At 42.7% G+C, this 144,179-nt stretch overlaps 2 protein-coding genes across 2 annotated transcripts; both read right to left on the bottom strand.

Moving 5' to 3' along the window:
* Positions 1–74,608: 74,608 nt before the first annotated feature.
* MAGEB17 (MAGE family member B17) lies at positions 74,609–75,769 on the bottom strand. The gene has a single exon (XM_075538288.1). The coding sequence runs from the start codon at positions 75,767–75,769 to the stop codon at positions 74,609–74,611; it is 1,161 nt and encodes a 386-aa protein (XP_075394403.1).
* A 20,571-nt stretch (positions 75,770–96,340) lies between these two features.
* On the bottom strand, positions 96,341–142,395 carry GRPR (gastrin releasing peptide receptor). Its single transcript, XM_075539201.1, has 3 exons — positions 141,622–142,395; positions 99,875–100,226; positions 96,341–98,084 (listed from the first exon to the last, which is right to left on the bottom strand). The coding sequence occupies exons 1-3, from the start codon at positions 142,041–142,043 to the stop codon at positions 97,695–97,697; spliced, it is 1,164 nt and encodes a 387-aa protein (XP_075395316.1). The 5' UTR covers positions 142,044–142,395; the 3' UTR covers positions 96,341–97,694.
* Positions 142,396–144,179: the final 1,784 nt, after the last annotated feature.

Raw genomic sequence — 144,179 nt, 5'->3', positions numbered from 1 at the left:
TTTGTTTTTCATGCCTCTGAATCAGCTTAATTCCTGATCACTTGTATGATTATTATTTTTTAATGGACCCACATCAGAACTTTTACAGGTGAAAAATTTCAGTAAAAGTTAATTTTCAGTTAAAGTGGCTCCCCAGGATTGATAGATTTTATTTTCCTTTTATTCTTGCCTGAAGGCTCTCCAGTAAGTTACAGATCTTGCCATGTCTATAACCCCCCACACAAAAGGACCATTTCAGATACTTGCCGAAAATAACTATAACCGGTCATTCAAATTATGGAGGTTTTTGGAAAAAGAATATTAGGTGCAGGCTTCTAATGGTATCACTTAGAGAACTTTGAGACTGCTCTGGTAGACTGCGAGGATTTACAGAACTCTCTTTAATCAAGTCCCTTACACTGCTGACCCAAGAGCCATCAGGACATGGACTAATTACTTATGATTGAAAGAGCTGATGGGGAAAATGGATTGTTATAAAGCTAACAATATTTTAATTTTTTTGTCTGGATTATATAAGAAAGACCTTATTCTTTCTACTAAAATCATCTGTAATCCATGTCTAATGAAACTGAGTAACAACAAAATTAAAATATTGCATGAGGTTTATTCAGACAAAATTTTCTTGAATTGGGCAGGGACAATCTGAAAGCGGAAATGTACATTGCTATATATCAGCAGTGACTGGCTTATTGACAAGATTCAGAAGTAAAAGAAGCTTATATCTGATTGGCTTATACAATTTACTATTGAAACACTGTGAGGTCACACAACTTTGTGAATGTACTTAATGCCACTGAACTGAACACTCGAAATGGTTGAAATAGTAGGTATTATGTTATATTTTTTGGCACACATGCATAAAATTAAATGGAAAAAATGCAATCTGAGTTTCCTTATGCAAAATTCAGCAAAATTAGATGAAAGATAATTTGAGAGACTATAAGAAAGTTTAAAACTTTGGAATGGGTGAGTTAGTTAGTTTATTGTGCCAACCTGGCTGATAAACACATGTGGGGTTAATTGAAGGGCGGAGGGATAAATGGCTTGGTGAGTCTCGCCTTTTGAGTTCTCAGGCCTCTTGCTTTCTGGTGGTCGGAGCAGGGTGCAGCTGCCTTAGCTAGTTCTCTGCCTTAACTGGCAAGGCTCATTTCCTGCAAGACATCCCCGAGGAGAAGCCACATGGCCCTACCCCGATTCAGCCCCGGGTGCCAGAGCAGCTGTGTGGAGACCTCTGCCAATGCTGAGACGTTTACACGTTCACTGACTCGGCTTTCCTCCTGCAGTCGGCATCATTGTGTCTGTTTTGTGAGATGGAGGAGGAGTTTGTGAATTGGTGTCAGACATATGGATTGGTTAATGTCGGACTTGTGGGCTTGAGCAGCACTGGGTTGGGATGTTTTCTTGCTGCGCACTGAACCTTTATATAAAACTCTCTCTTATACATGCGTTTCTGTGGATTTGTTTCTCTAAAGTACCCAGACTAACACAAAAGAATTTTCTGAGTATTTGTGAAACCTCAGGATGAATGCCTTTACCTGGGCAAGGCTTTACCTTGACAGCTCTAAGTGACAGAATTTAAGTGGTAGAAACCTGATAGCAGTGTAAATAATTCTTGGCAATAGAAATGCAAATTAGTTGTGTCCGGTGAATGAAACTCATTAGCTCAATTATTGCACATTCATTTGAATATTCCTTTACTGTTTACAAATTCATGGTTCTTTGTCTTCTCCTTTGAACCTGTTGTAATGAATTTTCCAGTTTCCCATTAATTAATGTGCTACAGAAAAAATTCGACAGATGAATTCACTTTTTATTTGTATGGGAGTCATGACTTTGCTGTTTTCAAAAATTAACCTTCTATTAGAGCTTAAATTATGAGTGCCACGTTTGCAGGAGGGCAAGGATGACAGTGAACTCCCCAAATCCATTGGCAGAGACCCCACTTGGAATCAGCTTCCAGGGATGTGAAGAGTCTTGACCTCAGACAGAGTCTACTGAAAAGTAGATTACCTTCCCCCGTCTCCAGCCATCCCAGGAAGGGACAGTCTCCCTTAGGGGTTTCCCTGGATGTATCCTTGATGGAGATTGCTATACTGGGGGTCCCACAGTCATGAGTGATTCCTTGACTGCCTTGGTCAGAGGGCCCTGGACAAACCTTGTAAGCTCTTCTGTCTACCACAATATACTTGTCCCAACCATGGGCCCATCCTCATTTTCTATAGTCCTGCCTGTAACTGTGATGCACTGATATACCACCAATCATGGCTACTTCTGTGACAATTTCCTCTGTACTCCTCGCATAACCTTTTATTTTAGTAACATGATCTAGTTTTATTTACACATAATCCACATCATACAACTCAGTCATTCATTCATGTCAAGAAGAGCTTTATAATCATTATTCCAGTGTTTCTTCAGCTTGCTGAAAATTTTCAATGGGTATTCAGTCAATTCCTGGAGCCATCATGATAGGAAACCAAGAGTAAGCAAGTGAGAGACACAGAGAGAGATGAAGGGGCAGAGGGAGAAAGATAGTGACAGAGATAGAGATAGAAATATTTTGGCATTAGTCTTAATGAAAATAGTTGTTGTTTTTCAATGTAAGAAAGGGAAGATATTTTACAAATTGCAGAAGTTGACGAAGCCACTGGGCGCACTAACTCAGAGAAAGTTGCTCGATTCTTGCCCAGCAGGAAAAAGGTGTACTATGACCGACCTATTAAGCCTCCAATTCTCTGTAAAGCCTTAAAAGCCATATGACCTTGTACTGATGGCCTCCCTCATTTGGATGATGTGTCTTTGTCTTGTCTTTTCCTGCTTAACACTTAATACATGTTCCCCATGAATGATATTAGAGATTTGGGATCTGTCTTGTGCTCTAAAATAATCTTTAATATCCCTTGAAAAAGAAAAATAGTTTTAATCCTTTTGTCTGTGGAAGCAGTCTGAACTATAGTGTGGGCCTCTCTGTGTGGTCTTTGGTAACCATTCTAACCTCCGCAATTCATACTACGAGGAGCCCTCGTGGCATAGTGAGTGGTGTTCTGTACTGCTTACTGAAAGGTCAGCAGTTCGAACCCACCAACCCTCCAGGGAAGATAGAAGATGAGACTCTCTGTTCCTGTAAAGAGTTACAGTCTTAGAAACCCACAAAGACAGTCCTACCCTGCTCTATAGGATTTCTCTGAGTCCACACCAACTTGATGGCAGTGAGACCAGGATCCTTGATGGCTCTTCTGGGTCAACATTGGGCTGTTAACCATAAGATGAGGTTGTCTGCTCCATAAAGATTTACAAAGCCTCAGAAACTAGGGTCACAATAAGCAGAAATCAAGAAATTGAACACTACACTACACTGGCAAATCTGGTGCACAAGACTTCTTTAAAGTATTGAACATCAAGAATGTCCCTTAGAGGACCAAAGAGCACCTGACTCAAGCCATGGTATTTTCAATCACCTCATATGCATATGAAAGTTGGGCAACGAATAAGGAAGACAGCAGAGAATTGATGCCTTTGAAGTGTGGTGCTGGTGAAGATTATTGAAAGTACCACTAGAAAAATAAGCAAACCTGTCTTGGAAGAAATGCAGCCAGAATGCTCCTTAGAGGCTTGGATGGTGAGACTTCATCTTATGTACTTCGAACATGCTATCCGGTCTCTGGAGAAGGACAGTGTGCCTGGTAAAATAGAGGGTCACTGAAAAAGAGGAATGCCCTCAATGAGATAGAAGATGGACTGACACCACGCCACAATAATGGACTCAAGCAACAATTGTGAGGCTAACACAGGACCCGGCAGTGTTCTCTTCTATAATCCATAGGTTCAGTATGCATTGGAACCGACTCATCACAACTGACAACAAGACGAATTAGAATCCACTCAATGGCAGTGGATCACCAGGGATGCTGGATTATTCAATAAGCAGGATAAGCAAGTTTGTGCTTACCTTGATTACTAGGTACCCTGTCCCTGCCAGGGACTGTACACTTGAAAAGAGGCTTTAATTCAGTTGGAAGGTACTTTGAGATTGGTTGAGAGACAGATGCCAGCCATATCAAGGAGCAGTAGCCTTGAGTGGTGAAATATGAGAAACTGGGCACTACTTCCCTGTGCTTATTTTGCTTGTTGAGTAATCCAATACTACTGGCTACCGCCTGGTAAAAATCAGAACTTGAACAGAAGGTTTATTCTTAGCCCTGGGCAACTTTGTCAATCCCACACTTTACCCAAGGAGCTTACTCATAGGATATGAGATGTCACAAGATGTTGGAATATATATATATATATATATATATATTTGCCAAATTAAGCTGTATTTCCCTTCCTGATAACATCTCTTTTGAGCCTTTTCCTCCAGGGACAGTGTCCTATTTCTGCAAGCGAGTATTGGCTATGTCCATACCTGGCCGATTAAATATGCACAGAAAGTACAGTCACACCTTCAGATCACCGTGGAACAAACAAGGACTTTGGTCAAAGGAGCAAAAGTCACCAGAAAGGTGTCACCAGACCAACGTGGAAGCCATTTGAAAATGAGGGGATCTGATAAACCAGATCCTATCAAAAATCATAACCCTGCCTCAGTGTATAATAATAGAAGTCTCTGTGCAATCTGCTGCATATTCATAATGCCCTCCATTTCCTTCCTGCCCGTGGTGACACTAGCCCCTGCTTGCTCTTTGTTTGATGGACCCAAATTCACTTTCATTCAGTTTGTTTGTATTTCTCAGCTCCACAGACTGAGACCTGGGTTGGCAATAGGACATGCCTGGTCAGGATCTTAGTGATTTGACAGATGCATGTAACCTAAAATCTGGGGTGCTGGTACACAGATCATAAATCATACCCGGACCACCAAGTGACCAGGTGGTTGAAGGACAATCTGCAATTGAGTCCCCATCTCAGTCCTGGCTCTTTCCCTTCTTCTGTACTCACAGTGATGAACTGATCGATGGTCAAATCATGATTTTATGATGGTTTTCATTGTTTTCTATTTTCTTTAATTAGCCACATGGTCATGAATCCTTTGGACAGAGTCATGGTCCTATGCTGATGGCTTTACATTAGAGTTTAAAATTTGAGCTGCGGTTACAATGAAAGCCCAAGCTCTATTTTGTGTCTCCACTTGATTAAACTGCCACTGAATTCTTTTTGACCGGTCATCAGTAACATGACTAGTCTTGCTCTCAGGAAGGGTGCATTAGAAAGTGGACAAGGTGGAGGCAGGGGATGAAGCATGTAGCCCTTACAGAATTGCCTGGAAGTGTCCTTGATGGATCCCATGATGATAGGGTCACAGAGTCTTCACTCATTCTAACTACCTTGGTCAGAGGATTCTGGACCAATCTTGTAAGCTCTCCTGTCTAATATAATGTAAAGATCTTAATCAGGGACCCATTCCCGATTCTGTATTCCCGCCTGCAGCTGTGATGTATTGATTGGTTGCCAATCATGTTTCTGTGACAATTTCCTTTGTCTTCCCACATCCTATGTAAGCCTCTGATCCTCTGTAAACCCTCAGAGGCTATTATGACTTCATGATGGATGATGAGTCTTTGTGCTTGTTCTCTTTAAGACTTAGTAAAACTCTCCAAAAATTATATTTGAGATTCAGGGTTTATTTGGTCCCCTATAAAAGTTTCTTGCAACTTGATGATGCATCTTTTTTTTGAACCTCTGGCATCAGCTCCGCACTTTCCCCACTCCCTTCCCGACGCACCCTCCTCCATGCCTCCTTGATAACCTATATATATTTTTCATGTCTTACATCGGCCACTAGCTCATTTCACCCACTTTTCTGCTGTCCGTCACCCTGGGATGGGGGCCATATGTTGATCATTGTGATCAGTTCCCCCTTACTCCCCACCCCCTTACCCTCCTAGTATTGCTGTTCCCTTATTGGTCCGGAGAGGTTTATCTGTTCTGGATTCCCTGTGTTTTCAGCTCTTATCTGTACCAGTATACATGTTCTTTTGTAGCCAGATTTCTAAGAGAGAATTGGGGTCATGGTAGTGGGGGGTGTGGTGGAGGAGGAAGCATTAAAGAACTAGAGGAAGGTCATGTGTTTTCATCGGTGCTACACTGCACACTGACTGGCTCCTGTCTTCCTTGTGGCCATTATGACAGGGGGTGTCCAATTAACTACTGATGGGCTTTGGGTCTCCACTCTGCCCTCCCCATCATTCCCATGGATAAGCTTTTTGTTTGTTTTGTTTTGGGGTCTTTGATGCCTGATACCTGGTGCCATCGACCCCTCTTGATCACACAGGCTGGTGTGCTTCTTCCAGGTGGGCTTTGTTGCTTCTTAGCTAGATTGCTGCTTGTTTATCTTCAAGCCTTTAAGACCCCAGCCACTATATCTTTTGATAGCCAGGCACTTTGATGACTCATCTTTGTCCTGTTTAACGTTTAATAAAGGACTGAATTAAAGTGTTTGAATTCAGGGTCTTTTCCTCTCAAAGAATGCTCTCTATATTCTTCTTCCACTTAGAATTCTTTGCACATGAACAATAGATTAAAATACCCAACTCCTTCCTAAGAGTATCTTCATTGTTGAGCTTCACTGAGTGTCCAAACAAGTACTTAAAAACAGATTCTATTCTGTGATGCTAACCTACCCAACAAGATCCCTGAAGACACAATGCGTGCATAAGTAAATGTGGTGAAAAAAGCTGATGGTGCCCGGCTATCGAAAGACATAGCATCTGGGGTCTTAAAGGCTTGAAGATAAACAAGCGGCCATCTAGCTCAGAAGCAACAAAGCCTACATGGAAGAAGTACACCCACCTGTGTGATCATGAGATGTCAATGGGATCAGGTGTCAGGCATCTAAGACCCAAAACAAAATCATAACCAATATGAACTGGGGGTGGAGGGAGACATGAATGGAGACCCAAAACCCATCTGCAGACAACTGGACATCCCTTCACAGGGGTCACAGAGAAGAGATAAGGCAGTCAGGGTGCTATAGCACCGAGGAAATACACAACTTTCTTCTAGTTCTTTGGTGCTTCCTTCCCCCCACTATCATGACCTCAATTCTACCTTACAATTTGGATTAGACTAGATCATGCACACTGCTACAGGCAAGAGCCCTCAACACAGGGAATCCAGAATAAATCAACCACCCAGGTCCAACAATAAGAGTAGAGATACCAGAAGGATTAGGGAGGATGGCAGGAGAAAGGGGAATTGATCACAAGGATCAATCTATAACCCACTCTCAGGAGGACAAACAATGGAAAAGTGGGTGAGGGGTGACGGAGGAAGGGGTAAGATATGAAAATAATAATCTATAACTTAGCAAGGGTTCAAGGAAGGGGGAAGAAATGGGGAGCTGACATCAGGGGCTCAAGTGGGAAGAGAGTGCTTTGAAAATGATGATGGTGGCATATGTGCAACTGTGCTTGACACACTGGATGAAGGTATGGATTGTGATAAGAAATGTAAGAGCCCTCAATAAAAGTATTTAATAAAAAACAAAACTAACAAAAAATACCAGATTCTACTCCCAACCCAGAAAAGCTTGCCACAAAAATCAAAGAGAAAGATAAGCTGTGTTTTTTAATAACCATGAAACCCGAAGGTGATGCAACACAGCTGAAGAGCCCTCAGATACAGAAGGGAATCTGCCCCAATCTACTGCATGCATGTTTTCAAGGTAAACTAGTTAATCTCCTAGTGTCTTTATGGCATATTATCAGACATTATGTTAATTTCTGTCCAGGAGACTAGGAGGTAGGTTTGTGGATCTTCCATGATGATTTGCTGTTGTTAGATGCCATCAAGTCAGGTCAGACTATCTGGTCCTGTGCCATCCTCAGAATTGTTCCTATTCCTGAGCCCATTGTTGAGGGCCTTCCTCTTTTTCACAGCCCCTCCACTTTACTGAGCATGATGCCCTGCTCCACAGACTAGTCTCTCTTGACAACACGTCCAAAACACATGAGAAAAAAATCTCTCTCCATCGGTGCCCCTAAGGCAGTGGTTCTCTACCTTCCTAATACTGCAACCCTTTAATACAGTTCCTCATGTTGTGGTGACACCCAACTATAAAATTATTTTATGTTACACTTATAAAATTGCTACTTCATAACTGTAATTTTGCTACTATTATGAGTCAGGAGACCCATGTCAAAGGGTCGTTTGACCCCCAAAGGGGTCGCGAACTACATTGTGAGAACGAGTGCTCTAAGGAGAATTCTGGCTATACTTCTTCCAAGACAGATGTTTGTTCTTTTGGCAGCCCTTGGTACTTTTTGAATATTTACATTTCAAAAAGATGGCTTCCATCATCTTGAGGAAACATCCTTTCTTTACATAAAGGCAGAAAATGTATTTCCAATTAAAAGTTATTTAAAGAGGGCAGCACAGAGGCACTGTTGTTGCATCGTGGCTGGTGCTGTCATGCCCACATTGTCCCTTAGCCTGGTGCCTCCCCAGCCTGGTGATTTCTCCACTTGGTGCTCTGTAGCCATAATTGTCATTTTCGATTTTGATGGTTGGGTTTATTGTGCCAACCATGTCAATAGGAACGTGTGGGCAGAGTTTGATCAGGTTGCAGCTTGATTGGATGGTGACTGAGATAAATGAATATGGCCAGCATCCCATATCTCTCTTGCTCCCTGGTGATTGGACCAGCAGTATACTGCTGCTTTAGCTAGTTTTCTGCTTCAACTGTATGCTACACTACCTGTGTGCCAAACCAACCTGTGATCTTCTCGCTTGAGCTTGAGGCTGGTGGATTCTGCTGCCTGCTGCCTGTAGGCAGACTCTGCCTGTCTTGCCTGAGGGAAGAGATGCTGTCTGCTTCCTTCACCTTGGACCCGGCAGCCCATGTGAGTTGAAGGACCTCCAGTCTATTAACGGTTCCACGAAAGTGAGTTGAACTGAGTCCTCTGTACTTCTGTCTGGACTAATTAGCTGTTATATTCCTTCTAGATGTATAAACCTATTTATATATATAAAATCATAATGCCCTGGTTTTGTTTTTTTAGAAACTCTGCCTAACACATTTATCAAAATACAAAATCATGGAGGTGAGGTTTAATGTACTTTCGCTGATGGACGCAAGATGGTGGGCAGTGCAGAACTAAAGGTCAGAAAATCAAGAGAATGTGGCTGCTAGCTGCAGATCCAGACCGGAGATCCGGAGCAGAGCTGTTGTCTTCCCTTGGCCGTGGATACTGAGCAAGGTCAGTTTCTGAGGACATCCTCAGGCGATGGCAGCGAGATGGTCAAACTGCTCACCCTTGTATCCTCTTCCAACTCCAAACATCAGAATTACAGCCCTGAGGGTACAGCAAGAGAGGGGGGTGGGTGCTAAGGGGGAGTTGATAGCATTGATGACTGTATAGCCCCACTGGAGGGGAGTGAATGGATATAGTGGATGGTGTAAAATACAGCAAAAACCAACACATCAATTAATGAATAAATAAAGGTTTCTGGGGGAGGGAGGGGATAAAGGGGAGCTGACATCAAGGGGTTCAAGAAGGAAGAAAGAAAGTGTTTTAAAACTGAGTGTGGGAGCAATTGTACAACACTGATTGATGTGATTGAACTATGGAATGTTATGATAGCTTTAAGCGCTCACAATAAACTTATTTTGAAATAAAGTTTTAAAGTGACTTCTCCTATTTGCCACAGGGAGAATTAGAACCTTTTATTTTCAATTTCTGTTGGATTTTACAAGAGAAAGAGCAGACCTCCACCCGTTAGAAAAAGATGAGTTTACCCTTGATGAAGTCATCTCAAAGGGAAGAATTGACATGACATTAGATAAAGCGGACATAATTTGAAACTATGGTGCTACCAACTCAGGTCTCCGTCAGCACAGCTGAGAAACAAAGGGACTGAGTGAAGCTAGAAAGAGAGCTTTGCTTTGGTTGATCGAGCAAGGAGCAGAGCCAGGCTTGAGTCCTCAGACCAAGCTCCTGAAAATAAGGGGCTTTGCAGGCGAGGGGATTAGGAATCTTTCAGAGCAATGGTGGTGAATATGCATGAGTTCCGGCTTGTGAATCTTAACGAGGAAATGACTTATCAGAATTTCACCCTTGCTTTCAAACGACTTCTAAGTTGGTCTGGTGATATCTTTCCGGCCACTTTTGTTCTTTGACCAAAATTCTTTCCTTCTGCAGTCACCTGTGAGGTGTGACTGTCCTTTCTGCATATGGTCGCCGGGCCAGCTCTGATTATAGCTGATACTCACTTACTGGGATGGAAGTCTTTCCCAGGACGAAAAGGGTCAAAAGGATAGGTTATCAGGAAAGAAATTACAGGTTAATTATGGGAAAAATACAAGGTACCATACCCTAGTGGAATAATGCTTACAAGTTTGGCTGCTAACCGAAAGGTGGGCAGTTTGAAACCACCAGACACTTTGATGAAGGAAGATGAGGCTTTCTATTCCTGTAAAGAGTTGAACTCTCAGACACCCACAGGGGCCATTCTACTCTGTCCTCTAGGGTCGCTCTGAGTGAGCGCTGACTCAATGGCAGTGAGTTTGATTTTTGTTATACACACTCCCTGGCATCTAGCGGATGGCAACTCATCAATGCTGACTCGAGTTCATGACTCTGAAGCGAGTCTCCTGGGTCATCAGGTTCAGGAGGCAATTGTGGGATATGAGAAGTGGGAGCTCTGAGGAGAAAGATGGCCTGGAAGCAGAGGAGTGGCCCTGGGACTTTGCAGAGCGTGGGGAGTGTGTGCTTATGCGTGCATGCGTGTGTCTGTGTAAAGAAGCCGGTAAGACCATGCTACTGTCAATGCATCTGTGAACTGCCTCAGGTTTGGGATGAACCTGGAAGACATTATGCTGAATGAAATCAGTCAATCACAAAAGGACAACTCTTATAAGATAATACTTATTTAATAAATCAAGGAAAGGTCTTCAGACTAAAAGAAACAGACTTTTATGGTTACCAAGGGGGGGAGGGGGAGGGGGGGAAACACATAGGCCAGAAGGTAGTCAACTGTTAACTTGAGTAAGAGGAAGAAAATATCCAACAAGAGGGAAATGAGAAAAAAAAAGAAGATGTAAACAGGGCAAGGCATTGAGAGGCTCTATGGGTTGTTGAATGTAAAACTCATGATCTTTTCAGTAAACCATCCCCTAATCCACAATAACAATCTGTAGCCAGTTGGGCATGCCCTCACAAATGGGTCACCAGGAAGGAATGAGCCAGCCAGGGTGCACCATAGCACCGACAGAACGCACAGCCTTCCTCTAGTTCTGTAATGCTCCCTCCCCCACTCTCACGATGCAATCGCTGTGTACCATGGTGCCAATGCCACAAAAATAAAAGCCCACCTGGCCACACTGCTTTTCTTCATGTTATGACGTTGCCCCTTTCAGACAGTTAGTTCTTTGCAATGTCCAGAATGTGTATCTGTTCTTTCAGGGGAGTTTTTTTCTGTTAGCAGTTTACTTCCATATGTGCGAAACGGAAATCCAACACTAGCTATTCAACTATGAATAAGAAACCATCATTTACCTCGAATATCTCAAAGTCTAATAGAAAAAGCCTTCATAGAAACAAATAGCTTACAGCACAAGGATATGAAGGGGAACTTGGGACATACCCCAAACAAAACAAAATTCCTGTTTCTGTTGAGCCAATCCTGACTCAAGAGGACCCATGTGCTTCAGAGTAGAACTTCACACTTGATTTTCAATGGCTGTAACCTTACAGAGTAGTTTACCAGGCCTTTCTTCTGAGGCACCGCTAGGTGGATTGGAGTCCCCAACATTTTGGTTGCTTCTCATTGTCCTTGAGTCGGTTACTATTATCGTTAGGTGGCATTGAGTTGATTGCAGCCCCCTTCCCATAGCGCAGAACTGCCCCCCGAGTGTTTCCTAGGCTGTGTTCTCTGTAGAAGCCGGTTATCAGGCCTTTGTCCTGCAGGGGCTTTTCTTAAGTGGGTTCAGAGAGGCAATCGTGTAGTTAGTAGGTGTGTGCTTATCCACTGCACCACCAAGGCTACAAGGGCATTGCACCACCCAAGCAAGGTCCTTTAGAGTGCACCCCAAAAAGGCATTCAAAAAGCTTTCTGAAGAGAGAATATTTAAAAGGGGTGATGAGTGAAGTTGTATGCAGAATTAAAGGAGGGAGGGATGGGAAAGGCAGAAGAGCTACAAACCATGAAGGGGCAGAAAGGAGGCACACCATGACATGTATAGCATTTTACACATTTCAAATCATGATCGTGTGCATTATTCCATTTGATTTGTAATGCAACCAATGAAGCAGAGATCTTTTCCCATTTCCGTGAAATGAATTCAAGCTTGCATTATGTCTGCTCATTGTAGAACAAGAATTTTAAATCATCTTTATTTGTGTAAGAAAAGGAAGGTGTATGTTAGCTATAAGTGGGAATTGAGAGAATAAATGATCTCTCCATTGAAATTGTTTCAAAACATAAATCAAATGTGACGTTGGACTCCAAGATGTCATGAGCTGTATCATAGCAGCCTGGTTTCTAACATAGCCTGGTTTCTAACATAGAAGTATTATTACTTCAAATCCCTGTTGGCTTCTGGCATGGGGAATCATAGGACAGAATTTAAGTTGGCCACAGCTGCTAAAAAGTACACAGGGGTGTAGAAATAATCAAACCAAAGCATTTAAGTCCAAGGTTTTACAGGTAAGCCCTACCCATGTCGCTGGCTGATTGCAGGACATCATATACATGGTGAAGATTCACAGCAGTGTAAAGGTAAGGCTAAGGCATCAGAACCGAGATTGAAATGTTACCTAACAGAGGTAATACAGAATTTGTAGTTCACTGCTTACAGAATGAAAGGAAAGAGGGAGAGAGGGAAAGGGAGAGAGTGAGAAGAAAAGGGAGAGAGAGAGAGAGAGAGAGAGAGAGAGAGAGAGAGAGAGAGAGAGAGAGAGAGAGAGAGAGAACACATTCATACTACTTGGAGGAATATAGAATCCACAGTCTTTACAGCATAACTTTCAAAAGGTCTGGGAGACAATCCAAAATCATTCAACATAGAAAATACTGGCGAAAAATATGACTTGCTCTCGTTAAAAGGCACAGAGGAAGTCAGGATATCTAGAGTCAACTCCTTGGCCAGGTAGTGTGTAGTCTGTGATACATTTGGTGTCTGTTGGGAGGGCTGTAGGGATCGATTTCGAAAACCAGGCTCCGGGCTAGATGTACAGAGAGACTCTGTTGAGGCACTGTTGCTAATGTGAGGCCTAGATGCACCATTGCCACATCAGGATGACCATATCACGGTGGTCATCAGACCCAGGCACAGGCCAGACTGCAAACTTGCTGAGCCATGGTGCACTCACTGCACATAGCTGACATAGAACATCCTGAGATGTCCTTACATGCATGTACTATGCAGCAGGAGCATGGAAAACAAACCTCAGCACACTGGAATCAGGAAAATGAAAACCCTTTCCTTTCACCATATCCCTTCAGTACCTTCTACTAACAAAGCTTACTGTAAATGACATGGTCGCTGGGTAGGACCAATGATAGACAAGATCACTCTATTGCTGCAAAGCAGGTATTGAAGGGTGAATTTGGAGCTGAGGGGCAACAAATTGATAACTACTACACATTGTAAGCTTCCACCAGCTCTTTGGAGTTGCTACCCTCCATGAAGAAAGTATATCTCAGAAAGCCATTGCTTCTGGAACATGGAATAAACGTGAACTCTATGCAGAGTTCTGCCTAGCACTGACGAGTTAATGAAACTGTTAACCAATTTATAAACCCACGAGCATGAAATCAATCACTTTTGTTGTTTGGAACCTGCTGTAGTGACCTAAAATTGCTTAATGTGGCTCTTCTATCCTTCGTATGTATAACACTTACCCAGGGAAAGGTGAGCGCCGATGAATAAGCTGTAGAAGACTAACTCGGGGATTGCTCAGTTTGGCCATTTCCCTGGGCATATTAGGGAGTCATCTCAGAAGCAGAATGAAAAAAAATCCTGTGACCATCAGAAAGAAGAATAACCAGTGGAGCGAGCACGGAGAAACAGGAGAGGCCTCCGTCATCACTGACATCCGGAGACAGAGCACAGGAGCTATATGGGGACCCTGAGGCAGCACGGGGAGGAGCAGCACAAAGACCACAAGGCAGAACAGATGAGCGTCTCGGCCCATGGAAACAGAGGCCAATGGATTATGTGGCTTCAAGGCCGAGGACCAGAGACACATACCTGCCAGTCTGGCCGAGAAGAGGAACTGCAGCAAAAGGAACTCTATTCGTTAAGTTTAACTTACCTATTTTTTTAAAGCATTCTTAACGTGTTAGATTCCCTAAGAAACCCCCATCATCATTGAGCATTGTCTGTGCGTCCGGTGTGGCCATTGCCATGAGTGATCACACCCAACAGAGAGATGGAGTGCTCTTGGAGGATGGTTGGTGTTAGAATCAAAGGTGGAGGTTAGATGGCATGTGTGACCTCTGTTTTATGGCAATCTGCCTGGGGCTGCTGTGGAGCTGGATTCTCCTTTCCCCTATTGAAGCTGAAGAAGGTTAGACATGGCTCCCAAAGCCATGCCCTCGCCTATTGAGGTTTCTGAAATGGGTTGCTGTACAGATAAAAACCAAAAACCCCAAATGAACTCCGACATCCTGTTTTCTTCTGTATCCTTTGTGCTGGTGTCTAGATGAGATGAGTTCAGCATGTCTTTCTCATTTGAAATTGCTTTCCAAACTTTGGAGGCATTTTCTGATTTCTCTGAGGGTCTCAATCACGTGTTGTCTAATGGACTAGGGACTAAGTTATCGTTTAGGGTCCACAGCACAGTTGGGAGAACATCCCGAAGAACCTCAGGATCTCAACTCTGGTGTCCTAAAAGGGTGGATGGGCAAGAAGAGGGGGGAAGGAATGGGGCCCAAAACAACTCTTTTCAAAGGAAACCCACACCTAGCCACAGTTTTTTTTAGCATTTGAATGCATGTGACTCCTTCCAGTAGAAGCCTTTATACGATGCTGCTAGACTATTAGGTCCAGCTGCATCATCCAAATTGGTACCTCTTTGATGTGGCTTCAGGGGAACCAGGTGAAAACTAATCAGGAGAAGATTGCCTGGTATGTGAGCCAGCTATGTCTCCAAGGGTGGATTTATGGGTGAAGAGAGAAAATAGATCATCAAAACATGGCCTCTACTTGTAGCGCTGCAAGTATCATAAGTTAATTTTATTCTACATTCTTTTTCTTCTGTTTGGGGTCACAGCACAACATCACACCTTCATATATCACTGACAAACAGAGCAGAACTTTGTCCTTTCCTGGATTCACTATTGCATTGTGATCTTGGCTTCATTATCCCGCCAAGGGCCATCAGCAGGTGTTACCACATTCTTCAGCCAAATGAAATTATTTAATAAGATATTAACTCCTTTCTGGGCTCGGTAGTAGGCATTTTTAAATGGTGAGTCAAACATGATTGAGGGCTTGGCCACAACAACTGCTGGCCGTATCCGTCTCCATATTCAAGAACTTGGCATTCCTACAGCGATTGTTAGCCTGATTAGTGGTTGCCTTGTTCTCACCTATATGCCTTTCCTGAATGTCCATGTTCAAAACAAGTCACTATATCTGATGGCACCCTGCACTTGACTGCCCCCACCACTGCTACAGCTATTGCTCTCTTTCCAAGTCACTCACAACTCTGCCACATAGTTTTTCATAGTGAGAAAGATGAGGCTTTCTACTCCTGGAAAGAGTTGCAGCCTCAGAAACCCACAGGGAAGTCCTACTCCCTAGCTTGCTATGAATCAAGATTAACTCGATAGCAGTGAGAGAGAGTGTGTGTGCCTTCAGATTAAGCAAACGGTAAGCTCCACCTCTGCTGGTGGTAGAGTCATTGATTTCACTTCTGAGGACATTCATTTCAATGCTTTCAGAATAGCACCAGATATTATGTAGGTATCATTTTAGGTCTAAGGTCCAAATAACCACACCAGTTGTCATATAGTTGATTCTGACTTATGGGAGACCCAAATATGTCAGTGTAGAACTAGACTTCATGGGATTTTAAAAATCACTGACCTTTCAGAAGTAGCTCACCAGGGCTTTCTTTGGAGGCACCTCTTTTTGTTGGTGTGCCATTGAGTCAGTTCCCACTCAGAGCAACCCTGTGAATAGCAGAATAGACTACTACTGCCCAGTCCTGTGCCATCCTTACGATTGTTCTTATGTTTGAGCTAGTCAATGCAGTCGCTGTGTCAATCTAGCTGGTGTTAGGGACCTCTGAGTCGGTTCAAACCAGAGTTTCAAAGGAATTCAACTCTGTTCAAATCACGGTCAACAAAGTGGATGAGCCAGAATGTTAAATGGAATAGGAAAAAAATTATGGTTTGAAGCCCTGCTAGAAACTTAACCCATGTCTTAGAAAACAAGGGCAGCATGTGTGTTGCACATCAAACAAATCCCTTGACCAGCTAAGCCCCAAACAGGGGCGCCTGGCTTAAGGATAGTGGCTGACAGCACCATGTTGGAGGTGTGTCACAACCCACACTCCTGGCAATAATCTGATGTCACATATCAGGCTCCTGAAACAATTTAGTGCACCTCTTTCAAGTGTCCCATTCCAGGACTCCAACCTGTCATTTTTCTCATTCCAGTTAGTCTTAGTATTCTGGATCACCCACATTAACTACAACAAACCCTGCTCTGTACCAGTTTTGCTTCAATGAGTTCCATCAGTTCCAATTAGCAAGCACTTAGCCATTTGTGCCAACCAGAGTCTCCTATTTTAAAGCCCACAACCTCTTTATTTTTCAGACTTTCTTTTTTAAATGTTCCCTTTGGCTTTGGATTCAATTGGGCTCCCTTCCCAAATATGTGTTGGAATTCTACACCCTGGCAAGTGCTGTCATCCTGTTTGGAAATAAGGCTTCCTTTGTTATGCTAACTAGATCATAGCTGAGTAGGATGGGTTATAAACCTAATTATTTCTGAGTTATAACAGGAGCAGATTAGACACAGAGGTGCAAACATGGTGGGGGTGGAGGGGAGGATAGACCCAATGCAAGGATCATCTATAAGCTAAGAAACCAAGGAACTCTTAGGACTACTTATAAGGAAGAAATCAATACTGAGTTGGACATGTAGCATCCCAATTATGAGAAAATAAATTTCTGTTCTTAAAGTTACCCACTTGTGGTAGTTCTAACAGTACCACTAGGAAACAGGCAATTGTCTTAGCAGGCATACTAATTGAGAGAACACTAAGCTTACTTTCCAATTATCTCTTCATTTTTTATAGGTTCTCTTGTTTTGGGATAAAATAAGTTTGACACTTGGGTCTGTAAAAGGTTTTCCAAAGAGCAGACTTGGTATAGGCACTTACAAATGGAGGCTATAAGCAGAACGTAGATCTGGTTAGGATTGTGGATATATATTTCTCTAACTTGCTTGTGGTTCAGCTGAGACCCAGAGAAGTTAAGTGATTTGCACTAGGTAGTAGATTTGGGACCAGGACTCAGTAACCCTCTGTTCTCTCCCAGCCGCCTTCCCACAGAATCCAAAGATGGGACAACAGGAAGGGGGCTGAGAGATCTAACCATATTTCATAAAAGAAACCAAGGCCAGGGAAATTTAGACATGTGACACAACAGTGATATTCTTGGCCTTTCAATGAACATCCCACGTGGGCACATTTGTCCTATCTGAATCTCAAGACAAGAAGCCCATCAACAAATCCCCAGTCCAGGGAACTGACCCCCAAGCAAATGAGAGAATCTGTAGCTTGCGCCCACGTCCTCAGAGGCCAGACCACCCTCATGATGAGGTCAACAATGAGGTGTGCTAAGAAATAGCTCCCAACCCAAACATCACCCGCATTGAGAGAGTAATTCCTCTCTGTCCTGAAGGCTTTTGTGCTGTTCTTCAGAGGTTTTTTTATAATGTGCATGGTCTTAGGAAACGCATCATGGGGAGTCATTGCAGATGTTATTAGCTAATGTGTTTCTGCAACAGGGGAGGGGAACCAGGAGCAAAGAGTCCCAAAATGCACGTTTCTCTTCAGATCCAGCTCATTTGACCAGGTTTGGGGTTAATCAGGATTGTAAATGTGGCTGGTTTTATTTTTTTTTAACATTTTATTAGGGGCTCATACAACTCTTATCACAATCCATACATACATCAATTGTGTAAAGCACATCTGTACATTCATTGCCCTCATCATTTTCCAAACATTTGCTCTCCACTTAAGCCCTTTGCATCAGGTCCTCTTTTCTTCCCCTCCCTCCCTGCTCCCCCTTTGTTTGTTTTTTTTAATTTAATAAATCTTTTTATTGGGACTCATCCAACTCTTATCACAACTTATACATACATCAATTGAGTAAAGCACCCTTATACATTCATTGCCCTCGTCATTCTCAAAATTCGCCTTCCACTTGGGTTCCTGGAATCAGCTCGTTTTCCTTTTTTCCCCCACCCCTCCCTCCCTGTTACCCCTCCCTCAATGAACCCTTAATAGTTTATAAATAATTATTTTATCTTATCTTACATTGCCCAGCGTCTCCCCTCACCCACTTTCCTGTTGCCCATGCCCAGAGAGGAGGTTACATGAAGGTCCCAGAGATCGGTTCCCCCTTTCTACACCCCCTTCTCCTCCTGGTGTCGCCACTCCCACCGCTGGTCCTGAGGGGTTCATCCGTCCTAGATTCCCTGTGTTTTCAGATCCCTACTGCACTGCTGTGCATCCTCTGGTCTAACCAGGTCCTCAAGGTAGAATTGGGATCATGATAATTGGGAGGAGAGGAAGCGTTCAAGAACTAGAGGAAGGTTTCGAGTCTCATTATTGCTACACTGAACCCTGAGTGATTCATCTCCTCCTCAGTCCCCCTCTGCAAGGGATGTCCAGCTGTCTACAGATTGACATTCGGTCCCCATCACGTACTCCCCTCATTCATGGTGATGAGATTTCTTTTTTGTTTTTTTACAGAAGCAGTCGTCCTTGAAATCATCTGAAGGACCTATCATCACAGGTAACACTTTGATATCTAAATGATGCAAAATGTGGCCCCAATACATAGATTTCCTCCTCAGTCTCTTGCTGCTGCTATCCGTGGCCCACATCAGGAAAAAGACACATTGGACTTGAGACCCAAAGTCCAAACCAAAGAGCTGAGACTTAAGCAGAATAACCTAAGCAAAATAATAAGAATAACCTAAGCACCTTCTTGTTTGCAATTGCAATCTAGCCCTTTCATCAGCTCTGAGGTCACATTCAAATCTTTTCCAAATCAAGATACATCTAATGACTGTGGTGTTTTACAGTCATTGACTGCCAGGTTGTAGTAATCATGTCGCTATTGCCCAGTGGGCACCAGCTTGCTCATAGTGCTCCTGTCCTCGCTACTTCCTTTGAATGATATGCAGTGTTGTTCCTGCACATGCTGAGTTGACTGTCATTGAAAGAATCTTGAAGAAGATTAACCATGATGGTGTTAGAATAATAAAATGCGGCCAACACAGAGAAGCAGAGAAACAGAACAGTGGGGTGTGCATTTGATATTCGTGGAACAGCGATCTATCAGTGGAAGAATGATGCCAATTTCACATTTGCTTTCAATGTGGTGTCTAAGTGCTTTATGGGACCTAAGAAAAGAAGATAACCATGGATCAATAACATTTTGTTATTTGAGTTTATTTAAAAGCTTTGCCTAACACACAAAATCAGTCAGGTTCCTCTCCCTAACAAAGACTATTCCATTTACACTAGCCCTCAAATCGATAAAATACCTGGGAGTAAATCTAACCAATGACATAAAAGACCTATACAATGAAAATTATAAAACATTGCGGCAAGAGACTAAAAGAGACCTACAAAAATGGAAAGGCATTGATCGGCAGACTTAATATAGTGAAAATGGCAATGCTACCTAAAGCAATCTGCAGAGTCTATCTACTTCTGATACAAATCCCAACAGCATTATTAAAGTGGTAAAAATATTGGCAACCTTCATATGGAAAAGAAAGAAACCCAAAATAGCCTAAGCAATATTGATGAAAAAGAACAATACTGAAGGCCTCATATTCTCCAGTATCAAAACATACTGTACAGCCACTGGAACCTACGTATTGGTTTAATGATAGACACATAAGCCAATTCTCCTCCCGAACTGAGAAGCCAGAATTAAACCCAGCCATCTTTGGGCAAAGCGCCATACTTTCACAGTGGATTACATGCTGAGCTGCTAACCCACAGATTGGTGACTCAAACTCACCAGCTGCTCTGTAAGAGAAAGCCGAGGCTGCGGGCTTCTGAAAAGATTTACAACCTTGGAAACCCAGTGGAGCATCCGACTTTGCCCTACAGGGTTGTGATGAGTTGCAATAGACTCGAGACCAGTGAGTTTGGGTCTTTATTTAATCTATGATCGACTGTTTTTCAACAAGGAGTCTCAGTCCATTCAGTGATCCAGTAACGGTTTCATTAATAAATAGTGCTGGCAAAAGTGGATAGCCACCTACAAAAAAAGAAACAGGGTCTACACCTCACCCCATAGACAAAACTAACTAAAATGCATCAAAGACCTTAGTGTTAAATTGAAAACTATAAACTTCCTGAAAACAACATAGGAAGAAAACTATGGGACTTACTATTTTGTTGAAAGCAATATATAAATGCACAAACAGGAGACAAAATAGATAAATTGTACCACTTAAAATAAAAATGGATGCTTATCAAGAGATTTTATTAATAATCTACAGGCTAGCGTGAAAAAATCTGAAAAATGACTTCCCCATTAAGAGTCTAATCTCTAAAATCTATAGAAAACTGAAAAAACCCAATAACAACAAAATGAAACAAGCAACTTAATCACAAATTAGCCTAAGGATGTGAACAGAACATTTACCCAAGAGGACATCTGGGTAGCCAACAAACATATGAACAGATGCTCACAATCACTAGCCATCAGACTAATACATGTCAAAACCACAGTGAGATGCCACTTGACCCTGACAAAAATGGCACTGATAATGACAACATATGTACAAATGTGCTTGACACGATGGATGCATGTATGGATTGTGATAAGAGTTGTATGAGCCCCTAATAAAATGATTTAAAAAATCATTTCAACAATGTTGACAGGATGTGGGGATGAGCTGTTACTCATTCCTGCTTGGACTGTAACATGCTACAACCACTGTGGGGATAGACAGGGTGCTTCTACGAAGCATTCCGGTTGTTACTTCTTCCGAGAAAGATTTGTTTCTTCTTCTGGTGTGCCCCTGAGCTATTTCCCGGCATGCGGAGAGAGCTTTGGAACATTGCCTGAGCACAGCAGGCCAAGGGACCTCAGGGCTGAGAGACCAAGAACTAGACAGGGTCATGCCTGTGGGCTCAGCTGAGAAGACACTACCCTGAACAACAACAACAAAAATTGTATCCTAGCATTTCTAATTCTAACTTGTAATTCTAACTCTAACTTCCTTAATAAACTTCATAATCACCAGCATTGCCTGTGCGTTCTGTGTGACTATCGCACTGAATTGCTGAGCCCAGCAGAGGAGTAGAGAGTGGTAGGCGGGACACTTGGTGTCAGAATTGGTTAAAAAAAAAGGCTGGAGGGTGAAGGCATGTTTGACCTCTATGTCTTGATCAGCCCTGGATTGATAGTGAGTTTGATTCTTCTTCCCCCTTGTGAAGTCAGAAGAGGCCATACTCCTCCTCTGTGCTTTGCCTCCAATTTAGCTCCCGAAGGGGGATTGGTTGCACTGGCTCCAGACTCATGGCAGTATGGGATGTTGCGGGTTTGGATAAGAAGCCACGACAATGTCCAATTAGAATGACCAAAGTCTTTAATATCAGGCTCACCTGGGCTGCAGCGAAATGGCCAAAGAAAACCTCTCTCCAGACTGCGGCTCCCATTTCCCTGACCGATTTTTTTTAATAATCTTCAGGGAGGATAGAATACAGAAAGCAGAAGAAAAGACAAGTTCAAATACATATATCACTAAATGGTATTGACAGAAGTCAAACAAAAGTCTATTTCGGTACAGTTTCAGGCACGCTGGCTTATGACTCCATTCCTGGATTTCGTCTCCAACTTGTCCTCCTTGCAAGGGAGGGAAATGGACACTCCTGTCCCAGAAAGACTATACAGTATCTCTTGATAAGGGGAGAGGGGGAGTTTCAACAAGAATTGCTCTGAGGCAGTGGTTCTTAACCTTCCTAATGCCGCAACCCCTTCAAACAGTTCCTCAGTTGTAGTGACCCCCCTCAACCATAACATTATTTTCGTTGCTACTTCATAACTGTCATTTTGCTACTCTTATGAATCATCATGTAAATATCTGATATGGAGGATGTATTTTCATTGTTACAAACTGAACATTATTAAAAACATAATCCAAGTACAATGATTAATCACTAAACAATATGTAATTATATATTGGGAAATATTTATGTGTTTTCCGATGATCTTCGGCGAACCCTGTGAAAGGGTCATTGGACCCCCAAAGGGGTCTCAACCCACAGGTTGAGAACCGCTGCTCTAAGGGCACTTACAAACCTTCATTCCACTGTGGTGTCTAAACAGATTACCTCAGAGAAGGCCAAGGCCTGTTGAAGGGGCCTGGGAAAATACCACAGGGAAAAGTGTTCTTGGGACAGTTCTACTTTAACGTGGTGATGCGAGCTTGTCTATTTCAGGACTTTGTAAGAGAAATAAGGAAGGGGCAGGGGAAATGAAACTTTCGATTCTTAGTGACTCGGTCATAGCTAAAAGGCTTGTAAGAGACATAATGCTGCAGCCAAGGACTTCCTGGCCCACAGACTGAGTAAAGCTGGCTGCCTTTGGGTGAGCGACGCACTTGTGGAGAGCGGTGCTTCCAAGCACTTAATTGGGGAAGCTAGGTTGGAAGATCCACAGAGTGTCTTCGGGTTTATGGCAGAGTGGAGTGCCCTTTGGACAGTTACTTGCAGCACTAACAAGCTGTGTAAGACTTGTTTGAGCAGAGCAGAGGAGCGGTCCAGGGGGCTGCATGACTGAGGAGCCTGGGGTCAGAGACAAGTGTACTTGTGGGCACAGCTGAGAAGGAGTATCTTGAGCATATCGATCCTGAATTATAACCTATGAACTTCCCTAAGACCCCCCAGAATTGTATGATCATGTGAGTTCTGTGCGGTCATTGCGATGAATTATCAAACCTAGTAGAAAAGTCAAGGAAGTGCCAGAAGAGAGACAGCTGGTGTCGGAATCATCTCCACCTCTTTGAAGTCGGCCTTGGGCTGCTTGTTGGGCTTGATCCTCTCCCCTCCCCACCCCACCTTGTGAAATCAGAGGAGGTCAGATGCTGCTCCTAAGCCCTTTTTACAAGAAGGAACAATAACCCGTACACAATCTGCCTGGGGTGAATTCTCAAATAATAGCAATATCTATTGGCGGAGGAAGGAATCCTTTGACATTTTATTTTCCAAGTTTGCTTTGACATTTTACACCTCAGTGTTCAACCCTTTTATTAGGCTTTTTTTCCAGTGATTTTTTGACATCTTCTACTGAAAATGATCAGCCATGAACTTGAATGGTCTTGATTTGCTGTTTAGAGGATGGGCTAATTACCTATGAAGATTTTTAATCATATCCGTGAAGTCTCTGCAGGATGCCAAATATAGTTATGGAAAACCTTTTAATTAGTTTGGTTGCCTTCAAGCAGCAAGAAATCAAAGAAGGTGTGAAGAATGAGGTCAGATTCACCTTCTCAGGCATCACAGATATGGTTCCCTCCCACACAGAAGGAAGGCAGATCATATACTGTCACAGCACCTGCGTAATCACAAGTGAGGAACATAATGTGCAGGTTTACGACATGTGGTCCGTTTCTAGGTCTCAATACTACCACTGAGACCATTAAAATGTAGTCTCTAAAATATGAACGTCCCTAAGTTAGCAATAGCACGAATGATTAATATCGAGTTGTTTGAAAGAAGAGATCCAAAACGCTAAGAGCTATTTTTGGATGAGTAAAATTAATGCCAAATTACTAATGCCGGTTACTTTTCCCCGGGCTCTAATAGCTCTAGCTCAGTGATTCTCAACTGGGAGCAATTTTGAGCCCCAGGAGAGACTGCCAACGTGTAGAGACATTTTGGGTTGTATCAACGTGTGTCTGTGTGTAGGGCGGCGCAGGCACAATTTGAATGATATTGGCATCTAGTGGGTAGAGGCCAGGGATGCTGCTAAACATCCTGCAGTGCACAGGACAGCACCCCCCCACCCCAATGACAAAAACTTGCAACGGTTGGGCTTTGTGTCAACGTAACTGGGCCAGGATTCTAGGTGGCGTGGCAGTTGCGACATAGAAATCCCTGATGATGTGACCTAATATAATGTAACCAACTCCACGATAGACGCTGCTGTGGAGCAGCCAAGCAGTAGTAAGCTAAGAGTTGGGTGTAACTCTTTTACTCAGGTCACCGTCCTGATGCAATTGAAAAGAGGTTTTCTTGAGGGTGTGGCCTACTTCTTATATGCAAGTAGACACTGTGGAAAAGTTTGCCTGCTTTTTGTTGGGTCTGGATCCTGCATCTGGCTAGTTGACCCTGCCATCTGACCTGCTGGCCTTGGAGTCATTTGTCTTGGCAGTCAGAAGCCTCCCCTGCTGCCTTTGAGTCTACCTCTGAGCTTGCGGTGTTCTTGCTACTCCTGGGTTCATCAGCTACTGAAACTACATGAGTCAGGAGAAGCCTCCAATTTAAGATCTGATGCAAGGACATGAAACTAGACTGGACTTACCTGCTTCAACAACTATGTGAGCATTCTTCATTATACAAATTTCTTTGAATATATACATATATGAAGTGGTACACCCCCCCCCAAATGGAAAAAAAAACTCTGCTAGGTGAGCTTTCATAGTACCCATTTTTCCCATGAGGTGAGCATATCAAGCTCCCTCTGATTTAGTGCATGCAGTGGTGTCACCTGGGAAATTTCTCTCTGGTCACAGTTTCATTATTTTCATGAAAGCAGTTTCTCTTGAACCTCATTTTTTTGTGATGGCTGATTTAAGAGAACAGGGTGCGGATGTGGAATTTTGTTTCCTACTCAGGAAAAATGAGGCAGAAACTGTTGTGTTGTTGAACACAGCTTACAAGGACAGCACAATGGGGAAAACTCAAATGTGCAAGTGGTTTTCTCCTTTCAAAAAAGGTGAAATGTTGATCGATGGCAAAGCTCATTCTGGATGTCTGTCAACTTCTCAAACAGATGACTCCACCAGGTCAGACTGTTAATCAAATTTTCTATTTGGAGGTTCTGAAAACATAGCACAACGGTGTGTGATAAAAAAAAGGCCTAATTTGTGGAAGACAGGGGATTGGTTTTTCCACCATGACAATGCATGTGCTCACGCAGCCATCTCCCTGTACCAGTTTTTGGCAAAAAAAAAAACAAAAAAACAGCATGCCTCTCTTGCCCTACGCACCTTACTCACTTAACCTTGCTCCGTGTGACTTCTTTTTGTTTCTGCGAATGAAGAGGGACATGAAAGGACAGTAGTTTGATGATGTAGAAGAGATGAAGAAAAAACTGAGGGAGGCGCTAACAGCCATCCAAACAGATGAGTGCAAAAATATTTCCAAGAATGGAATCAAGATTTGACAAATGTATTGAGTGCAGTGGAAAGTACTTCAAAAGTAATAGGTTGTTTTATAAAAATAAATTAAATACATAGCTTTGAAAAAACTTCTAGTTTTTTGGTGGGGGGAGGAGGTGTCCCCTCATATAAGCATCACTGGTTTTGCTTCTCTAGTGAACTCAGCCTAACAGAGAACTGTGTTTTTTTAGGTGCTACCAAATTGATTTCAACTCATAGTGTCCCGCATGTGACAGAGTAGAACTGTCCCAGAGCATTCTTTAGGCTGTAATCTGTATGGAAGTCTATGGCTAATATTTTCTCCTGTGGAGCCACTGGGTAGACTTGAACCATCGCTTTTCCACTTAGCAGCCAAGCACTTAACGATTGCACCACCAAGCCTCCTTGACAGAGAACTATCTAACTCAAAATAACAATAATTCTGAGGATGAGAACTGCTCTAGAAGATACTGTGAAGAAGTAACAGAGTACTTAATTAATGACTAATTGAATCAATTGCTTATAATATGCATTGAGTTGTTGAATATATTTTCTCATTCCATTTTTACCATCCCTATGAAATTTAAATGATTTTTATCATTCCCATTTTAGAGATGAGGAGATTGCATACAGCAGAATGACTTCAAATGATTTACCTCAGATCAAAATTAATACAAGATAGGTTGACTTCAGATCTCAAGCTAAAATTACCCAGCTATATTACATTTTTTGTTTGAATTACTGCTACTTAATAATGTGAGGTTAGGACTGGGAGCTCACAAGGGATAGCAAAGAATTTCTAGAATTGAGAGGACTCTTGAAATAAGAAATTAGAAATAAGAACTAAAACATAACTGCTAACGTCAGGGGCCTTGCCTGCCTGTTGAGTGCTATATCATCCGGCCCTAAAGCATTGCATGGCATATTTTAAGTATCCAATGCTTGTTGAATGACTGAAAAGATAACCCAAATGGGGCCACCTAAGAGACCAGAACCAGAGTTCCAGGTTACAAGCTCTGACCAGTCCCTAAGAGCTCATCTCTCCAGCCATTAACTCCATGAAGTCAGGTCATGACATCAGTTCTTGGGTGGAGGTGATTATTCTCTTCACATTCACGAGGTCATGGACATGTTTCTGATTTTCATTCTGGGCTTCTCCATAGCAAGTTTACATGTGTGGTAATTCAGTGAGTAAATGAATTGAGGTGCTAATGAATTAATACACTATGACATAATTACTCTCCTGGAACAATTAATTTTTATTCCACCAATCTAAATTATGAGGTGGTTGGCCACTGAAGTCTTTGGAAACTAAATCCAAATGTACGTTTCTCATAATTCTTTATACGATGCGTGTGAGGCAGATGTAGACGTTCCTTGTACACTCACATTTACTTGTTTGCCCACACTGACAAGGAACATGGATTACCTCCTTCTATTGGAAGGAAAATCAATCAAGCGTCTTTGCTTTCGCTGCAAACATCACCAGGAACAAGATTGTTGCTGTGCATTTACTGATGAAATGTTTAAAGACCAGCTGGAGATAATTTGAGCCTGTGCTTCCAGTTCACAGAAATCGGCACTCTTTAGCGACAGCATCTCTACTCTGTTTCTGTTTGCTTCCATCTCACACTTGAGCTTTCCTTTGCTGTGATGTCATTTTCATCTTGTTTCTGTGGCAAGGTCAGCAGTGAAAACCCCCGATGCTGGGTTCAACGTAGAATCACAGGCGCAGCTTTCATTTGGATGGAGGGGAATATGGCTGCTGTTGACGAGGCAGGCATCTGCTGCAGGACAACAATCTTTGGTGTGGGCACTTGAGAGTGCATTTGTTTTCTTTCATTGCCTAACCAATCACCCCCAACTGTAGTTGGTTACAACAAGCATTTGTGATTTCACAGTTTCTGTGGGTCAAGAATTCGGGCACAGTTAAGCTGGATCCTCTGACTCAGGCTCTCTCACAGGGCTACAATCAAGGAATTGTCTGGAACTGTAAGGCTTGATGGCTTCCAACTTCACACATCTGGTGTTTGGCTTTTGTTCTTCACAGACTACCGGGTTGAAGCTTCATTTCCTCCTTGGATGTGGGCCAGAGGCCACCCTCAGTTCCTTGCTACATAAGCCTCTCCATAGGGCAGCTCACAACATGGCCGTTGGCTTCCTCAGAGTGAGTAATGATCTAGTCCAAGAGATCACTTCACTCTTACCATGTTCTGCCCCTGTCGTTGTTGTTTGCTGTGGCGAGTAGAAGCTGATCACCTTTCAGGAGCTGATCACCAGGCTTGTGTTTCAAGACATCTCTGGGTGGGCTCAAGCTGCCAATCTTTCAGCCAGTGCATGAAGCTCTTAATGATGGGCTTTACGTGACCCACACAGGGACTTCCTACTGGGCCCCTGGGTGATGAAATGGTTAATGTGCTCAGCTCTTAACTGAAAACTTGGTGATTTAAGTCTACCAAGAAATGTCTCGGAAGAAAGATCTCAAATCCTACTTCTGAAAACCCACTCATTGGAAACCCTGAGAAGCCCAGTTCTGCTTTGGCACACGTGGCATTACCATGAGTTGGAGTTGGCTTGAAGGCGATTGGTTTTAGGCATTAGCAGCAAGCCACGAGGTCCAGGCCACACTAAAAGGGAGGAGATTACAAAAGGGTATCAGTCTTAGGAGGCAGGGATCATGGAAACCAGAAGTTGCCACTACAGGCAGATAGGTTTCAGTCATTGTTGCTATTGTTAGGTGCTGTTGAGACTCATAGGGGCCTGATGTACAACAGAACCAAACACTGCCTGGTTCTGTGCCATCCTCACTGCTGTTATGTTTGAGTTCATTATTGTAGCCCTGGTGTCAATCCATCTTGCTAAGGGTCTTCCTTGTTTCCCACTGATCCTCTACTTTACCAAGCATGATGTTCTTCAGGAGCTGGTCTCTCCTGACCACATGCCCAAATATAGGAGGAGCAGTATCGCCATCTTCCCTTCTAAGGAGCACTCTGGCTGTACTTCCTGTAAGAAAGATTTGTTGATCTTTCTGGCCGTATTTCAATATTCTTTGCCAGCGCCATCCTCACAATTCCAGGGCATGAATGCTCCCGTGCTCGTCCTTAGTGTTTGTCCAGATTTCATATGCTATCCCATGGCTTGGGCCAGGTACTCCTTAGTCCTCAAAGTGCCATCTCTGCCATTCAATACTTTAATGAGATCTTGGGTAGCAGATCTGCCCATCACAACACATCATTTAATTTCCGGGCGGATGCTTCTGAGGACATTGACTGAAGATAAAAGCAGGCCATCTATGATCATTTTGATTGTTTCTCTGTTTATCAAGATTTCGCCTATTGGTCCCGTTATGAGAATTTGGGTTGCCTTCCCTACTTCCCTTGCAAGTGCTTTGAGTCCTCTTCCCTTTCTGCAGGCAAGCTTGTCTCCTGTGTAAAGCACAAGTTGTTGATGAGCCCTCCTCCAGTTCCAGAAGCTTCATTCTTCAGGGAGTCCGGCTTCTTAAATTATTTACTCTGCATATTGTTGGAATGGTGAAAGACTACAACTCTGATGCAGACCTTTCCTGATTTTAAAACATGGAGTAGTCCCTTGTTCTACTTGAATGACGTCCTCTTGGTCTCTGTACAGGTTGCATGTGAGCCCAGTGAAAATGTGCTGGAATTTCCATGTTTGGCAATGTTACTCATAGTTTGTTATGATCCACCTAGCTGAATGCCTTTGTGCTACAGTGGATATAGCACAAGGAATCATCTTCTGATATTCTCTGCTTTCACTTAAGATCTATCAAATGTCTGCTATGATATTCCTCATTCCATGTCCTCATGAAATTTCTGTCGATGTACAGCTACAATTACTTTATAATTATTTTCAGCAAAAATTTAGTTGCGAGTGTTAGTAATGATATTGTTTGATGATTTCCACATCCCGCTGGGTCTCTTTTCTTTGGAAAGTGCCCAAATAGGAATCTCTCTCACTCGTTGACCTGTCTTCCAAATTTCTTGGCATAGATTAATGAGTGCTTCTAGTGCAACATCTGTGTGTTGAAACATTTTAAGGATAGGAGACTATAGGAAGCACAGAAGCTTCATAATTCATTAACGTGTTGGAATGGGAATTTGGCATCTGAAATTGAATGGAGGCACCAAAAAATAAAGGCGGGATCGTTCTTGTACTTTTGGGATTGTGAACTGTTTGCTTCTTTACTATAATGTACCATTCCCATCTGACAAAATGTTCCTCTTGAGTAGCCCAAATAGTTCATACAAATTCCCACACTTGTAGGCTGCACTGAGTGTAGCAGAAATAACTGTTATTAAACATGTTTAAAACCATTGACTCTTTGACATTCTTTAACACATGTCACTGTACTCCAATAATGCCCCATAATGTCCCCCAATCAATTTTCCTTCAAATATCACGGAGAAACTGTAAGCATAACAACCGAGGCAAAGAATGAAAATCATTTTAAAATTGAAATCCAAGCATCTTTTCAAATTCAGACTTACCCTTAGCCTCAGTCTAGGGAGAAGCCACCTACCCATCAATCCATTGACCTGTTACTTCTGTGAGTTTGAAAAAATGTTCTCCAGGGTCCGGTGATATAATCTTGAGTATTTTTTGTACCCTACGCAATCTCCCACCTTTGGACATTTTTGGAAAGACCATTTTAACCCACCTGTTTAAAATCGGCAGTTGATCAAATCCAGTTTTGCTCTTGCCGAGTGTCCGCCTTGCTTTGGTGCATGGCAGCTGTCATGAACGGGCTCACGCAGCAAGCCCATGCCAGAGTCACCAGCATTAAGACCTGCACAGTTGGCGAACCCAGAACACCTGGGCCATGTGTTTGATTTGTATGGAAGACAATTCATTTTTGGGGGGTGCCCCAGCCAATCACTTCATTTCTTGAAGCCTCCAGCCAGCCATCTCAAGGGGGAAAGTGTTCCACTCAGCTGTCAGAGTCACAGGACAGCATATTTCTCAAGTGGAGAAAGAATTACCCCCAGCTCATAAATAGTTCATCACTAGACCTTTATATTCTTCTGCATAAATACCTGAGATTATGGATGATGTATGGAAATGGTGCTGCTGATGATAACGTTTATTCTGAAGGAAGCATTTCACAAGGTGAACTTGAGGGAACACTGATATGAGCCCAAGGAAGCCACCTCTGTAAGAAGAGAACGGAAATTTACATTTTTTAAAAACCCTTTTAAAGTTTCATTATGCGTGTGGAATTTGTTTTGCTTTTAACCTTTCCTCCATGGAGAAATGAAGCTCGTTCACAGTCTCATGTTGATAGTGTGGCTGAGTGGCTGATGTTGAGTATTATTGTAATTTTTAAGTCATAATCCCCTTGTAAGCATTTTAGTTCCCCACAAGGACTTCCTGCTACCAAAATAAGATTTGCTTTCTGCTCTTCCCCCTACCCTATCCGCTCCCTAAGCAGTGCAAGCTTCCTCTACATCCGGGAAGTGTGGGCAACACCACCAAAGGAAATGGGAGTCAAATTTGGAAGGTTGTTCTTCTTGCTATTTGAACCTAAAACATAAAAAGAGTATTTTTTTTAATTGTGTAACATTGGTTGTAAGAAGAGAGCCAGTTGTCTTCGATGAGACTATAGTAATATGCACATATACACACGTGCACACAGAAAGCATAGATTCTGGCCAGGAAACTTGAGTTAGCTGCCATTTTCTCACAGGGTTGGCATCCAAATATTGTGGTTACAAGCTCATAAGCGTGGTTCATAATGTAATTTTCTCCAAATTTATATTGGTGAAACCAAGTGACCAGAAAAATATGGGTTAATTTAGAACTATAATCCAATATTGGAATGTTAATGGCAATTAAGAGCGGATCTAATTCTTCCAAATGAGGTCATGACATATCAGAGCTAATAGGCCATCTTGATAAGATCCTAAGAACCAGGTCTTAGGGCAACATTGACTCTGGATATTTTCCACCTCAACTTAGAAAACATATTGCTGTTTTGAGGGAAAATGATAACACATCAGTAAGGATTTATTGGCCTTCAGAGACTGAAATGATGAACTCAAACATAGCAGTGATTGTGATAATGGTGAAGGACCGGGCAGGGTTTCCCTGGGTCACTATGAGCTGAAACTAACTCAATGACTTCCAACAGTGACTCCTTACAACCTGCTTCTTGGTTCTCAAATGTGTCTACTGCAATGTAAGCTGACTTGCAAAAAAATCTATTAAAGTATAACATGCATTTAAGAAAGTCCACCAATCATAGTGTAAAGTTTGATGTATTTTGATGACTCAGATCACCAACCTTTCCAGCAACTGACTTATGCCCTCTCTCAACCAATACCTCCTCCTTAAAGAGAACCAGTAGTACTAATAGACAGCAATATAAATTTGATTTATCTGTGCATGAACTTCATATTAAGGGAATTTAACCTCATATGCTATTTTGAGTCTTTCATCTTTTACTAATTAAGTCTATGAGTGTCATGACACTGCATGCTATTGATGTGCATTCTCTGTTTTTGTATAATATTCCACAATTTAGGCACATGGGGATCTTCACATAATTCATGAAAAACTCCATTGCATTTCAGTTCTATTTTTCTACAAACATTTTAAGCCCCTTAGATATTATCAAATATATTGTTATATAATATATTTAATAGGCATTTGCATTTTTCTAATTTAGGGCTATTTTTAATAAAGCTGCTATGAACAAGCTTATATGTGTGTTTGGTACACACATGCACTCAATTCTCTTAGTTATATACCTAGGAGTAGAGTTGCTGAGTCATAGAGGGGCATGAGGATTAACCTTAAGTAGATATTGTCAGTGTTTCAAAGAGGCTCTATGTATGTGCATTCCCATGAGTGATGTATGTGAGAGTTCAAATTGCTCCATATCCTTCCTGCCACTTGGTATCTCCAATCTTATTCATCCTAGCCATTCAACTCAGAGGTATTACCTCATTTTTTGGTTAAAGAAGTTGTACACACTTTCATGTGCTAATAGGTCATTTGGATATTCTTTTTGGAATGTACCCATTCAAAGTTCATGGCCATTTCTAAATTGAGTCATGTTTCTTTTTCATGTTGATCTTTCATTCTTTATATATTCTGGCTATGAGACCTTTTTGTATATATAGGAAAAACTTCTCTTAAGAGAATGAAAATACATGCCACAGACTGGGACAAATAGCTGCCAAACATATATCTGAAAAAGAAATTGTTTCCAAAATATACAAAGAACTCTTAAAATGCAGCAGCAGCAACAACAACTACATCAAAACTCAAACAACTCAATTATAAATTGGGCAAAAGATCTAAATTGGAACCTTATCAAAAAAGATTTACAAATGGTAGATGAGCAAATCCATCAGACCTGACCAGAAAACACTGCTACAGATCAAAAAACAGACCTTGAGCTACTTACAGGCTTTTTTTTTTTTGTCATTGTTTTTGTTGCAATGGGACCAATGGTTTGGCGGGCACATGGGAGAGGGGGAGGTTGGGGAAAGGAAGTAGGTGTTAACAAACCCAGGGACAAGGAAACAACAAGTGATCCAAAATCAGTGGCAAGGAGGTTGTAAGAGGCCTGGTAGGTTGTGATCAAGAACAATGAGGAATAACTGAAACCCAAATGAAGGCTGGGCGTGATAGTGGGACAAGAGGAAAGTAAAAGGAAATAGAGGAAAGAACTAGGATGCAAAGGGCACTTACAGAGGTCTAAATACAGGCATGTACATATGTAAATATATTTATATGTGACAATGCGGAACTACATCTATGTGCATATATTTATAGGTTTAGTATTACGGTAGCAGATGGACATTGAGCCTCCACTTAAGTACTCCTGCAATTCAAGAACACTTTGCTCTATTAAATTGGCATGCCATGATATGCTCACCTTCCTGATCGTGGGTGCATAAGCAAACATGGTGAAGAAAGCTGATGGTGGCCAGCTATCAAAAGATATGGCATCTGTGGTCTTAAAGGCTTGAAGGTAAACAAGCGGCCATCCAGCTCAGAAGCAACAAAGCCCACATGGAAGAAGCACACCAGCCTGTGTGATCAAGAGGTGTAGTAGGTGTCAGGTATCAAAGAACCAAAAAAAATCATACCATTGTGAATGAGGGGGAGTGAAGATTGGGAACCCAAACCTATCTGTAGGCAACTGGACATCCCCTTACGGAAGGGTCGCGGGCAGGAGATGAGCCAGTCAGTGTAGCAATGATGAAACATACAACTTTCCTGTAGCTCTTTGATGCTTTTTCCCCTCCCTCCTCCACTATCATGATCCCAATTATAAATTACAAATCCAGCTAGATCAGAGAATGTACACTGGTACAGACAGGAACTGGAAACACAGGGTATCTAGAACAGATGATCCTTTCAGGATCAGTGGTGAGAGTGGCGATACTGGGAGGGTGGAGGGAAGGTGGAGTAGAAAGGGGGAACCAATTACAAAGATCTATATATAACCCCCTCCCTGAGGGATGGACAACAGAAAAGAGGGTGAAGGGAGATGTCGGACAGTGTAAGACATGGCAGAGTAATAATAATTTATAGATTGTCAAGAGTTCATATTATATTGGTGGCCGGGAGGGAGGGGGAAAAATGAGGAGCTGATACCAAGGGCTCAAGTAGAAAGCAAATGTTTTGGGAATGAAGATGGCAAAAAATGTACAAACGTGCTTGACACAATGGATGGAGGTATGAATTGTGATAAGAGTTGTGAGAGCCCCCAACAGAATGACTTAAAAAAAAACATCCAAAAAGGTGCTTCACATAATATTTTATTAGGGAATTGTGACTAAAATAGCAATGGCATGCTGCTACACATCTGTCAGCATGTCTAACCTCCAAAATGCAGACAACATGAAATGCTGCTGAGATTGTGGAGCAATAGCAGCTCTCGTTCACTGCTGCTTAGAATGCAAAATGTTCAGTCATTTTGGAAGAGTCTGGAAATTTGATACAAAGACAAATAAAAGTTACCATATGACCCAGCAATCACACTGCTCAGTATTTACTTAAATGAGTTGAAAACAAATGTCCTCATAGAAACCTACATGGGAATGTTTATAATAAATCGATTCATAATTGCCCCAAACTGGAAATAACCAACATGTCCTTTAATAAGTAAATGAATAAACACACTGTGGTCCATCCATACAATAGAGTATTTGCTGTTGTTAGGTGCCGTTGAGTCGATTCTGACTAGTAGCGACACTTTATGATGCAGAACAAAATACCACCTTTCCTGGACCAACCTCAGAATTGTTCTTGTATTTGAGCCCATTGTTGTAGCCACTGTGTCAGTCTATATGTCCTTGAGGACCTTCCTCTTTTTTGCGGCCACTCTACGTTACCAAGCAGGATGTTCTGTTCCAGGGATTGGTCTCTCCTTCAAACATGTCCACAGTATATGAGGCAAAGCCTTGTCATTCTTCTAAAGAGCATTCTGGCTGTACTTCTTCCAGAACCAGGTTTGTTTATTCTTCGGCAGTCCATGATACTCTCAATATTCTTAGCCAGCATCATAATTCAAATGTGTCGATTTTTATTTCGTCTTCCTTTATAGACTTCCCAGGATGTGTTATGGTTGAAATCATACCAAGTGTAGCTTTTCGAGAGGAGCATATTTCACTTAATAATACATATTTTAGAGGTTTGTTCATGTCTTTTCTTGGCCTGATAGGTTACTTTTTTTTGTTCTTCAAATATAATCTATCAATCCAGGAAAAGACATGAAAGAACCTAAAATGCATATTGCTAAGTGAAAGAAGCTAATTCAAAAAGGCTGTGCACCGCATGATTCCAATTACAAGACATTCAGGAAAAGACTATACATACAGTGAAAAGATAAGTGGTTTCCAAGGGTGCAAGGTGGAGATGGAAGGGATGATGAGTAAGGAGTGAAACTACGCTGTGGACACATGACATTATGTGTTTGTCAAAACTCAAAGGACTGTAGAACACAAAGAGTGAATGCTCATGTGCACGACGACCTTTACTTCATAGTAATTTATTCACTATTGGTTCCTCATTTGTAACACATGCCCTTCACTGATGAAAAATGCTAACAATGGTAGAAACTATGCAGGAGCGAGGAGAATAGGTGAATTCTCTGTACTTCCTGTGCAATTTTTCTGATCTTAGACTCCTCAAAAATAAAACAGTCAATTAAAAATAAGCTCTCCATCTGTGACTTGTTTTTTTATTCTCTTCTCACTCAATGCCATCAAGTGGATTCCAACCCATAGCAACCCCGTAGGGCAGAGTAGAGCAGTCCCTTTGATTTCTGAAATTTGAAGTCTTTAAACAAAGTAGACAGACTCATTATTCTCCCTTAGCGGATCCAGGGGTGTGCGCCACTTGGCCTGTGGCTAACGGCTCAATGTGTCACTCTCTACACCTGCAGAGCTCCTTTATAAAATGATCACAGTGGCGTTCTTTCCTTAAACCGAAGTTACTTTTAATGAAGTCCAATGTATTAATCTTCTCTTTGATGGCTAGCGATTTTCTTAAATCATTTAAAGAAAGGGTTGCATGCTCTCCCATTTTGTTCACGATATTGGACTTAAATTTATAACTTTTCATTGGGCAACCAACAAAATAAGAATTCAATCCAGCATTCTTAATGCTATGGACTGTAAAATGCTAGAGAGTCCACTAGAACTAATAAAGGGTAACATACTCCCAACATAAAATGTTGGCAAGGGTGTGGATCAACTGGAAATCTCATTGCTGATTGGAATATAAAATAATATAATCACTTGGGAAAGCTAATCGCCAGTTTCTTATAGGCTGAACCTACGTGCCTAGCCTACGACCCCAAATCTCCACTTCCAAGTATTTAAGAGAAATGAAAGCACATACACGCACACAAAAAATTATTGAAGATATTATAGATTAAAGTTTGTTTTAAAAATTTATAACAGTGCTTATAACAGCTTTTTATTATACTATTAGGTGTTGGAACAAAACACTACTCTTCAGGGATATATATTTATAGTAGCTGCAAATTATATATACAGTTGCAAATTAGAAATATCTCAAACATTCCTCAACTAGTTTAGCAATAGAATACTAGTCAACAATAAAAATTAATGAACTGCTGACAAAAAAAATGGCATGGCTGAATCTTGCAGAAATTATGCTGAGTGAAAAATGCCCGACACGAAGAGTGTGGAGGAGCTGCCTTCTCAAAGTTGAGTTGACCCAAGTTGTGCTGGAGATGATTATTGAAAGCACCACAGCCTGTCAATGAGCAAACAAATCTGTCTCAGAAGCAGTATGGCCAGAGTGCTCCGTAGAGGCAAGGATGGTGAGACTTCTTCTTATGGACTTGGGACATATTGGCTGGAGAGATCCATCCCTGGAGAAAGACATCCGCTTGATAAAGTAGAGAGGCAGTGAAAAAGAGGAAGGTTCTGGACAAGATGGAGTGACACCGTGGCCGCAATAGTGGGCCCAAGCCTAGGAACCATTCATTGCAAGAATGGCACCGGAGTGGGCAGTGCTTCATTCTGCGGTGCATTCGGTTGCTATTAATTGCAACAGACTCAACGACAGTTAACAACAACATGAAGTTGCAGAACTTGCAGATTGTTGCATGATAATGGAAATTGGAAGAGTCTGACAACTTTCAGTTCTGACAAACAAATTTTGGGCAGGGAAAAGACACTGTAGAGAGGAGCAATGGAGGAAGACAAGTGAAAGTGTTTGCAACACAAACACAAACCCAAATCCAACTGGAAGATGGCAGCTGTTTAGAAGCTCAGGAACCATACCCATGTGTGTCTGTGTCAGATGCGCTATGTCCTGCACAGAAGACATTTGAAAGCTTTTGGCTGATAGGAAACCAGGCAATGTGGCTACTGGAGAGATAGAGGTAGTGGTGGGATTCAACCAGTTCATGTCATTGTGGCAAAATGGATACCAAATTTTTTGCAGATTTTGGCAAACCAGTTGCTATAATGGCCCTTGTAATCAAAAGCGCGTGGCTGGGCAGCTGCCTGATGTGGAAATCACAAATTCATGTTCCTTATTCTTTTCTTTTTGGTTTAGCATTTATCTGTGCAGCAGCGTATTCTAAGCACGTGTAGTACTGTTCATTCCATCCACAGGTATAAAAAATTAGATGGAACTATACTTGTGATATTTATCCATTTACTAAAAGTCGTTACACTGTTGATGAAACATTGCATTTTGATTCCCGTGCATTCATTACTTAAGTAAACAAATACAGTGTAAAGAGAAAAAATGGCAAACAACCTGAGAGTGATTCGTGGTCATTTGTTTCAGTTTTGGGTTATGACCTAAATTCCCAGTAGACATTAGGAGCAAATTATGCAATTCCTGATAGTGTTCAAAAAGCTAAAAATATTGTCAGAACAAGTGCTGTGAGTTCAGCAGAAGTGGAAAGGAATTTTACAAAGATGAACATAATATGTTGAGAGAAGAAGTCACTTGTTTCTAATATAGCAAACCCAATGACTATTGCCTAGTCGTCCTACCTCTAAAACAGTGGTTCTCAACCTTCCTCATGCCACGATCCTTTGATACAGTTCCTCATGTTGTGGTGACCCCCGACCATAACATTATTTTTGTTGCTACTTCATCACTGTCACTTTGCTACTGTTATGAATCAGGTGACCCCTGTGAAAGAGTTCTTCAGCCCCCAAATGGTCATGACCCACAGGCTGAGAACCACTGCTCTAAAGGCATGGGAGAAGATAGGTAAAAATAAACCATACAACCGATGGTGTTCAAATAAAAGTAAAGAATATTGCAAATAAGGACCCCAATCAAGGAGAAATAACGAAATTGCTTCAGTAACAGTTTTATGATTTTTTTCCAGGTATCATTTAATATTTTTCATTAATATTTTAAAAACTCATAGTCTAGTTTTTTGTGCCTCTTTTCTTGTTCTTATTAAAGTATTAATTACATGAAATAATGAACTACCTTTTGGCATATCAATTTTTAATATATAAAATGATCAATAAGGCAGCAAAGCGGTTGTTAAATTATTTGAATCCACCAGTGGATAAGGGTAGGGGTAAGAGGCCTTGAACAGAATGGGAGAAAAACTGTAGAACAAAAAAAAATCCTAAACAGACCAGACTTGCTGGTCTGATAGAGACTGTTGGGATCCCCAACTGTGTCCCTTAGACACCCTTCCAACCCACCTTTCAGCCAAACAACAGGTAGGCCTATAAACAATAACACTGGTGAGGAATGTGCTCCTCAGGAAAGTCAACCTCTAAAGACCAAAAGAGCAACGTTTTTCCAACAACAAAGCTCAGAAGACAGGAAGGGGCAAGTAAGAAGGACACATGGATCAGGGGAACCCTAGAAGGACATGGAAATGTTCAGGGAATTGCAATTAATGCTATGAAACTAAATGGGTATAACTTGTTGAATGGGAAGCTAATTTACTCTGTAAATATTCCCTCAAATACTAACAAATAAAAACAAAACAAAAGCTGTTTATTTTGTGGTAGAGCCAGAAAATAGTGGGATGTTGACTTGTGGGAAGATTTTACTGTCTTGGGTGTCAATGTAACACTCCATGGGATGATGGACAGGGGGCGTTTTTGTCCCTAAATAAAATATACATAATGGAAATTTGGAGTCATGATCACGCATTTATATGACTTCAAATTTTTAAATTCTCTCTCCATTTTGAATTTTAGTAGTTGTGTCTTACAACGGTTTCCTCATCATGACACTCTTGTCAGATTTGTATTCATGGTGTAACACCTTTGGTGGTCCAATTGTCCTGATAAGGCTGTTATGTGCTATGAAATTTGAGTGTGTAGTGTGTGCGCCATTAAATTGTGAATTGGTGGGACTTATGACATAACAGCTTATAAGCATTTGAAAATATTTATATTGATATCCTCTTAAGGAAAGTTTGTCTCCCAATTTAATACTGGAAAGTCATTGGAATTTAAAAAAGAATTGTAACTACATGCTGTTTCAAAATTTTGATACATATATTAAAAATTGTGTTTAAATGGCTCATTAGAACTCTATACAAAGCAACCAGTAAAATGCCAGTTACAGCAAAACAGTAAAAAATTACCCTCTCTCGTAATGAGTTGCAACTTTTGGTATGATCTTGGGGGAAAAAAAAACACAAACCTTTTAGTATACTTTTCTTCTTTGAATGGAATTGTTTCAATTGATATTTTAGTCCATTTTGTATTTTTAATCCATCAGATTTTCCTTTATTTATTTTCCATTTTAGTTCTTTAGTAAGTAAATAGAAAGAGGACAAAAGCATCCTTCATCGATATCCAAATCTGGAGTCTGTAATTTCTTTAAGTATTCACAATATCTCATAGTGTGGTTAAGATGCAGTATTTGAGCAGATCAAATGTATCTTTTCCATCAAAAATAATTATGCTAATTGAAAATTTACCATGAAGTATGTTCTTGACAGAAGAAAACCTCTCTGTTGCTGAGGCATCCATGAACACACAATTCTCTGTTTATAAATTTCCATATCTGGTGACTGGAAAAATCAGACTAGCTTCTGGCTCCATGCATTTCAAATTCATTCTCTCCCATAAGGCGCATACTTCTGGGAGTGGGCTCTGCAGAACAAGGAGCAAACCCAAACCAGTGGGTGTTACGCCCACTCATAGCAACCCCATGTGTGTGAGAGTAGAACTGGCCTCCCTAAGGATTGTCATGGTTGGATTTGGGGAAGTAGACCCCCAGGGCTTTCTTCCCAGACACTCTGAGTCGACGCACACCTTCAATCTTTCGGTTCTCATCTGAGCGCCTTCACCACCAAGGCCTCTGCAGACCCTGTTCATATTACAATAAAGCTCTAGCCCTTCATCTTCCTGTCAGCAAATGGTTACTTTGTCGTCCAAACCAACAGGAATTTACCTATCCATGAAAGGAATGAAACACCCCTTTTAATAGATCCCACAAAACCCAATAAACAAATCTGTCTTGTAAGAAGTATGTCCAGCATGCTTGTTAGAGTCCAGGATGGTGCGATTTCACCTTACATACTTTGGACATGTTGTCAGGAGAGATCAGTCCCTGGAGAAGGACATCATGCATGGTAAAGTGGAGGGGCAGGAAGAGATAAAGGCCCTCAAGGACATGGACTGACATCATGGTTGCAACAAGGAGCTCAAGCATAGGACCAATTGTGAGGTTGGTGCAGGATTGGGCAGTGTTTCGTTCTGGGGTGCAGAGGGCCGCTGTGGGGTGGAACCAACATGTTGGCTCCTAACAACAATAAACCCAAGTAAGCTTTATTTATTTGAAATCTCTGAAAGTTTGAGGAAGCCATAGTGGCGCAATGGTAAAGCACTCAGCTACTACTCAAAAGGTTGGTCTTTCAAATCCACCCAAAGACCCCAGGGAAGAAAGATCTAGCAATTTGCTCTCATAAAGATCACAGAATAGAAAACTCTGCTTTGTCAGATATGGTCTCTCTGAATCCGAATGGACTCGATGACACATTACAGCAGTGTCCACAACTGCTCCATGATCACATGACAGAAGGGAAATTGTGATGGAACCCAATTCACGGTGAGAAAGAACAATGGCCTTAGCCAATTGCCATTGCCTTTGTGCATATGACCCAATAAAGTGACCATATGAGCCATTGGAAGGAAACGAAGCCAGTGTGTATCCTGGCAGCTTACGCTTCTTGAGGAATCCCATCTTTGTCATCAACTCTCTCAAGAACGGAGAGCATTCGGGTTGCAGTTGTTAAGTGCTGATGAAAAATGGCTCTCTGCTGGTGCCCATTGATGGGGAGACAGAGCAGTGATTCCAGGTGTTGGGCATGGACTATTTCTATTTTATTAGCACTGAATCCCCAGGGCCAGCACAATGCCTTCCTGAGGGGTGCCTAGTAAGCATGTGCTGCATAAAGGAGGGAATTGTGACCCCCCCTGCCTTCTCAGATGACAGAAGTAGTGAACACCATTGACGTCTTGAGAGAAGGATAAATGATAGGGGAAAGTATATCACATTGAAGGCCTTTCATTCACGTATATCCAACCCCCAAACCAAACTCCCTGCCATCAAGTCAATTTCAACTCACAGCAATCCTATATCATAGATGAACACACTCCAACTTGCAGGTTGGGGGGGGGGGATCCAAGGGAACCCACTACCTATTTTTTTGCAAGGAAATTTTTACTATAATGTAGCCATGGCTTATTCCATATTGCTTCCAGCTACTTCACTACACAGGGTCCCTGAGTGACATAAACCATTAAGCACTGAAGTAGGAATCCAACTATTGGCATTTCAAACCTACCCAGTGGTACTTCAAAAGAAATGTCTCGGACATAATCTGTTATTTCAAGGCCACAGCCATGAAAACCCTAAGATGGGGTTCTACTTGAGACACATGGGGTCGCCATGGGTCGGAGTCAACTCAACGTCAATCGCTTTGACTGGGGGTTCTTTTCCTCCTAGAGCAGCAGAAACAGAGTAGCGGCAACAGAGACCATATGGCTCACAAGCTCAAAAAGATTGATTGCCCAGCCTTTCACAAGAACGGCATGCTGACCCTTGATCTATGTTGTCATATTTTGAGCCTCATTTTATTCTTGCAAGGAAGCCAAATCCAGTATTACTGTCACGTGGCAGATGAAAATAAAAACAACAACAACAAACCCCACTAAGTTCAGAGAGGTTAAATGACTTTGCCTAGTTAGTTGTACAGCAAGTCAAGAGTTGGAATTGAACCAGATTTCTCAGGCAAATTCAGGTGGACCTCCAATAAAGGTTGCTAAACTGCTCCCAAGTGAGCTCACGTAATGATTCTTTGGAGATGAGGTGCTACCCTCAGATGATGTCAGGGCCCCACATATCTCTCAGACCTGTGTTTATCTCCTCCAACCAACTCCCAACCACGCGTCTGTGTATATTTTTAAGTAGAAGGTCACTCTGCTCATAAATGAGCGGGCTTCAAAAAAAAGTATGGGAAAATTCCGTTATGTTTTCATTCCATCTGCCCACAAATTTTCTTGAAAACCCTTCATACAGGGCAGGCTGCCATTTCCAGGAGAGAATCCCTCTCTGGAATGGCCAGTGACTGGCAGAAGTTAGTGTATAAATGCCCAGCTTCCTTGTTCCTGGGTGAGATAACTTGGAGGCATGGGCCTCACTCCATATCCCAGAGTTTTGCTGTATAATTAAGCTCTAGGAACCACAGCAGAAGCTTCCTGGAGAATGCATCTCTTCCACTGGCTTCACTTCCTTTTTGCATTTCCCTGCTCTCCAGCTAGTGTTATCTGCAGCTCCCAAAGAAACATTCTGCAGTCATATCCTTGTCTCAGATCTACTTCTGGGAAAACCTAAGCCAAGGCAGCTTTGGATAAATGGAAAGACGCTTGGAGAAGAGCAAATATTTGGCCTCATGCCGATCGCTTACTGTGCTGTTTCCAAAGGGAAGATTTGTCATTAGGATGGGGTTAATCTCTTGTGGTTCATTTGATTAACCCAACCGCTGGCTTGCTGATGAGGGCTCACTGGCCTGCAGCCTTGGTCCCGGAGGAACCCACCATGTGGGGAAGGTTGTGTGCGTCAGCCCAGACACGCACATCTGCTGCTGCTGCAGCTGAGTTGGAAAACGCTGCAGTGCCATCAATCAGTTCCTCACACAGCTCTCAGCTGAAGGGCACTGAGTGTTACTCAGGATGAAAACGAATCTAAGGCTGTGCATGAATGGTTATTGAAGAGACTAGCAAATCAGCCTGGCAGTTAGGAGTGCGCCTAGTCTGTAGGGCACCACCAGTGGAGAACTTCTTCCTCTCAGGCTTGGAGGGATTGATTCCACCCATAGAAGCATAATCATTCTTATGAATTTCTTCCTTCTCGGCTGCCCCTCCCCCCCCCCGGCCAGATTCAGCAAGTATGTGTGTGGGGGGGGGGGGGGGCGGGGACTGTTTCTTCCTGTGGTTGTGGGCAAGTTTTCATTTTTAAAAGCAAGAGAACTGAATCCTTTTGGCGCAGGTACAATGTTCTTGTTTTTGTTGGTTGGGTGGTTGCAAGATTTGCCCTCTTCTGCCTGTCTTCAGCGCACGCCCGCCCCGTCTGTTCTGTATTTCTCTCTTCTCCTCTTGACTCTTTCTCCTCCCATCGTGCCTCACTTCTCCATCCCTGCTTCTGGTTCCTTTCCTTTCTTCTCTCCCACCCGTATCTTCCTCCCTTGCCCTCTCCTCATTTATCCTTCCCGACCCCTCAGTCCATCTTTTGGTCCTCAGACTATCTTCTCATATCCTGACATTCTTTAAGGTAGGTTCATTTCCTAAATCCTTGATCTACCCACAAAAGAAAAGCCATTCCAGTTACTACTGTTCTATGTCATTTGTGGCCAAATAAACCCCCATAAAACCAGTGCAATTCATTTTCTAATAAAATTCCCTCTTGGATGCTAAATGCCTGACTCCTGAATGTGCCAGTTAGGTAGTTGGTCTGTTTCTTGGGCTTTATTGTAGTCCTGCTGTTCAGGCTCAACACTACCTGGGTGGAGGAGCAGCAGAGAATCCAAGCACTTTTTAGAAAGCGGTGCCAAGTACTGTCTCCCTCTCTGTCTGCCTTAGAGGAACAAGCGACCAAGTGGCAAAGGGGGAGAGGTGCCTGTAAAGACCTGCTGCTCCCTGTTGCCTGGGCTTGTGGCGTTTGGGCTGTGACTCAGAGGTGGGCAGGCTTCTAAGAGGAGAAAGGGCATGGGAAGCCTTTGCCACAGAGTGGAACCGAGATGTCTGTTGTAGATTGAATTGTTCCCCCTACCATCAATAGATGTTGTAAATTGTACCCCATATACCTGCAGCTCACATCCCACTTGGGAATGTGTTTTCTTGTGGGGTTAATAATACTGTATTTTTGTAGGATGTGCCTTAAGTCGATCATTTTTGAGATATAAGAAACAAGGAACTAGAGATGGAGCAACCTAAGATGGCATGCCCTGTGAGGATGACCCAGAAGCCCAGGAATAGAAGCTAAAGAGACAACAACCTTCAGAAACAGGAAGCATACCATCCCCTAAAACCGGCACTTTGCATAAATTTTAGCCTCCTAAACTACACCATCTACAGCAGAACCCCAGACCTTGATGATAATCCATTCTAGAAGGAGAATCGAGATGGGATGCAGTCGAGTTCTGAATCAATTTTTTCCATAAGAAATAACTGAAAATGGATTAATCCATTCTCAACCACCAAGTTTTTACCCTAACCTTGCCTTTTTGTACAAAACATTATACAGTAATTTCAAAGTAATTAAGTTCAGAGTTAAATAATATAATTTAAATTAGACACACATCAATTTAAAAAAGTTTTTAACACCTACAGTATGGCCCATACCTTGAGACTGATGAGGATCTGGATCTGTGGACACGGATGTGGAGAGAAGAGATGGAGAGAGAGAGTCAGTGTTTGGAAGGGAAATCCCCTTCCATAAAGTCAGCTGGTATCTGCTCTTCAGGAATTTTTCCCCTTCTTTGCCTTTTTGCTCTAGGACCTGGCTGGCTTTCTCTAAAAAAAATTAAATAAATAATAAATCTGTCTAATGTGGTCTGCTTTGGCGTGTTCTTAACTATTTTCTAAAAGGATTTACTAAATTATCAGTAATATTGATAACACAGTTAACCAGTTCCTTATCAAGATGATTCTTAAAAAAACAACAGCACCATTCTTAGGAACCATGTTTTTTATCTAAAAACAGTACAGAAAGCCACAAAAACTAAGAAATTTATAGCAAAACACTTGTTAAACAAGGCATACTAACAACACCAACTAACGCTGAGTGACCGAAATAAAAACTTGCATTGTCGACAAACATCACATATGTTGGGTCGATTCTGATGTTTTCTTGGAGCTCTAATGCAAAATTTTCTCTACATTTCCCGTCAAAATATGATTATATTGACTACTGATATGGTTGAGTGCTGGGGTTCTACTGTATTTGTGTTCTTTCTCTTATAGCAGTACCAGATAATGAAACACTGTCCATGGACTCAGTGATTGAATGGATCTGATAAATCCCTAATAACTTCACAAAACTGACATCAGGAACCCTCTTGGTTCGAGATCAGCAGTGCAAAAACTGGAGGACAAAAACTCTGCTGGAAAGCAGTAGGGGGCAAGAGAGACTCCTTTTCAAAGACTCAAAATAAAGGTTGGGACAACACTGAAAGATAAAGAGCATGCCAAGAGAGACAGTTGACAAAATGATCAACCAAATCATGGGTTAACTCAAGATGAAATGAAAATAACAGAACAGCTTTAAAAAGATTATCGTAAGTAGGCACCAAATAGCAGATTAAAAATAACTTTTCATAGAAAAAATGAGAGGTAATAAAGCAAAACCCACCTAAAAGAACAAAATCAGATAAATAGGAAAAGGACCCAAATAGGATCTTTTAAATAAAAAATATCATTATTTATAGGATTGATAGATAGGATAAACTAAACACCATGCACATTTAAATAGAAAATTGGTGAATGAGAAAGCAAATCATAAAAAAAGACAAAAGAAAACAACATTGAAGTCCGTGAGATACTAGTTATAATGGATGTAGACTGAGAAATACGTAGGTGAGTTCCAGGAGAAGAAAAGAGAGAGAAAGTTGTCAAAGCACTAATTAGAGTGTATTGATATGATTCTTCTATCGTGGAGGAAAGATAGAATTCGGTAGATCAAAGAGCAATCTGAGTACTGAACAGGATAAATGAAAGTATACCCACCTCTAGATACAGGGAAGGAGCTCTGGTGCCATAGTAGGTTATGCATTGGCCTTCAAGGTCAGCAGTTCAAACCCCATTAATAGCCACTCCGTGCCAGAAAGACGACGCTGTCTGCTCCTGTAAAGATTTACAGCCTGGGAAACCATAGGGGACAGTTCTGTTCTGTTCTATAGCATACCTATGAGTCAGACTGGATGGCAATGAGTTGTTCTAGACATATTGTAGTGGAATGGAAAATCAATAAGCATGAAGAGAAAATATCTTTAAAGCTATCAACAAGAAAAAAATTAGATATAGAGGAACAATTAAAAAGAGAGCAGACTTCTCATTAACAATGATAGTTGCCAGAAGACAATGGGGTAATATATTCAAACTAGGAATCTGGAGGCATAAAATCTGATTCACAAGTGAGAGAGAAGAATAGTCTTAGACGTACAAAGACTGCATTTATGACTCCTAGGCATTTGCTGAAAGAAATAGTGAATTCCCGACTTCAACAAAAAGACAAGTGATTGCGAGGGAATGCTGAAGATGTGTAAAATAACAATGAACAAATATGCCTGGAAGTTTCATTAACTAATTTTAAAATGTCATCTTTTTTATGAACTAGAGTGAAAATCAATTTGGAAACAACAGTAAAATCATGGGGACTGTTCAATGCATAGTTAGAGCATGCTAAAGTTTTTCCTTTGAAACACCGAGGAACTTAGTATGCCTTAGAAAATATACTTAAATGCTATTAAAAGTTGATGGATGAACCCAGAAGAATTTTTAAATATAAGACCAAATGCAAATTAATAAAAATACATGTAAATTAGTTAAATTCATCTAGTAGAAAACATAGATTATTTGATTGGCTTAAAAGCAAAATCTACTAACTTTAAACTTAGACTTCATTTTTGGGTGCCATTGAAAAAGAACTACCCTATAGGATTGTCTAGCCTTGGTGGCAATGTAAGTTATGCATTGGGCTGCCAACCACAATGTCAGAGTTCAAGGCTATGAGCTACTCCTTGGGAGAAAGACGAAGTCACCTGCTCCTGCTTACCCATTGAATGAGCATGAGCCACACAGAAAGGTTTACAAGCAAGATCTTGTAGAAAATATATGAATAGCAATCAAATTAAAATTTGGGTAGTATAAAAGGGTTCAAGGAAAAAGAACTACTAAATATAAGAGACAATATATGATAACCAATGTAAAAATCATCAAAACGAATTGAAGGAAAAGAAAAGGGAAACTTATTTTGATAAAGAGGTACCAATGAAAGACCTATAGCAAACATCCTATATCTTCTTATTCTTGTATAATATGATACATATATTTGCGTATAAAACATGTACAAATGAAACAAATATGTAGAGTTTCTGTTGTGCATTGAGTCAGAACCAACGCAAAGACACCTGACAAATAACAAATATGTACAAATTAAGAAAACAATTTTTAAGTTGTTGTACCCCTATTTTTTTTCTTTGTTCCTCTTGCTGTTTACGATGGCTGTGACTGTCAAGTTGATTCTGATTCTTAGTGTGTTGGTCTGGGTAGCCTAGAGAAACAAATCCATAGAAATGCATATGTGTATAAGACAGAGGTATCAGGTATCTACGAGCCTGAATAAAACCATATGCAAGGTGAATGGGGTAGGATCATGGAGTGGAGACCCAATGCCCATCTGCAGACAATTGCACATCCCCTCACAGACGGGTCACAGGGAAGAGATGAGCCAGTCAGGGTGAAGTATAGCACCAATGAAACACACAACTTTCCTCTAGTGCTTTAGTGCTTCTTTCCCCCCACTATCATGACCTCAATTCTACCTTACAAGTTGGATTAGGCCAGAACAATGCACACTGCTGCAGATAAGAGCCCACAACACAGGGAATCCAGGATAGATAAACCCCTCAGGGCCAACAAGAAGAGTACAGATACCAGGAGGATTAGGGGAGGGTGGGGGTAGAAAGGGCGAACTGATCACAAGTATCAAACTAGAACCCCCTCCCAGGGGGACGGATAATGGAAAATTGGGTGAGGGGTAATAGAGGACGATGTAAATATGGAAAAAATAATCTATAACTTATCAAGGGTTCATGAGGAAGGTGGGTGGGGGTTGGAAGGGGAAAATGGGGAGCGCATTTTGGGGCTCAAGTGGGAAGAGAATGCTTTGAAAATGATGATGGCGGCATATGTGCAAATGTGCTTGACACACTGGAGGAATGCATGGATTGTGATATGAGATATAAGAGTCCCCAATAAAAGTATTAAACAAATAAAAGAAAGAGGTTTATATATAATAGCAATTAAATGTTGAGAAAATGTCCCAGCCCAGTCCAGATCAAGTGCGTAAGTCCAATATTAGCCCATATGCCCGTTACAAGTCTATAAAGTCCTCTTCAGACTCACGAAATATGTGCAATGATGCCGAATGCAGGCCAATCAGAGGTGAGTGGGTAGAAAGTCTTTGTGTCCAGTGGAGTTGTAAGCATCTCAACTCTGACAGGGGTCTCCATGTGGCTTCTGCAGCTTCCAGGGCTGAATCAGGGTAGGTCCACGTGGCTTCTCCTCAGGGATGTCTCACGGGAAGTGAGTAGAGAGAGAGAAGTTTCTCCCACCTCCAAGAAGGAATCCAGGATTTTCCAGAATTCTCAGAAGGCCATGCCCACATAGAGGCCTCATTGGCTATATCCTGATTGACAATCTAGACTCAACCCCTACACTCCCAATCCTCAAATTGACACCAGATTATGTAACTGCCGTGCCTAGTGACCCCCCAATTGACAAAAAGTAGAGCTAGCATATTCCTTAAGGAAACAGATTGTGCCCACAGATCCACTGAGTGGGTTTCAACCACCCACCAACGTTTTCATCAGTGCGAAGTGCTTAGCCATTGATCCAAAAGAGTTCCTTAAGAAATGGATCTTTAAAAAGAACTTGACATCATTCTTCAACAGAATCTTGTTTTTTTGCAAAGTCATACAAATTGAATATATGGTTATTTGACTCATTAAATGTTAGGGTGATACTTGCATCCAGATAATGTGCCTGATCTTTGTGAAACCTGAAGGTGACTCAACATGAAAGAAGACATGCACCGAACTTCTCCACTTGGTAAAATTGAGCACCATGTACTTCCTTTCCATAGGGTTTTCTATCGAAAATGGGACTTTCCAATGACCTTTTAAATTTGTTGACAAAAAAGTTATTATTTGTTCATATCAATTGTGGCAGTTACATAATCTGGCAACTTGCCAAGGGGTGGATTCTAGCCTGTCGATCAGGCCATAGCCAATGAGGCCTCTGGGTGGGCATGGCCTTCTCCTGAGGATTCTGGGAACTCCTGTCTTCCTCCCTGGAGACAGGTCACACACACTCTCTGCTTCCTCTCCCTGTGAGACATTCCTGTGTACAAACCATATGGAGCTACACTTGTGGAGCTAGAGCCCTGGAGCTGGAGGAGTCACATGGAGACCCACACCAGTGCCGCATGTTTCCACCACCACTGGATCCACAAGTCTTTCCACCAATTGGCCGGTGATCATCCTACATTCAGCGTTATTGCATGTGTGAGTCTGAAGAGGAATTTATAGACTGGGATCAGACATATGGGCTAATATTGACCTATGGACTTGATCTGGACTGGTCTGGGATGTTTTCTTAATATACAAGTACTCTTTTATATAAAGCTCTTTCTTGTACACATTTTTCTGTCTTTGGATTAGTTTCTCTAGTCAACCCAGACTAACACATCAATACTAATGTCTTTATTGTACTGGAAGATATTACTTAGAAAATAAATAAATGAGTGGTTTTATCGGAGAAAAATTTTTATAACATCAAAAAACAGAATCAAGGGAGTGATATCCATCCAAACAAGAAACTCACAGAGATCAACTAGAAAAAGAAAAGGGAAAATAGAAAAAATGCCTAAATTACCTACAAAGGCAAGTCACAGCAAGTGATGCCTACATAGACAAACAAGAACAAGAATTGGTTCTCACTCCTAGTGATAATCATAGGAATACAGAGAAAAACAGGCCTAAACCCTGTTCTCGTTTGATAGCCCAAAATGAAAAATCAGAAAACACCAAATGTTTGTGCAGGCAAGGAAAAGGATGGACAAGTCAGAAGTATGCCAGCTGGGTTTCTAGTTTCTACATTCACAGGTTTATCCCCTCTAAGATCCTCCTGATGGAAGATGTCTTTGTGATCAATGGATGCCTGTAGCCAGGTGCTCTCTGGCATGGGTGCCTTAAACAAACATTCCAATCCAAGCAGTGGCTTCTGAGGGGATCTCTTGGGCCAGTTCAATTCAAGGCAGGGATTTCAACTAGGAAGGTATGGTGACTGGGTTGGAGGATTTCAAAAGGACAATCTTGTTAGATTATCTCAAAGGATGCAGAATGGTGGCTTACTAGGAAGAAGTTTCCAGAAAACTGAAAACTATATTGGTGATTGAAAAATAGGTTAGGAAAGTTGTGCTGAGGAGGGTTTTTTTGTTTTTGTCTTTTCTCCGTCTACTGACTTGTTTTTGAGGGCAGCACGGGCTGTCTTAGGAGAATTTCTTTGGGAAACCTTCCCTCCTCTACCCTACAGACCTGATCTTGTCTTTTCAAACATCTTTTTGTTCTCACACCCCACAGCACAGTTAAACTAACATGATTTGAGTCCCTGGAGGAAACCCAAACTGCTGTTTTGACATGGTGTAAATCAGAGTGTGGGATTCTTTAGAGAAAGATTAGGGATACAGAATCCCTGCCTTTGGATGTATATAGATCTGGATAAAGGGTATGCCAATAAACCATAGCTTCACATCTGGAGAGTTTTGTTTGGTAATGATGTCTATGATTTTGTATCAATGCCCTTTTGCTTATCTTCATGGGAATCCTCATGTACTGCCTGCAGGAGTTGCGACTGGTAATATTGAGATTAAAAGTGCTGATATGCTAAGTGGAATCATGAGTATGACCTATGAACTGGAACCCCACTCCTCTATTCAGAATGCATTTATGCTTCCACGCAGATGCATGAGGGCATATATAGATACATTTGTTCATTGGAGCATTGCTTGGATAAATTAGAGGCAACTTAGCTACCCATTAATGAGGGAATCAAATAATCACCTTGGTTGTCACACTGTGGTGGCTAATATGTTGCTAAGAAAACTCTATGGGACACAGAAGAATATTAATATTAATGGAAGGCATCAAAATATACAATAGTACCAACAATGGGGGTGAGAAGACCAATGATTATGAGGACGATACAGTACTGAGCAATGTTTCCCTCTGTTGGACCCATTGTATATATATGCATAAGACAGAGCTGACTAAATGGCAATTAACACTATCCATGTATTAACTCAAATGACTACTGTTTGGGAACCAGTAGCAATTACATTGTGGAGAGATCTTAAAAACATATTCTTGACTAAAAACAAGAGCCAAATGAATTCTGTAAGACCATCCCATTGTGCAAGTTGAAATACGTTAGGTTTTATTAATGCGTGTCAAGGAAGATAAAACAAACACATTCAAGTGTATCTCTATGTGGGATGGAGAGCCACTAGTTTGTGATGAAGGAAAATAAAAATGAAACGAAACAAGAAAGTCAACATAACAGTAAACCTTGGTCTGGGGAAATGAAATGAAGTCAAATATCTGTATCCAGGAATAAAAGAAAAGTAATTGATTTTTCCTCCTTTTCTTAATCAGCCTTTCTTATTGAACTCTTTTATTAATTCATGTAATTCTTCATTGTACTGTCTTGACCTTTAAGTCAATGTTCATGTTAATTGCAGTTAGCTTTAATTTTGCTGCCTTTTTTATATGTAACTTCTTTCTCCGCTAATTAAATTACCTTATACTCTCCTAGTGCTTCATTTTCAAATATTTGCATTCAGGCCAAAGAACTCTCTTTTGTAGCCTTTGATACTACCCTCAAGATAAATTCTTCTATCATAGGCTATTCAGGGGAAGACAGAGTTTTAACTTAAAACCTATGGGAAGTAAAACATACAAGGGTAAGTCAGAGTATTGCTATAAAATCACAAGGGTGGAGATTTGAATCCACAGGGAGACACCTCCAAAAACAGACATGATGATCTGCTTCTGAAAGGTCATATCCTTGAAAACCGAGTTTTCTACTCGACACGTAATGTCACCAACCATCAAAATCGACGCAATGGAAATGGCTTGGTTTCAAGTTTGAAGATATTATTTGACTCATCTAGTTTTTGGTTTGTTTGTTTTCACTGATTTCACCCAAAAGCAAGCTGAGATCCATAGAAGATATATAACCTGCTTGATGCCACACAGCTATGTAACTGAAGAGCCAGGATCGGGCACATCTGGTGCCCTTGACATCGCATCCCCTTTGAACAAGTGGAAGTTCATTTACCATGAACCAGCAAAACGTTGGCTTTGGGGCCCTCATTTACACAGGCCTCTTCTACATTCCTGGCAGGACCCACTGGACTCACTGTTCCCAGGCCTTTTCAATTTTTATCACCCCTTTTTCCTCGGAACAGGAAGAGACCAGTAATTGCACCTTGGAAGGCCACTCATGAGATTTTAAGACCCTAGTCACTACTCACTAAAGTACAATGCAGTACATTGTCTTTGTGAACTGTTATGCCAATTGACCTAGCTGTCCCTTGAGACTATAAGCCCCCATGCCCAGTGACTCATTCCCTCAAGGAGTTTGCTTATATCTGAGAAATTTTCATAACTTTGTCCCCTGTATACTCTATCATCTTCATGGATATATTTTCAGCACAGGTCATCTGTCAACCTTATAGATATATCTATGGGTATAATTCCATTTCCCTTTCTTTTTATGATATTTTAATTTCATTTCCGGATTGTGCATTCCCCGTGTGTAGAAATACCATGCATTTTTATGTATTTTTCTTGTGTCCGGAAACATTGCTGAACTCATTAGCTCAAAGAGATTTTGTTTTTACTCTTTTTATGAGTTCCTTAGGACTTTCTATATACTGTATACAATTGTGTCATTTGCTAACGAGATAGTTTTACTTCTTTCTAATCAGAATGCTTTGCATTTCTTTTCCTTGTCATTTGCCCTGACTAGAACTTCCAGTACAGTGCTGAATAGAAATGACAAGAGCAAATGTCTTTGTATAGTTCCTGATCTTAGGAAGAAGCCATTCAGTTTGTCCCTATTAAGTGTTTTGCGACCCCTTTCATCAGCTTAAGGAGGTCTTCTAGTCCTAGTTGGTTGAGCATTGTTTCATAAAATAATATTGGATTTTGACAAATAATATTTTCTGAGTCTGGTAATATGATCATGGGGATTTTGCCTTTCATTCTGTTAATAGAGTTTTCACAATCTAACCCAAATTTGCACTCCTGGGATTGGTCATATGACTCTGGTGTGTCAACCTTTCTCCATGTTGATAAAATCAGTTTACTAATACTTCGTGGGAAAAGTTTTCCTTCGTGGGTGTGATGTCTCTGCCTGGTTTTGGCATCAAGGTAATGCTGGCCTCTTGGAGTGAGGATAAAAATGTAATAGGGAGGCCTGAGAGTCTGAATCTAATGGCCCTAGACCAGTATTTCTCAGTGGAGGACGATTTTGTCCTCCAGAGGATATCTGACAATGCCTAGGGACATTTGTATTGTCATCACTGGAAGGATGTCATGGGCACTAGTATGTAGAGGCCAGGAACAGAGCTAAGCGTCTTAAAGGAGAATTCCCGGCAGCCAAGAATTGGCCAGTCCCAGATGTCCATAATGCCAAGATTGAGAAACTGCTCCTACATTCGATCTAATCCATCAAAATCAACATGAGAGAAATATGTTGTTTCTGATGTTTTACTATAAACAGCAGGCATATATTAAGTGCCTATGTTTTATTTCATTAGCAAATGAGTTCTGGGACACAAGATAAAAAGAAAAAGTTCATTAAAGAGGTCACAAACTGAAAATTCAAGATCTATTACTGAAATCAACATAAAAGATTAGTGTAGAAAAAACAGCATTAGTGGAAATAGGCCTTTGATAGGGAGTAATTAAGAATTTTTTACAGAGATTAATCATAAAGAGTTGACATTTCCTTAAGGACTGGTAAGAATTAGAAAATAAATCAGATATCTTTCTCTACAGAGGAGTAGTACTTAGAATACCTTAACTAAACACATTTTGCTTTAGGCTTCATGGACTATGTAAAGGTACATCCCCCAAAAAACCTATCTTGTGCTGCTGAGTCACATCTGACTCTGAGTCACCCTCTTGGATGGAGTAGAGCTGCCCTTGTGGGTTTCTGAGACTAACGCTTTACAGGAGTAGAAAGTGTCATCTTTTTCCTGCAATGCAAAGGTGTTTAGATAAAAAAATTTTTTTCAGGCCAGGACCCTAGTTTATTTCAGCATCAGCAACATCTGTTGCACTCAAACATGAGCAACAGAAGAAGACTGTACTTTGAGGTTTAAGGCTTGAAGGGCACTGTATCTGGGATAGTGGCAGAGCGTGGGCTGGGGTTGGTTTCTGGGTGAGCATCCGTGAGCATTTTCATGCCATCTCCCACTACCTGCATCAATTATCTCGGAGAAGCCCAGGCTGTCTTCTTGTGGATGCCAAAGACCCTGCCCACAGTGGCCATGTTGGTACTGCCTGTGCCTTGCTTCTGAAAACAGCCACCTGGGCACCTCTAGGAACTTCCACTGTTTGCCCAGAGGGACAACTTGCTCTATACACCAGCCCACAGCCCCGTGCTCAGGTTGAATAGATAGATAAGGCCGTCACACAGGTGAAGGTTTCACGTGAACTATAGTCCTTAGACTTAAAGAGAGTTGCAGTGTGAGGGAGACTACTGCAGAAGCAAGGGAACACCTTCCTCAGGATGGGCTTCTTATGGACAGAAGTTACCTGAAGGTGATCTTCTTTGTTGGTTCATGCCAGAATAAAAAACTAAGTAAAATAAATGAAAAACTGCTCTGAAGTGATTCCAACTCATGGCCACCCCAGACATTATAGAGTAGAAGTACTCCACAGGATTGTCTTGGCTGTAATCTTTAGGGAAGGAACCCTCGTGGCTCAGTGGGTTAAGTGCTGGGCTGCTAATCATAAGGCCTAGGCTTCAAAACCACCAGCTACTCCTTGGTAGGAAGATGAGTCTATCTGTCCTGTAAATATTTACAGTCTCAGAAGCTCTCTATGTGTAAGGGGCCCTGGTGACATAGTGACTTTCCTGTTGAGCTGCTAAACACAAGACCAGTGGTTTTAAACCACCAGCCATTCTGTGGGAGAAAAATAAGGCTGTAAAAATGTACAGCCTTGGAGACCCAAAGGGGCAGTTCTACTATGTCTTAAAGGTCACTGTGAGTCCGACGATGAGTCTGATTCAACTGGCTGGCAGTGAGGTTTTTGGTTTGAAATGAGTTAGAATCAACTTGATGACAGTGGGTATTTTAATTTAAGCATGTACTAATATATATGCAGTATATGTTTCTAAAACAGAAATTCCTAGGTATGTGAATTTTCATAAGCATTTCTAAATTAGCCTTCTTAAAAGTAGTATTAGTTTATACCCGTAATAAGAGATTTCTATTTTCCTATATCCTCACCAAGATAGTGTATTATTAAACTAAATTTATCTTTCCTAAGCCAATAGCTGGAAATATTATCTGGGGTATTTTTCACTTCTCTCTAGGCTTGTGAATAAAATTAAGCATCGTTTCACATGTTTAAAGCTCATCAACTTTTGCTTTCTGTGTGTGTATATGTGATGGTTGGATTATTGTTTGGAAGATACTCTCTTTCTCCTCCTTCCTATCAGAAAGCTCTCTCCTTGCCCAGCTGCGGTTAGATTGTATATTGGCTTTAGACTATCAGCAGATGGGACGGCATGAGCAAAGGCTTCCCCTCATGCTCATCTGCCATCACCAGGAGAATACTATGTCTCAAGATGCATGGCAACCTCATCTGTGTCAGAGTCAAACGCTGCTCCATAGGGTTTTCAGTGGCGGATTTTTCAGTAGGAGCTCACTGGGCTTCTCTTCAGGCAGTTCTGGGTGGACCTTGTGGTTCACTGTAGAGTGACGAACCATTGGCACTGCCTAGGAACTCCTTGTATACTTGTACTGGACTAAACAGTTGTCCTTAGGTCAACGATCACTCATGGCCAACCCCATGTGTGGTTTCTATTCTTTTTTTTTCCTTTAAACTTTTATTTTTAAGTTAACCTGATTTTTAACATTATTTTATTAGGGGCTCTTACAATTCTTATCACAATCCATCCATCCATCCATTGTGTCAAGCACATTTGTACATATGTTGCCATCATCATTCTCAAAACATTTGCTTTCTACTTGAGCCCTTGGGATCAGCTCCTCATTTTTCCCCTCCCTCACCGCTCTCCTCTCCCCCATGAACCCTTGATAATTTAGAAATTATTATTTTTTGTCATATCTTACACTATCCGAAGTCTCCCTTCACCCACTTCTCTGCTGTCTGCCCCCCAGGGAGGAGGTTATATGTAGATCCTTGTAATCGGTCCCCCCTCTCTACCCCACCCTCCCGGTATTGCCACTCTCACCACTAGTCTGAGGGGTTCATCCGTCCTGGATTCCCTGTGTTTCCAGTTCCTATCTGTACCAGTGTACAATCTCCGGTCCAGCTGGATTTGTAAGGTAGAATTGGGATCATGATAGTAGGGGGGAGGGGAGCATTTAAGAACTAGAGGAAAATTGTATGTTTTATCGTTGCTACACTGCCCCTGACTGGCTTGGCTCCTCCCCACAGCCCTTCTGCAAGGGGATGTCCAATTTGTGGGTTTTCAATGGCTGATTTTTGGCGAGCCCATAACTTCCAGGATACTGCTAGATACAAAAAGCAGAGCTGCACAGGATGACCTCTAGACATGCTACCAAAAGCAGAGCTGTCTCAGATGACCAGCAGATTCGTGATTGAGAAATTTAATGTTTATTTTTGTAATGCACTGAGTTTGGGGATAATTTGTTACCCAACATTGCTGTGGCAGTAGCTAACTGATGGTGGCACTGAGGTGCAAATGGTTAACATGCTCAGCAGCTGACTGTAAAAAGGTCAATTCCAGTCCCTGCAGAAATACCTCAGAAGAAAGCCTACTGATCTACTTTGCAAAAAAAAAGACCAGCCATTGAAAATCCCATAGAACGTGGTTATACTCAGACATACAGAAGCTTGCCATTTGTGCATAGGCTTAACTTTACGAAAACTGGATTGTTTTTTATTTCTTTGTTTATTTTCTGGCTAACTGATACAATATTCTTTGCTTATTTTTCCATGAGAATTTTATGTTTTTCGTTTTCTCATCTAGAATGCATGTTGTATGGGAGAAATCCGTCTTTGCATGTTATATAAATTGAAATTTTCTACTTGTCTCCTGATTTTTTTCACTATTTTTATTTTTAAATCATTTCATTGCTGTATACTTCACATATCAGACAATTTAATCGTTCAGTCATAACAGGAAGAGTTGTGCGATCTTCACCACAATCAGTTTCAGAGCATTTTCTTCTCATTGTTGTTAACTCTCCATATCCCCTCATCCTCCCCTGCCAGGCCCGTATCCAGTTACTGTCTCTGTGGATCTACTTATCCTGGAGTTTACATACAGGAAGTCAAACAAAACACAAACAGGAAGCAAACTAAACCAACAAACAAGCAAACAAAAACAAAAAGGACTGTACAAAACATACACCTGTCTCAATTTTGCTTACATATTTTTTGTCAAGAAAATATTCTTTAACTTATGAATCCCTTTTCTTAAATGGTGTGTTACTAAGAATAGCACATCTGCAAGTTTTTGTAATACTTTTATGATATTATGAACATTGAAACATTTAGTGCATGTTTGTATTTACAAGTACATGTTATCAATTTATTCGAATACATGTAACATGCTATATTAATTTCTATCAGAATAATACATGTTCATGTTTGCCTATATTGATAAGGTACAATGAGCCCTGGTGGCACTATTGGGTAGACGTTGGACTGCTAACAGCAAGGTTGGCAGTTCAAACCCACCAGCCACTCTGCAACCTCAGAACCCCTATATAGGGTCCTTGTGAGTTGGAATCTACTTGATGACAATGAATTTGGTTTCAGGTTTTGGTAAATTATTGCATAGAGATAGGTCCCAGACATTTTTTTCCAGATGCTATTCAATTGTTCCAGCATCCTTTCTTGGTCTTTTCCACAGTAATACGAAATGTTCTCTAATTGTATACTAAATTATCATGTGTTCTTAGATCCTCTTCTAAGATTGCTTATGTGCTCAGTTGATATTTATAGTCATGCACAAGTTCTAATGAGTTTACATTTACAATATTTTTGAGTTTGGTTGTTTGAGAGGAACTTCTTTGTCCCTAAAGACTCCAAGTTCATTTATGTTTTACTTTTCCTCCTCTTTTCTTTTTTTCCTTCAGCCACAAAATCCACTCTTTAGGTTTGACAGTCAAGGACTCTGGAGTAAATTTTTGTTTGTTTTTAAAGAAACATTATATATACATTACATAGCCCATCTGCAGAAATGAAATCAACAACATCCTGTTAAACTTGTTTCTTTGTGGTCACCCTCCATCCCCCCGCCCCCATCCTGCCCCTCTCCCTGTTCCCATCTCACCACTTTTCTCCTTAAAGTCATCAAAGTTTTGTCTATTGGTGTATAAACTATATGTCTTCTTCTTTGTTTTGCTTAAAACTATGGTGATATTAAACATCTTTGTAAGATTGGCTGAGTTTGCTAAGCATATTGTTCTCTAGTTTTGTCCATGCCTTGCAGTGCTATCATTATTTTTTATTGATGCATAAAATGCCATAGTATGAATGTCCTAGGGCTTGTTTACCCATTCCTCTGCAGTTGGAGTTTTTATTGTTCCTATGTTTTCTGCTATTAGGGAAATTTCTGCAATAAACATAGTGTTGTACCTATGTCTTTGGTAAATTGTCATAAAATGTCATTTTTGATTGGGTTCTTTGTATTTTTCTTGCAGTTTTCTATAGATTTTGGAGATCAGCCCTTTATTGGATGTATTATTATTGAATATGTCTTCCCAATCTGTGGGTTTTCTGTTGACTCTTTTGATGTGCATAAGTAGGTCTCATAATGTACTTTTTCATTATGTTTGATAGTGTGTTTATGCCTTGTAGTAGGGTTCTTACATTTGTCACCATTTTCCATTGATGGTCTTAATTATTGTGTGATTTATATGTAGGTCTTTGATCCATCTTGGCTTTGTTTTTGTACACTGTGTGAAGTATGGCTCTGATTTCATTCTTTTGTGCTTGAAGATCTGGTTTTTCCAGCACCATTTGTTGAAAAGGTTAACTCTTGCTCATTTACTGTGTTTCTTGAACATAAACAAAGTGTCGGTTGTATTTTGGGGTTTTCTATTCTAATCCATTGGTCCTCATAGTTATCATTGTACCAGAACCGGGCTGTTTACATTTTTATATAAAACGTTTTGGGGGGCTCTTATAACAATCCATACAACAATTGTATCGAGCACATCTGTACATATGTTGCCATCATCATTTTTAAAACATTCTCTTTCTACTTGAGCCTTTGGTATCAGCTCCTTTTTCTCCCTCCCTCCCTCAGCCACTCTCCTACCCTTGTGAGCCCTTGATGAATTATAAATCATTATTGTTTTCATGTCTCACATCGTCTGCTGTCTCCCTTCACCCATGTTTCTGTTGTTCGGCCATTATCAGGCTGTTTTGATGACTTACTTTTAACAATATATTACTATTTATTGGAACGTATTCCCTTTCATAGATAGGGCTGTGAAAGTTATACGGTAAATAAGGACAACAGAAGATAATTGATGCCTCTGAATTATGATGTCGAAGAGACTTGACTATATCGTGGACTGTCAGAAGAATGAATAAATCTATCTTGGAAAAATTCCAGTCAGAATGATCCTTAGAAACGAAGAGAATGAAAGCTTGTCTCATATTTTATCAGGAACGGCCCGTCCCTGGAGAAGAACATTACGTTTGACAAAGAGTCAGTGTACGAAAGGAGGATCCTCAACAAGATAGACAGACAAAGTGACTCAAACATGAGTCAGAACTGACGGGAGGGCACTTGCCACCATCAATAACAGTCCCCTCTCATAAATCTTATATTTCCAAGAATAATCTAGATTTTCTTAGATTTTTTTCTCACAAACTTTAGCTTCACCTATTTATCCCCTAAATCCTTTGAATTCTTATTGAGATTGCATTCAATATACAAATGAATTGAGGAAGACTTTATCTAGAAATATATGTATTTCATCACACCGAATCCTTTGGAGATTTCCTTATGCAGATTTTTATATTTCTTACAAACTTTATTCCTAAGAATTTCTTTTCCATATCCAGCCTATCTTCATTTATTTGTATGAAAGCTAATGTTTGTCTGTATATTAATGTTATACCTAGACATTTGCTAAAATCCAGTCCTTTGTAGCAATTTTCCCACTCTGCCATATTTTATAGCAAAAAAGAATTATTTTATCTCTAGATATATCATATAATTAATATCTTCCTTGTCCTTTCAAATTTCTATACTTCTTTATCGTACTAATTGCTTTGACTAATTTTTAACGTGATATAACAATGGTAATAAAACAAACGCTTGTCTGGCCAACAGAATCTTTTTTTTTTCAAATAAATAAGTTTAATTAAATATGTTAGAACCCCAATATTTGACTGCATCAGTACTCGACATAATCAGATTTTGACATGAAATGTGGAGAAAAGTTTGCATCGGAGCTGAAGCAAAGCATCAAAATCCGACCCAACACACATGATTTTTGTAAAGAAAAGCAGTTTGTGTTTCCGTCACTCGAGTTAGTTGGTGTTGTTAGTATGCACTGTTTAAACCATTTGTAATAATTTTCTTAGTTTTTGTGGCTCTTTGTACTACTTTTAGAAAGAAAAAAAACCATGAGACCTAAGAGTTTTTGATAAGAATCATCATGATAATGAACTGGTTAACAGTGATATTAGTATTGTTGGTGATGGTTAAGTAAACCCTTGTAGAAAACAGTCAAGGAAACAGCAACAGCAGACCACAGTAGACAGATTTTTTTTTAAGAGAAAGCCAGCCAGGCCCTAGTGAAAACAGGCAAAGAAGGGGGCGGGGGGGATTCCTGAAAAGCAGCTACTGGCTGATTTGATGGAAAGGGGATTCCCCTTCCAAACAATGACTCTCTCCATCCCTCCTCTCCACATCGGTGTCCACAGATCCAGATGCTCAGCAATCTCAAGGTCTGGGCCACACTGTAGATGTTCAAAACGTTTTTAATGTTGCGTTTTATTTAAATAATATTATTTAACTCTGAACTTATTTACTTTGAAATTTCTGTGTAATGTTTTGTATAAAAAGGCAAGGTTAGGGTAAAAGTTTGGTGGTCGAGGACAAATTAATCGGTTATTTCTTATGGGAAAATGGATACAGAACTCGACTTCTTCTAGAGCGGATTAGTGTCGAGGTCCGGGCTTCTACTGGACAATAATAATTTTTTTTAAATTCTTGTCTCGGTTTTCTTGGGAGTGGGTATACATTTTCTCATACAGCATGATCACTTTGGGGTTCTGGTTTATCATGATAAAGAAGCATGTTCATCAATTCCTATTTTTAATAGTTCTTTGGCAAAATCAAGCATGGATGTTGGCTGTTAGGTTTCTTCGGTTCTATAGAAAGTGCTACCAGTATTTGCCTCATATTGCACACACCCTTTTCTTTTGGTTTGTCAGCTTAGTCTTCCACACAAGTTTTTATGCTCCCAAATTTATAAGATGGAATCGCACACCACAGTCTTCAAGGACTACCTTCCAGTCCCACTGCTGCCAAATTCTAATCGTGGCTTTAGCATACAGCTTAAACACAGAGCTCGTGTTTTGTTCCACCCTGCAGGCCTTCTTGGATACAGAATTCTCAAGAAAGGGTCTTCATATCATCTTTCTTTATCTATCTACCTCTGGCCTCCTCAGCCCAAGGCTGTTGCCAAGCGATCATGCTCTCATTTTCTAATAGCGTTGTGGGAAACTGCCTATCTATGAGCATCTGCCCTTCCTTTGGTAGTGGTGGCTTTGTACAGCGTTTCCCAGAATTCCCTTCCCCTGTGACTGCAGGTCAGGCTTGGGCAGAGATTTAGAACGTGGAAGTGAAGCAGCAGACATGTTTACACTCCGGTATGGAGTACCAGGTACCCTTCCATCCATGTGCTGACTCACCTTGTCAGCATGGGCAGCACGAGAGCAGCCAAATCATCCAGCCCTAGACATGTGGCTTCTTTTGGGTTCTCTGGGCCAGACACACATGCAGGGGCACAGCACAAAGAAGCTAGGCTAGTTCCTCCTGCATGTTCCCCATGGCATTGCATGTGGAAGTAATGAGAGACAAATGCAGGTCCAGTTTAGCTTTGTTTTTTCCGTGGGCTTTCATCCAGGCTCCCCTTGCAGTTGCTGTGCTGGCTGGCTGTCAGTGATTCGAAGCCTCCTTCTATGACATGCACTCTCTTTCTGCTTCTCTGATCGGACCTGGCCAATTCTGATCTTTTATTGGAGCTAAGCTTACTTTTTCTCATTAAGGACCTCAGAGGTCTGCTGACATCATATCACATGGTAGAGTCATCGAAACGTTGTGCATTTGGTGCCATGGGTTAAACATCAATATTCAAATGTAATTGAATCCTCTTGAGGAGAAGCTCATCGTCTCTGGAGCTCAAGTGAATTATTTCTTCTGAGGAAAAGGGGTTTCCTAAAGGGAAGCCAGTGCAATTGTTGGTGATGTATATCGATCCAACAATTCTAATAATTGGATTTCAGTTCAATTACTACTTGGCTGTCCTGGGAGATGCTTGGTCAAATGACCATTTGTGCACATTTAAATTGCTCTGATTTGTCTCACCACTTAATATAGTATTAATATATTAATAAATTAGTTATCCCTCACTCCCCACCCCAACTCTTGTGGGACACAAATGGGATTTTGAAATTTGGACTTTTGTACTAAACTAATTCATACTGTGTACATGCCCTCAAAGACTATAGATAGATAGATAGATAGATAGATAGATAGACAGATGATAGATAGATAGTGCAAGGAATGAGCTATGTACCACTTAGATAGTCTTATGAAAATTGTCTCACAGCTGGCACCAGTTTATTGCAATGATGTTGCTTTTACATAAGAGAAGGGTTATACAACGAGGTCTCTCGCCCACAAGTTTAGAGAATTGTGCTTGACTGAAAATGTAGCCCATAGTTTTTGCCACCCATATACATACTCTTTGTTGTAGTTACATAATCTCTTGTCCACTTGAGACAATTAAGAGTAAACGGGTATGTCCCCACCCCAGTCCTGGGGCTTGGCTCAAGGGGAGTCCCTCTGGGTACAGTGAATGGTGTGACCCTTTGACTGGGCATGCCTACACGGTAGGGGATGCTGGGCCCCTCGAGGGTTTCCCATATGGGCTCCAATACATTTCTTCCCTTTTGCTTAAAAAAAGTGGAGTTTAGCCTGTTAATCAGGTCACAGCTTGATGATCTCATTTGGAGACACTAAGGAGATAAATATTTCACTGGAGGCCAGACCCACACTCTCTGCTTCATATTCCTGATGGCTACATTGGAGCTATGCTAGGGCCCTGGAGTTGGAGGAGCCATGTTGAGACCCCCGCCAACACTGAGATGCTTCCACCGTCACTGGTTTCCATCCTTTGGCCCGTAATCTTCCTGTATTCAGTGTCATTGTATGTTTTGCATGAGTCTGAAGAGGAATTTATAGATTGGTATCAGACACATGGGCTAATATCGGACATATGAACTTGATCTGGCCTGGGCTGGGATGTCTTCATAATATACAATTACTCTTTATATAAAGCTCTTTCTTATACACATATGAATACCTACAAATTTGTTTCTCTACTCAGCCCAGACAGACTCTTCAAGGAAGTCATCCTCTCTTGTGGACAATTTAAATGTCCACAAATGGCAAATCCCTCAGGGTTCATTATTGCCCACTATTGGTAGTTGCTGCTGCTGTTGTAATGGGCTGTTGCGTAGATTCTGACTCATAATGACCCTTTGTACAACATAGCAATATACAATTAGGCAATTCTTTGTTGTAGGGGCAATCTTTCCATTGTAATACGTTTCAAAGTAACCCTAGCCTCTACCACTAGATGGCAGTAGCAACCTACCCCCCTCACCCCCAGCTGTGCCAACCCAAAGTATCTCCACAGCAAACACTTAACAACCCACTGCCATGACATAGATTCTGACTCTGCTGTTGGGTTCTGTTGAGTCACTCCAACCCATAGCGACCCTACTTACATCAGCAGAACAAAACAGTGCACCCTCCTCACAATTGTTATGTTTCAGCTCATTGTTGCAGCTGCTGGGGCATGCCATTTCGTCGAGGGCCTTCTTTTTTGTTTCGCTGCCCCTCCACTTTTCCAAGCATGATGTCCTTCTCAAGGGAGTGGTCTCTCCTGACAACAGTTCCAAAGTAGGTGAAATGAAGTCTTGCCAACCTTGCCTCATAGGAGCACTCTGGCCTTAACTTCTTCCAAGACAGATTTGTTTGTTCTTTGGCAGTCCATGGTACTGTCAACATTCTTCTCCAGCATCACATTTCAAATGAATCTGCTCTTTGTCGGTCTTCTTTTTTCATTGTCCAACTTTCACATGCATATGAAGCAATTGAAAATACCCTGGCTTGGTTCAGGCACCCCTAAGTGCTTAAGGTAACATCCTTGATTTTTAATACTCTAAAGAGGTCTGGCTCAGCAGATGTACCTAACTCCATGCGTCGTTTAATCTCTTGACTGCTGCTTCCCTGAGTGTGGATCTAAGCCAGACTAAATCCTTGAGAACTTCAATCTTTTCTCTATTTATCATGATGTAACTTGTTGTTTAGTTGTGGGGATTTTTGTCCGTTGTATTAGGCTGCTAGCGTGACACGGCCGGCAGTTCGAAATTAACTGCAGCTACAGGAGAAAAAGAAGGAACTTTCAACTCCTGCAAAGAGTTACAGTCTTGGAAACTCAAAGGCCCAGTTCCACTCTGGGTCACTATTAGTTGGCCTTGATTCATGGCAAAGAGTTAGAACTCATTGTGATTTTATATAGAGTTTCCAAGACTTTACGTTTTTATGGGAGTAGACAGCCATATATTTGTACCTCAGAGCAGCTGGTGGGGTTGATGCCTAACCCTCAGCACCACCAGGGATCCTTTACAAATGTCTCACAGTGGTTCTCAACCTGCCTCATGTCACGACCCTTTCATACAGTTCCGTGTGCTGTGGGGACCCCTCACCATAACATTATTTCCATTGCTACTTCATCCTTTGGCCCGTAATCTTCCTGTATTCAGTGTGATTTTTCTACTGTTCTGAATCGTAATGTACGTATCTGATATGCAGGATGTACTTTCATTGTTATAAATTAAACATCATTAAAGCATAGTGATTCATCACAAAAACACGTAATTATCTATTTTAAAATATTTATTTCTAATGCCAAATCAATGAAATTTTGTCTTGAAGCATGGTGTAGCATGGGTAACAGTCTTCACGCCAGGTACTTGTAGGTGGGCGTATCTGCATGTGGGCCGACCCACCTGGAGACAGAGAGAGGAGCAGTGTCTCAGTTCCTAAGACAATGGGAAAGAGGTGTTTTTCGATGGTCTTAGGCGACCGCTGTGAAAGGGTCATTCGACCCCAAAGGGGTCGCGACCCACAGGCTGAGAACCGCTGATCTAGACATTGGTAAATATTCCAGGGGGGTGGGGAGGGAGTCATCCACAGTTGAAAACCACTGAGCATTTCCTTTGTGCTGGTACAAAAAGAAAGGATTGAGGTATACTTGGACATGGCTAGTGTTGGGGTCATAGGAGGATTCAAGGCCGGAAAAACAAGAAATCTAAAATGTGAAGGGCTTAAGGCATGATGGGTACACTCTGAATATTGCTTAATATGGTTTGGGGAAGAGAATGTAAAGGCAGCAGTGACTCTACAACAAAAGAAAAAAATCAAGTTAATGCCATGATCTTCATTATTGCTGCAAGATATAGGCTGAGATGGAAAGGGACGCTCCCTTTTATTGAGTGGAGGGTGTCTACGTCTCTCTGTTTCTTTAGCTCTGACTCGCCACGGAAATGAATAAATGTGAGCCTGATTGCTTCTAATAATATTCCTGGACTACATAAGAGGCGTTGCAATGGAAATATAGCCAGTTAAAAAGCAATTACACACAAAATAATTGCCTTTGGACTTTGGTTTCAAGTAATAGAGCAAGCAAAATTTTCAAATGTACTTCCTTATGGAAAACAACTGAACGTACTGGAAAATAAAAATTATTAGAAGAGTTGATAGATAGCAAGAAAGAAAAGAACACACAGGTGAGAAATTGACCAAAGATGGAAAGCTGGAAAGATAAGCAGAACAGCAATGTAAGCTTGGACAACTGAGGCTATTGGCCAAACCGATGGGCACTTGAACTTTAGAGTCAAACTCTTGTGTGGCATAAATTCAGTAGCAGAAATTCAGGGTCTGCCTCGGCATCTTGAGGAGACCTCACCAAGAACAATGAAGTCCGAAGGATGATAACCTTGGGGAACCACAATGGAAATAGCATCCTGAAACTTTGCAATGAGAAGAGAGTGCAGAGAAGCTTTCAGGAAATTGTAGCCACATGCTGGCTCCTCAGTGCACTGGCAACCCACATTCATAATTCTTAGGTGTTCAAGAAACAAAAGAAAAAACAAACCCTGACTACCGCCATCTACTGACTTTAGAAGGGTTTGCTAAGTGCCACAGTTGGTGAGCAATGCAAAATTCAATTCTTCCTAGACCGAAGAACTTGATTCCCTGTCTCCAAGGACTCTATAAAATCAAAGTTTAAGAAATACGATCAAGTTATAGTCAAAAAGTAAATAAACGTGAAAAACACAAAAAAAGAAGTTAACCATGAGAGTATTGGCAGAAAAAAACAAGAACAGAAGAAACAGAGCTACATAGTTAATTATTCCTACATTTAATGAAATGGTGGATAATTTAAACATTATTCATAAGGGATGGGAATACATATAATTTGGGCAAGTGGATTTGAATGAGAACTTCTAACAATTTTAAAGAGAAACAAAAACCAAAAGGAGGAATTGAATAGATCCAGCTAAAGATAAGATGCATAAACTGGAAGATTTATCATAGAAAATTGGCCACAATGCATCAGAGGAAGACAAGCACACAGAGAATATGAAAAAGAGGTTAGAAGGCATGGAAAACAGCATGAAGACAAATACACAACTAACCAGAATTCCAAATAGCCAAAAGAGAGTAATGTGTGCAGGTAATATTCAATGCCACAGTATAAGAAAATAAAATCACAGGGCAGTCTTGATTCCAAAAGAGAGATACATTATTAAGTAAGGCTTAATGAAGAAATATGATTGTTCTAGTATTTAGACATCAATGTAATCTACCACAGCAACAAGAAAACATTAAATATCATGCACTCAGTAAATGCAGAAAAAGTATTTGAAAAACATCATCATAATTCATGATTTTATAAAGTCACCCAAGATAGTTTTTAAATATTGGAATAGAAGGGAACTACCTTACTCTAATCAATGCAACTACTAGGTAGAAACAATTGAAATCACTGGTTTGGTAAGTCAATAACTATCGAATGTTATCAGCTTGATAATATTCAACCGAATACAAAAAGCAACAGCAAATTTTATAGTCCATGGTAAAAACCTGGAAGTCTCACCTCTGAATTCAGACACAAGAAAGAGGGCTCACTCATCGCTTCTAGGCAATGTTGTATAGTTATTCTGTGGGTGCAGTTAGACGTGTGGTTATGTGATGGGAAAGTCTAGACCATGTCTACATTTTAAAAAAAGCGTGAGATCACGAGGTGTCATAGGGATCAGGTATAAGGCATCATCAAAAAAAAAAATCTTACCATAGTGAATGAAGGGGGAAGTGCAGAGTGGAGACCCAAAGCCCATATGTCGGCCACTGGAGATCCCCTCACAGAGGGGTCTAGGGGAGGAGATGAGTCAGTCAGGGTGTGACGTAGCACCGATGAAGAATACAGCTTTCCCCCAGTTCCTAAATGCTTCCTCCCCCCCACCCCCACCCCAACTACCATGATCCGAATTCTACCTTGCAAGTCTGGATAGAGCAGAGGTTGTGCACTGGTGCAGATAGGAGCTGGAGGCACAGGGAATCCAGGGTGGATGATACCTTCAGGACCAGGGGTGTGAGGGGTGATACTGGGAGAGTAGAGGGTGAGTGGGTTGGAAAGGGGGAACTGATTACAAGGATCCACATGTGACCTCCTCCCTGGGGGATGGACAACAGAAAAAGGGGTGAAGGGAGACACTAGATAGGGCAAGATATGAAAAAATAATAATTTATAAATTATCAAGGGCTCATGAGGGAGGGGGGAGTGGGGAGGGAGGGGAAAAAAGAGGACCTGATGCAAAGGGCTTAAGTGGAGAGCAAATGCTTTGAAAATCATTAGGGCAAAGAATGTACAGATATGCTTTATACAATTGATGGATGTATATGTATGGATTGTGATAAGATTTGTGTGAGCCCCTAATAAAATGTTAAAAAAGAGAGAATAGCAAAAAAACATGACATGCATAGTATTTCATCTCCCGTTCTATTTACTCATCTGTATTCATGTTTGATCATTTTATTAAATTTTATGTTAGATATTGAGTTGAAGAACCTTAATAGAATATATGTAAATTTTAAAGAATGGCAATAAAATTAACTTTTTAATGATGAAAAAAAAGCCGATGAGGGAGTTTAATAAAGTTACTTGGATAGATATGTGTCAATTTCTTTCGATCAATAAAAAGTGGGAAAGAGGCAGTATTCTCATATATAATAAAAAAATAGAGTATAACCACTCGAATTGGACCTAACAAACTAAAAACAAGAAAAAACTAACCAAACTCACTGCCATCGAGTCAATGGGACTCATAGTGACCCTTAGAGCACAGGCTATCCGACTGTAACTGTTTATAATTTACAATTTATTAGAATGTATTCCACACTGTTGTTTGTTACAGATCTAACAGGCAGTGTGGAATGCATTATAACATCATGGGCGATATTTTAAAAGGCATTTATTAAATATAATTAGAAAGAGATATGGATATGGATTGGAATGGTCTTGTCAAGGTATAAAGTCTTCCCAAATTAACTTCTAGTTTCATTCAGTAACAATGAAAGCACTAACATTTTGGGGGGGTGGGACTGGCAAGCTGTTTCTAAAATTTATATGGAGGAATAGAAAAGGCCAAGAACAGGAATGGAAGTTTTGAAGAAGAAAAAGCTACCTGGCTTTACCTTCCAGACAGCGGGGCTTACCATAAGCTGCAGTAATTAAGATACTGGAGTGTAAGCTCAGGGTAGACAAACACAGAAAGGCCCCAAAGTGCACGCATTGCTTGACTGGAGACATGGCAGATTGTTGGACAGAGGATGGAGTTTTCAGTAATCTGTGTTGACTGTGGGTTAAAAAGCGGCCCTGGTGGCACAACTGTTGAAGCCTGCAGCCTTCCATATGATTTACATCAAAACAAAGCTCCTCACAACTGCATCACTAAACAGCATCGTGAGAAATGGATAAAAGACTGAAGTTGTCAAGGATTTTATTTTACTTGGATCCACAATCAAAGGCAATGAAAGCAGCCGCCAAGAAATCAAATGCTATATTGCACTGGGCAAACCTGCAGCGGAAGATCTTTTGAAAGTATTTAAAAAAGCAAAGAGGTCATTTTGAGAACTAAGGTGAGTCAGACACAAGCCGCAATGTTTTCAATCACTTGGTGTTCATGTGCATGTGAAAGTGGAATGTGCTCAAGGAAGACCAAAGAAGAATTGATGTCTTTGAATTACGGTGCTGGTAAAGAATATTGATGACACCATGGAATGCTATAAGAAGCAACAAATCTGTCTTTGAGGTATGGCAGCCGGAATGCTCCGTCAATAGGAGGATGCTGGGAGTTTATCTCACGTACTTTGGATATATTATCCATCAGGAGGGACCAATCCTGAAGAGGACGTCAGGAAAGCCCTCCATGAGCTGGCTTGATACAGTGGCTGCAACCAGGAGCACCAATGTAGCAACAATGCCTATGAAAATGGCGTCGGACTGGGCAATGTTCTGTTTTACTGAGCACAGGGATGCTATGAGTGGCGACCAACCAGACAGCACTCGGCAGCTGCAGAAGCACACCCATCCGCAAACGTGAGGGAGGGCAGAGAAAGCAAGTCACAATGACTTACAATGGACTTTGATTTACACATGTGAAGTTCAAAAGTAGGCCACAACAGACAAAAGATTGTTTAGAAATATATTCAGAGTTGGAAAGCTCACAAGGAAAAAACAGAGAACAAAGACCAGAAAATCCAGGGTACTGGCTATCCCTAGGGTGAGAGAGGACAGGGAAACCCACTGGGGGTTATTGACAAGGTTCTATTTCTTTGACTATATGTGGGTGCATACGTGTTCACTTAATTAAGCTTTACATAAATGACTTGCATGTTTTCCTAGTTTCTAGTTGATATAGAGTCCACAGTAAAAAAAATTAAAGGAAGAAATCATAAGGCAATGGTAAAACCACTCTGGATAATCTCCATGCTTTGATGGCCTGAAATGTTTGTCTCTGCTTATTGTAAAAGAAACCAACTTCACTGTAACCCAGAAAAAAGGGACACTCTGGATTTTTCCAAGTTTCCAATTGTTTTTCCTGCTAATCTTGTGAGGGACTACACTTACTCCTTGGAGAATCTTAACTCCGCAGGCTAAATTCACTAAAACTCCCTGCCCTGGAGTCGATTCTGACTCAGGGAGACCCTGAGGACAGAGTGGAACTGCCCCTGTGGGTTTCTGAGACCCTAACTCTATGGGAGTAGAAAGCCCTCAGAGTGGCTAGTGGTCTTGGAAACATTTTCTCTTTGACCCATTGGTCCAATGCCTTGCTTGCACAGTTCCGCTGCCTAGAGCCCACAGCCTCATAGACTCGAATGCAAGCTTCCAGAGGGTTGAGCTTGGAGGCACAAATTTCTGCCCTGAGTCTTTCGCACCCCAACCCCAACTCCAGCTCACAGACCTGCCCACCCTTCACATTACTTCCTCAAAGCCTCTCTCTGCTCCAAGTGCCATGCGGATCCGCTCTGGTTCCTCTTGTGCTCCTCGCCATTTTGCCCACCCTTGCATCTTTATGAGTTTGCTGATCAGCCTCACCGATCTTTGTCGCATTGGCTTTTGTTTCATCTTCTTTTGATCAATTCAGAGAGCCATTCAATGAATGATGCTCTGTGCAAAAAGAAATTTCAGGGGGTGTTTGCTGTACCGGGGCCCATTTAGCTCCCCAGAGGGGTCTTCCCTACAGGGACGGTTGTTTCTGTTGGTAGCTGCTGTGGAGACATCTGCAATGCTGAACCTGGTTCAGCATCAAAGCAGCATAGAGGCCGCCACTGACCGACTGACAGATGGAGGGCATCAAGTGCCTGGCCAGAACTCCACCCTGGGTCTCCCACATGGAAGGCAAAAATTCTACCACAGAACCATGACTACCTCTACAGGCCCTACCTCTCCCCACCCCCACCCCCCCAGGCCCATCTCTTCTTACTGGCCTGAGCAAATGACCTGTCCTAGCAACATGCTGACTGGGGAATTTCCCCCAAAGAGGAGAACAGGAACAAGTCTTTCATAGCTATAGAGACCTGAGGCCTCTGGAGACCTCTGGTCTCCCCTCTGGGCCTAGTTGCATTTCTCACGGGAGTGCAGCTTACTCTTCTGACCACGAGGCATGCTGGCTGCTGGCCGGTCAGGGGGCAGCAGGCTGAGCTGGAGAGACAGCAGGTGATGCAGACCGCTGGAGGAGAGAGGACAAGAGGCTGTGAGACCCCTCCGCCAGGGAGATACCAGCCTGGGTTCAAGAAGGCGCCTCTGCAGGCTTTCTGGAGGGTCCTGCTCTAGGAAGCCTGCAGGTTCCTCTTCTGCTCTGCTTGCTGCTCCCCCACCCCACCCCCTCCCAGCCCTGGGGAGGGCAACAGAGTGCCCCTGCAGCTGCAGTCAGTCTCCCAGCTCGGACATAGTGCAGCTGACAGCAGGAGCTGGCAGTGGAGACCCCTCTGTTTATATTCAGGACCACCATACCAACTGCTCAGAGGGCTCAGGCCCCCTTTTCTCTCTTGTGCTAAGGGGGGGGGGGGACACACCCAGAGCTGCCTGAGACCCACAGGAAGGGCATGAAAGGCTCCCCAGTGCCCCATCCCTATACCAGAGACACCCAGTGCTGACAGCTCTGTTGGGGGAGGCGGGGGGGAGGGGAGCTTTTCTGTCCTAGGCTGGTTGTACTCTTCAATCCGCATTCACTCATGGCTTTGGTGTGTGTGTGGTGGGGGGAGGGTGAGGGAGGAACACCCACCTTTACTGGCCCGAGGTTCTTCCCCTCAGATCAAGGCCTTCAAAAGTCTGTTGTCCTTCAAAAGGAGAGTTCACATCCACCGACTATCATGCCTGAGGTCTCCCAGACTGACAAGCAGGGGAGGGGCCGGATGTTCTGCCTTCTCTTTTTGGAGGTGGCTGATACCCTCAGTCCATATATAGGGGTCTCCCTATGTCTCCTGTTTGACCCTAGGTCTCCTCTTGCTGCCAACTGGGGCTGCCCATCGTATACCCAAACCCTCAACGCGTGTGAGACCCTCGGAGTGGACATGTGAAAGCAGCTCATCTGAGGGACTCTGAAGTTCCCGGGATGAGACAATGTGTGGCGCCCTCTGAGATAACCTTGACTTCAGAGTCCCTGGTTTTCTCAGACCTCAAACTGGGTTTTCCCCTGGATGCTTGTAAGGCCTGGGCTTCTTCTCACTAGACCAAAGCTCTCCCCTCCCTGAGCTCCTCCTCAGCTTGTCCTCTCCAGTCTGGGCCTCCCAGGGAAGATGGTCTTTGTAGGGCCTCCTTCATTCTAGGCCGGATGGTTCTCTCATTCCGTTCTCCCCCTGACACCTTACCACCCTGGTCCCACAAACGATTTGGGGCCCTCCCTCCTGGGCCTCAACTCTGCTAACTTGAGGCTGCATCTCTCAAATCCATGTCTTTGCCTTCCTGGACCTCCAAGTTGGAAGTCATGGTGAGCTACATTCCGTCCCCTCTTTGGGTCCTCTAAGGACAGACAGCCTGGGTGGGGCACTATGAGACCCCACTTGTCTGCCTGGGTCCTCCCCCCCTGCCCCGACACCCAGGATTGTCAACTTGAGATCTGCCTGGGGCTCCAACTCCTCCCTCTTCTGACCCAAGGTTGCCTTAACTTTGTCAGCTGCTGTCTAGCTGGCATGGAATCATGACAACCCCATGGCTGATTTGGGGGACGTAGTTTGCCAGGCTATTCGTCCAAAGTACTTCTGGTTAGACTCCAATCACCCACTTTTCTGCTAGCAGCCAAGTGTGTTACTCATTTGCACCACCCAGGAGCTCCAACTCACCATTACCTCCCACTGAGGCCTTACAGTGCCCCCAGGTCCCAATGTACCTTGTCTCAGGGCATTTGCACTTGACTCTGCTCCTTTGGCCTGCCACTCCCTCCAGCCCCTGCTTTTACCTGTCCTTTAGTGTGGGTCTCTCCAGCTTACCTATAGAAGGGCTATTTATAAACTGAAGCTCTGTGGATGTGACTGAATGGCCTTTGTCCAGACAAACTGAAAGCCCCCCACATAGCAGATATTCAATTAACAGTCGGAAAATAAAAGTGCCAATGAACAAGATGTTTCAGCCATTTGAATTTTATTTCTCTAACTTTCTTGAACAAGGTAACTTTACTAAAACTAGACTCAATGGAATAAAAGAAAGCACAAACAGATCACCTTTGAATTGTTTTTTTAATTGCTCTTTTAAACATCTAATTACTTATTTCTTTTTTATGATTGATTTCAGATCTCTTATCTATTTACTTATTTACTAGCAAATTATTGCGAAGAAAACCCCACATTCCACTACCACATTCTCATTTGGAACCACCCCCACCGAAAAAAAGGGTATTCCATTTGCTTGGCAAAACACACAAAAAACTACTCTCAAGGCCAATAGACATTCATGGTATATAAGTAAATCATGTATTAAAAGAAAAAAAGTTGCTTTGTTTTGCAAAAGGAAACTATAAACCTCTAGGTTACTTATATTTAAGAGAAACACAAAGATGTGTGTCATACTCCTTCCTCCATCCCTGCCTTGCCCTCCACTGCTGAGAAGGTTAACAAGCCCTCAGACATCAACGATGAGGGAGGAATTGGCCTCGGCCTCCGCCTCGGCCTCTGCCTCGGCCTCCGCCTCGGCCTCCACCTCGGCCTCCGCCTTGGCCTCGGCCTCCGCCTTGGCCTCGGCCTCCGCCTTGGCCTCGGCCTCCGCCTTGGCCTCGGCCTCCGCCTCGGCCTCGACCTCAGTGGTGGCTGGAGGATCATCCTCAGCTGCATCTGTGATCTTGGTTTTCGCCAGCTCTTCCCGTAGCGCTTCTTCATAGTGGGATTTGAAGGCAGTGGGCATACACCCGTGGATCCTGGCCAAAAACTTGAGGACTTTCAGCTTGCTGGTTTCGGCGTGGGCCCTGGGACCCCACAGGTATTCATAGCGTGGAGGATTGGTGTTGGGCACCCGGACGTACAGCAGGTACTTTTCTTGCACGTAATCTATCATGGCCTTCTGGGGATCCCCAAAGATGTGGTGCTGCTCCCCCTCATAGAGCCCCAGCATATTCAGGAATTCCCAGATCTCTTTCTCGCTGGAGCGGCTGCCATTCATGAAGATCAAGCCAAGGATAGGCATCAGGAGGCCGATCTTTGTAAACTCTTTCTCAAGATGCATAGGGGCTTTGATGGGCTTCAGAACCTTGTTTGCCAGAGTATAGGACTCACCCCTGGGGCTAACTTCCTTCAGGTCAAGGCCATAGACTAGCTCCAGGCGCTCAGAGACTCTCTGCAGGATCTCAGGGAAGCTCTTCCGGTGCTTTCTACTGAGCAGCCTCTGGAGGTCTGCCTTCATGATGGGCTCTTTCATCTTGAACTTGCGCAGCAGATATTGCACCAGCAAGTTTTCTTTCCTGGTGAGAATGTCGCCGTAGGGGCTCTCAGTAGAGGGTGAGGCCATCAAGGTACTGGGCTTTTCATTATCTTGGATCTCAATATTTTTTTTCCCTCTTGGGTGGGAGCGAGCTGCACGGCCCTTGACCTGTGTGCTGGCCTCGGAAGCTTTCTGAGGGGCCTGGGCTTTGCCAGCAGCAGGGGAGCCCTGGCTAGTACCCTCACCAGCAGAAAGGGTGGAAGGTTCCGCAGCTTCAGACACCTGAGCCCCCTGGGGCTCCAGAGTCTGTTCCTGGGCCTGGCGACGTTTCTCACGGGATCGGACCTTACTCTTCTGACCACGAGGCATACTGGCTGCTGGCCGGTCAGGAGGCAGCAGGCTGAGCTGGAGAGACAGCAGGTGATGCAGACCGCTGGAGGAGAGAGGACAAGGGGTTGTGAGACCCCTCCGCCAGGGAGATGCCAGCCTGGCTTCAAGAAGGCGCCTCTGCAGGCTTCCTGGAGGGTCCTACTCTAGGAAGCCTGCAGGTTCCTCTTCTGCTCGGCTTGCTGCTCCCCCACCCCACCCCCTCCCAGCCCTGGGGAGGGCAACAGAGTGCCCCTGCGGCTGCAGTCAGTCTCCCAGCCCGGACATAGTGCAGCTGACAGCAGGAGCTGGCAGTGGAGACCCCTCTGTTTATATTCAGGACCACCATACCAACTGCTCAGAGGGCTCAGGCCCCCTTTTCTCTCCTGTGCTGAAGGGGACACACCCCAGCTGCCTGGGACCCATCCAGCAGGAAGGACGTGAAAGGCGCCACCGTCCCCTCCCCCACCTCCCTTGCAGAGACGCCCAGTACCGGCAACGCAGAGGTGGGGGGTGGGGTGGGGGGGAGCTTTCTCTCTTGAGCTTATTGGGGTCTTCAGATCGCCATTCTAATTTCGCCCATAGCCCTACGCAACCCTACCCCGACAAGGACCCTCCCACCTTGCTTCCCTTCGAGAGCCTCTGGACCTCTAGGCGTCGGGCCTAGGAGGCAGGAGTGGCGCCCGATAAGCCGTCTGGGTTTTCAGCCCGATTGCTGCTAGGCCCACCTCTCCCGTCTCAGGGGTCCCGTTTTACCGAGGCCAAGGGGACTTTCATTGTGGGCGTTGTCCCTTCAATCCGCATCCAACCCTTACCTTTAACCTCTGGTCAGGCTGGGAAAGAATCCAACCTCAGCGCACCGGAGGCCGGAGGCCGTACCCTTCTTGGGCTCCGAGGCGGAAGTCTGATGAGTAGCTTCCGGCCTGGGGCGTTTGTGTTTCCGAAGGCAATAGCAGGGGCAACACCGTTTAAGGTCCCGCCCCCTACTTTTCCCGCGTGGAGATTAGAATTCAGCTCTCAACCTCTTCGATCCCATCAGGCTCAGGCCTGAACCATCACTTCCCGAAGATGGAGCGAAGCTCCTGCCCCAGAGCCGTGTGCCTCTCCCGAGCCTTGTAGCAGTGACGGCAGGGGTGCGGCTCTCGGGGTCCCCTCTTTAGGAAAGAACCCCTTTAGTAACACCCATAGCCCTTACCTGTTGCTGTTGTCAGGGGCAGTCAAGTCGTTTTTGACTCATATCAGCTGTGGACAACAGATCCAAACAGGGGCCAGTCTCGCACCACTTGCACGATGATTTTCTCAGAGCCCACTGTTACCGTTGTGCCAATCCATCTCCTTTTTTTAAAATTTATAAATCGTTTTACTGGGGGCGCTAACAGATTTTCTCACAATCCACCCATCCATGTTTCAAGCATATTTGTACAGAGGTTGCCACCATCCTTTCCAAAACATTTTCTTTCTACTTGAGCCCTTGGTATCAGCTCCTCTCCCCACCCCTTCCCACCTTCGTGAACCCTTGAGAAATTCTAAATTATTTTTATTTTCATATTTTACACCGTCCGCTGTCTCCCTTTACCCATGTTTCTGTTGTTCGTCCCCCTGGGTTAAACGTTGATCATTGTGATCAGTTTCCCCTTTCTCCCCGTTCTTCCCCTACCTCCCCGCTACCCTCACAGTATCACTAATATCATTACTGTTCCTGAGGGTTTTATTTGTCCTGGATTTCAATCATCTTTGTCACTATCACTATCCTTTACCAAGCATGATGACCTTTTCCAGGGACTGGTCTCTCCTGATAACATGTCCAAAGTATGTCAAACCAAGTCTCACCATCCTCACTTCTTTTTATTGGCATATACTTCACATATCATACAACTTAATCATTCACTTGACATTGAAAAGTTTGGTGAAATCATAACCATAATACATTTCAGAACATTTTCTTGTACTCCTTATCATGAGCTCCCTCATTTCCCCCATCCTCTCCTGCCATGCCCCTACACAATGAACAATCCAGTTGCTATCTCCACAGATCTCCCCATCCTAGGCTTCATAGAGAGAAAAGCATTAAAAAAAGGAAACAAGCATGCAAGCAAACAACAAACTCGAACCATCATTGACTAGACAAAATGTAGAGAACCCCCATTCAAAAAGAAGGCACACAATACTAAAAACTGAAATAACTTTACAATGAGAACTACATCTGCCATGATTAACTTTACCAGACTGTCTGATAGCAACACCGTCCGCATCCCTAAGTCTGGTCAGGAGGGGATTCACCGGAGGCCTGGTCCGCGTGAGGACCCTGCGAACGGCTTTAAGGCTTTCACTATTATCCCTAGCCTTCTGCACTGGGGTTCGAAATTTAAGCTCATGCCACTTCCTTTTTCGGATTGGGATTTTGTCCAGTACATGGATCACCATCCTAATCTCTAAGGAGCATTCTGACTATATGTTTGCAAGACAGAATTTTTTGTTCTCATTAGGTTCTAGTAAAAGCCTTTATCTCCCCGCTTCCCAGATGGAGGACCACTCCCTTAAACTAGGCTTGTCCCTTCCTTGGAGACCCTCCAGGAAGAGATGAAGGGACTCCTCAACTTGAGGTCTCCAGCCTGGGCCACCCAGTGCCTACAACAGGAGGAGCTTAGTGGGGTCTCTTCTGTTCCCTTACTATTCAATCGAGGATCCCACCTTGGCACTCCATCAGCCCTGTACCGCCAGTCTCTGCTGACTTGATGCTGCACCTCTTAAATCTGTAACTTAAATCCTTTGAGTTGGAAGTCCAGGTGACCCACGTCCTGCTTGGGACTTCTAAGGGCGCCTGGGACTTCTAAGGGCAGATAGGACTCTACTGTTCCAACACCGTCCTTCCCTCGTCCTCACTCATGGTTGTCACTTGTAATCAGCCAGAGACTTACACGCCTCCCTCTAATGACTGAAGGTCAATATTCTTGGACCAAGACATCAGTTCCTGAGAGCCCTGAATGCAAAACAAAGGGACACTCTGTTTGCTAGCTCTGTCGGGGGCTCTCTAGGCCTAAGGACAGGTGTGGCTGATTTCTGGGGGACCTTCTTTACTCTGGGAGTTGGTCTCTTCAGTCCTCCCACATGGGGCCATCATCTTGGCTCCTGTTTCTTTGACTAAATGCTTTGGGGGAAATGTACATCCCTGCAAACCAGTTCCCCGAGTGAAACACGTGCAGGAAATGGGCTTATGTGTGACAGGAATGTGACATGGAAACACAAGGCAGAGAGTACGCCAGGGCTGGAGTGGGTTGCCAGAGGCTTGGCTGGCCATGAGATGAGCCAGGGAGTCATGGCTGCTTTTCCTCCCGTCTGGAGTAATTTGTTAATGATTGTGAATGACGTGAACGTTAGTTGGTGCTACTCATCAGTAGACTTGCCTCCAGCTTGTCTTGGCATATTGAACAGCTGCCTCCTCCAGACACTGCCCAGATGCTTGCACCTTATTAACCTCCAGAAGGTACCAGCCGGCGGTATGGTAGAAGGGGGTCATCATCAAGCTGGAAAAGTCAGTTCTGCCAGGATGGGGGTTGGGGGGTTCTTTTGCTCGTGATGACAGGCTGTGTGCACCACAACATAGTTTGTTTGAGAGTTTATTGAGAATTTTGATATTTATTTTTATTCTCCGATTTGTCAGCCAGTCACTTATGACTCATGGTGACCTTGTATGTGTGCCAGAAGAACTGTGTTCCAGAGGGTGTCCGTTTTCTCAAGATCACCAGGCCTTCCTTCAGAGGAGCCTCTAGCTCAGTGGTTCTCAACCTTCCTAATGTCGTGTCCCTTTAATACAGTTCCTCAGGTTGTGGTGACCTCCAACCATAAAATTATTTTCATTACTACTTCATCACTGTCATTTTGCTACTGTTATGAATCAGGCAACCCCTCTGAACGGGTCGTTTGACCCCCCAAAGCGGTTGAGATCCACAGGTCGAGACCCACTGCTCTGGCTGGAATCGACCCTCCAGCATTTCAGTGAGCAGGTGAGACGGTAACCATTGGCGAAAATAAAGATACTAAATATTCACTTGATGAACTCTGATTTTCTGCTTCATCTTCGCTACCCATGAACTTGCCTGTGGTCGGTAGACACTGACTACATAGAGCTTCAGAACAGGAATTTGTGATTCATCAAATCAGGCGTTGTACCAGACACTCAAATGTACTGCCATTGAGTCATTGCCGACTCATAGTGACCCTATAGGAAAGGGTAGTAGAAAACCCTGTCTTTCTCCCTCAGAGCACCTGGTGCTTTCAAACTACTGACCTGTCAGGTCGCAGCCACCATGTTACCATCATGCGACCAGGGTTCCACTAATAGATACTAGACAATACAGGAAAAGAGAAAAAAGCCCACAACCTGTTAGGGATTATTTGTAAGAGTTTAAGCATGAGAAAGAGCATTCTTTTGTGTTGTTTTGCTTTTATTTTAATAAATCATTTTATTAGGGGCTCTTACAGCTCTTGTAACAATCCATCCATTAATTGTATCAAGCACATTTGTACATATGTTGTCATTATCATTTTCTGAGTATTTCCTTTCTGCTTGAGCCCTTGGTATCAGCTCCTCTTTTTTTTCCCCATCCCTTTCCCATCCTCCCACCCTCAGCAATGCTTGGTAATTTAGAAATTATTTTTATTTTCATATTTTACACCATCCGCTGTCTCCTTTCACCCACGTTTATGTTGTTTGTCCCCCTGGAGAGTGGGGGAGATTATTGTGATTGGTTCCCCCTTTCTCCCCCTTCACCCCTACCTTTCCCCTACCCTCATGATACTGCTACTCTCATTATTGATTTTGAGGGGTTTATTGGTCAATGATTCTCTGTATCGAGAGTTCGTGGTACACTTAATCTTAGCTAAAAATCCAAGAAAGGATGTGTTGAGAGTTCTTACCTGTACCATGCTCTGGTCTAGACAGATTTTTAAGATAGAACTGGGGTCATGATAGTGGGACGAAGGGAGCATGAAAGAATTAGAGGAATGTTGTATGTTTCATCGGTGCTATACTGCACTCTGGCTGATTCATACCTTTCTTGTGACCCTTCTGTGAGGGAATGTCCAATTGTCTGCAGATAGTCTTTGGGTCTCCATTCCTACCCCCCTGTTCACATCAAAGTGGTGGTTTGTTTGGGATCTTCTGATGCCTGATACCTGATCCTGTCGACACCTAGTGATCACACGGGTTGGGGTGCCTCTTCCATGTGGGCTTTGTTGCTTCCCTGCTAGGTGGCCACTTGCTTAACTTCAAGCCTTTAAGACCACAAATGCTATATCTTCTACTAGCTGGGCTCCATCAGCTTTCTTAATCACATTTGCTTATGCACCCACTTTGTCTTCAGCAATCATGTCAGGAAGGTAAGCATCACAGAATGACAGGTAATTAGAACAAAGTGTTCTTGCGTTGAGGAAGTACTTGAGTTAAGACCCAATGCCCGTCTCTACCTTAATATATAACCTATAAATATATGCACATCAACCTAGATCCCTATCATTATATATTAATATAATACATATGTACATGGCTATGTATACCTCAATAAATGTCTTTGGCCCCATAGTTCTTTTCTCTATTTTCTTTTACTTTCCTCCTGTCCCATTATGATATTTGACCTTCATTCGATTCTCAGTACTTCCTCTCGGTTACATTGCACTTGAGCAAACCCCACGAGGCATTCTATGCCCTCCTTGCCATTCATTTTAGATCTTCAGTTATTCTCTTTTCCCTGGATTTGTTGGCACCCCTGCCCTTCCCCTCACCTCCTCCTCTCACTTGTCCTCCCCACCCCCCTCAGAATCATCAATCCCATCGTTTTCTCCTTGGGATTGTTTATCCTGACTATCTTATATAGAGAGACATTAAAAAAAACAACCTGTGAATAGTTCCAGGTCTGTCTGCTGACCCTTATGAATGTTTTCCCATCATGTCTGATGCAGTGCCAAGCCCTGGCCCCGAGTCTGAAGTCTATTTTCAGAATTTCTCTGAGACTTTGTTGCTTTGCTCTCCTTGCTGCTCGGTTGCGCTCCCTTCATGTTAGCCTCTGGTGTGGGCGGTCAGACAAGGCACAATTCCTGCACTGTCTCTGGTGCTGCCCACTTAGCATTTTGAGTCAGTAAGAGGACATTGTGTCTCCTGGTGAGGCCAACCTTATGATCCTCTCTGTGCATTGGCTGCTCTGAGCGGGAGTATTGTCCTTGAAGCTTGGTTGGCCAGGATGCTATTCTCATTCTCTCTCTCTCTCTCTCTCTCTCTCTCTCTCTCTCTCTCTATATATATATATATATATATATATATATATATATATATATATCTTTGCCTCTTAGTTTGCTCCCGTGTGGTCTGGACAGACCGACACTCTCCCCTTGCTGTATCTTCAGTGCTGTCCTCTGTAGTGCATTCTTCGGGGAGGGAGGGGGGTCAACATAGCTGGGATAGGGGCTGGCCCTGCAGACCTCTGTTAGTTTACTGCTTCATTCTAGTATGTTGCCCTCCAGGCTTGGTGCACCAGGTTGAGATCTGGTCCCTCGCTCTCTTTCCTGTCTAGACAAAGAGTATCCTGTGGTGGATTAGTGCACTGTGCCCTCCCCCCAATACCTTCCTCTCCCCCCTTTTTTTCTTGTCCCCTACCTCCGCTCCTCTTTTCCTCTTCTTTATGTAGGTATGCTGTATGTATCACTGGCCTTGTTCTGTCCCTTGCCTGTGTGCCTGTCCCTCAACCCGTAATTACGCATTAAATAGTTTTTCTTCTGATCCCACTGTATTGATTGGATCTACCTTAGTGGACTCATGTTGTGCTTGTCCTTGTGTGCTTAGCTAACTTTGCTTCACATAATTTCCTCCAATTCTTCCCATGAGACAATGTGCGTCATGCGTCCATTACTGTTTTATAGGGATGTGTAGTACTTCATTGTGTGTATGTGCCAGAGTTTGTTGGTTTTTTTAAATCGTTTTATTGCAGGCTCTTATCACAATCCATACATACATCTATTGGGTCAAGCACATTTGTACATATGTTGCCATCATCATCATTTTCAAAACATTTTCTTTCTACTTGAACCTTCAGTATCAGCTAATTGCCCTTCCCTCCACGAACTTTGATTATTTATAAATTATTATTTTTTCGTATTTTACACTGACCACTGTCTCCCTTCATCCACTTTTCTGTTGTTCATCCCCCTGGGAGAGAGTTATATAAAAATCCTTGTGATCAGTTTGCCCTTTCTCCTCCCACCTTCCCCTACTGGCATTGCTACTCCCATTACTGGTCCTGAGGGGTTTCTCTGTCCTGGATTCCCTGTGTTGCCAGCGCTTATCTGTACCCATGTACATTCTCTGGTCTAGCTGGATTTGTAAGGTAGAATTGGGGTCATTATAGTTGGGGAAAAGAAGCATTAAAGAACTAGAGGAAATTAGTAAGCTTCATCAGTGCTCTACTGTACCCTGTCAGGCTCATCTCTTACTTCTGACCCTTTTGTGAGAGTATGTCCAATTGTCTACAGATGGGCTGTGACTCTCCATTCTGCCCTCCTCTCATTCACATCGATATGATTTTTTGTTCTGGGTCTTTGATGCCTGATAACTGATCCCATGGACACCTCATGATCACACAGGCTGGTGTGCTTCTTCCATGTGGACTTTGTTGCTTCTCAGCTAGATGGCCGCTTGTTTACCTACGAGTCTTTAAGACCCTAGATGCTATATCTTTTGATAAATGGGCACCATCACCTTTTTCACCATATTTGCTTATGCAACCATTTTGTCTTCAGCCATCCTGTCAGGAAGGTGAGCATTACAGAATGCCGGGCTATTAGAGCTTGGCCCAATGTCCATCTGCTACCTTAATGCTTAACATATAAATATATATTTGTAGATCTATTTCCCTATCATTATTTATAGATATATTTACATGTGCCCATGCCTATGATTATACTTCTATAAATATCTTTTGTCTCTTAGTTCTTTCCTCTATTTCCTTTTACTTTCCTCATGTTCTACTATAATGTTTGACATTCATTTAGCTTTCAGTAATTTCTCTCAGTTACACTGCACTTGAGCAAACTCCACCAGCCATTCTATGGCCTCCTCACCATCAATTTTAGATCACTTGTTGTTCCCTTTTCCCTAGGTTTCTTGGCACCCCACTTCCTTTCCCTTGCCTCTCCCTTCTCCTGTGTCCTCCCCCCCACACCCGGAACCACCAGTCCCGTGTTTTCTCCTCCAGATTGTTTATCCCACCTATCTTATCTATATAGACATACAGAGAAAATAATAAGCACAAAAACAAAACAGAGCAAAACAACAACAAAAAAGTTCCATGGCTGTCTGTTGACCTATATGAGTATTTTGTGGTCTAGTCTGATGGGGTGCCATGCCCTGGTTCCAACGTTTATTTTTGGCATTCCTCAGGGACTTCATTGCTTGCTCCCCTCACTGCTCTGATGCACACCCTTAGTGTTTTTCCCTGGTGTGGTGGGGTCTGATCATGTGCCAGAGTTTTCTAATCCACTTGTCTATTGATGGCAATTTAGGTTTTTTCCAGATCTTTGTGCTGCAATGAACATTGGAGTGCAGATGACTGGCCGGGTCAATTTCTTACTTTTTCTAGGTATATGTCCAATTGGGGGATTGCTGGGTTGTAGGGTAGCTCAATTTCCATTTGCTCAAGATAACGCCACATTGCTTTCCACAGTGGCTGTATGTATCTACAAGGCCACCAGCAGTGGATGAGAGTTCTTATCTCGCCACATCCCCTCCAACAATTGTTGTTCTCTGATTTTTTTGAACTGGGCTGTCCTCAGGGGTGTTAAGGGGTAAATAATAGTTGTTTTAATTTGCATTTCTCTGATGGCTAATGATCGTGAACATTTTCTCATATGTTTATTGGCCATTCGGGTCTCCTCCCAGGCGAAGCTTCTGTTCAGGTCCTTTGCCCACCTCCTCAGAGTGCTCTCTGCTTTTTTCTTGTTGCAGGCTAGTAGGGCATTGTATATTTTAGTAATAAGCCCTTTTTCCAATGTGGCATTGCTAAAGACCTTCTTCCAGGCTGTGGGTTGTCTTATTTCTGTCTTGGTGAAGTCTTTCTATGCACACAGTTGGTTTATCCTTAGTATATCCCACTTGTCCATTTCCGCTTCAGAAGCGCGCGCATGTGTGAGTGTCTGTGTGTGTGAGTGTGTGTCCTTTCCTATTGTGGCTAGCCTATGCATTCCTTGTGCCAAGGTTCTCAGGTTTGTCCTGATTCCCTCACTGATGGCCCTAATAGTCCGGGGTTTTACTTCAGGGTCTGTGATCCCCCTTGAGTTCTTGTGCATGGGGTGAGGTAAGGATCTTGCTTCATTTTTCTGCATGTAGATACCATTTTTTTCCAGCACCACTTGTTGAAGAGGGCATCTGCTTCCCATCTGATCTTTTGGGGTCCCGTATCAAAGATCAGTTTTTCTATATAATGCTGGTTTTAGTTCTAGGTTTTCTATTCTTTTCCATTGGTCTGAGTATCTGTCATTATACCAGTAGCATGCTGTTTTGACAACCATGGCTCTGTAGTATGTTTTAAAGTCAAGTAAAGCAAGCTCTCTGACTTTGCCTTTCTTCTTGAGGAGCTCTCTGCTAAATCTGGGCTTCTTCCCTCTCCATATGAAGTTGGTAGTCAGTTTTTCCATTTTTTTTGAAGAAGGTTGTTCGTATTTGTATCAGTATAGCATTTTATTTATATAGTGTCTTGGGTATAACTGACATCTTTACTATATTGAGTCATCCCATCCTTGACCATGGGATATTCTTCCATTTGTGGAGGTCACTTTTGGTTTCTTGTAGTAGTGTCCTGTAGTAGAAAGTGCATGTCTTATCTAGGGCAATGGAATACAGAGACTTTGGGATAAGAGTCAACATTCTTAACAACTTAGAGAAAGCATGGGTCCTAACCCATCAGAATGGCCCCCAGTGTTCAGTCCCAGCGGTCCCCATTCTGAGGGTGTTAGCCCTTTGGTTTCTGGATCATGGAGAAATATGCAGCCCTGGAGGGCAAGTTGAAGCTACAGGAAACCACTTGACCTCTTGAGTCAGTGTTCACCCATTGGTGAGAAAGTATTTCTTTCTTTTTAATTTTTTTAGTATTTCTTTTTTTCATTTATTTCTTTTATAGACCATGAGCAGTAGGTAAATGCCAAGTATCTTTTTTTACTATTATTTTAAAGTAATCATGGGCATGTAAAATTCTAACCTAGGGCCCCTTCCCTCACTCCTTATAGAGAGAAGGTAAAAGGGACACAAAAGGAGGTGAGGGATCTTGAAAGAAGGCAAATTTCCCATTTTGTTTTGATCCTAAAGAACTAAGTAGAACAGCAAGGTTGTAGTAGTGGTGGTGGTAGTTGTTAGGTGTCATTGAGTCAGTTCCAACCAATAGCAACCCTGTGCACAACAGAACGAAACCCTGCCGGGTTCAGGACTAGCTTCCTAATGGTTCCTATGTTTGCACCCATTGTTGAGCACATTTTTGCAAGATTGAGCCATTTTTCCTTGTAGGGATTTGAATAGTTTGAAATTCCCTTCTTTCTTGTGGGTTTCTTAAAATATGAAACAAGGCAGGGGTCAACAAGGGAGTGGATGCTGCCACAGCGAGTAGCTAGAGAACCTGACTGGTTAGAGCCTAGGTTGGCAAGAGGTTTTCCTTTTTTCATTCATCCAAGTAGAACAACCCTTTCCTGCTTTAAAAGGACAGCACAAAATGTGGTGAAGAAAGCTGATGGTGCCCAGCTATCAAAAGATATAGCATCTAGTGTCTTAAAGGCTTGAAGATAAACAAGCGGCTATCTAGCTGAGAAGCAACAAAACCCATGTGGAGGAAGTACACCAGTCTGTGTGATCATGAGGTGTCGATGGGATCAGATATCAGGCATCAAAGACCCAGAGCAAAATATTCATAATGTGAATGAGGGCCAGAGTATGGAGTGGAGGCCCAAAGAGCGTCTGTAACCAAATGTATATCTCCTTACTGAAGGGTCATGGGGAGAAGACGGGCCAGTCAGGGTGCAGTATACCAGCGATGGAACATAAAGCTTTCCTCTGGTTCTTTAATGCTTCCTTCCCCCCCCCCCCCACTATCATGACCCTAATTCTACCTTACAAATCTGGCTAGACCAGAGCATGTACATAGGTACAGATAAGAGCTGGAAGCACAGGGGATACAGGACACATAAACTCCTCAGGACCAATATTGAGAGTAGCCATACCAGGAGTGGAAGAGTAAGGTGCGGGAAGAAAGGGGGGACTGATCACAATGACCTACCTATAACCCCCTCCCAGGAGGTTGGACAACAGACAAGGGGACAAAGGGAGGCATCGGACAGTGCAAGACATGAAATAATAAAAATAATTTATAAATTATCAAGGGTTCGTGAGGGAGGGAGGGAAGGAGGGGGTGGAAAACTGAGGAACTGATACCAAGGTCTCAAGTAAAAAAAGATGCTTTGAAATGATGATGGCAACATATGTACAAATGTGCTTGACACAATGGGTGGATGGATTGTGAGAAGAATTGTATGAGCCCCCAATAAAATGATTAAAAAATAGAAAAAGGATAGCACAGAAGGTTTCTCTTGAAGTCAGAGCCTACTTCAAGGGGGCTGGAGCACTAGACTCTGTGAAAACCTCCTTTGAGTTTAAAGTCAACATCTGGTCATATGCCAGTATCTCCTTTGAGGTACATTTACTGGATAGGCAGGGAGTGTTGGGTTCACTGAGAAAATATTAAGCAACAAGCAGAATATATATATATATATATATATATATATATTGGAGGTGGGGTGGGGAAAGATTTCTTATGGGAATTTGGGAAGCGTGATATGCCCCATTCATTTTCATCTAGTTTGATATGAGCGCAACAGATAACAGTCTTTGTTGATTGGCTTCATCAGATTCCACAAGAAAGGAATAACTCTCCAACTGACCACTCAGGCAGCAAAGATGAGCAATCCTGATTTATTCATATCATGATTTCATCTACTACTAGTTCCTGAGGAACAGGGACCTAGAGGACCTTGTCACTCTGTGTGGACAGAGCTTGTACCCCAAAGATGAAGGTGCTGTGCAGGGACCACACCAGGAAAGAGATTCCAAGACCTTCCACCCAGAATTCCTTGGGACAGATGTAGACACCACTAGGCGGCATGGAGAACATCTAAGAAGTATTTCTTCACAGCAAATGATGTGTTAGGCAAATCTGCTGCATAAGGCCTCTTAAGAATATTGAAAAACAAGGATGTTACTTTGAGGACTAAGGTGTGCCTGAGCCAAGCCATGGTATTTTCAATTGACCCATATGCATGTGAATATTGGACATTAAATAAAGAAGACTGAAGAAGAATCAATGAATCTGAATTGGGGTGCTGGAGAAAAATATTGGAAGTACTATGGACTGCTAAAAGGATAGACCAATTTTTCTGGGAAGAAGTACGTCCAGAGTGCTCCTTAGAGACAAGGATGGTGAAACTTTATCTTACACACTTTGGATATGTTGTCAGGAGAGACCAGTCCCTGGAGAAAGACATCGTGTTTGGTAGAGGAAAGGGTCCGTGAAGGAGAGGAAGGCCGTGTAGGAGGTGGACTGACACCGTGGCTGCAACAAGGTCCTCAAGCATGGGAACAATGTAGAGGCTGGCGCAGGACCTGGCAGTATTTTGTTCTGTTGTGCACAAGGTCACTATGGGTTGGAACAGACTGGAAGGCACCTACCAATAGCAACACCCAGCAGATGATTGTTCAGGTCCCAGGTCACTCACTTTACTGGACATAGGAACCACTTAGGGATCTGTTACAGTGCTCCTTCTGCTTAGCAGATTTAAATTGGGACTCAAGATGCCGGGTTTCTACCTGGCTCCCAGGTGATTCCCAGGCACACATGCATTCATAGCTGCCTTTCTTCCTCTCTGAAATTGTGATGGGTACCCCTGCTGCTACTTCATCTCACTCGAGGTGTTGTGACCTTGGTCAGCCTCTCTTCACATCCATGGTAGTTGTGTCATTTCTTGATGGTAAGCCTCCTTCATTCATAATGTTGGCACTGTGGGTCTTTCTCATGTGGCCTCATGTTTGCTGTTTAATACTTTCAATATTCCCAAAGACTTGATCCCTGGTTAAGCCCCTGTGTAGACTTCATGGAATTGGGATTGGTGATGGATTAAACAGTTTGTGAATTAAATGCCAACTGTTACCGTCCTTGCTGTCTTTGGGAATCCGATTTTAGAATTTATTACTCTTTCTACACACACACACACACACACACACACACACACACACACACACACGGTCTCTTAGATAGAAAGAAAGAAAAAGGAGCCATCAGACAGGCAGTTGGCTGAATATTTGGAACTTTCACAGTTAAATATCCTCCTGTGGATCCATAATTTTAAAAGCGATTTTCTACTTTCTGATGCCTAAAATTATCCCAGAAAGCAGAGACTTTCAAATGTTGGCATTCAAAGCCTGAAAAGGGCAGCGTGGAATAATGGTTCCAATTATAGGGTCGTGATGAATCCGAATGGCCTTGATGGCCTTGGGTTCAGTTTGGGGCTTGTCGCACTTACATAGCTAGGTGTTCTTTGTTTCTGCACTTGAATATTTAGGATTGCTTTTTCTTAAAGCAACACTTGCTGATGCATGGCGTGATATGTGTTCTTCATTGCAGTCGGGTCTCTAATAGCCACAACACTGGAAACTACCTCAAAGCCCATCAGTAGAGAGGACCGAGGCAGTCAACTGAGCACACTGCGCAGGTGTTAAGAATGAGGAAGTGCTTTCTCTATTGACATGGACACATCTCCATGATATGGTGCATAGTGAAGTAAGCAAAGGCAAAGCAACGCGTTTAGTGTGCAATTTTTCCACCGTACAATGGTAGTGGAATACCTGACAACACATATTTGTATTCGACTGTCTGGATAGGCATGAATGCTGGTTAGGCATGAGTAGCAGACCCAAGAAACTCATGGCAACGATTCTCCATGGCAGGGCCTGGTGAAAAGGGGTGTCCAAGAATGGTGAAGACCCAGCACAGTGGTAGCAGAATATTTCTCTATGCTCTCCATTCGAACCGTGAGAAGACTGCTCTGCCAATTCAAAAGTTAGATAAATAAAATATAAGATTAACATAGTTATTTAAGGCAATTGGATAAGTGGATTGAATTTCCTTTTCTAATTGAAACTTAAGATACAAATACTTAATGGAGATAAATAAAATGAAATCAAATTTAAGAGCTCCGAAAGTAAAAACAAAAACTCGGATGTGCCGAGAAATCACTTGTGGGCGTTTGTTTTACCAAATGCAGGTGCTCAGGACATCCCTCTAGATGTTCCCAGTGATAGGGAGTTGAGGAATCTGCATTTTGCAAAAGACAGACTGACTGATTCTGATGCACAGGGTCCAAGGAAAGTCAATGCCACTTTGATTTTTCTTACTGAAGACTGAATACATACATACATCGGTCCGTTCCATAAATTATGTTTTATTAGATTAAGGAAGAAAACTCGCTTTGTATCTTCTACAACTTGAATATTCTGCGTACTACAGCAGGATGAGACTTAATGTCACAAAGGTTAATTGTACATTGCAGTGGAAGCATTGGACACATTTCTTGAGAAAGACGAGGTCAGTCAGGGAGGAAACATTTCTCCTGGAAAAAAGAATTCCCCTCAAAGAAACACACGTCATAAACAAAGCTGACAGGGTCACATGCTTAGGTTTGCACACTTAAAGGGATTGGCATCATCACTATTAATAATGCAAACTTCTCAGAAATAATTCATTCATCTAAGGAGACGAGGCCAAGCCATGTCGTGACATTATTTACACAAAGTACTACACCTGGAACGTGTTCTGAGTTATTTAGCACAGGGAACATTTTTAATGCAATAAATATTTACAGTGGATAGTAACAAGGGCCCTTATAACTTACAAAATATGAGATTCATATGTAAGACAAAACACCAAGCAGCAAAAAGAAACCTTTGCCAGATATTTTTACAACCACTGACTCTGACCACTGTAACAAACTTTATTACACAAAACCCTGTGGACTGGAATACCGGAAAGGTCATGCTTGACTCAGTGAAGTCGAGATTACAGAGGCAAAAAAAATGTAAGAAATTCAGTTTCCCTTTTTAAATACTGCCCATGTATTGTCAGTACCCATACCTCAAAACGAAAACTGGATTCCCAACAGGCCCAGATAACAAAATGAACCTTGAACATCAAAGTCCTGGGCCACATCCACAATTTCAAGCTTGTCTAGGAATGACTGAGACTTTGAATGTCTGAGTTTCCCTTGTAAGTTGAAAAGCTCCTTTAAGAAGTCCATTAAATTATGTGGGCCCTCCCCTGTCATGCCTCTGAGAGTGGATTTCAAATTGGGGGAAAGAAAGGAAAATCATCTCATGTCCTAGAGTTATGAGCTCAGAGTACACAGAGAGACAGTGGCATCTGGGTGGGTAACAGGGCATATAGGGCTAGGCCTGAGTCCATGCCTGAGTACCATTTAGTCTTGGAGATATTTATCTATTCAAGCTGATTCGCTTTGGATGGGTCTTTAGGTCCTAGAAACCATCGATTGTCATAGCTTACTCTTTTTGAAGGGAGAGGATTCCCCACTCATCCCCCAACCTCTTCTCCCACTCATCCTGGCTGAGAAAAGGACGCCTGAATTGACTCTTCTCACTTGGCTCTTTTCTGTGCACCTGGTTCTTCACTACATGTTTTTTCTTTTTAATTAGTCTCAGAATCAGATGAGAAATTTCCCCCCAGAGCTGTGGCTGTCACCTAATTGCCTCCAGGGGCAATTGAACTGAGTGACTTCCCTGCCCACTTACTTTGTAGTGGCGCCCCAGTCTGTCTGTAGCAAATCCTTACCCTCCTCTGTGTGGAGGCTCCCTAGATGCCCTGTGATTCCTCTTTGACTCTATCACTAGGTCAGGCTTTTAGATAAACAATCCCGAGTCGGAAATAGGGCTTTCGATTAGGTACTGAGAACTACGTCTTACCCAAGGCCTGGATTTGGGAAGTGCTGCTGACATGAACATGGGCTTCTAAAAGCCCCAGTGACAAAATAGAACTCTGCCTTTATTCCATGGTCTCACATGATCTTGGGGGTCACTAAATCAGCTCCACGAAGCCTCTGAATACCTGGGAAGGCAGCCCGGCATGTTCCAGAGGTGAACTGCTCCATAACATTTTCTGGGTTATAATACTTATGGAAACCGTTTACCAGGTCTTTCTTCCCTGGAGCCACCGGGTGAGTATGAACCTCCAATGTTGGGTTAGTAGCCCATCAGAAGAGACCAGTCCCTGTAGAAGGGCATCATGCTTGGTAAAGTAGAGGGGCAGCAAAATAGAGGAAGACTCTTGATGAGATGGATGGAGACAGTGGCTGCATCAATGAGCTCAAACCTAAGAACAATTGTGAGCATGACACAGGACAGAGCAGTGTTTCATTCCGTTGTGCATTGAGTCACTCTGGATCCGAACCAAGTCAATGGCACCTAACAACAACAGCAGCCAATCACAAATCACTAGTGTTGATAGGCTCTGCTAGATGGTCAATAAGCCAAAACCAAACTCACTGCCATTGAGTCAATTCTGACTCACACGGACCCTTCACGGTTTCTGAGGCTGCAAATCTTTACAGGAGCAGACAGGCTCATCTTTCTCCCATGGGGTGGCTGTTGGTTTGAACATCCAACCTGGCAGTCAGCAGCCCAAGGCCTAAACCGCAGTGCCACCAAGGCTCCTTTTAGATGGTCAGTAGTACATGGGAGTCTGACAGTTACAAATTTCCATAGTAAAACGTGTGAGTAGCTCTTTGGGCAGCAGGGAAGGCTTGGATTCAATGAAACAACAAACACATAAATGCTTTATATACCATGATCACTTGATAAATGCAAAGTATTTTTGAACTATTATTTTAAATTAATCATGGACAGATAAAATTCTAACGTGGGGTCCTTCCATTTAATATACACTCGATTTCTCATTTATCAACATGGTTGATTCCAAAGACCAAGTCGTTATGTGAAAATTGTCGCTTCGTGAAAATGGAAAATTACATACCTGCCAAATGACATCACTCCATAACTGCTAAACCATTAAGAATCACAGCCATCTCAGCCAGCATTAATCTCGCCTTAAACCTCAGCATTACTGTCAGACTTATATCGATAAGGTGCAAAATAGCGCGATAGATGTTTACTATTGTTGTAAATGTGAAATGTCACGGGTAACAGGCTAGTTGATAAGTGAAGAGTAGGTGTATATGCAACATGGATTTTTGTTTTAATTTAGAGACACTTCCATTCTTAATTACATTCTTAATGCAAGGTTTCACAAGAGAAACGTCTGTTCTCAGTGTGATCTTTCTTGATTGCTCTGGATATATTCAGCTGGAATTAATGCTTAGCCCCCCCCCCACCAAACAAAGGATGTTCAGAAGAGTTAGGCTGCTAACCTCATGGTCAGCAGTTCAAAACCACCAACCACTGTGTGGGAGAAAGATGGGGTTTTCTATTCCCCTAAAGAATTACAGTCTGTTCTGTATGGATAATATCCGTATAAAAAAAGGAGAAAGACTCTTGACCATGTGGGGATGCATCTACAAGTCAAAGAACTGTAAAAAGTTGTTAGATAACCATCCAATGGGATTGAACATCAAAATTGTATGTGAATGTCTATATTGAATTGTGTAAGATATGGAAAAAAACTATTATAGGGGAACAAAAAAATATAAGGGTTCCGGGGAAGTAGGGTGGGGGAGGGAGGGGTAAAGAGGAGCTAATATCAAGGAGTTCGAGAAGTAATAAACTGTTTTGAAACTGATTGTGGTAGCAGTTGTACAATACTGTTTGGTGTGCTTGAACTATAGAATGTTATGATATCTGTAAGAGCTCCCAATAAAATGATTTAAAATGTTAAAAAAAAATGAATTACGGTCTCAGAAACTCACAAGAGCAGGTCTAACCCATCCTGTAGGTTTGCTCAGAGTTGGCATCGACTCGATGGCAGTGAGGTTTGCTTGGGTTTGGGCCCTCACTATTCTTATCACCGTCATATTGTCAGGCCTCCCGTGCCATCCACTTGCATGCAGACTTTGTGAAAACGGACGTAGTCCATTTTAAAACAAAGAGGTCATTCAACTTATAGCCCCCAAAGAGAGCATATCTCCATTGCTGGGGACCATTTGGTCCCTGAAAAGACCTTGAAACCAATCAACCAACTGCTACCTTTGGCATACATGAGGCCTTAGTAACTCAAGGTTGCCTATGTCCCATGGTCAAGTTCATTCATTTCTGTCCAGTCGGCATTTTCCTAACAAGCTGGTCTTGGTTCATCACAGCCTCCGAACTGTTTGTTTACTGAAGGCTTCTCCATCTGCCCAGATGAAACCAAATTGTGTGGAGGGCAGTGGGAGAGCCAGGGCTTATTAACTAAGGGTTCAGCCGGGGCATGAGGGCAGCCATCAGAGCAGGAGTGAGCCATCCATATTTATGGGGAATCATCAGTTTAGCAGGGTGGGGGACTCGCACCTGGCATTTGCTCCACGCCGGGTGGATCATCTTGCTTTGGGATATCACTCCCAATAGCAACTGTACCTCGTCTGCCAGCAGTAGCCTTCGGTAGGGAGAGCGTACTGTTTATTGCTTAATCAATCATTGTTGAGCTGTCTGCCTCAGGGAGGCTCAATGTAAGAAGGATTGAAAGGTAGTATCTGTCAATTGAATAAACACAGATGGTTTTCAACAGCAAAAATTGATTCCCACCCCACCCTACCCCCAAGACATAAGCGCTAAATGTGATTATCTTTGGAAGCCAGGCGTGAAATGTCACTCCTCCTGCCCCTGCTGTATTCTGCCCTGACAGAGGAGGGACACCAGATGCTGGCTGGGGTCTGTCTCACTAAGGCTAGGTTCTTGAGGTGGAACAAGGCGTTCACTATTATAGAGAAAACCAAACCCAAAGTCACTGCCATCGAGTTGATTCTGTCTCAGGGGGTCCCTAGAAGACAGAGTGGAACTGCCCCTGTGGGATTCTGAGACTGTCACTCTTCATAGGAATAGAAAAGCTCTCTTCCTCCCACAGAGCAGCTGGTGGTTTCAAACTGTGAACCTTGGGGTTGGCAGCCCCGCTATGCCCCCAGGGCTCCTCCGCAGAGAAGAGCTTGACTAAATTCTCCCCAGACCGAAGCTGTGCATCAACCCTCTCATTGAATCACAAAATCTTTTGACCAAGCGCAGGCTAGCAAAGTCTCCTCCAATCCTTTCCTCTGAGAGCACTAGAGAGGTAATAAGGTTTACCTAACAGCAATGATAAGCTTTGCCTAGAACCAGACTTCAATCTTCTTACTCTTTTTCCAAATGCTAGGGAGGAGCCCAGGTGCATTCTATGCATGATGTTAATGGAGGAGATATTATGGTGAGTCATAATCCCCAAATGTCTTTGGAACCAAGTAGATCAGAGATGTTAGGGGGGAAAGTATTTATTTATGACCCTATATCAAGTTTTCAAGACTGGGAATCTTTATGGTAGCAGTCTCCTCTTTCTTACTAGGTACCCACAATGTTGTGTATTTCCGTGACTTTCTAAACGTAGAGTGAATTCTGCTCAAGGGTTATGAGGATGGCCAAAGGCAAAACGGCAGAATAGTCCTTGGTGCTAAAAGGTACACAGGAGGTTGAAGAAGACTGAAGAAGGGCATGGAGCAATGGGTTTGTCTTATCTCTTCCCATTCTAATCCCCAACCATAATGGGTCAATGAATCATTTATACAAACAACTCCAAAGAGCTGTTGTAGAATGGCGATTAAGAGGCTTTCCTAAGAGTTGTTGTAAAGCTAGAAGGCCTGGAGCAACCGCGAGTGAGCGGGACAACTAAATGCTTCAGAGACAGAATAAGAAACAAATAGAGACAAGCAGAGGGAGGATGGCCTCAGCGCCTTGCTCTGATTCTGCTTAAGAATCCATTGGTCCAGAATGGGGGCACTGATAACTTAAGCAAGGTCATATTGCTAAGGATAGAGTTGGGATGTCAACTTAAAATATTGGTTCTTTCACCTCTGTCATCTGTCTTACTTTCCACCTGAGGGATGCAGTCCCGGATTCCCAGGAAAGCAGGTGTGCACAGTACCTAAGAGCACACAGTGGGAAGGCCTTGCGAGGTTTTGCTCCAGTGAATACAACTTTAAATGCAGATCTTGACAACTGTCTTGGGGCTAACTCCTAAAGCTCTGCGAACAGCAGCCAGTTCCTCCGATTAAGAGACAAACCTTGTGTCATAAGTGCCATGTGAGCAAGGGAGCTGAGGGCTCCATCTCAGCTACAGAGAGCACAGGGGAGCTGGAGTTATCTTCAGCCAGAAGGGCACACTTACAGAATTTGGATTTTTCTGGAAGTGATTTAGTATGTATGCAATCTGTCAGAATGGATCCGGAGAAACTCGACTCAGGGTTAAGAAAATGAGGTGGTCGATCTTTTTAGAGTTCATTCTACTACCTTAGAAAGAGAACATTGATTTCTAGGCGGAGGCTATTTTATAAATAGTCTCCTGAAGTCGACAGAGGAGGTTTTACAATCAGTTCTTAAAGTTAGGCTCTCTGGAACTTTCTTGTACATACTCAGAAATCCCTATTACAGAAATCCTATAAAGGGATTCTTTTTTCATTTCTTCCCACAAACTTTTGGTAAGACATACAATAAACATAAACATGCCTTTCTTCCCCATCCACATGTGATCCCTTCTTTCTCCTGTAACATATTAGATGCCACCGCCAGCCTGGGTTCCTCTGACTCCAACTCAGGGCAGACCCCACGCAGGTCAGAATAAAATGGCTCCATACGGTTTTCAGGGGCTGGTTTGGGGGAACTGAATTGCTAGACCTTTCGTCTGAGGTGGTGTCTCAGGGTCAACTCGAACCTCCAACCTTTTGGTTGGCAGTCAAAGATGTCAACCATTTGTACCCCCAAGAACCCCAATGGAGCAGACAAGGATGGCTAAATCTAAGTGAATTCCACATGCTTGGAAATCTGCATGGCACCAAAATCGACACTGTACTTTACGTACTTATAAATGTTCGGTGAATTGACTGTGTGATCCATATTTTTCCCACCGAAGGACTTTTCTTCTATGATGGAACCAAACCATTTTGGATCAGCAAAAGGGACTTCTATCAGATTAGACCCCAGAGCATAAGCTATCGCTGTATCGTCACCTGTGGATCTTAATATGTGGGCTTATATGTTAGGGCAGGTCTGTGCCTTAAAATTACGTCTTGAGTGTTCCCCCTAGGCCCTCAGTAACATCTTTTTTGTTCTTTTTTTTTCCAGCAGTCGGCACACAGAAATATGTTTTTCCGTGTTCATTTGGGGACTGTCTCTCATCCATGGGACGCTTTCATCGTGTTGACTTTAGGTTACATGTGTAGGTATGTTAAAGCTATTCTGTGCTTTATGAATTATAGATGATCCTGAAACAATCAATTTCATCCTATTTTGAAAGTGCTTGCTTCTGCTTATAAAAATAATAATAATAAATAAAGAGACTTTCACCAAGTGAGGAATGACGGTATGATTTCTCTGCTCCAGAAATATGCCTGTCCCTGCAACTTAAATTGACCACATCTGATACATATAATACTTCTTCTTATATAGGCCAAGCATTCCCTTTTGTCAAAAGGGTACAAATAGGGAATTCTTATTATTATTCCCAAGTTAAAATGGAAAGCAAAAGCCTTGATGGTGTCTTTAAAATATAATAGCCATCTGTTTGGGTCTCTCCCCCACCACTCAGGAACAGTGACAACAACAGATGCAATGATAACTAATTATCCCCAATGCCAAACCAGGAGCCCCAAGGGGGTACGGCCGAGGGCCAACCTAGACATACCCTTCATGACAGATATTACCATTGATGAGGCTGAAAGTGGCCACCGAGGGGTTGGTGGTCTTAAAGGAGGTCATACAGGTGGTGCTCCTGGCGGTGCTGTGGGAGCGCGCCAGCAGGCCGGGCCGGCAGCAGAGGAGCTGGGTGTTGAATTGTTTCCGGAAGCTCTTGCTCAGCAGGTAGAGAGCGAAGGGGTTCACGCAGGAGTTGGTGAAGGCCAGGAGGCGGGCACAGATACTGGTGATGAAGTGGAGCATGGAGGTGTCCACCTTAGAGTAGTGGTAGGAGCGGTACAGGTAGATGACGTGGTTGGGAAGCCAACAAAAGGCGAAGAGGGCCACAAACACCAGCACGGTCTTGGCAAGTCGCTTCCGGGATTCAATCTGAGGAGACAGACACCCAGGCAGAGACAAGGGTGCAGACAGAGAAAGGGATAGGGCCAGAGGAGGGAAATAGGAGACAAGGGTTCACAAAATTATGGGAGAATCAGGACAACAAGAGAAAGACAATAGAAACAGAAAACAACAACAGCAACCCACCAGGCAGACACACAGGAAGTGGAAATGCATGAGAAGGAGTACAGTTAGCATACACCTCCGAGAACACATCTGTACACAAAGTTGATTACATGCTTGAATGAAATTCTAGTAAGTGCCCCATTTTCCTCAGGAGAGCCCTAGTGCCCTTGGTCAGCCATCGAACTGCACTTCTCTCTCTGCAGTTCCCTTTGAAGCTCAAAGAAGCAGCCATCTTTGTTCCACCTTATTGGCCAAACCAAGGTCTAAGTCCCTATTAATTAGTTTTCCATTTTAATCCTGTCATTTCTGGCCTATATTATACAGAAGAGTTCTTAAACGATGTAGGCTGGGCTCCTCCTTGTTTGCCTCTAAGTCCTGCTGCTGCCAGGGGATGGTGTTTCTCGCTGGAGACCTTACAGAATGATGGGAGCTCTAGAATGACTGACCTTTCAAGCAGGGAGACGGTTTCACTGAGAATGGCCACGTCGTGCCCAACAATTGTGGCAAAAAGAAATCAACTTTACAGGACAAGGCCTCCAACTGAGTTATTTATTTGAGTGGGTTGGGAGGCTTTCCGCCTTCCCAATCATAAAGCCCGAGGATCTACATCTGGGCCAGAAGCCAGGAAGAATGGACAAAGAGGAGAGGCCGAGCGAGTCTAAGCAGGGAGTCTAGCAGTACCAGCAGGCTGGGCACTCTACAATTATGCGTGCTCTCACTGGTCCTCGTTGCACAGCCCGACAATATGGAATCATGACGGGTGGTGTGATGGTTAAGAGCTTGGCTGCTAGCCCAAAGTTTGGTGATTGGAACCCGCCCAGCAGCTTGGTGATGGGCTTTTGTAAAGATTCCCCAAACCCAGAAACCCGTTATTATGGAGTCAGTTCTACCAGCACCAATAACAAAGCCAAACGTGTGGCAACTACATAGGATTTCTGAGACCATAACTCCTGCGGAGCAGCTAGTAGGAGCCACTTGCCTCGCAGTGATGCTGATCAACACCTAACCCATAGCACCAAGCCAAGAAACCTGTATGGGGCAGTTCGGCTCTGTGATGTGAGTTCACTAGGGGATGGAATCAACTGCCCAGCATCCAACAGCAATGCCAAATTATGAGTAAGAGAAGTGAGGCTCGGAGAATGTCACTGAGTAAATGATGAAGCTCAGGTTGTAACCCAAGTCAGTGTGAGATTATCATGACTGACTTTTTGTCTTCGCTAGCTTCATTTTCTTGACCTCTCTGCTTTTTCTCCCTAATATGGCCCTCTTACTACCCAAATGCTGTGATGCGGTATCAAGAAGTTACTGCCATATAAGCTTAAAAGCTAATCTTTGAAAACAAAAACGAACTCACATTACTTTTTCAGATATTTCTCAAAAAAAAAAAAAAACCAACACTTCCAATCTTTCAGATTCTCAATGTCTTCCTAGTTCAGCTCTTTAACAAGAGAACACAATGATGAAGAACACCTGATTTCAGTGGCTCCGCTGACTAGGATTTGCTGTTTGCCATCTGGCCACACATAACTTACTTCCTCTAATTGCAGAATCAGGGACGGTTGTCCACTTATATACTGTCCTTGTCAGTGGAGCCCAAAATAAATGCAAGGGACCAAAATCCCCAAGGAGAAGATGGATCTATTCTTAGCACCCACCTGCTTCTTGACATGAATGTTCCCCTCCACAGGCAGGTTGTATGCACTCTGGATCAGATTTTTGGCAATGAAGTAGTAATAGACAGAGATGATGGACAGTGGGATGATGTAGAAGACCAGGAAGGAAGCCATGGAGTGGATTTTGGGGTGCAGCTCATTGGAGTGTGGGTACGGGGCACAGCTAATGAAGGTCTGGTTGGTGCTCTCCTCGTAGAAGGGATGCAGGTCTGAAAACACAGCTTCTGGGATGGCCAGCAGCATGGAGATGATCCAGATGAAGGCAGCTTTGAGGCAGATCTTCATCAGAGCATGAGAGGCCTGGATATCCATAGGCCGGACGATGGCTTTGTACCTGGGCAAGAAAGAAGTTACATACAGTGTAAGCTGTGCGATAATATTAGGGCGTCCAGGTCCAGGATGAGCGCGAGGCAAGAAAGGCACCTACAGGGCAAAAAAAGATGACGTTGGACCAGCACTTTACACCACAAACAAAAAGTAACCCAAAATTAAGGGAAAAAAGTCAAAAAATTCTTAGAGGAAAGCAGAGGTAAAATGTCAAGACTTCAGTTTTGATCATGGATTCTTAGATACGACACCAGAAGCCGGAACAACCAAAGGCAAATTTGATAAATGGATTTCATGAAAAGGAACCATTTATGTGCATGAAAGGATTTTTATCAACAAAGGGAGGTAACAACTTGTAAGAAAATAAATCTGATAAAGGTAACTTCCAAAATATGAAAAGAACTCTACAACTCAAGAACAAAGAGATAACCCAATTAAAAACAAACAAACATGAGCAAAGGACTTGACCTGCATAGACATCTCTCCAAAGAAGATATAATAGTGACCAATAAGCACAGGAAAGGGTGCTTAATGCAAATAGTTATTACCAACTAAAAGCAAACCCACTGTTATCAAGTCCTACCCTACAGGGAAGGGTAGAACTGCCCCTTTTGGTTTCTGCGATGGTAACTTTTTATGGGAGTAGAAAGTGTCATCGTTCCCTCGTAAAGTAGCTGGTTGTTTCAAACTAATGACCTTGCCATTATGAGTTAGATAAACAGCCTAACTCATAACCTACTGTACCACCAGGGTTCCCTTTACCCAACAGTAAGGAGGTATGAATCAAAACTACCATCTCATACCAACTAGATTGCTATGACTCAAACATCAGAAGCTAGGAAGTGTTGGAAGGGATGTGGAGAAATTGAAACCCTCATGCACTGTCAATCGGAATCTAAATCGTGCTGTAACTGTTAAGCTGAATGCTTCTTCAAAAATTTAAAGATCTACCATACAACCCAGTATTTCCACTCCTAGGTATATCCAGAACAAACCTGAAAGCAGGGACTCCAATAGATACTTATACGGTAATGCTCAGGGTGTTATTTACAATCAATAAAAGTGGTTGTGGTCGTTACATAATTTCATATCATCTTGACATATAAAAGTGTAGGGGTGGAGTGGAGCCTGTCAGTCAAGTCACAGCCTGATGGTAGCTCCCTGTGGGTCTGCCCTTCTCATAAGGAGGGTCTTGGTAACCTCCCCGTCTCCTTCTCTGTCTTCACCTTCATGCTATCTAGCCACTCTGGGACCTGCCAGAGCCGTGTGATGCTTCCAACACCACTGGATCCACAAGACTTGCACCCTCTGACCTGTGATCTTCCTGCATTTTGTATCATTGCATTATGAACTAGTATCAGACTTATGGACTTGAGTTTAACTGGGCTACACTGTTTTCCCGATATGCAATTACTTCTTGATATAAAGCTCTTTCTTACCATATATGAGTGTCACTGGATTTGTTTTTGTAGTCTACCTGGCCTAACACAGTGGTAAAGTGTATCTCTTTCCATCTTGGCATCTGTGGTTTACACACACTCTACAAATGTTGTTTCAATTACACATGAGCTACTACAGTGTGGAAGTTGGGACCAGCTAAACATGACAGTGTTCGCTGTTGAGCATGCAGTGTTGAAACTGGTTTTGACCTATGATATTTTCTTGTATCATGGACCTTGATTATAGGACACTTATTTCCTGCTCCACATGTTTTTATGTAAAGAAACCTCAATTGAATCCATTCTTGGTTATGTCCTGCCTCTTCACTCACTTTCCTCTTCTTGCTAGGAAAAGGGAAGTCAGTTATTAAGTGGTGAACTTGGGGAAAAATAACTGGCATGTGCATGACCTCTGCCATACCTCTGGTTGTCTAAGTACCTTTGAAAAGGGGAATTGCATATCTGATACAGGAGATCAGAGAGTGTCTTCTGACTCATCATTGCAGGTCTAACTCACAACTCATAGAAACAATTATTTTTGTTGGCATCTGTCCCATTTTATACCTAGCTCTCTGTGCCAAATTCAAATGGGGATGAGTTGGATATTATGGTGCACCTCCAAAAGCCTGCATTTGAGAACAACACTATAGCCCTATATCCATGTACCTGGGTTTGTGTTTCTATAACAAGTTTGAATTTGTTCCTAGCTTAAATCTTAATTAAATTATATGAACATCTTCATCCAAAGATGCATATGAGTAAAGATATCTCCAATAAATTGATCAAAGATTGTGATGATGACTTTTATCTGAATTCAGGCAGATAGCAGTCATAAGTACTTTAAATCGCTAATTAAAAGTGATTCATTCATCTATGAATCAGAATCCAGAGTTACCTCCTGTTCACTTGGGAGCCTTGTATTCCTCTAAGTTAAAATTAATCATGGGGATTATGAGTTCTTATTTCAAAATCATGTATTATAAAACATAGATAGTATAAACACATTTCTTTGACTGTTCTTGCAGAAAAAAATTGAACCTAAATCTAATTAAGTCCCTATATCTGTGTACCAGTTTGCACGAAGTGGGAAGATACAAGAGCCTGTTATGTGGTGCTATGAGGATACAATCAGAAAAATTCCAAAGCAAAAATTTATACCAGAATAATGACTCTCCTTTTTCTCTCCACCAAATGCCTGGCGCTCAAAAGCAAGGAGAATGATTGCAGATCAACTGAGAATGGGGGACACAGCAACCAAAGCCACTGTGTAGACCTCTTTTGGATTTTGATTCAAACTAACCAACCATAAAAAGACATTTTTGAAACGATTGAGTAAAATGGAACATAGTATTGGTGATATCAAGGAATTCTTTGTAATATTTTAGCCATGACACTTGTATTGTGGTTATGTGTTTTATTAAAAGACTTTCTATTAAAGGCCCACAATAATAAATCTACCAGTGAAATAATATAAGGTCTGGGATTTGCCGTAAAACATCCAGATATATTCATATATTGTGCAATTAAGAAGCACAAAATGGGTTGCAAATAATTTTCCTTTACGGAATATTTGTAGCGCATCAAGAAAATGAAAGTTACTCCATTTACTAAGACCTTGCCTCGAACCAATCAGAAAATAACATGTTCCACACAACCTTGACAAGGATGCATTTTTAGCCCATGCCTTGGTGTTCAACAATTATGCACTTGGATGCTAACTGAAAGGTTGGCAGTCAAATCCAGTCAGCAGCACTGAGAAGAAAGGCCTTGTGATCTACTTCCATAGATATTACAGTCAACAAAACACTGTGAGACTGTTCTACTCTTTGAATCAACTTCACAGTGCCCACCATCAACAACAATACACGTAGGAAACTGAAGGTCAGAATGTTTAAGAGGCAATGGAGTCATCATTCAATTTATGATGGATTCTTTCAAAGACAGTACACCTCTTTCAGAAGAATGTTTTGGATAAATCCTGCCTTGGGGTAGAGAAACAGAACAGACGATACTATTTCCTGGAAGTCTAATGACTCTGTAGAGCATGGACTCTGTCAGTCTATTTCCTCTACTGGTCCAGAGCTTCCAAAGCAGGCAGATACCTCTGGGCTCTTTTTGTTTGGAGGGATAGATGGTTTGACTAGAATGAATATCCAACCTAAACCAGCCAGGCTGGCTGCTCTGGTACTAAGGAGTCTCATTTTCTTAATCAAGGGGCTTAAGTAGAGAGCAAATGCTTTGAAAATGATGAGGGCAAAGAATGTACAGATGTGCTTTACACAATTGATGTATGTATGGATTGTGCTAGGAGTTGTATGAGTCCCTAATAAAATGTTTTTAAAAAATCATTTCAATTGAAAATTAGAGGGGATTCAGTCAATGATAGTGCTGCAAATGTACTGTTTTCATGCTGAGAAAGGGATCAGAGATGCCATAATGAACCATGTTTGAAATGAATAAGAAAAATGGGTGGGTGCAGAGAGAGAGAAAGAGATGTTTAGACCATAAGTCATACAAAGGGTTCTCAGTTGCCGGCCTAGGAACCGCTTTTGAATGTCCAAGAGTTCTCCTAATAGGACAACCCCCCCCCCCATTCACTTTACCATTGAGTTAGCAAGCCGTCTGTTCTTTGCCAACAAAAGAGACTTATCTAAAACAATTACACATAATGGCCATTTAAAATTATAAGCAAATTTATTTCCAGGCTTATTACATCTAGAGAATGCATCATTTGCTTCCTCCTGAAAGAATGAGCTGCCAACCTTCAATTGCAGTCAAGAGATAGTCAGATCTATGCACAGTTCCTAAATTCTCCATTACTCTACTGCCTCCCTCCTTTCTTCATGTCTAATCCCACAGTCTCCATTCATCTGAATTTTATCCTTCCAAATGCCAACTTAAGTGTCATCATCTCGATGAAATTTTCTTTGATTAATTTAGGCTCAATACTTCCTGCTCTTTCTCCCAGCCTATCTGATTTCTATGGCATCTTATTTGATGTTTACTGTACATAATTTCTCTGGTGGTATAGTGGGTTATGCATTAGGCTGATAACCATAAGGTCAGCAGTTCAAAATCACCAGCTGCTTCCGGGGAGATAATTGAGGCTTTCTCTTCCTGTAAAGAGTTACAGTGTCTCCTATCCCAAGTCCCCCAGAAACTGCCGGTCCCATTGTTTTTTGGTGGGGGGTAAGGAAGTGGTGTTAACAAACCCAGGGACAAGGGAACAACAAAGGATACAAATTGGTGGTGAGGTGGGAGTGGCAGGCCTGGTAGGGAATGATCAAAGGCTAGGTAATGAAGAGTTATAGCTGTAACCCAGGTGGGGACGGAGCATGATAGTGGGGCTGGAGGAAAGTCAAGGGAAACAGAGGAAAGATCTAGGAGGCAAAGGGCATTTATAGAGGTCTAGACAAAGACATGTACATATGCAAATATATATATGAGGATGGGGAAATAGATCTATGTGCCTATATTTATAGGTTTAGTATTAAGGTGGCGGAAGGACGTTGGGCCTCTACTCAAGCACTCCCTCAATGCATGAATACTTTCTTCTATTAAATTGGCATTCTATTATGCTCACCCTCCCAACACAACCACCGAAGCCAAAGCAGGTGAAAAAGCAAATGTGATGAAGAAAGCTGATGGTGCCCGGCTATCGAAAGAGATAGTGTATGGGGTCTTAAAGGCTTGAAGGTGAACAAACGGCCATCTAGCTCAGAAGCAACAAAGCCCACATGGAAGAAAAACACCAGCCTGTGTGATCAAAATGTGTCAAAGAGATCAGGTATAAGGCATCATCAGAAAAAAAAAAATCTTACCATAGTGAATGAAGGGGGGAGTGCAGAGTGGAGACCCAAAGCCCATTTGTCGGCCATTGGAGATCCCCTCACAGAGTGGTCTAGGAGAGGAGATGAGTCAGTCAGGGTGCAATGTAGCACTGATGAAGAATACAGCTTTCCTCCAGTTCCTAAATGCTTCCTGCCCCCCCCCCCCCCAACTACCATGATCCGAATTCTACCTTCCAAGTCTGGATAGAGCAGAAGATGTACACTGGTGCAGATAGGAGCTGGAGGCACAGGGAATCCAGGGTGGATGATACCTTCAGGACCAGGGGGTGAGGGGGCGATATTGTGAGGGTAGAGGGTGAGTGGTTTGGAAAGAGGGAACCGATTCCAAGGATCTACATGTGACCTCCTCCCTGGAGGACGGACAACAGAAAAGGGGGTGAAGGGAGATGCCAGACAGGGAAAGATATTACAAAATAATAATTTATAAATTATCAAGGGCTCATGAGGGAGGGGGAGTGGTGAGGGAGGGGAAAAAAGAGGACATGATGCAAAGGGCTTAAGTGGAGAGCAAATGCTTTGAAAATGATGAGGGCAAAGAATGTACAGATATGCTTTATACAATTGATGTGTGTATGGATTGTGCTAAGAGTTGTATGAGTCCCTAATAAAATGTTTTTTAAAAAGAATTGTACAAGCTCCCAATAAAATGATTTAAAAAAAAAAAGAGTTACAGTGTCAGAAGCCCACAGGGGGCAGTTCTACCCTCTCTTACAGGGTTGCTCTGAGTCACAATCGACTCAGTGGCCGTGAGTTCAGGTTTTTTTATTTTGTTTTGTTTTCTTTGCTGTTTGCTAGTTTTCCATGAGTATGTTTGAGACTAAGGAAAGTATTGCTACTAGGGTTCCAGTTGATGCATTCATGGGTGTATTTCAAAGAAAAATGTTTAAATGTGTCTGTGTGATCAGTGGGTGGTTGCAAGCAAGTTGTCGTGGTAATACACGTGTCTCAGTCATGTTAGGGTGCCTTTGAAAAATCCAACCAAAAGGGCTTTTGAGGGGATGAGAAGTTGGACCAAGTAAATTCAAAGCATAGAGGTCAGCTCATAAGGTTATGGCTACTGTTTGGGGGATCCCAAGGGACTGTTTTGATAGAATTTCTCAAAAGACACAGGACAACCATGAAGCTTATTAGGAAAAATTTGTAAGAAAATAAAAAACTTCACTGGTGAGAAAACAACCAAGAAAGTTTCACTAAGGAATTTTTTTCCCATCTCAACAATGCATCTACTCATTATTCAAAGGTATCTGAGGCGGATCTATGAGAATTTCCTTGGGAAACTCACCCCATCCTTCCTATAGCCCTGATTTTGCCCCTTCAGACTCCTTTTTGTTTCTAACTCAAAGAACATTGGAAAGGAACATGATTTGACTCTCTAGAGCAGTTGTTCTCAACCTGTGGGTCGTGACCTCCTTGGGGGTTGAACGACCCTTTCACAGGGGTCACCCAATTCATAATAGTAGCAAAATTACAGTAGTGAAGGAGTGACGAAAAATTTTTTATGGTTGGGGATCACCATTACAAGAGGAACTGTATTAGAGGGAACGTTGAGAACCACTGCTCTAGAGGATGCCCAAACTTCTGTTTTGATGCGGTGTAAATTGAAGAGTACAGAATCCATGGAGAAAGGGTGAAAGCGATGGCAATGCCACCTCCAGAAGTACTTGCATGGAGGATATGTTGAGAAACAATAGCTTCACGAGTTGACATTCTTGTTTAACAAAGTGTCTATGTTTTTGTGGGTAGAGGCAAGGAGTGGATATATTATAAGGAGAGACGAGTTCCTGGAAAAGGACATCGTCGGGACATCGTCGGGGCAGTGACAAAAGAGGAAGAAACTTGACTAGATGGATTGACATAGTGGCTGCAACAATGGGTTGAAACATAGCAACCATTGTGAGGATGGTGCAGGACTGGGGAGTGTCTTGTTCTGTTGTACAGAACTGACTTGATGGCACCTAACAACAACAACATGATTCTGTTTCAGTGTTTTCTAACTTATCCTTATATTTTCAACCTGGTCTCAGTGGTTTCCAGGGGACAAGAGCTTCTACTTCTTTCGCTATCTCTAAAAATGCCCCGACATCCCCAGCTCAAAATAGGGACTCAGCAAATGCTTTCTAATTAATTGATTAATAATATATGACTCATAGATGTGTCTCTTATTTTAAAAATCCTTACAATGGAGAGAGCAGATTCACTTTTATGTACCTGGTCCAAAATTCAAAGCAAACCCCAGTGCCATTGAGTTGATTCTGACTCATAGCGACCCTATGGGACAAAATAGAACTGCCATTTGGGGTTTCCAGGACTTTACATTTTTCACAGAAGCAGACAGTCTCATTTTTCTCTCTCAGAGTGGCTGTTGGGATTGAACTGCTGACTTTGTGGTTAGTAGTTCAATGCATAGCACATTATGCCACCAGTGTCTCTTATGTACTCAGTCAGTACGAATTATTCTTCCAGAGACTGATAATTCACTTCTATGGCCATATGGGGCTTAAGAAAATTACTCCCCACTTCTGAAAACATCTGTGCTTCATTTTTCTTGTGCAAACATTGGGAAGATTAAAAAAAAGGTTCCCTGTAACAAGATTAATGTGTCAAACAAATTCTTGGCAAGTAGAAGCAGTTGGCTCCCACACGCAGGGTTGGAAGGCTTACCCCACAGAAAGGTATGTCTTTTATTCAAATGTGAGCAGCTTGTTTATTTTCCAAGCTCCAATATTTCAGCCCGTATTTGTTCTTAATTACCTACTGAAGCCTGTAGGAATTGTCGAACAACAATATCTTTAACCCTCCATTCCCATCCACATGCACGCTATGTGGAAAGGACTGAGGCAAAGAAGAAAGTAAATTCTCTAAATGGTCTCTAGGGTAACTGACACACTGTCTGCATTTACATTAGCAACCGACCTAATCAGATTTGACAAAATTATTACACTTCAGCTTTATTTTTCTCCTGAGAATAACACCACGGGTTTTCTTTTGTTCCGGAAGAAATGGGAGGCAATTATTAGCTCACTTGTGAGATGACTATAAGCCAGAGCCATGGACTCTTATCTCCCTTTGAGCTATTCCTCTGCAAATGGGGCACTTGCTGGTCCTTGGTGTCCAACCATTATCTTTAAATGTGTATCAGATTACAGTCATCCTTTTCTGTTCTCTCCAGGCAAAATGACTCCATTGCCCTTTCCATCCCATCCTAATATACTCTTGCTTTCTCTTGGCTCTCACGTGGACATGTACATGGAGAGAGATGGTTCCTAAGGGTGATGCTACCAACTAACTTTATGATCGAGGACAAATCCCAGGCTCCCTGTGCCTCTGTATTCGGATCCCTGAACAGGTGCTAATACTTCCTCGTCCAAGAGCAGGCAGAGCTAGGAGAGCAAAATAGCCAGAACGAACCATGCCTGTATGCAATATTAGATTCTCCACGTCTTTCAGAACTGAGGTGCTACACTCTGCTGGGGACTCGCCACAGAGTGTTCACATCCCCCCTCGTGGTGCCTCTCTCACCGAGGGATGGCCAACACTCCGCTTCATGCTTTGGAGGAAGTTCTCAAGAGAAGTGTGGGGACTCGTGATAATTCCAAGTAAGCCTGGCAGCGAGGAAGAGAAAACAGGGGAGCCGTGAAATAATGTCCCATTCGAAGAAAGGAGGAAGAGTCCAGAGGCGCGGGGGGAGGGGAGCTTTTGGTAGGTAGGAAGGAGAGCTGAGGTTCTAGACCTTTGAGTGGCCTGTTGCATTGGGGGGGGGTGCATGATGATTTGGAGGTGTTCGAATGCACCGCTTACTTTGGGATTGCTTCAGCTTTGGAGGCCTTTTCTTGATCCCTCTTGAGTTGTGTTGTGAGCACCCACTCCTGGGAAACCCTTTATGATCCAGGGAGGTCATGGAAACTGGGCTAGGGCCGAAGGAGTAAGAGAACTATCTGGGGATTTGCTTTTGACTTTGTGGAGAGAAGTGCGGGGTGAGGGGCGGGGTGGGACTGTAAATCCCCAGTTTTTGCCCTCCCATGTTACCAGGATAGAAACCAGAGTAGCGAGTTTGGGCCAGAAAGGATTTCTGACCCCATACAGAGGACACGGCCATGTGCTGGATATCTCAGGGGGGTGGGGGTGACCAACAGGGCATGGGAGAGTGGAATGCTTAGCAAAGGGGCAAGAAAGAATTAAAGAAAGAATTCCCTAGTCTTCGAGTTCCCGTATCCATGCCGGGAAGCCCAGGGGACTAAGAGGAAAAGAACAGAGTCATTGGGGAAGTAGGAGGGATGGGGGGGTGCGAAGGGAAATCAGGAGATATAAAGAAAGGACATTAGAAGAGAGAATGAAGAGGAGAGAAGGAAATGAGGGAGAGGGATAGCATGGCGGGAAGGGGAAAGGGCAGAGAATGAAGGAAAGAAAGGAGAAAAGGGATGTTCCGGCCACAACGCAGCTCAATATTAAAAGAGTCAATGAGCCATTCCCCAACAAACAAGTTGGTGTCAGGAAGGTGAGTTGTAGTGGGGTGGGAGACCTTGGGGAAGTGCACCGATGCCTTTTTAAACATAAGAGTCTTAAGCAGGGCTTTAACCAAGAAAGTAATGATGGTTTTGGTGAAGGATGAACTCACTTTGCAAAATGCCTCCTCCTCAAGCGTGAGGGTTGGGAAGATGTTAGTCGCACATGACCATAGGCCCTGAGAGCTTGGGGAGTTGATGTCACATTGTAGCCCTTGCTGTCCTGTCCTGCGTTCATTAGAAGCAATACCTTGAAGAATAGCTACTGTGTCTTCACGATCAACTTGGAAAACTTGAGCAAAACTATCTAAGGAGCTTCCCATCAGCCTCAAGTCCAAGACAATGACATCCCTCTTTGTTCCCACTCTGTTCAAAAACAAACAAACAAACAAACAAACAATGGAGCACACACCTACCTTGTGTGCACAAAGGGGTTTCAAAATATTTGTGGCAACGTTCCATTCTTTTTCTGTCATTATTACATGAATTTTTTAAGTCTCCTAGTATACTCATATATATTTATTTCTATACGAGAGGTTACCGCCCCAAAGAAACCATGGTCATTTGGGTTTTTGTATGTGAGGGGCATAATGCATTTGGAATTTGTTTCACCAGGTCAGACTGTTCAACAAGGTTTCTATTTAGAGATTCTGAAAAGATAATATAACACTGTGCAACAAATAAAGGTCTGTTTTGTGGCAGATGGGACTGGATTTACCATCATTACAGGGCGCCTGCTCATGCAGCCCTCTCAGTGCACCAGCTTTAGATTAAAAAACAGCAGGCCTCTCTTGCCCCACGCACCATACTCACCTGACCTCGCTCCCTGTGACTTCTTGGTGTGTCTGCAAATGAAGTGGGAAATGAAAGGAGAGGAATTTGATGATGTAGAAGAGATGAAGGAAAAAACAAGGGAGGTGCTTTCAGCCATCCAAACAGATGAGTCTGAGAAATGTTTCTGGGAATGGAATCGCAGATTTTACAAGTGTATTCAGTATAATGGAGAGTACTTTGAATGTGATAAGATTGTTATGTAAAAAGAATTAAATATATAGTTTTGAAAAAAATTCTGCTTTTAGGGGGGTATCCCTTCGTAGTGTGTGTGTGTGTATGTGTGTGTGTGAGTGTGTGAGTAGTAGTAGTAGTAGTAGTACTGTACTAATATATATGTTAGAATGCAGTTAAACTCACCAGCTGCTCCTCTGGGGAAAGATGAGGCTGCTGCTCCCATAAAGATTAACAGCCTTGGAAACCCTAGAGAGGATCGATCAGAGTCTGAATAGACGTAGTGGCAGTGGGTTTGGTTCGGGGAGGGTACTAGTGTACTAGAATAAAAATTAAAATAAAACACAATTCCATTGAGTGGATTCAGACTCATAGTAGGGTTTCTGAGACTGTGAGTCTTTACCAGAGCAGATAGCCTCATCATTCTCACAAGGAACCAGCTGGTGGGTTTGAATGGCCAACCTTGCAGTTAGCAGCCCAATATCTTACCCACAGCCCTTCTAGGTCTCCTTACAAATATATATTAGGTACAGTAAAAACCAGACCAAAACCAAACTCACTACGATCAAGTCAAAGCTAGCTCAGAGCGACCCCCTGTGAGTTTCTGAGACTGGAATTGGTTACAGGAGTAGATAGCCCAGTGTTTCTCCCTCCAGAGCTGTTGCTGGTTTCGAACTGCCGACCATGTGGCTCGTGGGCCAATGAGTAGCGACTAAGCCATCAGGATTCCCAGTACAATACAAAAGCACCTTAAAGTTATTACGCACTAAAAGACAACAGGATTTCTTAGAAAAATGGTTCATCCTATGCCTGGAGAAGGCTATGCACAAGATGAGCCTGAAACATCTTGGGTTGGACAGAAAGGATAACAGGGTCATATTGGAGAACACAGAAACCATATTGAAGAGCCAAAATTTGGACGGTTTGAGCATCAAACTACAAATAGTGGAAATGGATAATCATGTTGAGGGCTGAACTGCCAGGTGTGGGAGTAGCCCGGAAAGGCAACAAGCCCCAATCAAAGTAACAACCAAGCCTTTAGGCACTTGCTGCCATAGTCTAAACAGGAGGCTAAATAAAAGTGTCAACTCCACTCCCCCCCCCTGCCCCCGTCCCTTGTGTAGCCAGTGAGGGCAAGCGAATCAACAAAGGATTTGTCTCACAGCTCAGGGAGCTGCCAGCAAAAGGCTTAACACAATTTTGCAGACAAGTGAAAACTGGGGGAGGATGGGAAGGGCTAAGAGTGTAAAAGCCCTGAGTTCTAGGTCAAAGTCAAGTGTCCTCCAGGTGTTCCTCCCAGCCCTTTGTCACCAGAAGATCTTAGAGAAACACTGAGGAAGACCTTTGCCCAAAGCCCCAAACAACTGATATCAACTTGATTCTGACTCATAAGTACAGAGTGTAACGGCCTGTTTGGGTTTCCAAGGTTGTAAATATTTACGAGAGCAGAAAGTCTCATTTTTCCTCAAGAGGAGGGGCTGGTGGGTTCAAACGCCTAGCCTTGTGGGTAGCAATGGGACCCCAACAAATAGCTCCCCAAATTAAGGGCTTGAGCAAGGAATGCAGATATGCCTGAGAGCACGACCCTACAGGGGACCTGATTGTGTGTGTATGTGTCAGGGTACAGTTTTCCCTCCTAGAGCTTCAAGTCAAAGCATTTAAAATGGCCAACAGTCAAGTCTGAAAAAAATCTCACCTCAGTTTTTAGTCAAGAGTTGGACTCCTCAGACAAAGCATTGAATTTAATATAATCCATTAATCCACATTTATTCTTAAAAAGAGAAATAACAAAGGAAGCATGTAAGCTAATAACTGTAACCTGAAAACTCACTTCCATCCAGTTGATTTGGACTTATGGTGAGTTCTACAGGGTAGGACTGCCCCTGTGGGTTTCTGAACATCTAACTCTTTATGGGAGTTGAAAGCCTCAAGTTTCTTCTTTGGAGCCATTGGTGGTTTCAAACTGCTGATCTGGCAGTTAGCAGCCCCAGTTCGTAACAATTACGTCATCACCCCCTCCCCAAACTGTCCCAGACAGCAAATCTCTATTAGAGCAAACAACCTTATCTTTGTCCCCCAGAACATCTGATGGGTTAGAACCGCAGATCTTACTGTTAGCAACTCTCCTTTTGCAGCTTTCAATGTAACAAATGATCCAAGCAAAATACAATAATGCCATTGCGTGAGGGGTCTGGGGAAGGAAAGAGCATCTAGGCTCAAAGTGTCTCTTGATAATTACTGCCTAGTAGCAAAGAAGAGATGCACTTTCACTACGGAGAGGTCAGTGTTCACTCCCTGAGGCAAGCGATCCAACTCAGAGCTAACTTCTCCAGCAGGCACAGTAAGTCTGAGGCACTTGCTCCCATAGTCTAACCTTTTTTTTTTTAATGAAAGAAGTACCCCGTGAAGGAAAATGTGTTTGGGACTGATGAAAGTGACCTTGATTAAAGTTAGTGTCACCAATGTCAAGGTATCATATCTATGCTTCTCCACACAATGCAATAGGAAGAGCACACCATCACCGAGACAGTATTCTTGCACCAAACATTCCAGCAGAACCCACCCACAAGCAAACCATCAGACAAATCCCACTTCTGGCACGTGCAACATAAGAGACTACTGGTTCATGCGAGATGCCTGACTTGGACTCATCAAAAAAGGCACCATCATTTTTTCAGTGAAGAAAGGCTACTCCTTTAGCTTGCAAACTCTAACAATGCCAGATTCACTGCCATTGAGGCAATTCCAACTCACAGTGATCCAATAGGACAGAGTGGAACTACCCAGGTGGGTTTCCAAGACTGAAATGCAGCGGTTCTCAACCTGTGGGGCGCGACCCCTTTAGGGGTCAAATGACCCTTTCACAGGGGTCACCAGATTTATAACAGTAACAAAATTACAGTTATGATGGAGCAACAAAAATAATTTAATGGCTGGGGGCGGTCACCACCACATGAGGAACTGTATTAAAGGGTCGCAGCATTAGGAAAGTTGAGAACCACTGAATAATGCTTTATGCGAGTAGAAAGCCCATTTTTTCCTACTGACCTGTGATTAGCAGCTCAGTGCGTAGCCCACTGCCCCACCAGGGCTCCTGTTCTAGCTTAAAGAGACAACCAAATGAAATGCATGTGCCTTTATTTGATCCTGGTTTTAAAAACAAACAAAAACTAACAAAGGCATTTTTGAGACAACAGGGGACACTTGATTATGAATTCCGTTTTAAATGGTATCAAAGGGTTGCCGTTAATTTGATTAGGTGCGTCAATGACATTGGAGTTAAGTAGAAGAGTTATCTTGTTCTAAGGAAATATCCTGTATGGTAAAATATTGGTGAAAGGTCGGATGTGTATAACTTCCCAAGGTTCAACAAAGCAAAACAAATTTATTTGTATATGCTTACACACTCATATATGTATGGATGCATATCACATATCATGCTTGGTAAAGTAGAGGGGCAGTGAAAAAGAGGAAGACCCTAGACAAGATGTAGTGATACAGTGGCTGCAATGATTACAACAAGCACAACAACATAACAATTGTGAGGATGGTGCAGAAACGGGCAATATTTCGTACTATTGTACAAAGGGTCGCTATGAGTCACAACTAATTCGATGGGATATAACAACAACAACAAACATATTTATATATATACATACACACACAGAGAAAGAGAGTGAGACAGCGCCCTGGCGGTGTTAATGTTTATTGGTTGGGCTGCAATCCACATGGTCAGCAGTTCAAAACTAACAGCAGCTTTGAGGGAGAAAAACTGGGCTTTCTATTCCCCTGAACTGTTACAGTCTCAAAACCCACAGGGGCGTTGCTATTAGTCAGCATTGACTCTATGGCCATGAGAAAGCTTTATTTTATTTTATTTTTCTACACAAACAGAGAGAGAGAACAGGATCTAGGAAAATGTTAACTGTTGAACGAAGGTGGGGAAATATATCACTCACAAAACTCACTGCTATTGAGTCAATTCCTACTACAGGATGGAGTATAACTACCCCTGTAGGTTTCCAAGGCTGTCAATCTTTAGATTAGCCAACAGCCTCATCTGTCTCCTTCAGAATGACTGATGGGTTAGAACCACTCTCCTTCCAGTTAGCAGTTCAATGCATAGTCCACTATGCCACCAAGGCTCCTGTGAGGGAAATATATGGGAGCTCATAAATCAATTGGGAAGAACATTTGCACTAACATGTAGAGTTTTACAAAGATGAGCTCTAGAAAAACAAGCATTTTTAAATAACAGTTTATATATTTTATTAACAGGAAGCTCTTTCTGGAGCTTTGGTGGCACAGTGGATTATGAAGTAAACAGTTCAAAGCCACCAGCCACTTGGAGAAAGATGAGGCTTTCTACTCCCATAAAGAGTGACAGTCGTCTCAGGTACTCACAGGATTGCTATCAGTTGGAATCAGCTCAATGGCAGTGAAACGCTTTCTGTCATCAGAAAAACCTTCTAATAAGTGTAATATAATTTTGTACATCACATCTGATTAGTACCTTATACCAGGTACCTGAGAAATGCCCTCTAGTTGTATTCCCGTTGTAATCTGGGATTTATCATTTTAGTATCCTCTATGGTCTGTGGCTTTTTGTTTGATTTGGTTTTGCTTTGGTAGGGATTTGTTTAAGCCACCTGTCTGCTTGGGGAGGTTTAATTAAAAGGAGATCAAGTACAAACAGAAATGAGTCTGTGAAGCTGCACTATCAGCTGGACAAATGGCTAAGAGTGGGGGCACCCTTGTTGAGCTTTCTTCAGAGTGGGACTCCCTCTCAGTCTGCCTCAGAGGTGCATGATAAGGGATATTCTGACTTGGATTCAGTGAGGAGTGAGCCTCAGTTTGGATAATACATATGAAGGGGTACCCAAAAAACAAAACAAAAAAATTCCCCTCTAAAGCTATGTATTTATTTTTCACAAAACAACCTCGCCACCTTCAAAATACTCTCCATTACACTTAATACATTTGTCAAATCTGAAATTCCATTCTCGGAAACATTTTGAAAAATGCTGCATGTGTGTGTGGCTGGCTGACAGCACCTCCCTCATTTTTTCTTTGCCTCATTCCATTGTCAAATCGCTGTCATTTCATGCCCCTCTTCATTTGCAAAAACAAAAAGAGGTTGTATAAAGTGAGGCCAGGTGAGTGAGGTATGTGAGGCAAGATAGGCCTGCTGGGTTTTTTTTTGCCAAAAACTGGTGTACTGAGATGGCTGCGTGAGCAGGTGCATTGTTGTGATGGCAAAAGCAGTTTCCTATTTGCCACAAATCAAGCAGGGTTTTCTTTGGTCTCACATTCTTCTCACAACCTTTAAATAGAATGCTTGATGAAGAGTCTGACCTGGGGAATGAATACCCAATGTATTATAAGCCAACATTTTTGCTTGTTCAGGAAGTTGACTGATGTCCAGAACGAGGTTTGTCATGAACCAACATTTCACCTTTTATGAAATGAGAAAACCACTCATACACGTGAGTTTTTCCCATAGCACTGTCTTTGTAAGCTATGTTCATATCACAACAGTATCTGCAGCATTATTCCCAAGCAGGAAACAAAATGTCACAGCTGCATGCTGTTCTCTGAAGCCAGCCATCACAAAAAAATTAGGCTCGAGCAAAACTGCTTTTACAAAAATTTCACTGTGACCAGAGAGAACCTTACCAGGTGACGCCACTGGGTGCACTAACTCAGAGTGAGTTACTGGATGCTCGCCTAGTGGGAAAAAATGCATACTAAGAAAGCTCCTCCCTAAGGAGTTTGGGGTTTTTTTTTGGGGGGGGGATAATACCTCCTATTAGTATTGTTAAGTGCTGTTGGGTTGGTTCTGACTCACAGAGACCCTATTCACAACAGAATAAAAAAAAACTCCCTGGCCAGTCCTGCCCCATGCTCATGATTGTTATGTTTGAATCCATTGCTCCAGCCATGGTGTCAATCCATCTTGTTGAGGGCCTGCCTCTTTTTTGCTACCTCTCTGCTTTATCAAGCATGATGTTCTTCTCCAGGAACTGGTGTCTCTTGACAACACGTCCAGAGTACATTGTGGTAGCTACTAATGTGATAGGTACTGGTATTATTGCTCTTTTACATATGAAGGAGAGCTGGCAGCACAGTCTGTAAGTTCTCTGCTGTTAACCAAAAAGGTCAGTAGTTAAACCCCACCAGCTAGTCAGTGGGAGAAATATGTCAAAATCTTTAGGACAGTTTTCCTCTGTCCCATAGGGTCTCTGTGAGTCAGTATTGACTACAGAACAATGGGTTTGGTCTATAGGCAAGACTCATCAAGGTTAAAGGATATCATTACAGGTTAAAGACCTCATCAAGGCCATCAGATTTTGAACACATGCAGGTTCTCCCTGAGCGTTCCACCAGGCAGAATTACCTCCTATCATGATGGGCCTGAGGATGACCAGGCTACATTAACTTCCTGGTGCTGGACTTAAGGACAAAAATGATCATAAGATCTGCTCCGAACCTGCTATAAAGAGTGTGCTCTCGGGAGACCCCAAGTTCCCTTCCAATACACCTTGAGGCTATTAGATAGACTCTCCTGTCACCACCATAGGTGCATCCTGAAGTTCCTCCACAGCCTGAAGTATAGGGTGAGGTCGGGACTGTTTAATACATTAGGCTTCAGGGCCTCAAAGATGGGGAGAAAGGGGCAACTGAACGAAACATTGGAGCCAAGGTAAAAAATGCATCAGCGATGTTCTAAAAGCAACTCACTGCAGTGACGCTACAGAAAGATCCAGTGACACCAAGAAGCTTTCAGCAGAGAAGGCACATGAGGAATGGTAGAAGCTTAGGGATGAAATCAGAAGAGACATGCAGTCGCTTGTTGGACATCTTTTGGCACTTTAGCATGAGTTGGCTGACCAATGACCCTTGAGTTAGGAATGCGTTTCAGCACATGGTAATCTCCTTCCAAAACTCCTTGGGGACCCAGTAAGGGAGCCTTAGAAAGGGGATTCTCTGGGTGAATGACAAAGGTTGGTAGCTTTCTAGTTCAATTTCCATAGGTGTGCAAACATTCTGGCACAAGCTGTTCATAAGCTAGTCCTCAGAAATGCTATAGAGGGAAGGACAGATATGTACAACTTCCTAAGCCTTTTCAGCATTTTCTGAGCCAAAAAGTTTGAAAAAAGGTTCTAACTCCCATTTATAGATTACACTTAGACACAGCCTGCATATACTCTGCTTCAGGGCATATAAAGGTCACTGAAAGAGGGGGTGGAAACATCATAAAGACAGAGCAGCACCGCCCCTGCTCTGGGGATAAGGGGATAACAGACTCTGTTGCTGAGAGTGTTATTGTGGTTGTGAATGATGATGATTTGTGACTTAACTGACCTCATGTGTTACAGAGTAGAACTGCTCCGTAGGTTTTTGCTTGTTGTTTTCGTAGAAGCAGAGCAATAGATCTGCTTTTTCCAGAATCAAGCTCTTTGGTTATCAGCCAAACACAAAGGGCACGCACCACCAGGGAACCATCACTTTCATTCATCCCTAAGGACACCCTGAGACAAGGATCTCGGGAGTTCATATAAGTGTCCTCTCTTGTGGTGGTGCGTGTATTGCCTCCATGGTGAACATGATTCCGTGGAGCTTCCAGACTTGGTAGAAAGGCCTCTTGATCACAACAGAACATTAATCAACTCGCTAGCTTTGAACACTGTCGGAAGGGATAGACTGCTTGGGGAGGAAGTCATGGTGGGTGCAGTAGAAGGCCAATGAGGGTGAAGGAGACCCTCAGTGAGATGGACTGACACAATAACTAGAGCAATGGGATCAAATGTGCAAATGATTGTGAGGATAACAATGTTTAGTTCTGTTGTCATAAGGTTGCCCTAATTCAGAACTGAGTAGATGGTAGCCATCAATAAAAATGGTTTCTTTAGGCGGAGTTACCAGGAAGCATAGGGAGAGAGTAGTGTAGTGAGATAGGAAATGGATGGAAGGAGGCCGGAATGATTACCCACCACCTCCCACTCTTTTTCACTTGAGGAAGAGTCCATCGAGTCTTTATTCCTAAGCACTCTTGCCTGTCCAGGGAATCATGGTGGTACCATGGTTACGCGCTCATCTGCTAAGCAAAAGGTTGGTGGTTCAAACTCACACAGTGATTTCAAGGGAGGAAGACCTGGCAATCTGCTCCATAATCCTGACAGCTGAGGAAACCCGCGTAGCAGTGCTATTCTGTCACATGGGTTCACTATGAGTGAGAAATGATTCAAAAGGGCACATGACAAAGCAATCAACCCACCCCAAGCCCTCCCTTGGCCAGACAACCCACTCAGGCAGAGAAATCCTGGGAAACCAATGTCTGATGCAAACCCCAGAGTGTTCCAAGGACTACAGGGGGCAAGGGGCATCAAGAGTCCGCTACAGAAAAATTCCCCTGTTCCAGTAAACAACATTATATAAAATAGTAAGGGAAATTATATATATATATGTGTGTGTGTGTGTGTGTATCTGGGTTATACATCCATCATTGCTGTCAGTTCCCTTTCCCCTCTTCTCTATCTCTCTCTCTCTCTCTCTCTCTCTCTCTCTCTCTCTCTCTCTATATATATATATATATATATATATATATATATATATATATATATATATATATATATATATATATATATAATGATAAGGGGCAGTTCTACCCAGCCCTATGAGTTGGCATTTACTCAATGGCAGTGAGTTTGGTTGGTTGTTTTTTTTTTTTGGTTGTTTTTTTTTTTGGTTATACATACAGACATAAAAAGAAATCTTGGAAATAAATAATAAAATTAGAATTTCTAAATGATCTTAATAAAATGCATGATCTTTTTCTTTCACTCTCCAAAATGTGTGGTTAGGTGCCGTTGAGTCCCTTCTCACCCACAGCAACCCGTATGTACACTAGAATGAAATACTGCCAAGGCCTGCACCATCCTAATAATCATTGTTATCACTGAAGTTCAACAATCTCACTGTGGCATATGAGTCCCTGAACCTATTTCTAACAGTTGTCCAGTATGAGATTTAAATGATCTTTGTTCCCTCCCTCCTCCACTCTACCACCTTCATGAACCTTTAATATATTATATATTATTAGAGTTTACTATTATTTTTCATATCTTACACCATCCCACAGTTCTGTTATTCGTTCCGCTTGAGGGAGGGTTATACATCCATCATTGCTGTTAGTTCCTTTTACCTCCTTCATTCCTATCCACCCTCCTTTCCCATACCCTCATGGAATTGTTACTCCGTTACTGTTTCTGAGGGTTTAATCTATCCTGGAATCCAGGTATCAAAAGCTCTTGTCTGTACCAATCCACCCACATCGTCTAGCAGGATTTTTGAGGTCTGGCAGGATATTTGAGGTTGAACTGGCGCCATGATAGTAGGGGGATGTCAAAGGAATTTTCATTTAAAGCCCAGAGGAATTGACACAGAGAAGGGAAGAAGTGCACAATCCTCCCTTTTTAATAACTTTACCGCAATTTGTTTGCACGAGCCTATGATGAAAAGACTTATAGCAAACCACTAGGGCAAACTAGAACAGTGGGTTTCCAAGACTGTAAATCTTTACAGGAATAAGACACCTCATCCTTCTCCCTTGGTGATAAAGCTACTGATGGTTTCTAACTGCTGGCCTTGCACGTAGAGGCCCAACTCGTAGCCCACTATGCCCCATGAGTCATAATCCACTCGATGACAGTGAGTTTTATTTTGAGGATGAAAAGTCCTTAGGGGAAGCAGAGCTACTGCATAAGGGTGAAACAATTAAAAGGGGCTGGGGAGAAGGATGGCATATTTTTTTATCTATTTGTGGCTTTACTTCCCCAGTGAGCAATAGAACCACCCAAGATATTCACTCCATCCTTTGCTGGTGGGAATGGCTCATGGTACAACTACTTTAGAAATCACCTTGATGGTTCTTTACAAAGTGAGTGCGGGTGGGGTGGTGATGGGTTGGGCTGCAGTCAGAAGCTCCTCAGGAGAAATATTAGACTTTCCACTGCCGTAAACAGTTATAGTCTCAGAAATGCAGGGGGGTATCCGTGATGAGTTAGCAGTGAGTTTGGTCTGGGTTTTGGAAAGTGAAACCTACACTTAACATTAAATAACAAAACCATTGCCAATGACTCTATCCCAAGTTATGGTGACCATGTGTGTCAGAGTATAACAGTGCTCCACTGGGTTTTCTACAGACAGATTTTTGGGGTGTGGGGTGGGGGGAGGAGGTGCAGAAGATGTCATGTGAGAGTTGAACTGTTAATTGCAAAGTTCATGGTTCCAACTCACCAGCTATCTGCTCCCATATAAGTGTACTGTCTTGGAAACCCTATGTAGGGCGGCTATGCCTTGAGATTGGCTCGATGGCATTGGGTTTGATTTTATAGTTAGTTAGTTAACACACACTTGCACTTCACCTCACTATAAATAATGCCTGTTGCTATCTTAGAACTTGGTCTCAAAATCTACTTAGTCCTACTTAGTCTCACATCACTCACCTGCATCTCAGGGCTCTCAAATTGGGCCATCTGCCTATTTCTATGTGGTCCTCAAGGTAAGAATGGGTCTCACATTTTTTCATGGTTGACAAAAAACAAGAGAAGAATACTATTTGGGGACACATGAAAAGTATATAAAATTCAAATGTCAGTGTCTATAAATAAAGTTTTATTGACACACAACCCCGCCATTTGTTTACGGATGATCTATCATCTATGGCTGCTTTCTTTCAGAGATGAGGGGTTATGACAAAGACTGTCTGGCTCAAGAAATCTAAAAGTGTTACTAGGTGTGGCCCTTTGCAGAAAAGTTTTCCTACACACTGGCCCATGTACACTGGGTGAGTGTGTTCACCTGACTATGATTTCTTCCATTGTTCTCTGCCTTTTCCACATCTGAGCCATTGGATCCTTCTTTAAACAGAGGTAAGCCTGATTTACATCTCACAAAGAACTGTCAGGTGGGCTTCTTAATTCAGGTTAATGAAGACAATGGGCCACTGACCCCTGTCGCTGGTCTTACACTCAGCCCTCAGGATCCCTAGTCAATTTCTCAGCGGCACATTGAAATACCTATGGGATAACTCTGCTTGGCACTGCTTGGCAATACGGATACAAGAGTCCCGGATTACTAAGGATTCAAAGTCAGGTTGGGGAAAACAAGATGCATTCATGGAAAGCCCTCACAAGGTCATGCCATGCTATTACAAATACACAGTCGTCCCTTTTTGGTAGATGATACTAGGTCAGCATAAAAAATACTGTTCCAGGCAAAGGAGCCATGGAAGTACAATGGCTCAGCTGCTGACTATGTGATTAGCAGTTCAAAATCACCGAGAGGCTCTCCGGGAGCAAGCCCGGGTGATTTCCCATAAAGATTATAGCTTACATAAGCCACACCAGAAGGACTCAATGTGGAAACCCCACCAAGTGAAGTGGGATCTGCCTTAAATTCACCCGTAGCCCTTGGACTTATGGTTGAACCTCCATAGTGTAAGAAGGGGCAGGTGACTGTGATCACAAGGACACAGATCTGGCAGTCATTGGACTTTGTATCAGACCTCCTGCCTTGAGGGTGCCCAATGAATGGTGGCCCATATTCTTACTATTTTAATGTCATCCTTGCTTTATTAAGGTTTGTATGAACCCGATAGGCCTTGTTCTGCCACTGTCGATGAATATTATTGAATGTTTTGCCTTATCACCAACCCCCATTGTTTACGTAAACAGTGTCCAGACACTTAAGAGTTTAATCTGTACAAGTCAATAATTTTTATTGGGATTCCTAGCCAGCCTAGATTTGTATAATGATCATTTCTCAATGATGTTTTAAATTCCATACCATTGACTAAATTAATGACACTATCAGTAGAATTACCTCATGCTTCAAGGAGATGATCGATAATGTTCTCTAATATGAAATGACATATATAAATCATGGACAGATGAGTGGATTTGGGGCTTGCTCTTAATTCTAGTCCCCATCTAAGACCAATTAGTTATTATGACATGGCCGTGGTTGACGCTTGCTCTCATGAAGAGATCCCTGTAGATATGGGTTCTATGGCAAAGTGTGGTGAAGAGACTACATGCTTCCAGGAAATCAGAAAGAATAGCATAGGGGTCTTTAAAGGCTTGTCCTCAAGCAAACATCCATCTAATTGAGACACCAACTAAGTTCACATGAAAGATGTACACCAGACTGTGTGGTTCAAAGAGTGTAATAATGCAATCCAAATCTGAAGGACAGAAGGGTATTAGAGCTAAACTGTGAACACCTGCTTTACAGAAGGCTATGCATGATAGTGGAAGCCATTTGCAAGGTCCATCCATAGATTTAGCCTCTGGTGAATTCCTTCTGACCATAGTTGAGGGGTGTGAATAGCCTTGTTGTCAGACAGAGGGCACTGTAGAGAAGGTTCTAGTAGGTAGAGTTAGGTTAAAATGTAACCCTTTGTTATTCAATCTCCCTTTTGATCTATTGTAAAGTTGTTCTAGTTTCTGATGTTTTCTGCTTTCTTGTCATTAAGGTTTTTCTCTATTTGACTTGGCTATTGTTGCTGGACTGTTGTTTTTTTTTCTTTCTTTGGGTTGGGTTTTTCTAATGATTTTTGGTATATGAAATCCAGGATTGGTGAATCTACAGAGACAGGAATGGGATGAAGGGTTCCTTGGGGTATGGCAGAGGAGGTTGGAGGGAAATGAGGAGCTAATAAATGAAGAGTGCAACAAAGAAGAAAATGTTCTAAAAAGGACTGGGGTGATGATCGTATACCCCTTCTTGATGTGATCAAGCTATTGACTTGTAAGATATGTGGATTATGACCCAATAACACTGGTTTTTAAGAAAGAAAGAAACATTTTCAATGACAAAGTAGATTACAGCTTAGAAAACCCTATGGTGCACGTCTACTTTGTCACCTGGGGTCACTGTGAATTTAAAATTGGCTTGATAGCACCTTACTACCACCACCACCACCACAGCAGAACAAACAAGGAAAGAGAGTTTTATACAAATATTCATCTATTTCATCTATTACTAAATGTATAAAGAGGCTCTGAGTGATCCAAATGGTTAACACACTTGTCTGATAACATACAGGTTAGAAGTTCTAATTCCCCCAGAGGCACCTTGGAAGAAGGGCCTGATAATCTACTTCAAAAAAAAAATCAACCTTTGAAAACTTTGGAGCATGGTTCTATTCTGATGCACATGAGGTCACCGTGAGTCAGAGTTGGTATTAAAGCAATTTTTTTAAAATGCCATCTAAAAGGTAAAAGTCATCAGGTCCTATATCCTTCACTTATGAACATAAAATAAAATGGTAACTCAGAAGTCCCCAAGCTAGTTAACAGATTACCAAGACCAGAATCTAGATCACCAGGGCCAAAAGTCACTCACTCACTCGCTGCCATCAAGTCAGTGCTAATTCATAGCAACCCTCTAGGACAAAGTAGAACTACGGTTGTGGGTTTCCAGATTTGAAATCCTTAGGGGAGCAGAAAGAGTCACCTCTCTTCCTCTGAGTGGCTGGTGGGCTCCAACTGCTGCCCTTGTGGTCAGCAGTCAAGTGTGCAACTCATTCGCATCACCAGGGCTCCTGTCATCCAAGTGATCAGTGCCTACAGATTGCACTTCAGATGTTTCGGCCTTTAAAAATCCCAAGTCAAGGTACCTCTAACCATTCTCTCAAGCTTTAATTGTGCCTCTGTTGACAGTCTAGAAGAGACGCGAGACCAGATTCAGCTGGACCTGCTGTTTGGTGATGGTTCCGATTATTTAAAGTGGAAAGAGAGACAAAGAGAAACAGCATGAACTTCAACAAATCTGTTTTGATTATGTTTTCGAAAACCAGGGCTTCCCATATTTTCAGGGGGAAGTTACTGTAATTTTGTTTTTTACTCAATTTTCCATTATATTTAAATTCTGTTTTAAATACTTCCCATTATTTCATACCTTCCTCTGGTAGGAAATTACCTGGCTCGATTCAAAACCACCACTGCCATAGGAAGAAAAGAAACCTTGAACTTAAGGGAAACTGTTACTATTCTATTTCTATGGAGACAGCAAAAAGAATTAAATCACATGGACATATTACTGTCAATAAATTCTGGTCACAATAAATTCTCCTCACACAGGGAAAAAAAACTTTCCTTGAATGCCAAATTTCTTAATTTTTTTCTCCACTGCTTTTATTTTTAATCTACCACTACCAGCCACCTGGCCTGAGCACAAAACAAAACTGAAATGTAATAAGGAATAAAGTTTAAAGATTTATACCTTAGGAACATTTGGGCTCTTTCCTTCCCATGAAATTTCAGCTGCTATCCATCATTGCCGAACTCAATGCCAGCTCTGGCTCCTACTTATTGGGGCTTAGAGTCCAGGCCTCTTTTAAAGATCCCAGAGGCTTTGATGTGATGTACCCAGACACTTGGCAGTGTCCCCCCACTGAAGTCATCAGCTGAGTTCCTGACTTCCTCAATTCTGAGGTTGGCCAGAGCTCACTTCCTTCGAACTCAAAATTGTTCAAATTATTTGAGGCACTGGATGCTGATCCCGCAGGTCTGGGTTGGTCGTTCTGCACTGTTCTGTCAGTCACAGCGATATGTTGTCCCTTCAGGGCAGCAGCTCAGGTCTTTTTAAGACTGCTGGGAGAAGAGTTCCCACTTCTGATTATGGTACATTAGTAGGTTGTAACTCAACCCTTCTGAAATACAAATTAGAAACTCATTTGGAAAACCCCAGAGAAATACCACCTTCCTGAAGGATTGAAAGAGCCAAAATCCTGGAAAGAAGGTGAAAGAGGTGAAGATGTTATTCCAAGTAACTTTCCCCTGAGGCATTTGCCACATTTCAAGTGAGAGATGAGCAGGGCTTCCAGAAGATTCAGGAGGAAGAGGAACAATAAATGGAACTCAAGGTCCCTCAAGGAGAGACGGCCAAGTCAACATCCCTGGCTTGCAGTTGAGCTGCCCAACAGAAGCCAGAAATGGAATGATGCTCACAAAAGTTGGAGCCCAGCCTCCAATCTACTTACTCCATTACGAATTGGGTAGATGCGCTGTCATTACTCACTTGCCTACAAAAAGCAAGTGCTATGTTTTTGGGAAGAGCGTCATTCCATGGCCTCAAAATAACTACAACTTTCATAACTGAAACCTGGCATTCAAGCAAGCATTACCTGACAGACCATGAGACAGGACAATATGGCCAAAATCCAAGAGAAGGAAAACATAATGGGAATAGACTTGTAGAAGTGCTTGATGTTAGAATTTAGAGATATTCAAGATGGATTTAAAATTGATTGGATATATATGTATGTTCTTGACATTATATCGTGTATATATAATTTATATATTACATATGTAATATATATAATTTCAAGAACTTGCATGACAGGATGTCACCAAATGGCAATTCTAGAACTGTAACATATAAAACTAAGAATTAAAGGGAAAGTTCACACACAGACTAGACACAGCTGAAGAAAGGATTCGTAAAATGAAAACTAAGAAGAAAATGAACAGAGTGAAGTACAGCGAGAAAAATTTTTAAAAGGATGAAAAATACAGAAAAAGGAGTCTAAATTTTATGGGACATGTAGACACGATGAAATGAAACCATGTTCATTTCATTCAGAAAAGTAGGAAAAGTAAAACTGAAGTGGACTCGGAGTCTTTGGTAACATACAAGTTCATTTCAAACAGCAAACCTAAAAAGAAATGAACTTGTGTTCAACAGTGTAAGATATGACAAAATAATAATAATTTATGAATGATGAAGGGTTCATGAGGGAGGGGGAGGGGGAGAGAGGGGGGAAATGAGGAGCTGATATTGAGGGCTCAAGCAGAATGCAAACGTTTTGAGAATGATGAGGGCAACAAATGTACAAATGTGCTTGACACAATGGATGGGTGCATGGGTTGTGATAAGAATTGTACAAGCCCCTAATAAAATGATCAGAAAAAGATTTCTCAGTAACAGAAATCAGACTCTGGTATGAAATTAAAAACAAAAATGACCCACAGGGAAGCAACTTGAAAAGCTCTTACTTATCTTGCAGCTATTCCACTTATCTGTAGAAAACGACAAAGAAGATGAAGAAAAAGGGAATGGTTGAGGTAACATTTGGCCTTGTCATGGTTGGGAATGCTCCAAAATGGACTCAAATCTCTCAGGTCAGACTGAAGATATGCTACGCCCATAGGCAGGAAAAATACAAGGCAACTCACACTTAGGTACATCACAGTAATAGTCTTGAGATCCAAAGATAAACCAGAAAAATCTTAAGATCTGCCAAAGGAAACACACACACACACACACACACACACATACATGTTTTAAAGGAGCGGTAATAAAGTGGACATCTGAGATCACAGAACCAGAGAAAGTCAGAGGACAGTAAGTGGCAACTTCAAAGAGCTGAAAAGAAAACTATCAACTCAGAAAGTCTGTGCCCAGAGAAAACCCTCTTTAAAACTGAGAGAAAATAAAAAGCACTGCAGACAAATGAAACCCCAGAGGAGGTACTATCATTTGAAGTAACACTGAAGAAAGGTCTTTGGGTGGAAGTCAAGTGATCACAGATGAAGCCCAGAGATGCAGGAAGGAGTGGAGAGCAATAGAAAAGTAAATATGAGTGGGACTGAAATGCATATATGCTATGGAACAAACAATGTCTTGTGAGATTTCAAATACAAAGAATGAAAACACATCAGCAATGCCAACTAGTTGCCGTCTAGTCAATTTCGTCTTATGGCCGCCCCACTGTGTCCAAGTAGGCCTGCGCCCCATACAGGTTCTAATGGCTGTGGCCCCTCATGCTTTTGTTCCAAGGCTGCTGCTCTGGGTGGGTTCAAACCACTCACCTTTCAAAGAGATGTCAAGCACTTAAGTATTTGTACCACCCAGCGACTCCTTCTAGGAAGGGGAACAAAAGGCAGAAGGAAGGAAAAATGAATGTCAACTGTCCTTACTGTGCTCACTGCAGACCCACCGGTGGCTGCTCTACAGAAAGATGGCATGGCCTGCTCCTGTAACGATTCAGTCTCCCAAACCCTACAGAGTCGGCAGTGATGCTGCCGCGGTGGGTTTCTTTTCCTTGCATTTTCTGAAAAGTAGGCAAGTTCTAGTTAGTTTATGGTTGATTCCGATAAGTCGAGAGGGCATGGTGTGAGCTCTAGAGTAGTCCCTGAAAGAATGTTAAAAAGAGCAAGAATGTTAAAATGAATGAACTCAGGGGAGGAGGCAAAGAGAAAAAATGAAAGTATTTTCTTAACCGAAGGTAATAAGGAAAGGGGGGAATGAAATAAGGAAGACCAATTAAAAAAAAAAGCCCCCAAGATAATATGGCAGCTTTCAATCCAAGTATGTCAGTAATTGTGTTAAGTAAAATATACTAAAGAGTCCAATTATAAGAGAGGTGATATAGCTCAGTAGTTATGAGTCAAGACTTTGGGAGAAGGATGTCTCAGTTTATTGTTGGCACTGCCTAGATTGCTAGCTATATGGTCTGTGACCAAATATCTAACCTTTCAAGGTCCAATTTCCTCATCTGGAAAATCGGGATCATAACATGCCTACGAGGAAGAACAAATTAAAACAGCCCATCTCAAATCCTTAGCAGCATGCCTAGCACATTTAAAGTGATAGATGTGAGCGATCATTATTCATACAAGGGTATGTCATGAAGTATTGTTACTAGGGTTACAGCTCATACATGTACAGGTTTGTGCAAAACAAAATGAGGTTTATTCCAAACAAAGTGACTGTAAAAAAAAAATCAGTGGTACTCGGGTCTGAAACTCCTTAGGGTACGTTCAGAGTCAATGTCCAATCCAAACAGTGGCGTTCGAGGGGATCTGCTGGGCCAGTGCAGTGCAAGGCAGAGAGATCCATTTTAAAAGGTAATAGTGACTGATAGTTTGGGAATCTCCAAAAGAGTTACTTTGATAGATATTCTAGAAAGACATGGAACAACCATGGAGGCTTACTAGGAAGGTGTGTAAAGAAAATGGAAACTTGCTTTGCTGAGGAAAAGATTCGGTGAAACATTTCCCAGCTCCATCATGACAATGCACTTGCTCAATCTTTGAGGGTAGGAGAAGTTCCTGGGGGCAACCTTAGCCCATCCACCAGACAGCCTTGACCTTGCCCCTTCAGACTTCTTTTAAAGCCCCAGGAGCATCTCAAGGGAATACCATTTGAACCCCTTCCGGATGCCCAAATGGCCATTTTGACATGATATCAAATGAAGAGAGAAAAAATCTTCAGGAATGGTTATAGAGATGGGGGAAGAATCTTCAGAAATGTGTAGACTTTTATGGGGGCTATATCAAGAAACAACAGTTTCATATTTTGATGTTTCAGGTTAAGAAAGCTTTCTGTGATTTGGAGCAGTACTTTTTGACGTACCTCCCTATAGCAGCAGTAAACTCATCTCATTCATGGACAAGCAGGAGGCAGTCCAGAAGGGAGACTACCATGGTCACTCAGAGGAGACAGGTGAGTGGCTCTTGGCAGGATGGTAGTGGGTAGTGTTGTTAGTTGCCATTGACCCGATTCCAACTCCTAGCAACACCAACGTTTAGGTTAGCCATTGAGAACAGACAACTTATGCCACCCAAGGATTTTATGGTAGTGGTACTGAAGTAAATTGCCCTGAGACCACAAATTGGGGTACCCAGCATCTGCTTCCTGATTCTTGTCATCTTCTCTGCAGTGAGCAAATGGCCTGGACATATTATGTTGGTCTTTACATTACAATGAGTAGATCATTTAATAACACCTATTTTTGAAAGGTTGTAAATGATGGCAACTGATCAATAACAGTGCCCTCCTCCCCTATCCCCTAGGGCTAGAGTTACATGGGGAACTTTGTTAAAAGTTCATTTCAGAAGGTGTGATTTAGAATGATAGGACCAGGCGGGCATCTCATGGGTATAGATGTCTCTCAAGAACTTGGGAGGATCCTATACATGTGCTTGTGTGTTTATATGTTTTTGCTGTGTAATTCCCAAAGATAAAATATTCTAAACATGATCAGTTATGGTCTTATCTTGACCTTCTGTCAGACTTCCTTTCATTCCACATGTTGGTCCCCTGGCCAGAAGGACGTTCCGAGGAGAAGATATTTTATTTAGGTCTCAGGGGGAGGAGTGTGTTGCTTGCAGCCACTTCCATATATAGTTATTATCCAGTGCCCTAATGTAAGAATGACTTTCTGCTTCCAGGAATACTACCACTGACCACTGCGCTAACTCACTAGACATCATGACCCAAATTGGTAGATTCTGGCATCAGATGTATCATGATAAGAACATGTCCCACAGCGCTTTGATGAAAATATTCCCTATAATTAGACATATAAAAGTATAAGTAGAAAATTGCTATTCATTGATGTTTAAGAAAATGCAAGTCAGTCTTCTCCAGTTAGGAATATTCTTGCTAATACAGCACCACTATTCTAAGCATATCATACATTTTGTTCTCCGTTTAGATGGGAATCAAACAAAATAGAATCTTCCAGACTATCTGTGTTTCCATGGCACAAACCTGTAGCTGAATTACAAATAGCAAATCCATCTATGAGAGGTCATATGTGGTATGCATACACACAAGATAACACAAAACTCGTAAAGACAGCCATGACCAACAGGTTAATCAGTGTCATCAGAAGAATGTGCACGTAAGATTACCCAAGGCCCAAGAAAACTTGAAATGCTGTGCAATTTTACCACCCAGACCGGAAAGGGACTCGACAGTGGTTTTCTCAAAGTTGATCACAATCCTAAACCATTAAACAGTATTGCCAATAATGGGTTCCAGAACAGCAAGAAACTGTTCAAACTGCTTATTAATAAAAAGCTAATTGTAAGCAACCGTGCTGGGAGATTGACTAACCTTTCTAATTTTCCTAAAACTCAAAGGCCCACTGCCATTGAGTCAATTCTCACTGCAGCTACCCTGTCGGACAGAGTAGAAGTGCGTCTGAGGGTTTCAGCAGCTGTACTATTGAGTCATTTTTCTCCTCAGGAGTGGTTTGTGCTTAATGGCCATCCTTGGAGTTAACAGCCCAACTCTTAACCCATTACACTTCCAGGTCTACTTCAGTGGTCCCTACAGGAAAGGATATCACCAAATTGTCGATTGTAGAGGAGACAAAAGAAGCTATCACCAAGATAAATTTTAGGCCTTATACAGGCCAGTCAGGGTTAATGGATAGACCTTACATTGTTTTTCTGGAATTTGTGAGGTTTGAGGAATTTTCCAGTGTATTTAAATTGGTAAATGCATTGTGGTTTAGAAATGTAACATAGGAATTCCAAATACATTCAAATATTCTCTTCTCTGCCTAATTCGCAGTCATCGGTTTTATTTATTTATCTCTCTTTAAGGGTACCTCTAAACAGGTCTTGCTAAACCTGGACATGCTCTGGGCATCCAGGATCGGAACCACTATTCAGCTGCAGTCACTCTGCTAATCATCAAAAGAAATGGCCCACCTGGTCCACAACCCAGCATCCAGGCTCTGCAAGGGAGACCTCCCAGAACCCACCCGTTCCTTTATCCCTCCCTTAATGGAGTCATGTTTAGAACAAACATTCCCTGAACACATGGTACAGGTTAAGGACTGTTCCAGTTGCAGAGAATATAGTAGTGAATGACATAACCTTCTGCCTTTTAAAAACTATTACTAAAGCATCTATTCTAACAGACAAGAAACAAGGAAGCCACCAAATGAACAAGAACAACTCACAAAAATACCAGATAATATTTCCTCAAGAAAAACGAACGTACATAGGCATACAAAACCTGTTATGTGAATGTTTCTGGCAACTTTATTCACAATCACTCAAAAATGTCCATTAACTGCCAGATGGATAACCATCCAATGAATGATTGCTTAGCAACAAACACGAAAGGACCAGGGATGCAGACAACAACACGAGTTGCCAAAAATCAACAAGCTCCAAGACGGATCTCCTACAGGGTGGCTTTCATGGGGCAGCTGAGAGCAAAGACGAGTGGGTGCTAGGAGCTGTGCGTGGAGACAAAAGACAGACTGCAAAGAAACATGGGAGAATGTTTGGTTGGAAATGTTCTACATCTTGATTGTGGTAGTGGTTGCATGAGTATATTAGTTTCTCCAAATTCATAGAAATGTACCAGTAAAATTGCCTGGATGTAAAGTGTACCTCAATAAACCTGAACAAGCTGTCACGTACGGTACTAGCAAGTTGGTTCCGTCTCAAACCAACTGTATGGACAACAGAATGAAGCACGGCCTCGTCCTTCACCATCTTCACAACCATTGGTGTGTTGAAGTCCATTGTTGCAGTCACTGCGTCAATCCATCTTGTTGAGGGTCTTCCTCTTTTCCCTGGCCCTGTGCATTGCCAAGCCTGACGTTCTTCTCCAGGGACTGGTCCCTTCCAATGCCATGTCCAAAGTACGGAAGTCTCGCCATCCTTGCTTCTAAAGAACATGCTGACAGTACTTCCTCCGAGACCAATGTGTTTCTTCTCCTGGCCATCCACGGTCCGCTTAATCTTCTTTGCCACCTTCATGATTCAAGTCCTCTGGTCTTTGATGGGACAGTGGTGGTCAGTCCTTTCTATCAACTGGCCAAGACTTAGCTTCTTGGAGGCGGTCACATTGAATGAGTACACATCATGAAAAGCTAGCAGCCACTGACGGGTTCCCCAGGCCAATTGAACCCTTCTATCTGTTGACGAATATCAGATGCTTCAAAGATGATTGCAAACTACAAAAACCCTTCTACCTTCAGTTACTGAAGCAAACTCACTGCCATCCAGTCAATGCTGAGAGAAAAGAGCAAAGGAGACCATTTTCCCCTTTTATTCTGCAAAACATGTGTTTTAATTAAGAGGGAATTTATGCAAACTCTGCACAGCAGGAGGATTTACAAGTGTAAAAATGCAAATGTAGTCTATTTCCAAAGGATGTTATTGACAAGCACAGCTCAAAAAACCTCACCAGGGAATGCTTTCAGGCTATGTTTCTGTATTGCACGATCAGCCTTGTGCCTTTTTGCCTCTGTGCACATGAAGTTGCTCAAAATGATACTTAATTAGTCATATAAAATCCCAGCACTTTAAAAGACACCGTGTGAGAGACAAGGTCAGAGTTCTGTGCCGCCTGCCCTTGTCCTCCTCTGTGGCACTCGCCGTGCTGGGAAACCCCACTTCCCTTGCACCTGTCCTCCAAGCCTTTCGGCAGCTGTGCCGTTCCCTGGCAGCACGTGTTTCAGAAGAATCATAATACAGGAAAGGCAGAACCTGGTCGTTCACGTAAACTGTGCCAACAGAAGGCTCAGCCGGAAGGAGGCTTTACAAGAAATGCAATGACATCTCTTCTCCTGTGAGCAAGGAGTCGACACCTCCTTGAGATCAGTGAAGGAAAGAAGCTTCTAGAACAGAAGAGCCTTTGGAAACTCTGAGTCCCGCAAAGTATCTTCCTTCAGAGCAGTAGGAGTTGGGCTCAGTTGTTCACTCTCCACAAAAGAGAAAGGGAATCAGACTGGGTGTTATGATGGCTTCTGAGAAGAAATTTCCAGTTGCCCTGGAAGAATTGGGACTTGAATTATACTCTGAATTCATTGTGATCAGGTCAGATCCCATCATCTCTTTTGGTCTCTGTGTCAGCAGAGGTCTTAGGACTCCATGAACTTTGAATGACTTTGATTTCTAGCCTCTGGGCTTTATCATTTCCCCACTGCTCAAATATCAGCCAAGCGGGAGTTACTGTCTTCTTCCTAGGTGAGAGGCGTGGGGCTGAGTGTCAGGAGCTGCTTGTATCATTAAGGAAATAGAAAACACATCTATCGAAAAGGACCTAGTAATACAAGTCTGGATAGATTTGGTATTTAATAAACAGTACAGGAAGTGTCTCAGGAAGGGGAAAGATCAATGAAAGCAAATGATAGGATATGCTTCATCGTGGAGGAGGGGCTTGTACTAGGTTTCCTAGGATTGGGATAGATGAAGAGAAAAGTGCCCAGCTGTCAGAACAGGTGAAGTCTGGTGGGGCATGTGGGAGGCAATGAGAAGAAGGGCGGGGCTAAAGTAATGTCAACTCTGGTATGTCTTGGGAGAGGAGGCTACAAAGATAGGCTGGCAGATGGAAGAGGGTCTGCAATAGAGAATGGAAAGATCAGGCTGAAGTTCATGAGGCCGAGCTGAAAACCAGACTCCTCGTGGATTCTACTGATCTCAATACTTCACTGATGAGATGCTGAAATCCCCTAAGCCTGTGACCGGCAATTGTACTGGGTTCCTTAGTTTTCTCCTTCTTCACCTGCAGATGGCTTCCAATAGCGCATGTTCTTAAGCACTACCCACTAGAAATGTTTGTGATGACTGGAATGCTCTCTATCTGCGCTCTCCAATAGTGACCACCAACAACACATGGCTACTGAGTTATCCAATCATTCCCCTCTCTGTCTATCCATCTGTTCACTAATCCATGCATTCACTCATCCACTCACCCAATTACTCTTCCATGTATCCATCCATCCATCGATTCATACTCCAAATAAACTTACTGACTCAAATATTATACTTTTGTTTTGGTTTGTTTGGGTCCTTTTCCCAGGTAATTAAAGGCTAATATAGAGGAACAGATACAAAACAGGCAAGCTACATAATACATTGTTAAAGCATGCTTTCAGATGAGTCCCCCAAAGAAGGGAAACAATGAGAATAAGGAGAATAGTATACTTTAAGTAGCCATAGTTTTAATCAACCAATATTAATTGATCACATAGTTGTTACAAGGAACCATGGGAAAGATGTGAGTATAGATGTAAAACCTCTTTCCTTAGCACTTAATACTCTTCCCAAAGTCTGAGAAACCTGCATACTGTATGACTCCAACGATATGGCATTCTGGAAAACCATAGAGACTGTACCAAGACCAGAAGCTGCTTTAGGATAGAGGGATGAGTAGGTGGAGCACAGGACATTTTTAGCACGATGCAACTATCCTAGATGATGGCGTAATATGCACCCACGACATCATGTATTTGTCAGAACACCTGGAAATTTACAACACACAGTGATGTGTCCATTGTAAGAAATGGGCCTCGGGGATGGAAGATGTTAGTAATAGGAGAAACAGTGTCGCGGGAGAGGAGAGCTGGGAGAACTCTCTGTACCTGCTACACAATTGGCCTGTACAGCCCCAAAACCTAACACAGGTATACAAAATAAAGGAGTCCACCTAGGAAGTTAAAGTATAACCATATGAGGGACTGAAAAAAAGGACAAATGCATGAAATACTTTAAAATAGCTAGAAAATATGTCACAATGTACTGCACAACTCGTTGCCAAATAATGGCTGAGATCATCAGTTCCATATTTAGAAGAGGGCCATTAAATTTATTCTTGAATGGTCCAAGTTAGGGGCTGGGTAAAGGTTGAGACATACTCTGAACAATAGGCTAGATGACAGATAAAAAGGGATGCACCTAAGATCATTAAGCTGAGGTCCGAGAAGAAAACATCTTGATCATGTTCTCTGACACAGGTGGTAATGCCAGGGAAATGAGGCCTAGAATGCAGGTCTGTTGATCCTATTCCAAGCTCACACTATGTGGGATGAGAAGTTGCTGGGGTTGTGGGCCATCTAGTTGGGTCTGACTCATAGCAACTCTAGACGACAGATCACAGTATCACAACAGAGTACAACTGCCCCACAGTGGGATTTGGGGCTCTCAGCTTGATGGAAACATCTCTTTTTCGTGGAGTAGTTAGCTAGTAGCTAGTAGTTGGTGAGTGTCAGAGGACACAGCATGAGCAAGGAAGGAGAGGTTTACTGGGTCAAGGTAGCTGCAGAGAGAGGGAGAGGGTGGGTAGGGGGTCAACAAGGATGGGACTTGCATGAAGACCTGCCATTGGTCAGTCATGTGAGTCCCACAAGTCTGGTTGCTGGGACTGCTTTGCAGTATTCCTTTGACATTGCGGTAGCAGTATGAACTTGTCCAGAAACTTGATAGCCTTTTAATGTTGACAATGATTCAATGTATCTGAGTGAAGAGAGAACTGCAGGAAGGAGTTTGGGACAAGAACTGGCTTTGCTGGACAGCCAGTAAGGGGCTAGGCTGGGTGGTGATCACTACTCACCCACAAATACCTCAGAGACTGACTCAGTAGACAGGGGATGTGGTCTAGGCATCTATATATTTTAACATTTCCCTCTAGTTCCTGTATGGTTCAAAGAGCCCTGGTGTTGCTGCCATGTAATCATTGGACTCTTAAGAGTAAGACCAGCTGTTCAAACCCACCAACCTTTCTATGAGATAAAGAAGGCTTTATGTTCTCATAAAATTCTATAGACTTGGAAACTCTATACAGGGTCACTTTAAGTCAGAATCGAACCCAGTGGCCGTTAGTATGGTTCCGATGACCATTCAGTGTGGTTGACTGTCTTACATTCTGTCAAATGCATGCCATGTGGAACAAGGTAAGTCGCCAAAGATCATCTGATGTTTCTCTTGGTAATGAAAAACAAAGATACACAAACCAACACTCTGCTAATGCTCTGCCAATGGTTGGTTGATAATGAAATAAGTGACAGATATTTATTGGGTGTCTATGACTTTATTCCCATATCGAAAGAGTTGTGAAGAACACCAACACCAATGCTATAAAGCATTTCACATTCACCATGTTCTTGACAGCATGAGAGAAGGGATGGGATCTTCAGTGCTGGGCAGATGACACCAAGGAGTGACAGAGTCTCGTGGGACTGAGGAGGAGGGGAGACAATCTGGCCTGTCTAAAGGAAACTGGCAATCACAGGGTAAATGGAAGGTCTGGTGCTACCTGGCTTCCCAATTTCATCAAAGGAGCCACAAATCTGTATATATATATTTTTTAATGCAAGATCTCCTAATAGACAAATATTGACTCCAGACTTTTAAAAACATACAGAACTGCTAACAAAGTCAGCGGTTTCAACCCACCAACCGCTCCAATTGGAAAAATAAGGCTGTCTACTCCCGTAAAGAACTTTCTTCTTCTTCTTCTTCTTCTTCTTCTTCTTCTTCTTCTTCTTCTTCTTCTTCTTCTTCTTCTTCTTCTTCTTCTTCTGTTTCTTTTTCTTCTTCAAATTCTCAAAACCCAAAGGGGAACTTCTTCCCTGTCCAATTGGATCTCTCTGAGTCAGAATCAACCCAATGGCTTTAGGTTTGGTTTGAGTTTGGGCCACGTGACAAAATAAACAAAGAAAAATATCAAACAGTAGTCATAAACATGTCTGTAGTTTCATAATGTATAATATTTGCATTATAGTGAGTTGTTCCCCCCCAAACAACCAAACTTATTGTCATCGAGTTGATGGTGACTCATAAGTGACCCTATAGGACAAGGTAGAACTGCCCCTGTGAGTTCCTGAGACTGTCTTTCTCCCACAGAGTAACTGATGGTTTCAAATTGAGAACCTTGCAGTTAGCAGCCCAATGCCTAATCACTAGCCACCAGAATTTCCCAGCAGCACTCAAAAAAACAGGAAGGGAAGGAAGAAGGGAAAGAGGGAAGGAGGGGGAGAGACAATCTGGGTGAGTATTTCTACAAGAATTTCCTTTTGTTTTGCCCACGAGATGAAAAGCCTAGCAAAATTATTCCAGTAGGGAAAAACACAGACCATTCACCTAATCTATACCTTGCTGCTCTCCCACAAGTGCTTAACTCCTGCCTCGATCCTGATTTTGGCTCGCTTGCACTTGGAAAAAGAGATTTTAACAACACACTTACTTAAGGGGCAATTTTTTTATTTTAGTGGCAATGCCATTTGTTGGCTAAGAAGTGGGAAAACTAGAATGCTTACAGTATTACTGCCCTTGAGGCAACCCCCTGCGTGTCAGTGTAGAACTGTGCTCCAGGTGATTTTCAATGGCTGTTATTATTGGTTGTTGTTTGTTTTTTTCAGAAGCCTATTTCCAGATCTTCCATCTGTGGTACCTCTGGGTGGGCTCAAACTGCTATTTGACACTATATACTAACTGTACATATGCTAGAAAGGGCTCTGGTGGTGTAGTTGATTACTAGTTGGGCTTCTAATCTCAAGGTCTGCAATTCAAACCAACCAGCTGCTCTGTAGGAAAACAACAACAAAACAAAGCTAAATTCACTGTCATTGAGCTGATTCTGCCTCGTATCCACTCTATAGGACAAAATAGAACTGTCCCCAGGGGTTTCTAAAACTGTAACTCTTTACAGGAGTAGAAGGCCTCCTTTTTCGCCCATGGATCAGTTGGTGGTTTCAAAATGCTGACCTTGAGGTTAGCAGTCCAACTCATAACCACTATTGCATGAGGGCTCTTCCGGATGTCTCACTGGTTACAAAGTATCCTCAGCTGTAAAATGGGGATAATGTAGAGAAACATCCAAGAAAACTATATGGAGCACTTCTACACTGTCACGCGAGTCAAAATTGACTGGACAGTACCCAGCAACATGTCCCAGGGACTCCACTCCCAAGCAACAGGAGCATGTATGTCCCCACAAATGGCATGCTTAAGAATGCCCACAGCAGGTGATTATCAACCTCAAAGTAGAAACAAGCAAAATGCACCAATATAAGTCAAGAAACTGAGGCCTAGTCACACCATGGAATACTACACAACCATCAAAAAGGAATAAACCATAACTATGTACACCAAGAAAGAGGAGCATCACAGATCTAGGTAAGCCCCAAAAAGTAGACACAAAGGAGTACTTGCTAGATGACTCCATTTACAGGATATTAAAGACCTAGTCAAATAATGTGTGACAGAAATCAGAGGATGGAGACTGAACCCTCTGCACGGCTGTGTGGGCTAATTAGCTGTTCTATTCTTCTTGCTGAATAAACCCTATCTCTCTATATATATAAAAAAAGAAATCAGAGGATGAAGGTATTAATTGAGCAGGGGCACAAGAGAAACTCCAGGGCTGGGGTGGGGGTGGGGTGCTGGAGTTATTCTGTATGTCCATTTGGGTGGTGTTTCTGCTGTTATGTAGAGCTTACTATATAGAGATTGGGCTTTGCTTATAAGAAATAATCTAAGTATTACCTATATATTGTGTGCCATGAAGTCAATTCCAAATCCTAGTGAGCACAGGTGACAGAGCAGAACAGCCACAGAGGCTTGTCTTGGCTGTTATATCTACAGGGACAGATTGCCAGGTCTTTTGCCCTCAGCACTGCTGGGGGAATTTGAACTACCAATCTTTTGGTTAGCAGTTAAGTGATTCAGCCTTGCACCACCAGGGTTCCTTATGTCTATCTATACACGGATGAGGAGGTTCCAACAAGTTCATTAAAATGTTCCCATTATCTTTCATTCCACTTTTCTATGAACTTAAAAAATGAAGCCCCATCATATATATATGCAAAGAGCCCTAGTGTTGTAGTGGTTAACTATGCTCTGCCAACTGGAAGATCAGCAGCTCAAGCCACTGTCACTCCAGAGGAGAGTGAAGGATGCAGTTGTCTTCTTCCATAAAAAGTCACGGCCCAGAAAACTCTATGGGCGCAGTTCTACCCTATGTTATAGGGTGGTTATGAGTCAGAAATTGAAGGCGATGAGTATGTATATGTATTTATACATACACACATATATACATATATACATACACATATATATTTTGCTAACCTCAAAAGGCCATTATAAGAATTCAATTGTTCTTAAAAGATGAGATAAAAGAAAAAAGGACCATCTTCCATTATTCAAGTAGCTCCATGTCAACCTTCTTGTGGCAGTGGATGCGAACTCCGGCCTGTCAGTCATGTGATTAGCTTTTCTCACCCTTAGCAAAACAAAAAACCCATTCTCTCTAGGGGAGCCAGCAGAACTTTCTGAACTGGGGAGGGGCACACAGTAACCATGAACTCCCTGGGAACTTATTGGTGCCTCCGCACTCTGGAGAGAGCTCCCTCCATCTTTTGGAAGAGGGGGAACCCTCAGTGCCTGGTAACTCCAGAGCAGAGTTCCCTCCCTCCCAGCCCTACTACCAGCTGCCCCAGTGCATGCCCACTCCAGCCAAGAACTGCAATCTCTTTGGCCCACCCAGAAAATCACCCTCATCCTAATGTGCCCTTGGCCAGTGCCCTCCAAACACAGCCCTCGTGCCAGCCTGGACTCAGCACACCAAACTACCTGCCATCCTCCCTACCTAGGGGAGAGGGCTGGGGTGTTTTTGAGTTGCTTGCAGGTGGAGTGAAGGAAGAGATCCAGGGGTGGGGTGGGGACTAGAAACCTCAATTGTGTGCTACTTCTCTATCTGTGAAACTCCCCTGTGGACTTGGGGCAGCTCAGTAGGAGGAACACATGCTTACAAACCCGGATAACGCAGTCTTTATTTGTCCATGACTGGCTAAAGCTGGATTACCTGGGGACTGTTCTGTGCCTCTCCACAAGGAGAACCCAGCACTTTTCTGTATACAAATGCGGGGCCTGTTCTCTCCCAATGGAAACTTGCAAGTGTCTTCAGTATCAGCAGCATTACCTAAGTTTGGTTTGAAGATTAAAAAATGAACCAGCCTCTGGTTCGTTGGACCCATTTGTTCTTAATTTGATCACATCATCTAGGCAGTGTTTGGGAGTCTCTTCCTTCCAGTTCCCAATTTCCATAGGGCCTAAACGACCAGGGAGGGATACGGCCCCCTGGCAATGTGTGCGAATGACCTGCAAAGATTTCCTGCCTGGTTAATTCCAGCCAGGGCTTTCAACCCGATGGACACTTGATAGAGGTTGAAAGACTACAGTATGAAGTTTGAAGTGTGAATAAATGTGAATGTCTAAGCCATCTGGTCCCACCATGACACTTTACATCCCCAGTATGTACTCATTACCAGAATAAAATACTGCACCCAATCCCGCCTCCACCCCCCCCCCCCTCAGCCCTTTAAAGCATTGTAGATGGAAGCACACTGATACAGATGTTCAAATTAGAACCCAGCCTTGAATGGGGGTTTCTGCAGGGGAATGGGGAATCCAATGGCTACGAGAAGTGATCTCAGAGATACTTCCAAATAGTAGCATGCACATCTTTCCATCTCAGACAACCCCGAGCAAAATCAGCTAAGAGGAGTGCAAGCAAGTGAGGCAAATGAATGCCAAAGAACTGTGGCTTCTCCTCTGCCCTTGCTGCCTCCTGCTGGAGGAAGAACTCGAGGGAGACATGCCAGGGGTCTTTCCTGTTGCCTCCAAGCTTCGAATGGTTTTGAGAAATCTTCGCCTAAGGTTTCAACTCGTCTGGGATGTGTTTGAGTTTCTCACCCGTCCATGAATTGTGCGGGGAGGAAGACGGTGGGAGGAAGGGTTCATGCTAAATTAATTCAGCAACAGAAAATTCACTTCAGTCTTTCTTACACTTCGGGCTCATTTGTCTCCTTTTGTCCTGGCATTCACTTGCTTTTCTTTCCTTCTACGCCCTGTGATCCCGGGGACAAACATACCTGGCAAGGGACTCTGAGGCTGAGTAAAACTTCCCGTTGTGCCCACAGTCTTTCACAACGTGGGGGCACCCCTCCTGCCGCCCCTACCACCACTTCAGAGAGTCAGTAACTTTTCGTCTGGACTTACCTGTCTGCCGAGAGAGCCGTAAGTGTGAAGACGGACACCCCCACCGAGGTGAGCTGGATGAAGGGGATCAGTTTGCAGCCAATCCTGCCAAACAGCCATCTGTCGGCCACATACCTGCTGGCATCCACAGGTGCACACGTTACCAGGAGGAGCAGGTCTCCCAAGGCCAGGCTGGAGATGAACAGGTTGGGCACGTTGCGCATGGACTTGACCGTACAGAAGATCTTGATGAGGGTGATGTTGCCGACGAGGCCTATCAGGATGATCACGCCATACACCACCGGAATGACATAGAGGATGCCCGGGTGGAACCAGTCATCGGTCCCGGAGAAGTCTGCACTGTGATTAGAGACGTTGCAGGGCAGCAAACTGTCCAATTCCAAGTTTCGGAGGAAGCAGTCATTGAGAGCCGTCGTCTCCATTCCTGCCCACCTGAGTCTCTCTTCTTCACTTTTTAATCCGACAGTTGCGAGGTGATGAGGATAAAGTCTATGCTGGCCTCGTTCTCTTCGAGAATAAAAATGCTCCCAGAGCACGCAGACTATGATCGTCAATGCTGTCTGTGACTATTTGGAGGCTGGAGCTGCTGGGGCCTTCACGTGACCAATGCCAGGTATCTCCCAATTCAATAAGTTAACAACAACCGAAAAACCACCACCAGAAAGAGGGCTGAGGGGCCAACCTGCCCCGAATCAGCTCCCTGCCTCCCTCCTCGTTGGATGCCTCTGGCGGCAGTGCCCAGAGAACTTTTGCCTGCTGTTTCCACACAGTATTTCCTGGCTTTCCTGATATTTAGAACCTGAAGTTTAAAGTGGGTAGAAAAAAACTGCACGGAGAAAGCCTCCAATCCTATAGGCAGGATGCTTCCCACGTCACTGGCTACAACAGCAAACGGCAGCTCTGTTGAGCCGAGGTACTGACGGAGAGCAAGGCCTCTTCTAGACAGAGAATGCCAGCCCCCTGCTGGCCACTTCCATCACTGCCCTTCGTCACCCACCTTCCCCAGAGGGGACTGCAGGCGTTCTCTGCCAAGATCCCCTCAGCGGCTCCCCGCTGCTTGCAGTGCCTCTGGGCGCGCGGGGGGGCGGGGGGGGGGGGAGGCGGAATTTAATAAACTTGGCTGGCTCTTGACAAAGGCCTGGCGAAGCTTTCTGATCTTCTGTCTCAAGCCTCCATGTGGGGCTCAGAGCCCATTTTCTCTTCTTTCCCCACACCGGGATAACAGCAGGTCTGTCAGGGCATTAAATGGGTTCAGAGGCCCAGGGGCCCTGTGTGATGCTCGCACCGGCTCTTGGAAAGAGATTGCTACTGAGAAACCTGTGCCTTCCAGCATCCGCAGGACCCGAAAGCAGACGCCCCTTCCGGGAAACTTCTCAAGCCATTCTGGTCCCCTGGACTGGGCAGCAAGGACACCTGAGGAGGTGACAGGGGGGTGGGGGGGGCAACTAATTCTGAACTCTGGAAGATCCAATGGTTTTGTCCAGGAGAGCAAAAAAAGGGGAAGGCCTTTCTCAACCGATCTAACAATATTACACTCATTGGTTTCTTGGAGACCGCTCCTTGCCATCTTTTTTTCATTGAATGCTTGCCACGCGTGACTTTTCCTGTACATTTCCAGAGTGGGAAATAAAGCATTGCACAAGAGTGACAGACAGAAGGGTGAGAAATTTGGAAAGGGAAAGAAGCCAGGCAAGGCTTCGCAAAGGAAAAGATGACTCGAGCTGAGCTTCTTAGGGTACAACTTAGCCTCTTGGACACAGTACAATGTGTGGCGCCAACTCTTCCAGGTTCAGGCCAGTAAGCCCATCGCGAAGAGGGGTTGAAGGTTCCAGAAGGAATCAAAATGCTGGCTGGCCCTCATCCCCAGACCAAGGCCCACCCGGGAAGGTCCGGAAGCCTCGTGGCATGGACATTTTGAGTGGCAGGTGACAAACTCCCCCGTCAATAGGAAGGGCTCAAGCTCCTCTCAGCTGCTGCCTGGAGGTGGAAGCTCTTCGCTGTGGTGATCAATAATACCCAGGAGCCTCCTGGCGCCAATGCTTTGCTGGCAGCCTTGCTTAGTGACTGATGACCATGTGGGCGCTGGGCTTAAATCCTGGCTTTATATGAATGAGACCTTGGGCAAGCCACATCGTGTCTCCCCTGTACAGTGTAGTGAAATGAAAGGAAATGATCTGTGTAGTAAGTGCTCATGAGAAGTAGCTGCTTTAACGATGGTGATTTTCAGCACCGAGGGGAGCAACTTACTCCAGAAAAGCCCCCGCCCCTTAAGACTCCAAGAGTGCTAGGCTGCCAGGCAATAGGCAAGAGTTCTTGTCCATCCAAGCGAATCAACAACTCCTCCATTATTGGAAAGACGGTTACCACATTTTTACACAAATAACAGGCATAGAATACTTTTCTTGAGTCCAACCCAGTCCCCACCCCCGAGGAAGTATTTTCCTAAGTGAATGATGCTAACTTGGTGTTTTTTTAAACAACAACATGTTGTGTCGCACCCTTACAAAAACTTCTAGTAAGGGGTTTGTGGGCGGGGGGAGCGATTGGCAAAAATTATA

Source organism: Tenrec ecaudatus, chromosome X, assembly GCF_050624435.1.
Source record: "Tenrec ecaudatus isolate mTenEca1 chromosome X, mTenEca1.hap1, whole genome shotgun sequence".
NCBI lineage: Eukaryota > Metazoa > Chordata > Mammalia > Afrosoricida > Tenrecidae > Tenrec > Tenrec ecaudatus.
Note: the sequence above shows the minus strand (reverse complement) of the source record. Positions and strands in the feature narration are given on the sequence as shown.

Coding starts and splice junctions, on each gene's coding strand:
- GRPR (XM_075539201.1), bottom strand. CDS start 142,043: ATGGAGACGACGGCTCTCAATGACTGCTTCCTCCGAAACTTGGAATTG. Junction 100,227..141,621: donor ACGGCTCTCTCGGCAGACAG/GTAAGTCCAGAC, acceptor TTTCTTGCCCAG/GTACAAAGCCATCGTCCGGC. Junction 98,085..99,874: donor ACATTCATGTCAAGAAGCAG/GTGGGTGCTAAG, acceptor CTGTCTCCTCAG/ATTGAATCCCGGAAGCGACT.
- MAGEB17 (XM_075538288.1), bottom strand. CDS start 75,769: ATGCCTCGTGGTCAGAAGAGTAAGGTCCGATCCCGTGAGAAACGTCGC.